The 144,179-nt window shown below is 36.9% G+C and overlaps 2 protein-coding genes, 3 long non-coding RNA genes, 1 other non-coding gene and 1 pseudogene across 13 annotated transcripts; 5 read left to right on the top strand and 2 right to left on the bottom strand.

The window, feature by feature from the left end:
- The first annotated feature begins 17,546 nt into the window (after positions 1 to 17,546).
- Positions 17,547 to 17,653, top strand: LOC148579666 (small nucleolar RNA R71). The gene has a single exon (XR_015894849.1). It is a non-coding gene; the product is annotated as a small nucleolar RNA R71 (small nucleolar RNA).
- Positions 17,654 to 24,517: 6,864 nt separating this feature from the next.
- Positions 24,518 to 136,162, top strand: LOC110267719 (uncharacterized; annotated as a pseudogene). The gene is made up of 3 exons (XR_002355607.2): positions 24,518 to 25,041; positions 134,500 to 135,152; positions 135,233 to 136,162. The product of XR_002355607.2 is annotated as an uncharacterized LOC110267719 (transcript).
- On the bottom strand, positions 52,115 to 68,987 carry LOC107623366 (uncharacterized). Of its 5 annotated transcripts, XR_015907087.1 has the most exons (14): positions 68,852 to 68,983; positions 67,994 to 68,155; positions 67,693 to 67,780; positions 67,152 to 67,445; positions 66,713 to 66,871; positions 66,242 to 66,382; positions 66,017 to 66,073; positions 65,476 to 65,614; positions 63,721 to 63,825; positions 63,403 to 63,599; positions 63,167 to 63,208; positions 62,895 to 63,053; positions 53,890 to 53,985; positions 53,099 to 53,467 (listed from the first exon to the last, which is right to left on the bottom strand). XR_015907087.1 is itself a non-coding variant. In XM_088507590.1 (13 exons), the coding sequence occupies exons 2-12, from the start codon at positions 68,101 to 68,103 to the stop codon at positions 62,907 to 62,909; spliced, it is 1,479 nt and encodes a 492-aa protein (XP_088363716.1). In that variant the 5' UTR covers positions 68,104 to 68,155; positions 68,852 to 68,983; the 3' UTR covers positions 52,115 to 52,242; positions 62,895 to 62,906. The 5 variants fall into 5 exon arrangements, 4 of the variants coding, with proteins under 4 accessions (XP_088363716.1, XP_088363714.1, XP_088363719.1 ...); XM_088507590.1 differs by lacking the exons at positions 53,099 to 53,467; positions 53,890 to 53,985 and adding an exon at positions 52,115 to 52,242; XM_088507588.1 differs by having other exon boundaries at positions 53,099 to 53,985.
- Positions 69,110 to 71,559, top strand: LOC107620494 (uncharacterized). The gene is made up of 5 exons (XR_015907090.1): positions 69,110 to 69,244; positions 69,822 to 70,069; positions 70,587 to 70,620; positions 70,702 to 70,958; positions 71,069 to 71,559. It is a non-coding gene; the product is annotated as an uncharacterized LOC107620494 (long non-coding RNA).
- Positions 71,643 to 75,605, top strand: LOC110267454 (uncharacterized). 3 transcript variants are annotated; one of them, XR_015907089.1, is made up of 16 exons: positions 71,643 to 71,846; positions 72,055 to 72,120; positions 72,207 to 72,270; positions 72,348 to 72,416; positions 72,498 to 72,566; positions 72,640 to 72,693; positions 72,780 to 72,866; positions 73,094 to 73,183; positions 73,267 to 73,586; positions 73,669 to 74,172; positions 74,261 to 74,347; positions 74,553 to 74,681; positions 74,771 to 74,906; positions 75,046 to 75,157; positions 75,228 to 75,321; positions 75,407 to 75,605. It is a non-coding gene; the product is annotated as an uncharacterized LOC110267454 (long non-coding RNA). The 3 variants fall into 3 exon arrangements; XR_015907088.1 differs by having other exon boundaries at positions 74,248 to 74,347; positions 75,081 to 75,157; XR_002355104.2 differs by having other exon boundaries at positions 74,248 to 74,347.
- LOC107620492 (uncharacterized) lies at positions 106,076 to 107,332 on the top strand. Its single transcript, XM_016322644.1, has one exon. The coding sequence runs from the start codon at positions 106,076 to 106,078 to the stop codon at positions 107,330 to 107,332; it is 1,257 nt and encodes a 418-aa protein (XP_016178130.1).
- Positions 128,102 to 129,678, bottom strand: LOC110267670 (uncharacterized). Its single transcript, XR_002355537.2, has 3 exons — positions 129,554 to 129,678; positions 128,712 to 129,005; positions 128,102 to 128,447 (listed from the first exon to the last, which is right to left on the bottom strand). It is a non-coding gene; the product is annotated as an uncharacterized LOC110267670 (long non-coding RNA).
- Positions 136,163 to 144,179: the final 8,017 nt, after the last annotated feature.

Below are 144,179 nucleotides of genomic sequence, written 5' to 3'. Positions count from 1 at the left end.
TCAATGGCTACCATCCGTCCTCTCAGTGAAAAGGGTCCACGTGCACTGTCACTACACGGCTAATCATCTGTCGGTTCCCACTCATGCTGGAATAGGATCCATTAATCCTTTTGCGTTTGTCACTACGCCCAACACTCATGAGTTTGAAGCTCGTCACAGCCATCCAATCCCAGAATCCTACTCGGAATACCACAGACAAGGTTTAGACTTTCCGGATTCTCATGAATGCCGCCATCAATCTAGCTTATACCACAAAGATTCTGATTAAGGAATCTAAGACATACTTATTCAATCTAATGTAGAACGGAGGTGGTTGTCAGACACATGTTCAGGGATTGAGGAAGGTGATGAGTGTCACGGATCATCATCTTCTCTATAATTAAGCGCGAATGAATATCTTAGATAGGAACACGCATGTTTGAATGGAAAATAGAAATACTTGCATTAATTCATCGAGACGCTGCAGAGCTCCTCACCCCCAACAATGGGGTTTAGAGACTCATGCTGCCAAAAGGTACAAATTTCAGATCTAAAATGTCATGAGATACAAAATAAATCTCTAAAAGTTGTTTAAATACTAAACTAGTAACCTAGGTTTACAGAAAATGAGTAAACTATGATAGATAGTGCAGAAATCTACTTCTGGGGCCCACTTGGTGTGTGCTGGGGCTGAGACTTAAGCTTCTCACGTGTCTGGGCTGTTTTGGGCGTTCAACGCCAGGTTGTAACCTGTTTCTGGCGTTGAACTCCAACTTGTAACCTGTTTCTGGCGTTGGACGCCAGATTGCAACATAGAACTGGCGTTGAACACCAGTTTACGTCATCTATCCTTGAGCAAAGTATGAACTATTATATATTGATGGAAAGCCCTGGATGTCTACTTTCCAACGCAATTGGAAGCGCACCAATTGGACTTTTGTAGCTCCAGAAAATCTATTCCGAGTGTTGAGAGGTCAGAATCCAATAGCATCAGCAGTCCTTTTTCAGCCTGAATCAGATTTTTGCTCAGCTCCCTCAATTTCAGCCAGAAAATATCTGAAATTACAGAAAAACACATAAACTCATAGTAAAGTCCAGAAATATGAATTTTTCCTAAAAACTAATGAAAATATACTAAAAACTAAACAAATCATACTAAAAACTATATGAAATTAACCCCAAAAAGCGTATAAAATATCCGCTCATCACATTCCTTTACTGCCCAAAAGGCTTTATGCTCTATTTCAACAGGGAGATGACAAGCTTTTCCATAAACTAAGCAGAAAGGACTCATCCCAATGGGTGTTTTGTATGCTGTTCTGTATGCTCAGAGTGCATCTTGTAGCCTGGTGCTCCAGTCTCTTCTATGAGGTTTGACTATCTTTTGCAAGATACGCTTTATCTCTCTATTTGACACCTCGGCTTGCCCATTAGTCTGAGGATGGTAGGTTGTTGCAACTTTATGAATTATCCCATGTTTCTTCATTAGTCCTGTTAGTCTCCTGTTACAAAAATGGGTGCCTTGATCGCTCACGATTGCTCGTGGTGATCCAAAGCGACAAATAATATGATTTTTCACAAAGAAAACAACAGTGTTAGCATCATCATTGCGAGTAGGAATTACTTCCACCCATTTGAAAATGTAATCCACAACTAACAAAATATAAAAATAACCATTAGAATTTGGAAATGGACCCATGAAGTCAATGCCCCAAACATCAAAAATTTCACAGAAAAGCATAATCTGTTGAGGCATCTCATCCCTCCTGGATATATTACCAAATTTCTGGCATGGAAAACAAGATCTACAAAATTCAGCAGTGTCCCTAAAAAGAGTAGGCCACCAGAATCCACAGTCTAAGATTTTTCTAGCAGTTCTTTGAGGGCCAAAATGTCCTCCATTCTCAGATGAGTGGCAGGCCTCTAAGATGGACTGGAATTTTGATTGAGGCACACATCGTCTAATTACCTAGTCAGCGCCACATCTCCATAAATATGGGTCATCCCATATATAATATTTAGACTCACTTTTCAGCTTGTCTCTTTGATGCTTAGAAAAATTTGGAGGAAAGGTGTGGCTAACTAGATAATTAGCTACAGGTGCATACCAAGGGACTATCTCAGATACTGCTTGCAGGTTATCAAATGGGAAATTATCAGATATAGGAGTGGAATCATCTGTAATGTGCTTAAGGCGACTCAAGTGGTCTGCCACTAGATTCTGGTTACTACTCCTTCCTTAATTTCTAAATCAAATTCTTGTAATAGCAGTATCCAACGTATAAGCCTTGGTTTGGACTCCTTTTTAGATAATAAATACTTTAGAGCTGCGTGATCTGAATACACTACTACTTTAGTACCAAGTAAATAGGTTCAGAATTTATCCAGAGCAAAAACAATAGCAAGAAGCTCTTTCACAGTAGTAGTGTAATTCGACTGAGCGGCATCTAAAGTTTTAGATGCGTAAGCAATAACAAAAGGATCTTTACCTTCACACTAAGCCAGTGCTGCTCATACTGCATGGTTGGAAGCATCACACATTATTTCAAATGGTTGGCTCCAATCTGGTCCTCTCACAATTGGAGCTTGAGTCAGGGCGGTTTTCAGCTTATCAAACGCTTGTTTGCAATTTTCACTGAACTCGAACTCAATATCTTTCTGCAGTAGTCTGGATAAGGGAAGTGCTACCTTACTGAAGTCCTTAATGAATCTCCTGTAAAAACCTGCATGGCCAAGGAAAGAACGGACCGCCCTCACAGAAGAGGGGTAAGGTAAACTAGAAATAACATTCACCTTTGCTGGATCTACAGAAATGCCAGACACAACATGTCCTAGTACAATCCCTTGTTTAACCATAAAGTGACATTTTTCAAAATTTAATACCTGGTTTGTACTGACACACCTATCTAATACTCTAGATAATCCATCTAAGCAAAGGCTAAAGGAATCGCCATAAACACTAAAATCATCCATAAAAACCTCCATACAGTCCTCAATAAGATCAGAGAAAAGACTCATCATGCACCTTTGGAAAGTAGTTGGTGCATTGCACAAGTCAAAGGGCATTCTCTTGTAAGCATAAGTCCCAAAAGGACATGTAAAAGTAGTCTTTTCCTGATCCTCAGGAGCTATATGAATCTGGAAATAACCTGTGTAACTATCTAGAAAATAATAATGTGATTTACCTGACAGGAGATCTAGTATTTGATCAATGAATGGAAAAGGATAGTGATCCTTACGGGTTGCTTGGTTGAGGCGTCTGTAGTCAATACAGACCCTCCAGGCGTTCTGAACTCTGGTTGCTATGAGCTCTCCATGCTCATTCTTCACTGCAGTGACTCCAGACTTCTTTGGCACCACTTGTACTGGGCTTACCCATTCACTGTCTGAGATGGGATAGATGATATCTGCCTCTAGTAATCTGGTCACTTCCTTTTTGACAACCTCTAGGATAGTGGGGTTCAGTCTTCTCTGGGGTTGACGGACAGGTCTTGCTCCCTCTTCTAAAAATATTCTATGCTCACAAACTTGAGGATTGATGCCTACTATGTCTGCCAAACTCCAACCAATTGCCTTATTGTGCCTCCTTAGCACACCAAGTAGCTGCTCTTCCTGTTGAAAAGTGAGTTCCCTTGCAATGATAACCAGAAACTTCTGCCCGTCTTCAAGGTAAGCATATTTGAGGTGTGGATGAAGGGGTTTTAATTCTATCTTCTGATCATGTTCAGGCTCTGGGTTGTCTGGAGCTGGTAACAGTGGTAAGGCACTGTCATTGTCCTCTGAGAGTGTCCCCACACTTGGACCTTGTTCTGTGTGCTTCTCTTCAAATTCTTCCTGGTGAACTTCAGCCACGGTTTCATCTATAATGTCACACTTGAGGATAGAGTGATCCTCTGGAGGATGCTTCATAACTCCATTCAGATTGAAGATTACTACTCTGCCATCTATTTCAAAAGAGTATGTTCCTGAAAAAGCATCTAATTTAAACTTTGAGGTCTTCAGGAATGGTCTTCCGAGTAGGATTGATGATGGCTTGTCTGAGTCATTTTAGGGCATTTCCAGGATATAAAAATCAGTGGGGAACGTGAGTCCCTTAATGCCCACTAGTACATCTTCAGCAACTCCAACCACTGTAATAATGCTTTTATCTGCTAACACAAAACGAGCTGCCAACCTTTTTAAGGGAGGGAGCCTCAAGACATCATATATAGACAAAGGCATTATACTTACACATGCTCCTAAATCACACATGCAGTCAGAAATTATCACACCACCAATAGTACAATTAACTATACAAGGACTTGGGTCACTACACTTTTCAGGTAAACCTCCCGTTAAAGCAAATATGGAACTTCCTAAAGGAATAGTTTCTAATTCATTAATTTTGTCTTTATGTATACATAAATCTTTTAGAAACTTTGCATATTTAGGTACCTGTTGAATAACATCAAATAGAGGAACAGTTACCTCAACCTTTTTGAATATCTCTACCATTTTTGGATCAGGTTCCAGCTGCTTCCTGGGCTTCCTTGCAAGTTGTGGAAATGGAATAGGAGTGGTGTCTTCTGCAGTGTCTGCGCCTTTTAGTGCTTCCTCTCGTGGTTGCACTTCTTCTTCAGCTATGTCCTGTATGTCCTCTGCCTCTTCAACATCTTCTATTTCCACTACCTCTTCACCTGAGGCGTGTTCTGATGGACTTGGCTCCTCCTGGTTCCTCTCCTGCAGTGTGGTTCCAGTCCTTAGGGTGATGGCATTAATACCACCCTTTGGATTGGGTAATGGTTGAGAGAAAATTCCACTGGAGCTCGAAGGTTGGTTATAGGAGTTGGTCATTGATCCAATTTGGGAGACAAGAGCTTGCAAAGTAGCGGTCAGACCATTTAGAGTGGCATTAATGTTATTTTCCATGGTCTGCTGTCTCCAATCCATAGATTGTAGTAAGTCATCATTAGCAGATGAAGAAGGATAGGTAAATTGAGAGGTCTGCTGTAGGGTATTCTGTGGTCCTTGGGATTGCCTTAGGTGAGGTGCTCTGTAAGGCTGATTCTGATTCTACTGCCTATTGTTGTTGTTATTCCACCTCTGATTTCCCTAATTATCTTTGCCACCTCTGTTGTTGTTGTTATCCCTCCAATTCTGGTTAGAATTATCTTGCCATCCGTGGTTGTAATTGCCACCTTGATTGTACCCTTGGTTGGGGCGGTCATAGAAGTTATGTGTGGCTGCCACAGTGTTGTCTTCCTGCTGAAGCTGCGGACATTCATCAGTATAATAGCTATAATCAGCACAGATTCCGCAAACTCTCTGTGGGACTAACTGTTGGTTTTGCTGTGGTGGAGAAGGTTGAGCTTGCTGAACTTGTTGTTGATTCAATTGCATCTGCTTCAGCAAGTTGGTCATTTCACAGATACTCTGAGTTAAAGCAGCAGTCTCTTTGCTAGAGGATACTTCTGTAAAGGCTTTTGAACGGCCTTGTTTCTGCCTGTGATTCCTAGTAGATTCAGCTAAGTCACTGATCAATTGCCATGCCTCATCAGTGGTCTTGTACTTTTTCATAGACCCATTGCTAGCACTTTCCAATGTGGTCCTATCTTGGGGCCTCATTCCCTGTGTGACATAACCAAGTAACACTAGCTTGTCAATCATATGGTGGAGGCAAGCTTCCAGAAGATTATTGAAGCGCTCCCAGTTTTCATAAAGCATCTCGGATTCATCCTGAACAATCATGGAAATATCTTTCCTCAGTTTATCAGTAACTTCAGCTGGAAAGAACTTTTCCAAGAATTCTCTTCTCAATGTATCCCAGTTGGATACAATTGCTGCTGGTTGAGTGTAGTACCACTCTCTTCCCTTCCCCTCAAGAGAAAATGGGAAAGCTTTCAACAAAATTGAAGTTTCATCTGCACCATCACGCTTGACAGTAGAACAGGCTGCTTGAAAATCTCTCAGGTGCTTGATAGGCTCTTGAGCAGGTAAGCCATGAAACTTGGGCATCAAATTGAGCAGTGTGGTCCTTATTTCAAAGTCTGTAGCCACCGCTGGGTGATGCACTTGAAATGATTGCATTGTAAAATCAGGGGCTCCAGCCTCCTAGATAGTAACTCTCCTGGCTGCTGCCATGTTACCTGCACGTAAAACAACCAAATCAGTAGAACGGCGGCTGGTTTCTTTCTCAGGTGACGTTTCAGATCCGCCCTCAGGGAGGACTAACCGACGCCGAGCTTCCCTTATTCGTGAAATAGTTCTTTCAATCTCAGGATCGAATATTAGCAAGCTTGGATCAGGAAGCGAACGTGTCATCTAACGAAAGAAACAAGCAGCTCATAGTAGCAAAATAAAATAAAATGTAAATAAATAAATTCCAATTAATAACTTTAGCACTCTGTTGCAACACCCCGGCAACAGCGCCAAAAATTGATGCGGGCGCAAATTGGCGAGTTAAGAATGATTATAAAATATGCGTTGCAAGTATAGTTCTCAACCAACCAGAAATCCGCTTATCAATTTAGAAGGGGGTGTCACAGAAATTAAAATCAAAATACTGGGAGTATGAGTCCCAGGTCGTCTCCCAACGAGTTGCAGAAAAAGTGTGCTATTTTATTAACCAGATGTTTTCAAAAAGGTTTGAGTTGAATGGCAGAAAATTAAATTAGAGAATTTATATAAATTTAAATAAAAGCCTTGACTGGGAGTTGATTAGCTGGAAGCCCTATTCTTGTTGCAGTACTCTCAAGACTAATCGATAATTGGGGATTATTCTGTTTAGTTGTCCCTCACTAAGTAAGGAAAAGTTAAACAAGTTGGAATGCTATCTCTATCCACAAGTTCCAATCCGCTCTTGGGAGGATTGGTGTTAGTGACTAGAGAGCAATCTAACAATAAACCCAACTACAATCTTTCTCTTGAGCATCCCAACTCAAGGGTTTCTTTCAATCAGCTCCCCATCAAGTTAGGGAACTACTTGCTCATTGTAAATGAAGAATTCATAACATAAGAAAGGGAATTAAAGAAAGACATGATAAATAATGATCAAAAGATTAATTAAAAATAAAAGTAATTCTTGTATTAATAAATGCTAAAATAATCCGATAGTAAAATTAAGTAAATTAAGGAACATGGAAGAGTAAGAGACAAGTAAAGAGAACGAACTAGAATGTCGAAGTCTTGATGAGGCAATAACTCTTCTCAATATCCCAATGCAAAATAATGAACATAACAAATCCTAAAAACTATGAATGTGCAGAGAAAAAACCTAGAGGAGAAGAAAACTAGATCTAAAAACTAAAACTATGCGGAATGAATGTTGTTGTTGGTTTCTGCATGTTCTCTGGCTCTAGTCTGCTTTTTTGGGCCGGAAACTGGGTCAAATTGAGGCCCGAAATTGGCCCCAGCGATTCTGCAGATTATACAGATCGCGCATGTCACGCGGACGCGTCGCCAAACGGCTGCGTCATTCAGCTTTCTGCTTTGCCACGCGGTCGCGTCGTCCATGCGGCCGCATCGCTTGTGCTATTCCATGTCGTGCGGTCGCGTCACTGCGATTTCCACTTCTTCACGCGGTCGCGTCATCCATGCGGCCGCGTCACTTCTCGCTGGTCATCTCCTCAATTTCTTGTGTTCCTTCCATTTTTGCAAGCTTCCTCTCCAATCTCCAACTCATTCATGCCCTGTAAAGTCTGAAACACTTAACACACAGATCACGGCATCGAATGGAATAAAGGAGAAATAAAATACATAATTAAAGTCCCTAGGAAGCAAGTTTTCAATCATACAATAACTTTAGGAAGGAATTACAAATGCATGCTTATTTAATGAATAAGTGGGTAAAGATCATGATAAAACCACACAATTAAACACAATATAAACCATAAAATAGTGGTTTATCAGCATACGCGCCGATCTTCAAGAAAGCACCATCCACGCGTACGCGTGGTGTGCGCGGGCGCGTCGATGCGCTGCACCAAATGCCCAGCTATTTTCCCGAGAGTTGTGCCAGAATTGTGCCAGTTTTGTTCCTGGGGCGCAAGAGCACCCACGCGTACGCGTGGCTGACGCGTGCGCGTTGTTTGGCTATTTTTCAACCCGCGCGTCCGCGCGTATGACGCTTGCGCGTCGATGAGTTTTGTGGCCATCCACGCGTGCGCGTGGAGTGCGCGTATGCGTGGCCCTGTTTTCATTCCAAAGTTGATTTTTGAGTTTTAAAAGCCAAATTTCATACTTCTAAGCCAACGATCTCACCTCTTATGTCTTAAATCATTATGATATGCCTAGCAATGAGACAAGGAGCTAGTGAATGTGGTAACTTGCGAGTGAAGTGAAGCATGGAAAGCTTGTCTCGCAACAAATTTCCTTCGGCAAGTGTACCGAATTTGTAATCAAGTAAATACTCACAATAGAGTGAGGTCGAATCCCCCAAGGATTGATTGATCAAGCAACTTTAATTAGAGGAATGTTCTAGTTGAGCGAATCCAGGATTTGAGTTTAGAATTACAGAAAATAAAATGGCGGGAAGGTAAATGACAGAAAAAGTAAATGCTAAAATTAAAGAACTGAAAGTAAATGACTGAAGTAAATTGCAGAATTGTAAATGGGAATGGGGGAATTGCTCATAAAAGTAAGTGACAGAAAATAAAGAGAATGGGTAAGATCAGAAATGGGGAGTTCATTGGGCTTAGGAGATGTTGCATTCTCTGGATCAATTTTATTTTCATCTCTTCCTCAATCAATGCACTCATTGATCTCCTTGGCAATCTTAAATGATTGAATTACAATTTCTTGTAATTCAATCTCTCAAATCTTGATCAATAGCCAATTCCTTGGTCAATTGCTCATGAGAAGAGATGAAGTATGGTCACTGATTATACCACATGCATTTCCCAAATCAAGTGTTGAGAGGATTATAGTCACATATCCATCCAAACCCAATTTGGTCCAGCATGAGAAAGCATTTCTAGCTTGATCATTTCATTCCTCTTTCAAGGTTCAGAAGAGATCCAAGTATGAATAGCTTCTTTTCCAAGATAACTACCCAATTGGATGAAGATCAAAAGCTTTCAAGTAAAATCAAGAGAAAAGATAGAAGAAGAATAATGAAAACTAGTATTGATCCATCAAATTACAACAGAGCTCCCTAACCCAATGAAAGGGGTTTAGTTGTTCATAGCTCTGGAAAATGAAAACAAAGATGGAGAATACATAATGAAACTAGAAGTGCAGAGAAAGTAAAAATACAGAGAGTAATTCTATGCCCAGAGGCTCCCTATATTTTTCAACTCTCTATTAATTCAAAGCTACTCCTATATATACTACTCTTCTACTCTTCTAGTTGGTTCTTCAAGTCTTGGGTCTGGGCCTTTGGATCTTGAGTTTGAAGCAGTTATCTTCTTCATTGGGCTTGGCTTTACTTGCAGAGAGAAATTATGAAGTGGGCAGAGACTTTTGCTCAGGACGTTAGTGGTGTTAACGTTCAGTGAAAATATGGGTTCGAGAACATTAGTGACACTCAACTTTTTCACTAACATTCCTTACCCAAGTAAGAGCCACGTTAACCTCAACGTTAGTGGCACAAACGTTGCCACTAACGTTGCCTCTTTGTCCTTCGCGCACGTTATTGGGACTCAACTTTCCCAATAAAGTTGAGAAGCCTCCCCCTTCCCAATGTTAGAGTCCACGTTAACTTAGTTAACGTGGCTCTTTTAACGTAGGCTTGCCAACCTTCGAGAACGTTAGTGACACTTAACATTGTCACTAACGTTCCAATGTTCCCCTTAGCTCCCACGTTAGAGTCCTCGTTAACTAAGTTAACGTGGCTTCTAACGTGGCTTATGCTAGCCATCTCCAACGTTAGTGACAAAGTTGAGTGTCACTAACATTGGTTTAACATTCCCTTATCCACGTTAGCTTCCACGTTAACTAAGTTAACGTGGGAGTTAACGTGGCTCATGGTGGCATGTGTGGGCTCCTTCCAACGTTAGTGACAATGTTGGGTGTCACTAACGTTGGCGTCACCTCCCTTCCTCACGTTAGCTTCCACGTTAACTAGGTTAACGTGGGAGTTAACGTGGCCTAGTGTGACTTGGCCAACGTTAGTGATAATGTTGAATGTCACTAACGTTGGCTTCCCCCCTTTCTTCTTAACATTAGAGGTCACGTTAACTAAGTTAACATGGACTCTAACGTGGCCACTTATAGCTTGGTCCAACGTTAGTGATAATGTTAAGTGTCACTAACATTGGCTCCATTTCCTTTCTTCCACGTTAGAGTTCACGTTAACTTAGTTAACGTGACTCTTAACGTGGGCAATGATGGCTTCGAGAGCGTTATTGGCAATCACTTTTCTCATTAACTTTGCAAGTTACTCCCATTCCACATTAGTGTTAACGTTAGTGTAACTAACGTAGCCACTAATGTGGTTCTTCTTTGCTTCCTTTGTCCTGAAATCAAGCAATAAAGTGCATCAAAGTTCTAGTCCAAGTCATGGGAAACGCAACATCAAATTTGTCCTTAAATTCATGCAAAATCCTCATGAAATCATGTAAATTGCACAATTCATGCTTAAATCAAGATGTAAGTGAATATCTACCCAAAACCAGCTTATTTCCTACGGAAATGCATGAAACTACCCTAAAAACAATAAAGAAAAGGTCAGTAAAACTGGCCAAAATGCCCTGGCATCACAACACCAAACTTAAAGCTTGCTTGTCCCTAAGCAAGTACTGGAACAAGAGAATGATGAATGGAATGCCAAGAGAAATGAGTCATTCTTGTGGAAGTCATGTCCCTGGTTTTATGGTAGTTTCATGCATAGCAACTTAGGTTCATTCCTGGCTTTCAGACCTTTATCATGTCATAGAATACTCACTGTGATTTCATCCCATGAGACTTTTATTCATTGATCCTTTTGTTGTTATTTTAGGGCTTATTTGTGTTCTTAGGGCTAAGTGTTCTGTGAGGGGGCAACTCTTTAAAATAAGCTTTCAGCCAACACTCCCGAACCAGTTGGTTCAAGGTGCTAGGTGTTGAAGCACCCCTAAGGACTTACTTTCTCAAGTCTCTCCCCCATACATACACACCATAGGCATATAGTTTATTTATTTTCTTTTCTTGAGACCTTGGTGTCCAGCACCTCTTTGGGTTACTAAATACTCTGTAGTGAGGGTTACTCTTGATAGTGGACTTTCAGCTGATAATCCCGAGTTAGTTAACCCAAGTTACCAAGTGATAAGGCACCCCTAAGAGCTTATTCATCCAAGTAGATCCCTCACACAGGAGCACCACAGACACATGTCTCAAGGTTAAAACCATTGGTGCCTAGCCTTATTGCTTACTCTTTTTCTTTTATTCCTCAACTTTGATTGTTCTTTTCCTTTTTCTTATTAGGATCTTCTTATTCAGCTAGTCTCATGGGGTGTGTCTCAAGCATAGTATTCATGACAGATAGTTGTCCTCCCACCTTATGGTTGAACCAACTTAGCTAACTTATGACTATACCATAAACTCATGAACTTATTCCATAGTATGAACTCTTCTCTAGTCTTTAAAAACACTCATTCTCTTTTTCATTTGATTTAAAGGAACAAGCATACAAATAAGCAACATAAGGATGCAGTGACATAAGGACTAGCAATCATAAACCTCTTCAACACAAAAACTTTAAAAGACAGAATTTAAACTAACATGGAAGCAAGTTCTATTTCATACAAGATCTTCCTTATTTAAAGCATAGAAAAGGATGGACCAAAGAAGGAACTCCAACACCTTTTACTCTTGTGGATGTCCATGCTCTCCTTCTTGCTTGTCCTCCTGGTGTTTTTCTTGATTGCTTGTGCTCCCACTTCCCTTGCCTTTTCCAAGCAGCTTCTTCCAGAAACCACCATCTTCCATCTTCTTCTTGAGTGTTTCCTTCTGCTGTTTCACCTTCCTCTCTTCTTGTTCTACAAAATCTTTTTGGACCTCATCATATGTAGGGATGGCATAGTGTAGATGATGCATATTACTGGACATGTAGTTCAACCTGGCTTGAGTGTTGACGTTGAACTCCTCCCTATGTAGTTGCCGTCCTTCATTAAGTACAGTGAACTCATTGAATGCTTTCATCTGGGCTATTTGTCGCTGATTGAGTTCCTGCAAATGCTTATCTTGATGTTCTTGCCTCTCAGTAACTTGGTGGATGGTTTGAGTGAGCTGGGAGTATTGTTCCTGTTGCTGCTCCATTTGTTGTTTTTGCCACTCTTCTTGTTGGCTCATCCGGTTTAGTATTTGCTCTTGTCCTTCCATATGTCTCATCCCCAAATCTTCAATAGCTCTTAGAAGGTGATTCATATTCAAGTCGGCTGGGTAAGGATGCTCTCCTTGTTGATATTCTTCCTGATGAGACTCCTCTTGGTGAGCTCCTTCTTTTGCTTTTAGTTTCCCTATTTGTGGCCTTCTTTGTTGCTGAGCATGTGTAGTATAGGCCATACGTTGGGTTGTCATTAGCCTTCCAGGGTTCACCCAGTCTGGATTGCTATCCTCAAAGACCACCTTGGCCTTTGTGCATAATCGGAGAATGGTGCTGGGGTACCAAAGCCTTGCACCTGATTCAAGCTTCTCAGCTGAATCTTGAATTCCCTCAGCTATAAGTTCATGCACATTGATTTCTCCACCTTGTACTAAGCAATGTACCATAGTTGCTCGATTAATATTTACCTCTGAATTATTTGCAGTTGGGAGAATAGACCTCCTCACGAGTTCAAACCACCCCTTGGCTTCTGGGCTAAGGTCTCCCCTCTTGATGAACTGGGGTCTCCCATCTCCATACCTCTCCCAGTCAGCTGCTATAACACAGATGTCAGTCACGATCTCAGTGAGCTCATCATTGTCTTGGCTTTTACTTATCCTTGCATGATAGCTGGGCTCATCAAAATGTGGTAATTTCAGGTGAAGAGTTCTTATTATAGCATTTGGGCTGAAGTCCACCTCCTTTCCTCTTACATAGCTTTTGAAGGTTGGGGCCCTGGTTTTGTCTTCTTTGACCACATTTGCGTAGAATTCTTTGATGAGGTTTGCATTGATCTTCCCCTCTGGATTGGTGAGCATTTGCCACCCTCTTTCTTCAATCTTCTCCCGAATCTGTGGGCAGTCGTCTTCATTTATTTGGAAGGTTAACTCGGGCAGTATCTTTTTGAGCTTTATCCGCTCAAATTCTCGTTCATGGAAGGCAGTCTTGAATCTCTTCTCGTCGAAAGGAATGTTCTCCATTGGTTCCTTCCTCTTCTGCCTCTTGGAGCTTGATAATGCCATGAATGAAGTTAATGCGAAAAGGGTGTAGTGAAGGGAAGAAATGTGGGCTTTAAAGAGTGGGAAGTTGAAGAACTAGTTGCTGGAAAGTGAAGTGCAAGGGATATGAATTTTGAATGTGGAGATGGTGCGGATTGGATCCACTTATATAGAGAGGTGATGAAGAGATGAAAGGTGTGGATTGATGGGGTTGGTGTATGATGAACGGATGGGGTTTTGTATGGAGTAAGCACGAGGATTACCAACTTTATGATGGAGTTGGTTCAGTTTCCAAGTTTGTTCTTCCTCCAATGTTGCATAGCAACCATTCCCAATGCATTTCCCCTTGAGGCACGTGTGTAGTTCCTTCTTCATGAAGTGGCCGAACCTTCCCCATTAAATTGTCCAATCAATCTCCTTCAATGCTCCTTTCCTTTCCCTATAAAGATCAAATAAGAAAAGTAAGAAATATCATAAAAAAATCAATTTAAATTTTTTTTTATGGCTAGAATAATGAAGAGAAAAAAAGATTTTGTTTATTCATGAACTCCAACTAACTAACTAACTGTGTATCCTTATATGCACATTGGTGGCACCATGGGGTGACACCAAACTTAGTTTGGAGCACTGTGATGAAAAGTTCTGTTCAAAGCTCCAAGACTAGCATGCTCTCAGTAACATTCATGCTTTCTTGGCACGCTTTGAACACCAAACTTGTTCTTCACTATATACTGCAATATAAGGACCTCACCAAGTTTGGGTTGGAATTCATGAATATTGATTTATTCACTAGTAAAAGCTAATAAAACATGGGTTGTCTCCCATGAAGCGCTTCTTTAGCGTCACTAGCTTGACGTTTCTCCTTCATCAGGGAGGTTGATAATGCTTCAGTCCTCCTCTCTTGCCTTGGACTTATATCCATTGGTTGTATCAATGATCTCTACATGTTCCAAGGAGAGAACTTTGTTGATAGTGAAAACCTTAGGTAACTGAGATGGTACAGTGGGGAGATTGATGACAAGTCATCTTAGCCTAGTTTCACTAGCCTTTTTCTTTTGTTTTCAATTGAATTATGCACTTTCTTGAGCCAAAAGCAAGCCAATTGGGTAGATTTTCATGTTTCCTTTGATTTAATCAACCATGTATGAATTCATGCTATTTCATGAGGTTTTATGCTATAATTGTCACATATTATGAAAGAATGAATATCTCATGATTTTGAGCATAGCTTTGATGTGTTTGGTTGATTAATGATAGGTGAAGAAAGATTGGAGAAAGGTTGATGCAAGAAGGAATGGCTAGGAGGAAGAGAGAACAAAAAGTTTGAGCAAAAATTTGCCTCAAACTTTAGCTCAAACTTTTGGATTAATTGAAAATGAACCAGGAAACAAAAAGCTGGACCAAAAGTTAGCCTCAAACTTTTTGGCTAACTTTTGGGCAAAAGCCGGAACAAAAGTTAGCCCCTAACTTTTTGGCTAACTTTTGGCATGAAAAACACTCCCTGGATGCACAAAAAGTTTGCGCCAACGTTAGCCCCTAACTTTTTGGCTAACGTTGGCGCATGAAAAACTCTCCCTGGATGAGCAAAAGTTTGCGCCAACGTTAGCCCCTAACTTTTTGGCTAACGTTGGCACATGAAAAACACTCCCTGGGCTAGCAAAAGTTTGCGCCAACGTTAGCCCCTAACTTTTTGGCTAACGTTGGCGCCATGAATAAGCAAGGGGAGGCCAACGTTGGAGCAAAAGTTAGACCCCTAACTTTTGCCCCAACGTTGGTATCAGCAAAACAAGGGTGCTGATGTGAAAAGTTGGAGCAAAAGTTAGCCCCTAACTTTTACTCCAACTTTTACTCAAGCTTTCATGATTCCAACCCGGTTCAATTCGGTTCTTCTCCAAACTCCAAGAGCAATCAACTAAGGCCTCTATCAACCCAATTCCATCAAGAGCAAAGGCCCAATTGAAGGCTTGAAGACCATTTGAAGAAAGTGTATAAATAGCATAGGATTTAAGTTTTAAAGGAGCTTCTCTTTTTAGTTTTCATGAGCTTCCCTTTTAGTTTTTCAGAATAGCTTTCTTTTCGGTTTTGCTTAGAGCTCACTTTTATTTTTCTTAGTATTGTTGTTTAATTCAAGAGAATTTGGGAGGAGAATTGATCTCTCTTCTTCCTTGTTCTTGCCCAGCACTCTTTACTTTTCTTGTCTTGGATTTTGGGTAGAGAATTGAAGAAATTCTGTTTCAATCTCACCTTGAGATCTTGTTTAATTTTCTGCTTAATTGCATTTCAGTTTCAGTTACTTGCTTCTTCATCTACTTTCTTTGCAATTTACAATCTCCTTTGCAATTGTTCTTGTTGGATCTAGGAAGGCATTGAGATCTAGACTTGGTTTTCTAGTCTCTTGGGTCCTGAGATCCGGATTTCCCATTTCCCATTCCCTGTTTACTGTTTTCATGCTTATTTACATTTCTGTTTTAAGATCCGGTTTTATTCAAGACATCCTTTACTTCTCTGTTTGTTGCAATTTACTTTTCCTTGTTTAATTTCTGCAAATCCAACTCCCAATTCCCTTTACAATTCAAGCCATTTACATTTCTTGCACTTTAAGATTCTGCAATTTACATTTCTTGCGTTCTAAGTTTCTGCCATTTAATTTCTTGTTCTTTAAGATTCAGCACTTTAATTCCTGTTCTCTTTAATTTCATGCCAATTACCCATTCCCTTTACTTTCTATGCAATTTAAATTTTGCAAATCACAAATCTCTCAACCAAATCTTGATTCGCTTGACTAAATCAACCACTAAACTAAAATTGCTCAATCCTTCAATCCCTGTGGGATCGACCTCACTCCCGTGAGTTATTATTACTTGATGCGACCCGGTGCACTTGCCGGTTAGTTTTGGGTGTTTTGGAGAAATTCGTTTTTCCACGAAAATATCCCATCAGAGATTAGGAGGGATATCTGGGAAGTAAGCTGAGATCACTTTATCCCCTGGAGAGAAACCTTCCGTAGGGATCTTCTTGTTCCTCCACCCCCTTGGTATCTTCTTCCTATGGCACAGGGGACATGAAAACTCCCTGGATCTTTTCTTTTCGTAGGCAACTGCGGTTGAATGAGGGCACTGCACTCCTTGTTCATCACTATAGTTTGCCCTCCCTTGAGTGAGCTTTTTTTGGGAAGCAGTTCCTTCATATACTTGATGTATGCAGGCATTTGTTGGATAGTCTTGATGAACAGTATGTTCACATGCAAAGATGCAAACAAGTCAAGAAATCTTGAGTATATTCTCTTCTCCACAACACCATTGAGCAGTTGGGGAAAAGGTGCATAGAGTCTCAGCAGCTCCTGTTTTGAGATTTCTGGTTCTTGGTAATCATTTTCCCCCTCCTCTACTGAGGTATCTTCAGGTTGTTCTGACAGCTTGCTTGGCTTGTCCTCAGTCTCCTTATCACTTATAGTGACCATCTTGCAATCTTCCCATCTTACTTTCTTTTTTTCACCTCTCGAATTCTTCTCTGTGTCACCTGGGAATCCATCTGTGGGTTTGGGAATTTGCTCAGAGAGATACCCCACTTGAGATTCCAACCTCTTGATTGTGTCTCTCTGGTTCTTGAAACTGGCTCGCACTTCCTCCTTGAACACCTTGTTGTCTTGAATCTCCTTGCTTATGCCTTCAAGTAGATTCTCAATCCTTGAGATTCTTTCATCTAATGATGATAGGTCAGGCTGAGGAGGGTTATTCTGGCTTTGATATGAACGTGGAGAGGTGTTGTCATGGGAGTGTTGATATGGTCTAGACGTGAAGTGTTGGTGGGCAGCATTGTTTGGATTTGGGCGTCTTTGATCAAGGCTTTGGTCTTGTTGATTTTCCCACCCAAAGTTTGGGTGATTCCTCCATCTAGGGTTGTAGGTCTTGGAGTAAGGATCATGATTTTGCCTAGGTGAATTCCCAATGTAGTTGGCTTGCTCCTGACTACCCTTTGCTTCTTCATTCACTCCTTCTTGGGTTGTTGATGAAGTGGAGATTGCTGTTACTTGGTTCCTCTCCATCTTCTTGGTGAGGTCAACCAGTTGCTGGGTAATGAGCTTGTTTTGGGCCAGCAGAGCATCTACATTGTTTAGCTCCATTACTCCTCTTGTGTTCCCTCTTTTGGAAGCATAGAAGTAGTCGTTCTCTGCTACTATTTCAATGACATCTATGGCCTCCTCAATGGTCTTCTTCTTGTTCAAAGATCCTCCGGATGAATGGTCTACGGCCTTCTTTGACTCATAAGAGAGCCCTTCATAGAAAATGTGCAGCTGCACCCATTCATTGAACATATCGGGTGGGCACCTCCTTGTTAGGTCTTTAAACCTCTCCCATGCTTCATATAGAGTCTCACCATCTTGTTGCCTGAAAGTTTAGACCTCAGCTCTCAGCCTATTGATTCGTTGAGGAGGGTAAAATCTTGCTAAGAATTTGTTCACCACATCTTCCCAAGTTGTCAATCTCTCCCTTGGGAAAGACTCCAGCCACTTGGCTGCCTTATCCTTGAGTGAGAATGGAAATAAGAGCAGTCTATAGGCGTCAGGATGAACACCATTAGACTTCACTATGTCACATATTCTCAGGAAGGTGGTTAGCTGTTGATTGGGGTGCTCTTGGACACTTCCTTTGAACGAACAGTTGTTCTGAACAAGGGTGATGAGCTGTGGTTTTAGTTCAAAATTGTTGGCATGGATGGTTGGCTTTTAAATGCTACTTCCACAGTTTCCTGGGTTTGGATTGATGTAAGAGCCTAAAACTCTTTCATCCTCCCCAGCATGATTTGCTCGACCTCTTCCGCCATGGTTGTGAGCCTCTTCTTCATGATGGTTTTCTATGTTTTCTTCCATGTTTGGTTCAAAGTATTCCTCAAAGTGTTCCTCCTCTTCTTCAGCACCAACTACACGTTTTTCTCTTGCCTCCCTCCTTAATCTAAGGAAGGTTCTCTCAGGTTCAGAATCAAAGAAAGTTGAAGCCCTGCTTCTTCTCCCTGTCATACAACCAACAAGTACAAGCAAAGAGAATAGGTGCAGAAAGTATATCTGTCAGAATTACTGTTAGTGTGAGTGATGCAATATATCAAACAGTTAGTGGGTCAGTGAAATGAATGGTAAATAACAAAGAAAAAGTGGGGGAAAGGGAAGAAATTAACTAAAACAGGAAATAAATGACTCAAACAGAAAATTAAATCAAACAAAAATAAAATGCTCAATCTAGTTATCCTCCAATCTAATCATTGTTGATGCACAATCAATCCCCGGCAACGACGCCATAAACTTGATGCATGGAAAACTTGTCTCGCAACAAATTTCCTTCGGCAAGTCTACCGAATTTGTCGTCAAGTAAAAACTCACATTAGAGTGAGGTCGTATCCCACAAGGATTGATTGATCAAGAAACTTTAATTAGAGGAATGTTCTAGTTGAGTGAATTCAGGATTTGAGTTTAGAATTGCAGAAAATAAAATGGCGGGAAGGTAAATGATAGAAAAAGTAAATGCTAAAATTAAAGAACTGAAAGTAAATGACTAAAGTAAATTGCAGAATTCTAAATGGGAATGGGGGAATTGCTCATAAAAGTAAGTGACAGAAAATAAAGAGAATGGGTAAGATCAGAAATGGGGAGTTCATTGGGCTGAAGAGATGTTGCATTCTCCAGATCAATTTCATTTTCATCTCTTCCTCAATCAATGTACTCATTGATCTCCTTGGCAATCTTAAATGATTGAATTACAATTTCTTGTAATTCAATCTCTCAAATCTTGATCAATAGCCAATTCCTTGGTCAATTGCTCATGAGAAGAGATGAAGTATGGTCACTGATTATACCACATGCATTTCCCAAATCAAGTGTTGAGAGGATTATAGTCACATATCCATCTAAACCCAATTTGGTCCAGCATGAGAAAGCATTTCTAGCTTGATCTCTTCATTCCTCTTTCAAGGTTCAAAAGAGATCCAAGTATGAATAGCTTCTTTTCCAAGATAACTACCCAATTGGATGAAGATCGAAAGCTTTCAAGTAAAATCAAGAGAAAAGATAGAAGAAGAATAATGAAAACTAGTATTGATCCATCAAATTACAACAGAGCTCCCTAACCTAATGAAAGGGGTTTAGTTGTTCATAGCTCTGGAAAATGAAAACAAAGATGGAGAATACATAATGAAACTAGAAGTGCAGAGAAAGTAAAAATACAGAGAGTAATTCTATGCCTAGAGGCTCCCTATATTTTCCAACTCTCTATTAATTCAAAGCTACTCCTATATATACTACTCTTCTACTCTTCTAGTTGGTTCTTCAAGTCTTGGGTCTGGGCCTTTGGATCTTGAGTTTGAAGTAGTTATCTTCTTCATTGGGCTTGGCTTTACTTGCAGAGAGAAATTGTGAAGTGGGCAGAGACTTTTGCTCAGGACGTTAGTGGTGTTAACGTTCAGTGAAAATATGGGTTCGAGAACGTTAGTGACACTCAACTTTTTCACTAACGTTCCTTACCCAAGTAAGAGCCACGTTAACCTCAACGTTAGTGGCACAAACGTTGCCACTAACATTGCCTCTTTGTCCTTCACGCACGTTATTGGGACTCAACTTTCCCAATAACGTTGAGAAGCCTCCCCCTTCCCAACGTTAGAGTCCACGTTAACTTAGTTAATGTGGCTCTTTTAACGTAGGCTTGCCAACCTTCGAGAATGTTAGTGACACTTAACATTGTCACTAACGTTCCAATGTGCCCCTTAGCTCCCACGTTAAAGTCCACGTTAACTAGGTTAACGTGGCTTCTAACGTGGCTTATGCTAGCCATCTCCAACGTTAGTGACAAAGTTGAGTGTCACTAACGTTGGTTCAACATTCCCTTATCCACGTTAGCTTCCACGTTAACTAAGTTAACGTGGGAGTTAACGTGACTCATGGTGGCATGTGTGGGCTCCTTCCAACGTTAGTGACAATGTTAGCTGTCACTAACGTTGGCGTCACCTCCCTTCCTCACGTTAGCTTCCACGTTAACTAGGTTAACATGGGAGTTAACGTGGCCTAGTGTGACTTGGCCAACGTTAGTGATAATGTTGAATGTCACTAACGTTGGCTTCCCCCCTTTCTTCTTAACGTTAGAGGTCACGTTAACTAAGTTAACGTGGACTCTAACGTGGCCACTTATAGCTTGGTCCAACGTTAGTGATAATGTTAAGTGTCACTAACGTTGGCTCCATTTCCTTTCTTCCACGTTAGAGTTCACGTTAACTTAGTTAACGTGACTCTTAACGTGGGCAATGATGGCTTCGAGAGCGTTATTGGCAATCACTTTTCTCATTAACTTTGCAAGTTACTCCCATTCCACATTAGTGTTAACGTTAGTGTAACTAACGTAGCCACTAATGTGGTTCTTCTTTGCTTCCTTTGTGCTGAAATCAAGCAATAAAGTGCATCAAAGTTCTAGTCCAAGTCATGGGAAATGCAACATCAAATTTGTCCTTAAATTCATGCAAAATTCTCATGAAATCATGTAAATGGCACAATGCATGCTTGAATCAAGATGTAAGTGAATATCTACCCAAAACCAGCTTATTTCCTACGGAAATGCATGAAACTACCCTAAAAACAATAAAGAAAAGGTTAGTGAAACTGGCCAAAATGCCCTGGCATCATGAAGCAAGGGGAAAATGAATGATCAATGAGGATCAAAGATGATTATGTGAGATGTGGAGGATGGCGGTGGAAGTGCTTGTTATGCCATGGGCCGAAGGGTCGTAATTGTTAATGAACTGGCTGGTTATGGATTTAACCGTGAGCCTGATGGCTGGATTATTGCCGTGTTACGGTGGAGCCATGATTATGGCTAAGTATAAATGCATATATGCTGTTGAATGAATTGTGAATGTTTACACTTCCACTATCGGAGATGAGGGTTTCCCTGGGAGGAAGCAGTGGCTAGCCACCACGTGCTCCAGGTTGAGACTCGAAGCTCTTTTGACCCTATGTCGTCAGGGTGGCCGAGCACTGTGAAAGCCCCGGATGAGCTCACCCCCCATAAATATTCACCAGTGAGGGTGATAGATATGGATCATGATTATGATCAAATTTGTATTGAGTATAACTCGAGTTGGGGAGACACGACAGAGGGACAGTCCAATGGTTAGCTACCAGGACTTGTCGGGTTGGCTCTATAACCGACAGATGATATCATCAGCCACTAGGGACAGGCATTCATCATATGCATACTATATGAATTGTTTGAGATTGCCTATTTGACAGCATATTACTTGCTAATTGTCTAAATGCCTTATCTGTTTCTATTTGTATATCTCTTGTTTGATTTAGCTGTATTTGCTACATTATACTCCTGCTGGTGGTTGGGAGGTCTGAAGGAATTGGAAAGGGAAGTATTAGTTAAACTGAAGGATCTTTAGTCAGTTGCCACTTATGGTTTAGCTTGTTTATAAGCTTTGATTTTATTTGGAGGAAGTTCTAGGATTGCCTTCGGCTTTCTTCTATTATTACGTGTTATATATGGGGAACTGTTACCATGTTGGGGACCTCTGGTTCTCACCCATGCAGATTTTGTGGTTTTCAGATGCAGGACGTGAGGTTTCTCGTTGAAGCATGCTGGAGACTTCTGGATTAGCGAAGATCCTTTGTTCTCGGGACTCTGTTTTGATTTTATGTTTTCTCTTAGATACTTTTATCTCCATTAAATAATACAAATTATGATGACTCCTCTTATAGGAGATTTTGGAGAATCGGTTCTCTGTTTTTATGTCCCTTTGGGTTTTTCTTTGGGTTTTCTTTATTTTATTATATGTATATATTGCTATGCTCGGACCGGTTATCTTCGCAACCGGAGTTTGAATTTTGATATTCCCGTTTTTGACACTCTTTCGTATATATATAATCTCGCGTTGGTTTATTCTTGTTCACTACGTTATCGATCGGAGTGTTGCGCTTTTCGAGTTATGATTTTTATTTTACCCCTTCTTCTTATAAGGGCTCCTAGTTATAATCATTTTTCACAATACTATTCGTACTAGATTTTTGTTTTAGAGGTCGTAATACCTTGCCATCTCTGAATTATGACTTAAGCATAAGACTCTGTATGGTAGGGTGTTACAAAAACTGGCCGGTTGGGCCGGACCGATAACCGGCCAGTTCCCCTAAAACGACGCCATTTTTAAATTTTTTTAAAAAAAAAGAAACCAAATAGACACATGAACCAACCCCCCCCCCCTTTTCCCCATTCATTCATCTCACTCCATTGTCGCCGAACCCTAGCCCTCTGAAGCAAAGGAACCCCGAACCTTAGCCCTCTATCATCGCTGCCGTTCTGAGGTCGTCAGCGCTGCCGCCGTCCACAGGTCCTCAGCACACCCGCTTCTTCCTCTTTCTCGTGTTCAGAACCCAGTAACTCGGCAGGTCCTCTTCATCTTCACTGGCTTCTCGAACCCAGGTGAGTGCTCCTCGTCTTCATATTCTCTAAACTTCTTCTTCAATTTTTGTTCCATATTTCTTCAATTCTTCTTGGGTCTTGGCTTGAAGTTTGGTTCTTCAATTCTTCTTCTTCGGTCTTCAATCTTGGTTTGAACTTTGAAGTTTGGTACTGTCTTGTATTTGTTGGTTGATAATGGTGGAAATTTTACAAATTTGTAAATTTGTATGTATGGTTCTGACTTCTGATTGCTCTGTTACTCATTTACTCTGTTAAATACTTAAATCATGTATATTAAAATAAACTTACTCTGTTATATCATTTGTATCAACCAGAACACCTAATACAGTAATACTTACTCTGTTACTCTATTTTAGTATTTTCTAATTGCTCGATGGCTCTGATAGTGTTTTACTGGTTTACTAGTTGCTGATGGCTCCTAATTTGTTTGTTGCAATATTGTTGAATGATGTAGGCAGAATTTAGATATGGGCTCTGATAGTGTTTTTGCTTGAATTTTAGAAGAAAGAGCAATGTAATGTATTCCTATTTATGATTCCATAAGACCAAGGTTAAATTAACAATTCAGGTGGAGTTGAGTTTTGTTTATGAGTAATTAAATGCACAAAATAGGAGTAGAATTGCTAATTTCTTTTGTGACTTTCATTGCTCTTTTCCCCTTGTTGTGATGTTGTTGTTGTTATGCTGCTGTTTTGTTATGGCACTGTGATTCTGTGATCATTGATCAGTGTTTAGAATTTGGAATTTCTGATTAGTGACTTGTTAAGCTGCTATTGTTGTTGTTATGCTGCTAGTTTGTTATGGCACTGTGATCATGATTACTAATCAGTGTTTTGAATTTGGAATTTGTGATTAATGACTTGTTAAGCTACTGTTGTTGTTATTCTGCTGTTTTGTTATGGCACTGTTGTTGTTATGCTGCTACTTTGTAATGGTTGTTGCTGAATGCTAAAAATGGAAATCAAATCAAATGCTGGTTATTACTGAATGAGTAGGCTAGCTACCTACCAATGCCATATATAAATAAACTGATGAATGATGATGATGGTAGTGGAAGGAGAGTCAAAGTGTATAGGTAGTTGGTGATATGTTATGCTTTCTTATTCAATGACTACTTGTTATGTTGATACCTCAACTTGGAAACAGCACTAGATTCCGTTTATGGCTTGCTCAGCAAGAAGAATATGTTGCTAGGAGAGCTCTCTTACAACAGATGAACGCAACACTGCCAAAGATTAAACCGACAAGGTCATCTTACAAGGTTCAGGTTCATGTTTAGTTAGCATAATACCACAGAATGATCAACATTTTCGAACTGAACTAGTTCAACATTCTTTTGAAATTGATAATCATTTGTCTCCTGACATTTATAAATTAGAATCTAAGGTGTTAAGTGATCCTGTTAACCCTCAAAGTTAAAATTTAATATTTAGATATTTCTTTTTACTATTTAACTTTTGAGTTTGTATTTTGATAAGATCATATGAATTGGGTTGATGATTTTTTGTGTAGTGTTTTAAATTTGGAAGATATTTTAGGATGTTTATTTATATTCTAAAACATTTTTTTCGGTTGAACCACTGGTTAGACCGGTTGGACTAGTAAACCAGTGAACCAGTGACTATAGCGGTTTGATGACCGGTCCGATTTTCAGAACCTTGCCTGAAACTGCCATTGCAAGAAAAAAAAAAGAGAAACTGAGGCAGCTGAACATCAAGGAAGCATGTAATGAGAAAGCAGTTCGTAGAGTTCATCGATACATAGCACGGTGGTTCTACCAAGCTGGGATTCCATTGAACCCAGTAAAGTTGAAGAGTTTTCAAGATATGTTGTGGACTGTTGGAGGCTTTGGTCCCAATTTACCTGCTCTCAGTTATCATGCTCTAAGGGTTTCGCTGCTTAATGAGGAGTTAGAATACACCAAAGGATCGTTGAAGGGTCATAAAGAATAATAGAAAAAGTATGGCTGTTCTATTATGTTAGATGCTTGGACGGATAAGAGGCAAAGGAGCATTATTAATTTTCTTGTAAACTTTCCAGCTGGGACAATGTTTTTGAAGTCTATTGATGCTTCTGATTATGTGAAGACTAGTGAGAAATTATTTGAGCTTCTTGATGATGTTGTGGAGGAAATTGGTGAGCACAACGTTATTCAAGTTGTAATTGATAATAGGAGCACTTATGTTCTTGGCGGTAAGTTGCTGATGGAGAAAAGACCAAATTTGTTTTAGACCCCTTGTGCTGCCCACTATTTGGATTTGATGTTTGAGGACATTGGCAAGTTACCATTAATTCAAAAAACCATAAAAATGGTCATTTCTTTGGTTAACTTCACTTATAGTCACTCTAGATTCCGTACGGAGGTAGGGGATTTCATTTTAAAATTAATAATTTTTAATTTAAGAATGCCTAAAAGCTTATTGAGTAATTACAAATAAATTATATGTGTTTTGTATGCCTAATTGATGAGAATTGGTTTTGTTATGATTATGAATGTTGATAAATTTGGTGTTACTTGTTAAATTGAAATATGAATTGAGTTTGAATTGAGATTGTGATTGATGCTAGAATTTATGATTGTGGAAGTAAATGATAATTGATTTTGGTGTTGGTATGATGGTGGTTAAGTGTGATGAAAGATTGGTAAACTGTTGAGAAATTATAAAAGTGAGGAAGCCCATAAAAATGGTGTGAAGTCAAATTTTAAGAGAAGGTTATGTCTGTATTCTTGTAAAAACAAACGAAAAAGTGATTTTGTTTTGAAAACCTGATATATATATATATATATATATATATTAAGAAATGATCTTTTATTGGACATCCGATTTATAAACTTATTTTGAGTAAATGATTTTATGATGAAAAAGATTTGGTTGCATAGTTACTCATATTGAGAAAAGGGTTTTGTATTCAAAGTTTGAGTTATAAATTTATATTAAAAAATGACTTGGGTTTTGAAACAGTTGGAAAGAGTTTGAGAAAATATCGGTTTGATGTATTAATAATTATCGATATGATTCAATAGCAAGAGAACTAAAAGGGAGCTGAATTTTATTAAAATAGAAAGTGGCTTAGCTTCAAAGAAAGCGTTTTAATTACTGAAAATTATTTGCTATCTGGGAAGGTTGAGAAATGGTTTGGTTGGAACCCTTAAAGGGTGGCAAAGCTCGAATTTTTAGAGAAAATGCTGCAGAAGTTTTATAAAACTCTGAGGCTTATTTAAAGCTTTAACTAAAAGAAAGTTGAATTTAAAAACTATATTATTTGTTTTCGATTTGTTAAGAAAAGAATAAATTATGCTATGATTTTGAATTGTGAAGAAAAGTATTTTGTTTTGAGATCTTTTATTAAGAAATTGAATTTTTCTTTAATTAAACGTTAAAGAAGTTTGGGTATATGGAAATTAAAGGTTTTAATGCTAAGATTGAAGGTATACCTATGTGGAGATGTGGAGGTAAGAGTGATTGACTCTTTGGTGATGCGAAAGTATGTGTAATTAAGCAGTAATGCGGAGGTACGTTTAATAATGTAGGTAATGCGGAGATGTGTGTATGTAATTGGTGATGTGAAGACGTAATAAAGAGAAAGAGAATGAAAAGTGCTAATGCAGAAGTACCCGTCTGACTGATAGCCTAAGATAGCTAATGCGAGAATCTCTGCCTAACTGATAGCATAATGTATGTTGAATGGGCTTTGTGCCAAATTACTAATGCGAAAGTGCCTGCCTAACGGATAGCCTAAAGTTGCTAATGCAGGAATGTTCGCCTAACTGATAGCCTGTTTCTACCGTAATGCCAAGATATCCTAACTGACATACCAATGATGATAATTGTGCCTGACTGACACGGTAAAGAAATCATATTCGGGGTTCGCCTCGAGTAACGTCGGGTTGCGGGTAGACAACCGACGCATGAGCTCATGGCCTGCTTAGGATAGACATGCATCATATTGTTTGCACACTTGCATTTGATTGTGATTGTTTATTCAATTTTTCTGTGATTGTGTTATTTGCCTTGGTGACTTGCTTGTGTGCTTAATTAGATATTTTATTGATGTTGCAAAATTAGTCATGTATTGAGGAATGCTACTTGTGACTGATGTACTGTAAATGTGACAGAGACTTTATTTAAGTAGCGTGATTTAAAGAAAGGATTTTAAACGGTTTTGAGTAAGACTTAGGAAAAGTTTTAAGGATTTATTAGAGAAAACTGTTTTTAGGACGTGAATTAACTATTTGTATTTTATTCTATATCCTTACGGCATTCACTTACCCTACTGAGAACATGCGAGGACGACATTCTCACCCCTACAGATTTTCCTTTCAGCAACAGGTTCAGGAATCATTAGCTCGAAGCCGCGATTGAACATCAGAGCTTTATGTATATATGTATCTGTATTTCTGTATTTGGTTTAGTCTTTGACTTTTCCCTCGCTATTTATTGTCTTTAATTTTTAGAGGGGTATGACTTATATTTGAGAATCTTGGAATAGGTCTATGTAAATATTGCTATGAGAATATATATATATATATATATATATATATATATATATATATATATATATATAGTGAATAAAGGGTTTAAAGTACAGATTAATCATTTTCTGAAATAAAATTCCAGTTCGTACTCGTAAAGGCTCGTTATTAAATAAAGATAGTATAAAATAAAAAAGTTAGAGGTAAGTAATTCCTAAACTTTTAGTACGATCTTGAAGTGCTAAAAATTAGGGTGTTACAGATTTTATTCTATAAATTCGAATTTATGTGTTTTAGAATTTTCTATTTAGATTGTTATTTTAATTTTATTTTATTATAAATATTTTTGTAATATTAAACTTTTTTTTGTTCTTTGAAGGATTTTAATTTGTTGAAAAAATTGTTTTCGATAAATTTTTTTATTTTTTATTTAAAATGTTATTATTGATAAGTTAATATTAAAAATATAAAAGATAAGCATACTTAAAAAAAAACTATATTATGAGATCAAACAATTTTATAATTGTGGGTATTTGTCTACACGGGAGGCTGTGTGGAGAATTTTGACTTATGATATTCATTGGAGATGGCTTTCAGTGATGAGATTAATCTTTTATTTGCTTGGAAAGTAAAATATCATCTTTGAAGACGATGACAATCATGAAAAAATCATGGATTAAGAGAAAAGGGAAAGATACGATGTTCTTAGTATGATAGAGGCCAACAAAAAATTTGAAGCAAATCAAACTTTAACATATGCTGAGTTTCTTAAATAATTTATTTATGATAGAGAAGAAATAAAACGCCATCCACGCAAGAGAGAATATTCTATCAGAAGGTTAAATTGTGTTTCATCAGGTATAGGTGATATATACTATATGAGAATTTTGTTAATTATTCAAAAAAGTTGCAGAACATATAAATCTATTAGGACAGTTAATGGGATTACATATCCTAACTTCCAAGATGCTTTCTATTTTATGAAATTATTGTGTGATGATAGAAAATTTATTGCATCTATTAATGAGGTCTGGTTATTAATTGAAAAAAGGTTTACTTACTCTGTTGGTTTCTAATAGTTTTGTGAAATTTTCAGTTAGGTCCCTATACTTTTTTTCTTTTTAATTGGGTCTCTACACCAAAATTTTTTTTTAAAAATTATATCTCACTAAAAATTTAATAAATAAATTATAACTCAATTAAAAATTCGAAATAATATTTGAATCCATTTAGTATAAATCCTAGTAAAAAACCGTCAGTGGATGGAGGTCAGTAAGTGTAAGAAGCAATCTTGTTAACAGTGGATAATTAGAAAAAAGGATAACCGTATACCTAGTGGATAATTCATCTTTTGTATTATTTGAAATGGACTGTTTATCTTCTCTATTTTTTAAAACCATCCATCTTCTCTATTATTTGGAATGGACTATTTATTTTTCCTATTATTTAAAACCGTTCATCTTCTCTACTAGCACAGACCAACAATTAAAGAAAGGATCAAGATTTAATATCTTGAATAAACGAAAGACTTTTATGAGAAAGAGATGCATGAAGATCATGCCCATAAATATATGTAAAGTGGGCCTAATGCTATTGTAGCCCAAAAAGAGATTATTAGGCCTGGTGGTGGGAAAAATCCACAGGGAGCAAAAAAAATCAATATAACAAAGAATGGGCCAAATAGCCAAGTAAAAAATAACAAGTCCAAGTCAAAATATATTGCTAATCCTAAACCTAAGCAAGCATCTACAATAGAAATGCAAGTCCAGCCTACCTCCTCTTCTAGAAATTTGGAGAAAGAAGCTATGGAAGAGATGATGCTCCATAGTATGCGTATATTACAGCCTTTGAGGCAGCAAGGGCGTCCAAAAATATGCTTGAAAGTCATGTGGTCACAAACAAATTTCTCACTGCAACCCACAACTGTGAAGTGACGGTGATGGAAGTTCAGAAGGTGGTTGAACCACCGGAGAAACCACCGGATGAAGTCATGGAGGAAGTTTCTCCGAATTAGAATGGCGAGGACGGTGTCTCCTCTGGCCAGGTGAGGGGCTCTGAGAGGGCAAATGCTCAATCTTGACTCGCAGTTCTTCGCCTCTTTTCTTCTCATTTTATTCATGAATCTGTTAGTTTGGAATTGTCGTGGTGTAGGGGGGAGAACATTTTCTACTCTTATTAAAGATTTGAGAAGAGAGTTTAATCTCAGTTTTATTATTCTCTTGGAAACCCATATTAGTGGAGACCGTGGTAAAAATGTTCGTAACAAGATTGGCTTTGACGGAAGCTTCATTGAAGAAGCCAGGGGGTAGTCCGGGGGTATTTGGTGTTTGTGGGACAAGGCATTTTGGAAGGTTGAGGTGTTGATGTGCAACCATCAAATTGTTCATATGAAGCTCACTGATAATCTTTCAAAATCCTGGCTGCTTTCGGTAGTTTATGGAAGCCTGCAGAAGGTGTTTCGTAAAAATCTTTGAAAGGATATCTATTCTTTATGCTCCAATATCAATCTCCCTTGGTGCTTGTTAGGTGATTTTAATGCAACACTCCCTTGGTGCTTGTTAGGTGATTTTAATGCAACACTCCATGATTATGAAAGGAGAGGAGGTGCAGGGAATAACAGAAATTGTGCTTGAAAAGATTTTTAAGACTGTGTCTCTCAAAATGGTCTCCTAAATTTGGGCTACTCAGGTTGGCCATTCACTTGGAAACATGAAAATTTGGTGGAAAGACTTGACAGAAGATTGTGTAATATGAATTGGCAGATAGCTTTTTCGGAAGCCATTTTAAAACACTTCACGATGCTTAAGTCTAACCATGCTCCACTCTGTCTTCATTTAACTAGCTCTGTTTCACATAATAAAGGTAGAAGACCCTTTAGATTCATGGTAGCTTGGCTCTCTCACCTAGGTTTTGAAGACTTGGTGAGGGATAATTGGAATATCACTAATACTTGGTCTAGTTGTGTTGACGACTTTCAGAAAGTGCTCAGAACTTGGAACACTAATATTTTTTGGGACATCTTAAAGAGGAAAAGCACTATTATTCGTAGGCTTCAAGGTATTGCTTCTAGTCCAAATAGAAACAAATTTCTGGATAATCTTGAAGCTAATCTTTAGAAGGAATATGAAGAAATTCTCACGCAGGAGGAATATTGTGGTTCCAAAAATCAAGGTGCAAGAAAATTGAATTTGATGATAGAAATACTAAGTATTTCCATAGTATCACTATGGCGCATAGGAGGAGGAACAAAATCACTTCTCTTCAAGATGATTTGGTTAATTGGATTACTGATAGAGATTCTCTGGAAAGAATGGCTACTTCTTATTATATTAATTTATATAAAGATGATAACCATGATTTTCCCTTTATCATTAATCAGGCTTTTCCTTCTCTTGATGATAATGATCTGAACCTTATTGGGTGGCTCCATATCTCCCGAAGAAGTAAAGGACTCTCTCTTTAGTATGAATGGTCTCAAAGCTCCAGGGAGGGATGGTATACATGAAGTCTTCTATCAAAGTAAGTGGGATTTGGTGGGGCTGGTTTATACAAATTGGTTGAAGACATTTTCTCTCACCCTCATAAGGTAGGAGAGATTAATGAGACACTAATTACCTTGATTCCAAAAGTTGAACCTGTTTCCTCCCTCAAACAAATGAGGCCTATCAGTTTGTGTAATGTTTCTTATAAGGTTATTACCAAGTTGCTAGCCAGGCGTCTGAGAAGAGTGGTGGAAAAATTGGTTTCTCCTACTCGATGCAATTTTGTTCCTAGAAAGCACACTTCAGATAATATTATAATTACCCAAGAAGTTATTCACTCAATGAGAAACAAAAAAGGAGTCAAAGGATGGATGGCAATTAAAATTGATTTAGAAAATGCTTATGATAGGCTTAAATGGAGCTTCATCAGAGACACCCTCCTTGATATTGGTATACCCCATCATATCATTGATCTTGTTGTTTCTTGTGTTTCAACTGTTAGAATGAGAGTGCTTTGGAATGGGGAGGCTCTTGATGAATTCTTGCCATCTAGATGGATTCGTCAAAGCGACCCCCTATCTCCGAGGTTGTCCCACCTCATAAATGCAGCTGTGGAGCATAACTTTTGGAAGCTCATCTTAATAAAAAAAAAGGTGGACCTATTCTGTCTTACTTATGCTTTGATAATGATCTTATTCTCTTTGTGGAGACTAAAATGGATCAAGCTGAAGTCATTAAGTAGGTTCTTGATGCCTTTTGCTAAAGCTCGGGCCAGAAAGTGAATAATGAAAAGACTCGCATCTTTTTCTCTGATAACGTTGGTAATAGTGTTCGAAACGAAATCAGTAACACTCAATTTCACTAGAACTGATGACCTTAGAAAATACTTAGAAGTTCCTCTCCTACATACAAAAGTCAGTAATATTACATATAGTGGGATCATTAATAACATCAATGCCAGATTCAATGGTTGAAAAGCCTCTAATTTATCTCTTGCTGGAAGAACCACCCTGGTGAAATCTATCATTTCCTCTATTCCTAGTTATAATATGCAAACTGCTTATCTGCCTTCTTCTACTTGTAATTTGATTGACAAAAAATGTAGGAATTTTCTTTGGAGTGATACAGAGCAAATTAAGAAGATCCACCTTGTTAGTTGGAAGAAAATTAGTAAGCCCAAAAATGCTGGTGGTCTTGGAATACGTCATGCCAAAGACCTCAAACATGCTTTTATGATGAAAGTAGGTTGGGGTCTCATTGAAAAAAAAAGATACTTTATGGGGAAGAGTCATAAGAGCTAAATATAATTGTGGGAGTGATATTTTACCCAATATTACAAGAAAAAGAAACTCTTCCAATTTGTGGAAGGGCATTTGTGCAACATGGAATAACGTGGCAGAGAATACAACTTGGAGAGTTGGTGATGGATCTCAAATCAGATTTTGGAAGCACAATTGGGTGCCAACTATTGGAAGACTTGACCAACATGCAACTAAGGTGATTACTCATACTGATAACTATACAAATCTAATGAATTTTCTTACTGTTTCAAGTGATTGGGATGAAAAGAAGCTGCAAGAGTGTCTCCCGAAGCAAGTGGTGGACAGCATCTTAGCCATATCTCTGCCCTCTCTTTGGAAGAACTCTGATCGTGTTGCTTGGGCGCCTTTTGCCGATGGAATGTTTAACCTAAAAACAGCTTATAATGCTATTCTTGAGGAGCAAGCACCTTCTGATAGAGTGTTCAAGTTGGCATGGAGCTGGTGCAGTCCGAAAAGAATTAGAACCTTCCTTTGGTTAGTTGCCCACAAAGCCATTCTAACTAATATGGAAAGGAGAAGAAGGCATTTGTCAACTAATCCTAATTGTCCGAGGTGTGGTGATGTTGAAGAATCAACCATGCATGTGCTTAGAGATTGTACTCTAGCTAAGGAGACATGAAGACTTCTACTTTCTCAAAATAGTGATCCAGAGTTTTTCAACTTATCTACTCAGGATTGGCTTATTAGTAACTTGACAAAGGATAAAGAGTGGGCCATACATTTCGGTGTTACAATCTCTTCTCTTTGGTATAATCGCAACAAATGGGTCTTTGAAGGAACTTATTCACATCGAATAAATATCTATGAGTTGGTTAAAATATTTATACAGAGAGTAAGGAAGGTGGTGTTGAGCAGCTATGGCTTCGTCTCTGTTGCTCGCTGTCATCTGTCTTTAATCTCATTGATTTTGCTCTTGCTGTTGCTGCAGAACAGAAGAGGAACATGTAAGACACACACACACTCTCTATCTCTCTCCCCTCGTTGCTCTAGGGCTTATGACATAATTGAAAAATCTTGGGTTCGAAAGGTCATACAAATTATGTATTCTGTTGATTATTCATTTATTTATTGGCAAAATATGATTTTAGTATGTTCTCTGTTTGCTTAATTTTTCTTGACTTCTCGTTGAAACTTAACTGACCAAATCATAATCCTGCAAAGTAGAAGTCTCTAGGTCTTTATGTTTTGGGGGAAAAGGGGAATAAGATTTAGCTTTTATGTAGTTATATTAGCTTCTAGGAATAACTGTATATACTTGTGTATAGTAAGATTCCGAAATCACACAGAGTTCATGTATACAAACTTTCATAGAATCCTCGTGTGCTCGTTGTAAAGATTTATCCATTATGTTGAAACATCCAAGACCTAGAGATCCTCATAAAAGACTTGAGATGAAGAGATTCATAGGGATATGCTGGGATATAAGTGTTTCAGCAAGACAAGAAGGAACTATAGGGTTAAAAAAGTACAAACTTTTATTTTATTTTTAACATTTTAGGAACAAGATTTTCAATACTTCATGGTTCATCACATTGGAAAACATACAAATTTAGTATACTTGTTAGTAAAACCCATTAAGCTTCTATACCGTTATGCAGAACTCAATAATTATTGTCATACATTACCATTTGATGGGGAAAAACATGTACATCGCATTTAAGAAGTGAATTTCAAGGAAACAAAGATACCATGGTATAGGATTATAACAGCTTACCCACAACTAGTTATACACACATGATGATGTCGTTGAAGCCTCAGAAGCAAAACATGAAACAAATGTTTTGCATTGTTGTAATGGATTCCTTTAATGTATGTATATGTTGGTAATACAGGCCAAGCTAGTTGTTGATGCTAATGGTAGAAAGTACTGCCAATATGATTCTGACATTGCAACTGGCCTTGGCGTGGGTTCGTTCTTCATCCTAGTCGCAAGTCAAGTGATCATAATAATTGTAACTAGATGCCTCTGCTGCGGAAAAGTTACGAGACCAAGTGGTTCCAGATCTTGGGCAATTTACTTATTCATAACTAGCTGGTACACTTGCTTCCAATTGTTTTCCCTTTCTTTTCTTATTGATTTCACATAAAAAGTTCCAAGACCAACTTTTTAACCAGGACAATGATAATTGAACAACACAGATCTAACATGATTATGCACAATAATTTCTCTTGGACTTATACCATTATTCGCGAAGTTTAATGATGAGCGGATAATTTATACGCTTTTTGGCATTGTTTTTAGTATGTTTTTAGTAGAATCTAGTTACTTTTAAGGATGTTTTTATTAGTTTTTATGTTAACTTTACATTTCTAGACTTTACTATGAGTTTGTGTGTTTTTCTGTGATTTCAAGTATTTTCTGGCTGAAATTGAGGGACTTGAGCAAAAATCAGATTCAGAGGTTGAAGAAGGACTGCTGATGCTGTTGGATTCTGACCTCCCTGCACTCAAAGTGGATTTTCTGGAGCTACAGAACTCAAAATTGCGCGCTTCCAATTAAGTTAAAAAGTAGACATCCAGGGCTTTCCAGAAATATATAATAGTCCATACTTTGGCCGAGTTTAGATGACACAAAAGGGCATTGAACGCCAGTTCTACGCTGCAATCTAGAGTTAAACGCCAGAAACACGTCACGAACCAGAGTTGAACGCCAAAAACACGTTACAACTTGGCGTTCAACTCCAAAAGAAGCCTCTGCACGTGGAAAGCTAAAGCTCAGCCCAAGCACACACCAAGTGGGCCCCGAAAGTGGATTTATGCATCAATTACTTACATCTGTAAACTCTAGTAGCTAGTTTATTATAAATAGAACTTTTTACTATTGTATTAGACATCTTGGGACGTCTAGTTCTTAGATTATGGGGCTGGCCATTCGGCCATGCCTGAACCTTTCACTTATGTATTTTTAACGGTAGAGTTTCTACACTCCATAGATTAAGGTGTGGAGCTCTGCTGTTCCTCATGAATTAATGCAAAGTACTAATGTTTTTCTATTCAATTCAACTTATTCTGCTTCTAAGATATTCATTCGCACTTCAACATGAATGTGATGAACGTGACAATCATCATCATTCCCCCACGAACGCGTGCCTGACAACCACTTCCGTTCCACCTTAGATTGGATGATTATCTCTTGGATCTCTTAATCAGAATCTTCGTGGTATAAGCTAGATTGATGGCGGCATTCATGAGAATCCGGAAAGTCTAAACCTTGTCTGTGGTATTCCGAGTAGGATTCTGGAATTGAATGACTGTGACGAACTTCAAACTCGCGAGTGCTGGGTGTAGTGACAAACGCAAAAGGAGGGTGAATCCTATTCCAGTATGATCGAGAACCTCAGATGATTAGCCGTGCTGTGACAGAGCATTTGGACCATTTTCACAAGAGGATAGGATGCAGCCATTGACAACGGTGATGCCTCCAGATGATTAGCCATGCAGTGACAGCGCATCGGACCATTTTCACAGAGAGGGTGAAAAGTAGCCATTGACAATGGTGATGTTCTTACATAAAGCCAGTCATGAAAAAGAGTAGGACTGATTGGATGAAGACAGCAGGAAAGCAGAAATTCAGAAGAACGAAAGCATCTCTATACCTTTATCTGAAATTCTCACCAATGATATACATAAGTATTTCTATCCTTTATTTTCTATTTATTATTTATTTTCGAAAACTCCATAATCAATTATTATCCGCCTGACTGAGATTTACAAGATGACCATAGCTTGCTTCATACCAACAATCTCCGTGGGATCGACCCTTACTCACGTAAGGTTTTATTACTTGGACGACCCAGTGCACTTGCTGGTTAGTTGTATCGAAGTTGTGAATAAAAAACGATTTATTAAAACGTGCGTACAGAGTTTTTGGCGCCGTTGCCTGAGATCACAATTTCGTGCACCATTTAACTTGGTGCATTTAAGACTTGAACTGACATGACTATGTTGTTGATTCAGGGTAATGTTTATGATTGCTGCGGCATGCCTGCTGGCCGGTTCTGTGAGGAATGCTTACCACACCAAGTACAGAGATCTCTTGAAACAGAGTGCACCATCGTGTCTTGCAAACATACACTGCACAATAACTATTTCAAACATTTTAACAAATATTAGATTCCAATTTCAATCCACTTTTTTTTATTCCAAACTTTAGAATTTCTATCAGAATTGAATTGTAACTCAATTCCATCAAAACTCAACTCAGTTCTTTCTCGATAAAGTTACAAAATACACTGTGTACTAAGTTAACATTGTTTTCTTTTGCGAGGAAAGGAACAATAGTATATATTCAACATATATGGGTAACGTAACCTTGTTCTGTATTATCTATCTAGGTATACATTGCATACAATTAAGCTTTTGATTAATTTCATAAGCACATTTTCACATATGGAACACTAATGTTCCAATATTTGTGCAGCTCATGTTCGAAAATTAGTATATATTCAACATATATGGCTCCTATTTTTTTTTCTCCTTCGCCAACCTATGCTGTAGTTGCAAAACCTTTCTTTTGGAAGGTTTTTTAATGTAGAAAGGCAAAAAAAAATGTCGTTGTTCTACTAGGCTCTTGACCAATAATCCCCCTTGAATGGGTTTTTAATGTAAAAAGATAATACAAAGGATTCATCCTTTAAAAGAAAAAAGTTGATACTTTTTATTGAATGACTATTATTGAAGGATTTGTGCAAGTATTTGATAGTCTTCAAAGTAAATCAATTTGGAGAAAGCACCGACCCTCTAAGGCTGTGTTTGGTTCTGAGAGTAAGACAAGACAAAACACTAAAAACAAAACACAAAGAACAGAGACAACAAAAATTAGTGTTCTTGTATTTTGTTTGGTGATAAACTAGAACAAATTATGAAAGTCCAAATTATTCTCATTTTTTCCCATTTAAAAAGTTTGAAAAGAAAAATATAATACAAACAGTTCGAAAATTAGTATATATTCAACATATATGGCTCCTATTTTTTTTTCTCCTTCGCCAACCTATGCTGTAGTTGCAAAACCTTTCTTTTGGAAGGTTTTTTAATGTAGAAAGGCAAAAAAAATGTCGTTGTTCTACTAGGCTCTTGACCAATAATCCCCCTTGAATGGGTTTTTAATGTAAAAAGATAATACAAAAGATTCATCCTTTAAAAGAAAAAAGTTGATACTTTTTATTGAATGACTATTATTGAAGGATTTGTGCAGGTATTTGATAGTCTTTGAAGTAAATCAATTTGGAGAAAGCACCGACCCTCTAAGGCTGTGTTTGGTTCTGAGAGTAAGACAAGACAAAACACTGAAAACAAAACACAAAGAACAGAGACAACAAAAATTAGTGTTCTTGTATTTTGTTTGGTGATAAACTAGAACAAATTATGAAAGTCAAGTTTATTCTCATTTTTCCCATTTAAAAAGTTTGAAAAGAAAAATATAATACAAACAACAACAACAAAGTCTTGTCCCACTAAGTGGGGTCGGCTACATGAATCAATCGACGCCATTGATCTTTATCATATATCATGTCTACAGAGAAACCGTTTACATGTAGAACTCGTTTGACCACCTCATGGATGGTCTTCTTAGGTCTTCCTCTATCTTTCACCTCTTGTTCATCTTCCATCTCATCCACTCTCCTGACTGGGTGTTATGTCGGTCTTCTTCTCACATGTCCAAACCACCTGAGACGCAATTCTATTATCTTTTCCACAATAGGTGTTACTCCAACTCTCTCTCTCTATCTTCATTCTTTATTCTATCCAATCACGTATGACCACTCATCCATCTCAACATCATCATCTCTGCCACACTTAGCTTATGTCTGTGCTCCCCTTTGGCCGCCCAACACTCTGTACCATAAAGCATAGCCAATATGATAGCAGTGTGATAGAATTTACCTTTCAATTTTAAAGACATTTTTTGCCACATATAAAATCAGACGCATTCCGCCATTTTAACCAACCTACTTGAATCTTATGATTTACATCATGTTCAATCTCTCCATTATCTTGTATGATGCACCCAAGATACTTAAAACTCTTAACTTTTCATAAGATATTTTCTCCAATCTTCACCTCTATATTAGAATTTTTCCTTCACAAGCCGAACTTACATTCCATATATTCCGTCTTGCTACGAGAGGTTAATCCGAAACTTTGTATATCCTCCTTATTCTTGTAGATAGGTACTATATCATTTGAGTTATAACTCAATGAAAAGAAAAATATAATAATAAAAATTATAATTATAAAAAATTAACAAGAATAATAAAAAAATAAAAAATAAATTATATCTCTTGTTAGTATCTCAGTGTCCTTCCTATCAAAATGGACACAAAATACAATAATTCAATGTCTCTTAATATAATGTCTCTGTCCATATCTCATTTGTCAAACACGATTTTAAGTCTGTGTCCCTGTCTCAGTATCTCATACTTGTAAACAAACGCAACCTAAGTTACGACATCGAAAGTTTCACCAAAACCTCACTTGCGTTTGGTGAATGCAGTCCAACGGAGCAAAACCTCGACACACCCCCCCACCTTCAAATTGGGAAGACATTACAAGTTAGAGGCCCAATAGCCAGCCCACTTTTTAAGTCACACACCATGGAGTGTGAAAGTTGCTGAGCTATTCTATTGTGTCCTTTGAATACTATTTAAGAGGTTAATTTGATAATACACAAGCTCACTAAAGAACAAATGTTCAACTGGAAACTTGGTCAACATCAAAGTTCCACATTCACAGGAACACCTTATATAATGTCATCATCTAAACCTAGACAGCTGAAGTTGCAGATTGCAATAAAATTGCTTTGACAATGAGTAGTACAGAACTACATGATGATGTATGTTACAGTTAAGATCATAGGAGGTACAAAGGAGAGTAGCTTTGGTTAAACTCAGCTACATTAGTTACCTGGGGAAAGGTGCTCTATCTTCTCTCCGCTTTTAGTATTCGTTCAGCACCTCACCAGATTGGTGTCACAGCACCAAAAGTTGAATACACCTTGCAAGCCCATAACCGTTTAATACACCTTGCAAGCCCATTTTAGTGGAATTTACTAGTTTGGCAAGGTGGTGAGTAATAGACACGACACCAAGGCCTTAAGGGCCTAGTTCAAACTCCACCCATTAGTGGCTGAGGCAGTATGTGAGTGACAAATCAGTTTGCCTCATATTAAGCCACGCCCGGGATCGATTCCCACTCCCAACAATAGCTGGATTTAGTGTGTAGGTGATGTTAGGGGTGTTCAAAAAACCAATCCGAACCGAACAAAATCGATCCGGACCGAACAAAACCGATCAACCGAACCAAAAAAACCGAGAACCAAATAAACTAAAAACCGAAAAATTCATGTTTTGCTGTTTTTTATGCGGTTCGATTCGGTTTTCGGTTCTGACACTAAAAACCCTAACCAAACCAAACCGAACCGGTAACTAAAGAAAACCTAAAAAACCCTTCAGTTAACCCAACCCATTAGGCAGCCCATTACCCCACGGCCCACCTTCCCACCCCCATCAGAAAACCTAGCTTCCCCATTACCCCACCCCCACGTCCCCACGCAGCCACAACTCAAAGAAATCCCATTACCCTAACCCTCCCAGCAGCACCTCCCAGCCCCGCCGAACAGTGTCTCCCAGTCCCTCCCAGCAGCCCCTAACTCTTCTTGCCCCTTTGCCTCCAATCCTCTCAACTCTCAGCGCATTTTGCTCTCCCTCTCCCTCTCCCTTCCTCGTCCTCCCTCTGCTCCGCGCCTCCGCCATTGCTGTCGGCCTGCCTCTGGACAGCACCAAGAATGGAGCCTAAGTCAGGTTGGTTCTTCTACTTCCTCCCCATCGGTGGCTGCAAGCAGTGGTTTCAATTTTCCCCTTCTCTTTTATCTTTGTTCTGTTGTTACTTTCTAAACTCATTGCATCTTCCATTTATTTTTTCATGGTTCTTTTTTTTCAATAAAATTTGACATTGGTTGATCCAGGTTTAACTGTCTAATTTTAAGAATTTGTTGCATAGTGTATAACCTCACTGTTTCCTTTCTAACTTCGATGCTTAGTTTGCTTTCGATTCTTTTCTTGTTGATGTTTGCATATGATTTCTTATAACTGTAAGATAATTTTGGTGATTTTTGGTTAATATCTATTTATTTGTTTTAGAGTTGGTCCAATGGAGGATAGCCAGAAAATTGAGGAGCAGGTGCAGGAAGAAGTGATTTCAGACAATGGAACTGAAAAGAAGCAGGAAACTCGTGATGAGATGCTTTCGCAGCACATGTGATGTTTTAGGCTTGTCATTTTAGTGAATCTATTTGGTTCTACATGTTCATGTAGTAGGATCTATTTGTCATGGAATCTATTCTATTTAGTAGAAATTATTGTAGTTCATTTCTGTTTCTAAGCAAGAGAGAAGAGTTTATGGTGAATTCGTGGTGTTTAGACAGCACTGTAGCTTAAATAACCTAGTTAATTATATAAGGGACACTATATAAGAAGAGTATCCAGGATAATGTTTCAGTACATTAACATGTTGAACTTGAAAGTAATCATGGAATACAAACTTCACTTGTAAAGTATTCATTCTGTTGATCAAATGTATTTCAAATGGGCTTCCTAATTATTGATTAGAAGTAATATCAATGTATCTTGTAATTGGTATCTGTCGGCTTTCCCTCACAACATAGATATAGGCATATTGTCTCTTAGTAAATGTATGGGCAAGGCTGTTTCTTTTTCAAAACCTTAGCAAATTTCTTGACACTCAAATGAAAGGTTTCTATAAATATACTTAAGGCATGATTCATGGACTTCAGAGTTCATTGCGATTGGTGGCTGCTGCTATTTTTTGCTTTTAACTTGTTATTGATTCAATGATTTATTGTTATTCTGTTTTTGGTTTTGATTCACTGTTAGTGTTGATATTTAATGTTGTATCTGTCATATTTTTGCAGTTTGACCATAGTACGATGGATAACATTAATGAAACTGAAGATGGAATTGGTGGATATGTAATATTGTAATCATTTTTTCATTAATCTAGCTTTTTAATTATAAATATTATTTGTTATGATCGTTCCTTATTTTATAGAAGTTGCATCTACTCTTGATCCTAAAGTTTTTTTTATGTTTTATACGATTCTTCCTCTTTTAATTTTGTATCACTATGTGCTCATATTGTTCATTATTTTTGTTTGAATTAATTAAAAAATCGAACAAACCGAACCGAACCAAACCGATTTTAATTGGTTTGGTTTGGTTCGGATGATCTTGATAAAAAACCGAACCAAACCGAACCGTAATTTTAATAAACGATCGAATCGGATGGCTTTTTCTTAAATAACCGAACCAAACCGTACCGCGAACACCCCTAGGTGATGTCACTGATGTGTATGTCCAAAAAAATAAAAAATCCACCTGTTACGGTAGGTAACCGGAGATTAATGGGCTGGATGGCGTTGGTTGGCCCAATCGTCTGAGGGAGGAAGCCTTTGAGAGGGTCTGCGCCTTGGGGCCTCCGTCCGACTTGTGAGTATGAATGAATGGGGGGTGGTACCTGCAAGGACACTCCGATGCCTAAGTCAGCAAGAGTGTTAACAGGTCTAGAGAGTATTGGAACTTAGAGATACCTGAGGGGTGTCAGTGTATTTTATAGTGGTGAACCAATAACCACCGTTGGAGTAGTGCCACTTTTCTAGGGTGTTCACCGTCCCTTTATCTCAGGGAAGTTAAGATATGGCTCGTGGAAGTGGTTAGAGAGATTCTAGGGGCAGTTACTCATTCAAATGAGTGCTTATCTGCCAGCTAACCCTAGTTCCCGACTTCTTTGGAGCAAGTCGTGACGAGTACCGACTTCGTAGTGGCTGATCCGGTGAAAGGTGAGGTCAACCCTTTGGGTTGGGCCTTTTTATTTGGATCCTGGGCCTTATTCGTTGGGCCAGGGTATGAACAGTGCCCCTACTCGAGCCCAATTTCTCTTTAAGATTTGGGTTCGAGTATACTACTCGGGGTTGTGACCGACTCGTTGGGGGACCGACGTGATGTTCCGAAACCGACGTGACTTTTTGTGACCTTTTGGTTCTGACAGTTACGTCTAATCAAGCGTCGTGTCCGTTAGGGATGTGCGTAGGGATTGATGGTCTTGGTAACGGTGCATTTTTATTAATGACTGCCCCGTTTTTACTATTGTGCCCCTAACATACTTATAAATACTTTCCCTCTCTTTCATTGTTTCGTTTCTGCGATTTTTCAAATTTCCCCTTCATTTGTTCGTGCTGCATTTTTGTATCTTCGAAGGCTTTCGTTTTCTCCAACCCTCATTTTCAGATAAAGGTTAGTTCTTTTTTGTAACATGCTTTTCTATTCGCATGCCTTTACTTTGTAGATAGGTTGGTTTGTAGACTTCAGTTCCGTATTCCCTCCTTTAGAGACCGTGTTTTTTATTTTCCTTTTCTTTTTCCCTTGTAGGTTTTTTGTTACCTTTTTAAGAAAAAGAAATGGCTTCCGTAGATATCCTTTCTCAGTGGGTTGATGTCACGGTCCTAGGGGAGGAACCCTCGGTCGATACTGAGTTTATCACCAACCTTCGCACTCACCACAGAATTTGTACTTCTGAGGAGGACGAGCCGAAGTATGAATTGGTAGTCCCAGGTCCTGAAGACCGGGTTTGCTTTGGGAGGGTCAATGAGGCGGCCCCTCATTTTTTCTTTATGTATGAGTGTATGATCACCCGCTTGGGTGTTTTTCTTCCTTTTTCAAATTTTGAGATATCTGTTTTGCATCACTGCCGAGTTGCCCCTACCCAGCTTCACCCCAACTCTTGGGATTTTTTGAAAATTTATCAATTTATTAGCCAAGTTTTGGAGTTCCCGACTTCTTTGAAGATTTTTTTCTATCTCTTCCATATGACCAAACCCTTCAGTGGGCTAAACAATAAGTAACAGTGGGTGTCTTTCCAAGCCATACAGGGTCGGAGAGTTTTTACCCTTTTTGACGAATCCTTCCATGACTTTAAAAATTATTTTTTCAAAGTTCAAGCTGTAGAGGGTCACCACCCCTTTTTTCTGGATGATAATTCTTCTCCCTGATTTCCTTTATACTGGCTGGAGGCCTCCCCCTGCGAGAAATATGGTCTGGACAACCTGGACGAGGTAGAAGCAGCCATTGTGGGATTCCTCCGAAAAGTGTGGGGGAAAGCCCCATATTTGGACACTAAAAAGTTTCTCCAGGGGTCCCCGACCTTTGTCCAAGCACAGCTAGGTAGCTTTTATTTGAATTTGTTAGATCACCGACTTGTCTAATTGACCTTCCCGACTTGTCTTAATCTATTATCTATTGTTTTTTCAGAGATGGCGAAGACAAACGCTCAGGAGTCTTATCAAAGAGTCCAGGAGGCTAAAGCAAGGTCTTGATGGGATATTTTCGCGGAGAAACGAATTCCTCCGAAACACCCAAATCTAACCGGCAAGTGCACCGGGTCGCATCAAGTAATAATAACTCACGGGAGTGAGGTCGATCCCACAGGGATTGAAGGATTGAGCAATTTTAGTTTAGTGGTTGATTTAGTCAAGCGAATCAAGATTTGGTTGAGAGATTTGTGATTTGCAGAATTTAAATTGCATAGAAAGTAAAGGGAATGAGTAATTGGCATGAAATTAAAGAGAACTGAAATTTAAAGTGCTGAATCTTAAAGAACAAGAAATTAAATGGCAGAAACTTAGAACGCAAGAAATGTAAATTGCAGAATCTTAAAATGCAAGAAATGTAAATGGCTTGAATTGTAAAGGGAATTGGGAGTTGGATTTGCAGGAATTAAACGAGGAAAAGTAAATTGCAACAAAGAGAAGTAAAGGATGTCTTGAATCAAACCGGATCTTAAAACAGAAAAGTAAAATGAGCATGAAAACAGTAAACAGAGGATGTAAATTGAGAATTCAGATCTCAGGACCCAAGAGACTAGAAAACCAAGTCTAGATCTCAATGCCTTCCTAGATCCAACAAGAACAATTGCAAAGGAAATTGTAAATTGCAAAGAAAGTAGATGAAGAACAATTAACCGAAACTGAAATTTAATTAAGCAGAAAATTAAACAAGATCCCAAGGTGAGATTGAAACAGAATTTCTTCAACTCTCCACCCAAAATCCAAGACAAGAAAAGTAAAGAGTGCTGGGCAAGAACAAGGAAGAAGAGAGATCAATTCTCCTCCCAAATTCTCTTCAATTAAACAACAATGCTAAGAAAAATAAAAGTGAGCTCTAAGCAAAACTGAAAAGAAAGCTATTTTGAAAAACTAAAAGGGAAGCTCCCTTCAAAACTTAAATTCTAATCTATTTATACACTCTCTTCAAATGGTCTTCAAGCCTTCAATTGGGCCTTTGCTCTTGGTGGAATTGGGTTGAGAGAGGCCTTGGTTGATTGCTCTTGGAGTTTGGAGAAGAACCGAATTGAACCGGGTTAGAATCATGAAAGCTTGAGTGAAAGTTGGAGTAAAAGTTAGGGTCTAACTTTTGCTCCAACTTTTCACATCAGCACCCTTGTTTTGCTGATACCAACGTTGGGGCAAAAGTTAAGGGTCTAACTTTTGCTCCAACGTTGGCCTCCCCTTAGTTCTTCATGGCGCCAACGTTAGCCAGAAAGTTAGGGGCTAACGTTGGCGCAAACTTTTGCTAACCCAGGGAGTTTTTCAAGCGCCAACGTTAGCCAAAAAGTTAGGGGCTAACGTTGGCGCAAACTTTTGGTGCATCCAGGGAGTGTTTTTCATGCCAAAAGTTAGCCAAAAAGTTAGGGGCTAACTTTTGCTCCAACTTTTGCCCAAAAGTTAGCCAAAAAGTTAGGGGCTAACTTTTGCTCCAGCTTTTGCTTCCTGGTTCATAATTTATCCAAGACTCAAGTCATTCCTCCTAGCCATTGCATCAACCTTTCTCCAAGCTTTCTTCACCTATCATTAATCAACCAAACACATCAAAGCTATGCTCAAAATCATGAGATATTCATTCTTTCATAATATATGACAATTATAGCATAAAACCTCATGAAATAGCATGAATTCATACATGGTTGATTAAATCAAAGGAAACATGAAAATCTACCCAATTGGCTTGCTTTTGGCTCAAGAAAAGTGCATAATTCAATTGAAAACAAAAGAAAAAGGCTAGTGAAACTAGGCTAAGATGACTTGTCATCACAACACCAAACTTAAAGCTTGCTTGTCCCCAAGCAAGAAATGATTTATTGAGAAGAAAGAATGAAATGGAAGAGGATGTTCATGCTAGTAGAGTGTTATTGGTAGTTCATGGGGTGTTATGTGGATATGTACACACTCACCTCTTATTAACTCTTAAGCCTAGAAAGCCTCCTTCAAGCTTCAAGTAGCATACTGCTATGACCTCTCATTATTCCTTTATCCTTGGCTATTGTCTTGTTCATAAGCTTTATTTGAGCGTCATGTGTAGCAAGTTCATGTCCTTTTCTTTATACTTGACACATTATTCACTATAGACACTTGGCTCACATTCCTTCTTAGAACATTGATGCCCAGCACCTCTTTGGGCTACTAAATGCCTTGTAGTTAGGTTGCTCTTGATAGTGGACTTTCAGCTGATGATCCCGGGTTAGTTAACCCAAGTTATCAAGTGTTGATGCACTCCAAAGAGCTTAATAGTCCAAGCAGATCCTAATACAAAGACACCACAGGCATATATTCTAAATTTCAAGCTATTGGTGTCCAGCTTTGTTTCTTTTCGTTTTTCTTTTGTTCTGCCACTTCTTGGCTATTTCTTTTTCTCCCTTTTTTTTTCTTTTTGTTTTTCTTTCTAACCAAGGATTTTTATTCAATTGAGATTCATAGACAGCAGCTACTTTCTACTTAAAAGGAGACATTCTAGTGTTCTTATTCATTAAAGGTGAGCTATTATACAATCACACACATACCACCACTTACTTTTATTTTACTTCTATCTAACAGAGAACTATCTCACTTCACATTCAAACATTTTTTTTATTGAATTGAAAATGCAGGGGACAAAGCATATAATTCAAGTAAGATGAAAGTGAATCAAGCACTTAGACTAGTAAGCCATAATAGCATGAAACCAAACAAACTCGCAGACAGTAAATGAATCTAAGAAGATACAAATCAACAGGGGACATTTGCACTTTCAATTAACATACTTGAACTAGAATCAGTCAGAGAACAATACAACCTCTTGGAGTCTATTTGTTTCCTCTGTGTCATCATCATTGTTGGGTTATATATCCTTCCTCTGTCCATGATGATGTACTTTTTCCTCCAAGAGATTTGAATGACTTCCTACAAAAGATATTGAAAATTGCTTGTTCCCCAAGCACTTGAGAGGTAGTTAGCATGCATGTATGCTTGTGATTCTGTGAACCTAAGTTGGTGTGGGAACACCAAACTTAGTTCCTTGCCTACTTCTATATGTAGCAAAATAAATACATGCATGAAACATCAAGTACTTTTATTAAGGAAATAAACTATGAACTAAGAAACAAACTATGAACCAGAAAACAACCAAAAACTGGAAACATGACAATTGTTAAGCAGTTTCTCTGATGGCTTGGAGCCGATACTGATCATGCTGAGGGTGCAATGTGTTCTTAATGAAATTTTTGGTGGAACACCAAACTTAGCATTCAACATTCACCCCTTAACTATTTTGGTGTGCAACACCAAACTTAGCTCTTTGCAATACAGAGAAGTCTACTCAACTCTTTTATTAAACTAGCTATTAAGAGAAAATTACCTCAGGTTGGGTTGCCTCCCAACAAGCGCTTTTTTATTGTCACTAGCTTGACATCCTTCAATTCCTTTCAGGAAGGCTGTAGGTTCTGGACCTCTTTTTCCTTATCCCATTGTCCTCCCAAGTACAACTTTGCTCTGTGACCATTTACTGTGAATTGATTCTTTGTTGCTTCATCTAGTAGTTCAATGCTCCCATAAGGAAAAACCTTTGTCACCAAGTATGGGCCAGTCCATTTAGACTTAAGTTTGCCAGGAAAGATCGTAAGCCTTGAGTTATATAGGAGCACTTGCTGCCCTGGCTTGAATTCCTTCTTTGTGATCTTCTTGTCATGCCACCTCTTAGCTCTTTCCTTGTATATCTTAGCACTCTCATAAGCTTCTATCCTGAATTCATCTAACTCATTCAGTTGCAACAACCTTTTTTCTCCTGCAGCTTGGGAATCAAGGTTGAGGAGTTTAGTGGCCCAAAAAGCTCTGTGTTCAAGCTCTACAGGGAGGTGGCAGGATTTGCCATACAATAGCTGAAAGGGTGATTTGCCAATAGGAGTTTTGAAAGCTGTCCTATATGCCCATAATGAATCTTCTAGCTTCCTAGCCCAGTCTTTTCTTGTGCTTCCCACTGTTTTCTCTAAGATCTTCTTTAATTTCCTATTTGCTAGTTTAGCTTGGCCATTAGTCTGAGGGTGGTAAGGTGTAGCCACTTTATGGATTACTCCATATTTGTGGAGAAGCTTCTCCATCTGTTTGTTGCAAAAGTGACTACCACCATCACTGACAAGACTCTTAGGCACTCCATATCTTGTGAAAATGTGTTTTTTAAGGAATTGGAGGACAATCTGTGCATCACAGGTGGTCGTAGCTATGGCTTCCACCCACTTTGAGACATACTCCACTGCAACTAAGATATATCTAAAAGAGTAGGAAGGGGGAAAGGGCCCCATGAAATCAATTCCCCATAGATCAAATAATTCCAGTTCCAAAATGAAGTTTTGAGGCATCTCATTCCTTCTTGTTAATCATCCTGCTTTCTGGCATTCATTACATTGGTGAACATATTCTCTGGCATCCTTGAAGATAGTTGGCCAATAGAAGCCGCTCTGCAATATCTTCGCAGCTGTTTTCTCTGGGCCAAAGTGTCCACCATAGGCTGAACCATGGCAGTGCCACAGGATATCCCTTATTTCACTCTCAGGGATACACCTTCTAATTACTCCATCAGAACATCTCTTGAACAAGAAGGGTTCATCCCATAAGAATTTCTTTCCCTCACTGATTAACTTCTTCACTTGTTGCTTAGAAAAGTCTTGAGGTATCTTTCTTCCTACTTTGTAGTTTGCTATGTCAGCAAACCAAGGTGCTTGCTGGATCTGCAAAAGGTGCTCATCTGGGAAGCTTTCGTTCATGGGCTGAGATGATTGTTGAATTGTTTCATGTGGTAGCCTCGACAAATGGTCAGCAACCCGGTTTTCAGTGCACTTCCTGTCTCTTACCTCAATGTCAAACTCTTGTAAGAGTAATATCCATCTGATAAGTCTTGGTTTAGCATCCTGTTTTGACATCAAATACTTAAGTGCAGCATGGTCAGTATAAACCACAACTTTGGATCCTATCAAGTATGATCTAAACTTGTCAAAAGCATAAACTACAGCTAGCAACTCCTTCTCCGTTGTGGTGTAATTTCTTTGGGCCTCATTCAACACTTTACTTGCATAATATATGACATGATGTAAGTTTTCCTTCTTTTGCCCAAGTACAGCACCAATTGCAAGGTCACTTGCATCACACATGAGTTCAAAGGGTAACTCCCAATCCGGAGGTGTGATGATTGGTGCTGTTGTGAGTTTGTTTTTTAAAGTTTCAAAGGCTTGCTGGCAGTTTTCATCAAAAACAAAAGGGTTATCAAGCATTAGTAGATTACTCAAAGGTTTAGCTATTTTTGAAAAATCCTTGATAAACCTTCTGTAGAATCCGGCATGCCCCAAGAAACTTCTAACAGATTTCACATTAATTGGTGGAGGGAGTTTTTCTATGATTTCAACATTTGCCTTATCAACCTCTATCCCTTTTCTTGAAACTTTATGGCCAAGAACAATCCCTTCGGGTACCATGAAGTGGCATTTCTCCCAGTTCAAAACTAAATTAGTTTCTTGGCACCGTTTTAAAACAAGGGTTAAATGGTTTAGGCAAGCATTGAAATTATCACCAAAAACAGAGAAGTCATCCATGAAGACTTCTAAAAACTTTTCGACCATATCAGAGAAAATGGAGAGCATACACCTTTGAAATGTGGCAGGGGCGTTGCAGAGCCCAAAGGGCATCCTCCGGTATGCAAAGACTCCAAATGGACATGTAAAGGCGGTTTTCTCTTGGTCCTTGGGGTCCATCACGATTTGATTATACCCAGAATATCCGTCCAAAAAGCAATAATAGGCATGGCCGGCCAACCTTTCCAGCATCTGATCAATGAATGGGAGAGGGAAATGATCCTTCCTGGTGGCATCATTCAATCTTCTATAGTCTATGCACATCCTCCACCCAGTCACTGTTCTAGTAGGGATCAACTCATTCTTCTCATTAGTGATGACCGTCATTCCTCCTTTTTTTGGTACAACTTGAACCGGGCTTACCCATGGGCTGTCAGATATTGGGAAGATTATCCCTGCATTCCACAACTTCATTACTTCCTTCTGGACAACTTCCTTTATAGTGGGATTTAGCCTTCTTTGTGGTTGAACCACTGGTTTGGAATTATCTTCCAAGAGGATCTTATGCATACACACTGCAGGGCTGATTCCCTTCAGGTCATCAATGGTCCATCCTAAAGCATCTTTGTGAGCTTTGAGTACATCAAGAAGTTCTCCTTCTTCCTTCTTTGTCAGGGATGAATTAATGATTACTGGGAAGCTCTCCGATGTGCCAAGGAATGCATATTTGAGATGGGTGGGTAATGGTTTCAGTTCTTGTTTTCGTACTTCTTCCTTCTTGTCTTGTTTCTCATCTTGCTCAATGGAAGTCTCAGCTACTTGTTCCTCTGTTGCCCCTTGATTTCCTTCTTGCTCTTGAGAACTTTCTTCCAGTATTTCTTCCACCAAACTCTCTATCATGTCCACTTTCATATAATCCTCTTGCTCAGGAATGTGTTGCATTGACTTGAAGACGTTTATGACCATTTGTTCATTGTGGACCCTGAAGATCATTTCTCCTTTTTCTACATCAATAGTGGCTCTTGCTGTGGTTAGAAATGGCCTTCCCAAAATGATTGAATTGTTCCCTTCCTCTTCAGTATCCAAAATCACAAAATCTGCTGGAAAAATAAACTCCCCAACCTTTACCAACAGATTTTCCACAATTCCAGTGGGTGTTTTGATTGATCTGTCAGCCATGACCAATGACATCCTGATGGGTTTAAGCTCTTCTATAGCAAGTTTTCTCATCATTGAGAGAGACATTAAGTTGATGCTGGCACCAAGGTCACAGAGAGCTTTGTTGAGAATTATTCTGCCAATGGTGCATGAGACTACAAAGCTTCCTGGATCCTTGAGTTTTGGTGGAATGCCCCTTTGAATCAAAGCACTGCATTCCTCGGTGAGTAACACGGTTTCCTTCTCAAGCCAACTTCTTTTCTTGTTGATAAGCTCCTTCAAAAACTTGGCATACAGAGGCATTTGCTCAAGTGCTTCAGCAAAAGGAATATTGATTTCCAGCTTTTTGAAAGTTTCGAGAAACTTGTGAAAATGCTGGTCCTTGGTTTCTTTGTTGAATCTCTGGGGATATGGCAGTGGAGGTACAAAGGTTTTCTCTGCTTGTTCCTTTTGATTCTTGGTTGGCTCTTCAACTGCTTCATTCCCTTTTTTTGGAATTTTTGATTGTTCCTCCTTTGCTTGAGTTTGCTTTGAAGCTTCCTTGCTTGCCATTGCATCATCATCATTGGCTTCCTCTGTGTGTGTTTGCTGTTCCTCTTCTATTGGTCTTTTGCTGCTCTCTACTTGCTTCTTAGTAGTGTCATTGTTGCTCATCAATGTTCTCCCGCTCCTTAATTGTATCGCCTTGCATTCTTCCTTAGGATTTGGAATTGTGTCACTCGACAGTGAGCTTGAAGGTCTCTCAACAGAAATCTGTTTGGAGATTTGCCCCATCTGTCTCTCTAGGCTCTTCAGGGAGGCTTCCTGATTCTTGGTTATCATTTCTTGGTGTTTCAACATTTTGTCTATCACGGCCTCCAAATTAGTGATTCTTTGGGCTTCAGGTGATACTTGAGGTGGGTTATGAGATATGGGTGGTGGATGGTAGGCATTTTGGTTGGTGGGTTGGTTATTGGATTGGTACTGGTTGGGGTTGGGGTAGTTGTTTTGAGTTTTTCTGTAGGGGTTTTGGTTAGTTTGCTGCTGGTTGTGGTTTTGGTTGCTTCTTGGGTTGTTTTGGTTTGAGTTTCTCTGCCATAGTTGTTGGTTTTGGGTATGATTATCTCCCCATCTGAGGTTTGGGTGGTTCTTCCAGGATGGATTGTATGTATCACCATACACTTCATTTGGTCCTTGGTTGTGCATATACTGTACTTGCTCTTGTTGTTCTTCTTCTTGAGTTTCTTCATTCTGTCCCCATATGGTTGATGGTTGGCTAGTGTTCACTGCTGCAACTTGGAGACTATCAATCCTCTTGGCCATTTGTTCAAATTGTTGTTGAATTTGCTGCTGCATCATCTTGTTTTGAGCCAAGATTGAGTCCACTCCTTCTAGCTCCATTACTCCTCTTCTTTGTGATGGTTGGCGGTTTCTTTGATGAGCAAAGAAATATTGGTTGTTAGCCACCATATCAATGAGATTTTGAGCTTCCTCTGCAGTTTTCATGAGTTGCAAGGAACCTCCAGCTGAATGATCCAAAGCTTCTTGAGATTTCAATGTTAAGCCCTCATAGAAATTCTGCAGCTTATCCCACTCAGTGAACATTTCAGGAGGACATTTCCTGATTAGAGCCTTGTATCTCTCCCATGCCTCATGGATGGGTTCAGCCTCCATTTGTGTAAATGTTTGTACCTCAGTCTTCAAACTTATGATCCTTTGAGGTGGGTAAAACTTGGCAAGGAACTTGGTTACCAAATCATCCCAATTGTTGATGCTGTCTCTTGGAAAAGATTCCAACCATTGAGTGGCCTTGTCTCTGAGAGAAAATGGGAATAGCAATAGGTGTTGGTTCGGATCTTCAAGTGGTCCTCCACCAAAAGAGCAATTGTTTTGAACCAAAGTGATGAGTTGTGGCTTTAGTTCAAAATTGTTTGCATTGACATTTGGAGTTAAGATGCTACTTCCACAATGTCTAGGATTTGCAAAAGTATAGGAAGCTAAAACTCTCCTCTGGGGTGGATTGTTATTGTTGTTGTCTGCTCCACCTGGTGGATTGGTTGAATGTTCCTCCATATCTTGGAATTCTTCTTCTGATTCCTCTTCTCCAACAATATTTTTCCCTCTTTCAGCTCTTCTTAACCTTCTAAGAGTTCTTTCGTCTTGTTCATGAAAGATGGGTGTATTTCTTCTTGTACCTGACATACAAGCATAACATAAGAAACACACAAACCAGTGACACTTCAATCTATTGCTAGAATGAAGTTTTAGTTAGCTTAAGCAAAAATTCAAACAGTTAGTGGGTTAATTGAAAATTAAAGGAACAGAAAAATAAAAATGCTAGATCTAGATCACCACCTCACTTAATCATTGTCAATCTAATTCAATCCCCGGCAACGGCGCCAAAAACTTGATGGGATATTTTCGCGGAGAAACGAATTCCTGCGAAACACCCAAATCTAACCGGCAAGTGCACCGGGTCGCATCAAGTAATAATAACTCACGGGAGTGAGGTCGATCCCACAGGGATTGAAGGATTGAGCAATTTTAGTTTAGTGGTTGATTTAGTCAAGCGAATCAAGATTTGGTTGAGAAATTTGTGATTTGCAGAATTTAAATTGCATAGAAAGTAAAGGAAATGGGTAATTGGCACGAAATTAAAGAGAACTGAAATTTAAAGTGCTGAATCTTAAAGAACAAGAAATTAAATGGCAGAAACTTAGAACGCAAGAAATGTAAATTGCAGAATCTTAAAATGTAAGAAATGTAAATGGCTTGAATTGTAAAGGGAATTGGGAGTTGGATTTGCAGGAATTAAACGAGGAAAAGTAAATTGCAACAAAGAGAAGTAAAGGATGTCTTGAATCAAACCGGATCTTAAAACAGAAAAGTAAAATGAGCATGAAAACAGTAAACAGAGGATGTAAATTGAGAATTCAGATCTTAGGACCCAAGAGACTAGAAAACCAAGTCTAGATCTCAATGTCTTCCTAGATCCAACAAGAACAATTGCAAAGGAAATTGTAAATTGCAAAGAAAGTAGATGAAGAACAATTAACCGAAACTGAAATTTAATTAAGCAGAAAATTAAACAAGATCCCAAGGTGAGATTGAAACAGAATTTCTTCAACTCTCCACCCAAAATCCAAGACAAGAAAAGTAAAGAGTGCTGGGCAAGAACAAGGAAGAAGAGAGATCAATTCTCCTCCCAAATTCTCTTCAATTAAACGACAATGCTAAGAAAAATAAAAGTGAGCTCAAAGCAAAACTGAAAAGAAAGCTATTCTGAAAAACTAAAAGGGAAGCTCCCTTCAAAACTTAAATTCTAATCTATTTATACACTCTCTTCAAATGGTCTTCAAGCCTTCAATTGGGCCTTTGCTCTTGGTGGAATTGGGTTGAGAGAGGCCTTGGTTGATTGCTCTTGGAGTTTGGAGAAGAACCGAATTGAACCGGGTTAGAATCATGAAAGCTTGAGTGAAAGTTGGAGTAAAAGTTAGGGTCTAACTTTTGCTCCAACTTTTCACATCAGCACCCTTGTTTTGCTGATACCAACGTTGGGGCAAAAGTTAGGGGTCTAACTTTTGCTCCAACGTTGGCCTCCCCTTAGTTCTTCATGGCGCCAACGTTAGCCAGAAAGTTAGGGGCTAACGTTGGCGCAAACTTTTGCTAACCCAGGGAGTTTTTCAAGCGCCAACGTTAGCCAAAAAGTTAGGGGCTAACGTTGGCGCAAACTTTTGGTGCATCCAGGGAGTGTTTTTCATGCCAAAAGTTAGCCAAAAAGTTAGGGGCTAACTTTTGCTCCAGCTTTTGCCCAAAAATTAGCCAAAAAGTTAGGGACTAACTTTTGCTCCAGCTTTTGCTTCTTGGTTCATAATTTATCCAAGACTCAAGTCATTCCTCCTAGCCATTGCATCAACCTTTCTCCAAGCTTTCTTCACCTATCATTAATCAACCAAACACATCAAAGCTATGCTCAAAATCATGAGATATTCATTCTTTCATAATATATGACAATTATAGCATAAAACCTCATGAAATAGCATGAATTCATACATGGTTGATTAAATCAAAGGAAACATGAAAATCTACCCAATTGGCTTGCTTTGGGCTCAAGAAAAGTGCATAATTCAATTGAAAACAAAAGAAAAAGGCTAGTGAAACTAGGCTAAGATGACTTGTCATCAGGTCTCGCGCCAGGACTGGTGGCGCCAGGGCGGTTATCTCTCCTCCTCCTCCTCCTCGGAACGTTGGGACTCCCTCTCAGCCCATTGTGATTTCTTCTTCAACTTTCTCTCAGCCGCCCCCCTCCGCCCGATCTTCTCCTGAGCCAGAGAAGAAGAAGCGCAAGGCTTTAGACTCTGGCTCTTCTGGTGAGGTTAAGGCGGATGCTCTTGCATTCGTCCGAAAGAACATCTATCCCCATGCTCGTATAAGCATGGATGATGTTTCTGTTCGGCGCCACCTTACCACTCTGGTTGAGGAGAGCCTCAAGGCGGCGGGGGTTTGTGGCAAACTCTTAGATATTTTTGAGAAGGCTCCTCTCAGCTCTTTAGGGATGACCTCGAGGGTCGAGGAGTTGGAAGGAAGGCTTCTTTTATATCAAGAGCAGGAGAGGGAGTTGAAGGAGGAAGTCGCCAAGTTGAAGGAGGGGGGATAGCCTCCGGGAGAAGGAGAGGAAATTGCAAGCCCAATGCAACATGGAGGTGGGCTTGAGGAAGACAGCACAAGACAGCTACCAAAGTTTATTTAACGATCTTGTGTCTGTGAAAAACAAGCTGCTGAATTCTCAGAGGGCCTATACCGAGTTGGAGGACTCTATTGCTGATGGGGCTGAGGAGGCTTGGAGGATCTTTAGGGAGCAGGTCGGAGTCATTGCTCCTGGCCTGGACCTTTCCCCTTTAGATCCTGATAAAGTTGTCATTGATGGTGCCTTTGTGGATCCCCCTGTCCCCGAGATTATTTCCGAGTCAGAATTGAAGACTCGGGGGCAGAGGATTATAGAATCCCCTCCTCGCCCTAAGGACGCTCCGAGTTCTTCTACAGTTCCTCCGACTTCCTCTTCGTCTCCTATGGATGCCTCTCTTCCTGGTCCTGGCGGCGTTCTTCCTGACTCTGGTGGTGGTGATCCGTCTACTCTTCTTTCTAAAAAGTAATTTGTTGGCTATTTTGGGAGCCCGGCCTGTGGGTCCCCCCCCCCTTTTTTAAACTTCTTTATTTGTGTTGGTGGTGATGTTCTGAACAATTTGCTTTTGGCCTTATAAGGCCGTAAACAAAACATTTAAAATACCCTTTTTTAATAAGGGTTTAAGTTAAAAAATAAAGACCCTTTTTTGGATAAGGGTCTAAGTTACATTATGCGTGCATGCTTTTCTGATTGCGATTTTTTCGAATTCCCCTTGATCTTTTCTGGAAAACCTTTTCTTTGGCTTGTCTGTCTTTCCGAGCCTTTTTGTTTTAAGGATCTTTAGGACATCCTTTTAATCTTTTCTTGGGTTTTTCCTACCTCTCTTTTGTTATTCCTAGTACTCAATTTCGTTTCATTGAGTTTTTATGACTTAGGTTATTTTTGCGATTCATTTTCTTTTTCTACTCGGTTCTTTATTTCGACTTATGAGTCGGAACGTTTCCAAGTTTCTTACGATCAACTTATATAACCTCTTTACACCGACTTGTACCTCGTCGTTTTATCCTGACGACCATCTAGGTCGGTCATGGGATTTTCACGTTTTGTCGAGCTTAAGTCGGCGCGTTTCGTAGAAAGAGAACTTGTACCTCGTCGTTTTATCCTGACGACCATCTAGGTCGGTCATGGGATTTTCACGTTTTGTCGAGCTTAAGTCGGCGCGTTTCGTAGAAAGAGAAAGCAACAAAGGAATTTTAGAGATATTAAAAAGATTTTTATTAATTGGGGATGTACTTCATTGCTACTAAGGGCTTGGACAGTCTATTTCCCTTAGTCCCTACTATGATGCCTCGTTAAAAACCCTTCTCCAGAAAAAACCCTTTGGTTTTGGGAAAAAATCATGAAGTTGGAAAAAGAGTACATCAGGGAGTAGAGTTCGCTTTTAGCTATAGTACCTTTTCATATTACAAGCATGCCACGACCTTGGTAACTCGGTGCCGTCCAAGTCGGTCACTTTATAATAGCCTTTTCCTAAGACCTCATTGATTTTGTATGGTCCTTTCCAGTTTGCAGCGAGCTTTCCTTCTCCTGATTTGTTGACTCCAATGTCGTTTCTGATCAAGACCAAGTCACTTGGAGTGAATGCTCTTCGAATGACTTTTTTGTTGTATCTTATAGTCATCCTTTGTTTCAACGCTGCTTCTCTTATCTGGGCTTCTTCTCGGACCTCGGGAAGCAAGTCGAGCTCCTCTTTATGCCCCTGTATATTTCCGATCTCGTCATGGAGAATCACTCTTGGGCTTTGTTCGTTGACTTCTATTGGGATCATGGCTTCTACGCCATAAACTAGTCGGAAGGGTGTTTCTCCAGTGGCGGATTGGGGGTTGTCCTGTAAGCCCATAGCACTTGTGGGAGCTCTTCGGCCCAAGCTCCTTTTGCATCTTGTAGCCTTTTCTTTAGCCCTGCCAGTATGACTTTGTTGGCTGCCTCGACTTGCCCATTGGCTTGCGGGTGTTCCACCGAGGTGAACTGGTGCTTAATTTTCATACTGGCTACTAGACTTCTAAAGGTAGAGTCGGTGAACTGGGTTCCATTATCTGTAGTAATGAAATAGGGTATCCCATACCTTGTGATGATATTTTTGTAGAGGAACCTCCGACTTCTTTGTGCGGTGATGGTGGCCAATGATTCTGCTTCTATCCACTTTGTGAAATAATCTATTCCCACGATCAGGTATCTGACTTGTCCTGGCGCTTGGGGAAAAAGTCCTAACAAATCCATTCCCCATTTTGCAAAAGGCCATGGAGAAGTGATACTGATGAGCTCCTCTGGGGGAGCCACATGAAAATTTGCATGCATCTGGCATGGTTGGCACTTTTTCACAAATTCCGTGGCATCTTTCTGCAAGATCGGCCAGTAGAATCCAGCTCGGATCACTTTTCTGGCTAGTGACTTTGCTCCGAGATGATTTCCGCAGATCCCACTGTGGACTTCTTCCAACACTTCGGTGGTTTTTGAGGTCGGTACACACTTTAATAATGGTGTTGATATCCCCCTTCTGTAGAGGATATTTCTCACCAAAGTGTAATGTTGTGCTTCCCTTCGGATCTTCTTAGCCTCCTTCTCCTCCTTGGGGAGGATGTCGAATTTCATGTATTCGACCAAGGGGTTCATCCAACCGAGGTTTAATCCAACTACCTCAAGGACCTCCTCTTGTTTGTCTTTTTCTTTTACTACGGAGGGTTTCTGGAGAGTTTCCTAGATCAGGCTTCTATTACTCCCTCCTGGCTTGGTACTTGCCAACTTGGATAGGGCGTCTGCTCTGCTATTTAGATCCCGAGTTATGTGTTTGACCTCGGTTTCTGCAGAGCGCCCAAGATATTCCAGAGTTTTTCCAAGTACCTTTTCATATTTTGGTCCTTTGCCTGATACTCTCCACTTATCTGGAAGGTCACTACTTGCGAATCGCTGTATATCATCACTTTTGTAGCACCGACTTCTTCCGCCAGCTTCAACCCAGCAATCAAGGCTTCATACTCTGCCTGATTATTTGAAGCTGGGAATTCAAACTTGAGAGAGACCTCTATCTGGGTTTCTCTTTCATCCACCAGTATTATGCCTGCACCGCTTCCTGTTTTGTTTGAGGATCCATCTACATAGAGTTCCCACGTAGGTGGTTTCTCCTCTTGGTCTCCTGCATATTCTGCAATGAAGTCGGTGAGGCATTGGGCTTTAATCGTCGTCCGAGTTTCATACTTCAAGTCGAACTTGGAGAGCTCTATTGCCCATTGAACCATTCTCCCTGCAACATCCGTCTTTTGGAGGATTTGCTTCATGGGTTGGTTCGTGCGGACTCTTATTGTGTGAGCTTGGAAGTAGGGTCGTAGCCTTCGTGAGGCTACCACTAAGGAGTAGGCGAACTTCTCTAGTTTGTGGTACCTTAGCTCAGGGCCTTGTAGAACTTTGCTGATGAAATATACTGGGTGTTGTCCTACCTCGTCCTCTCTTATCAGGGCCGACGAGACGGCCTTGTCTGCTACAAATAAGTATAGGACAAAGTCTTCCCCAGCTGTAGGTCGGGTCAGAATAGGAAGTTGGCTCAAGAATCTTTTGAACTCCTGGAATGCCTCCTCGCATTCAGGAGTCCATTCGAATTGACATCCCTTTCTCAATAAAGAGAACAGTAGAAGGGATTTTAGTGCTGATCCTGCCAAGAATCTAGAGAGGGCTGCAAGTCGGCCATTCAGCTGCTGGACCTCTCTTAAGCAAGTCGGACTTTTCATTTCCAGGATAGCTCTACACTTGTCGGGATTAGCTTCGATCCCTCTTTGTGTTAGCATAAACCCTAGGAATTTTCCTGCTTCTACCGCGAAGGCACACTTTGTGGGATTTAGTCTCATCCCGTGTAACCTTATGGTGTCGAAGACTTGTGAGAGGTCTGCCAAGAGGTTGACTTCTTTCTTGGTCTTTACTAGCATGTCATCGACGTATACTTCCATTAGGCTCCCAAGGTGAGAGAAAAACACCCTATTCATCAGTCTCTGGTATGTGGCCCCTGCGTTTTTCAATCCAAACGGCATGACCACGTAGCAAAAATTAGCTCTGGGCGTGATGAATGATGTTTTCTCCTGGTCTGACTCGTACATCGGGATTTGGTTATACCCCAAGTAGGCGTCCATGAATGACAAGTATTGATACCCCGAGCTGGAGTCTACCAAAGTGTCAATACTCGGTAGTGGGTAAGGGTCCTTGGGCAGGCCTTATTCAAGTCGGTGTAGTCGACACACATTCTCCATTTACCATTTTGTTTTTTGACTAGCGCTACATTGGCTAGCCATGTTGGATACTTGACTTCTCTGATGAAGCCGGCTTCTAAGAGCGCTTGTACTTGCTCTTCTACTATTAGGGCTCGTTCTGGGCCGAGCTTGCGTCTTCTTTGTTGTACAGGTCGGGATCCCGGATAAACCGAGAGCTTATGGGACATGAGCTCGGGGTCTATCCCAAGCATGTCGGAGGCCTTCCAGGCGAAGAGATCAGAATTATCTCTTAGGAACTTAGTCAACCCTTGTTTTAGGGTTTCCCCTAGGTTGGCCTCTATGTGAGTATTTTTTCCCTCCTCTTCGCCGACCTCTATCTTCTCGGTTTTTCCTCCCAGTTGTGGACGCAGCTTCTCTTTGGCCCTTGTGCCTCCGAGCTCTACTGTGTGAACTTCTCTGCCTTTTCCTCTCAGGTTTAGGCTTTCATTGTAGCATTTCCTTGCCAATTTCTGATCTCCCCTTACCGTTGCTATCCCCGCTAAGGTCGGGAATTTCATACAAAAGTGAGGAGTGGATACCACCGCTCCGAGTCGATTAAGGGTAGCTCTGCCAATTAAAGCATTATATGCTGACCCTACATCGATGACTATGAAGTCTATGCTCAGAGTTTTTGATTTTTCCCCTTTTCCAAAGGTGGTGTGGAGGGGCAAAAATCCTAGTGGCTTTATTGGCGTGTCGCCTAGTCCGTATAAAGTGTCGGGGTAGGCTCTTAATTCTTTCTCATCCAACCCTAGTTTGTCGAAAGCGGGCTTAAAAAGAATGTCCGCTGAGCTTCCTTGGTCTACTAGGGTTCTGTGGAGATGAGCATTTGCTAGGATCATAGTTATTACCACTGGATCATCGTGTCAAGAAATTATTCCTTGCCCATCTTCTTTTGTGAATGGAATGGTTGGGAGGTCGGATGACTCTCCTCCAACCTGGTAGACTCTCTTGAGGTGTCTTTTGCGAGAGGATTTGGTGAGTCCCCCTCTCGCGAACCCCCCTGAGATCATATGGATATGTCTCTCCGGAGTCTGCGGTGGTGGGTCTCTTCTATCCATATCATCTCGTTTTCTCTTCCCATGGCCGTCCGACCTTTCTATGAGATATCTGTCAAGCCGACCTTCTCTAGCCAGCTTTTCTATCACATTTTTGAGGTCGTAACAGTCATTTGTGGAGTGACCATATATTTTATGGTACTCACAGTAGTCGCTGCGGCTCCCCCTTTTTTATTTTTAATGGGTCTGGAGGTGGCAGCTTTTCAGTGTTACAAATCTCTTTGTATACATCCACTATAGAAACTTTCAGAGGAGTATAAGAGTGATATTTTCTTGGTCTATCGAGACCGAGTTCTTCCTTCTTCTTGGTTTCCCTCTCCCTCTCTTTTGTTGAGGGAGGGTGCCCAGGTCGCCAGCTCAGGTCTCTCAACTTAGCATTTTCCTCCATATTGATGTACTTTTCAGCTCTTTCCTGTACATCACTTAGAGAGATGGGGTGTCTTTTGGATATGGACTGTGAGAAGGGACCTTCTCGGAGCCCATTGACTAACCCCGTTATGACTGCCTCGATAGGCAGGTCTTGAATCTCTAAACATGCTTTGTTGAACCTTTTCATATAGGCTCGTAAGGATTCTCCGACCTCCTGTTTTATTCCCAGAAGGCTTGATGCATGTTTTACTTTGTCTTTCTGGATAGAGAACCTCATCAAGAATTTCCTTGAGAGGTCTTCAAAACTGGTAACCGACCTCGGGGGGAGGCTGTCGAACCACTTCATCGCCGCTTTTGACAAAGTTGTCGAAAAAGCTTTGCATCGCGTAGCATCAGAAGCGTCAGCCAGATACATCCGACTTTTAAAATTGCTCAAATGATGCTTTGGATCAGTGGTTCCGTCGTAGAGGTCCATATCGGGGCTTCTAAAGTTTCTCGAAACTTTTGCCCTCATTATGTCCTCACTAAAAGGATCTTCCCCTCCTAGGGGCGACTCTTTTCTACTGTCACGGGAGTTCCGACCTTTGAGGGAGGATTCTAACTTTAAGAGTTTTTCCTCTAATTCTTTTCGTCGATCCATCTCCTCTTTTAGGTGCTTTTCTATCTCCCTTTGTCGCTCCCGTTCCTGTTCTAGTTGTTCCAAACGACTTTAGTGGACATGGACTAATCCCATAAGCTCAGTTGCGTGGGACTGTCCGTCCTTCTCTGACTCACGGCCTTCTGAGGAATTCACCTTCGGGGTTTTGACTCCGGAAGTTCCTTCTTTGTGTTGATCGTTGGTTTCCTGATGGAGGGCGCGTCATTATTTTCGGTATCCAGATTCTCCTGTTCAGAATCTGTTTCCACATGACCCTCCTCAGGGGATCTGTCCGCCATCACTGGTTGATCTCTCGGGTCCCCGGCAACGGCGCCGATGTTACGGTAGGTAACCGAAGATTAATGGGCTGGATGGCGTTGGTTGGCCCAATCGTCTGAGGGAGGAAGCCTTTGAGAGGGTCTGCGCCTTGGGGGCCTCCGTCCGACTTGCGAGTATGAATGAATGGAGGGTGGTACCTGCAAGGACACTCCGATGCCTAAGTCAGCAAAAGTGTTAACAGGTCTAGAGAGTATTGGGACTTAGAGATACCTGAGGGGTGTCAGTGTATTTTATAGTGGTGAACCAATAACCACCGTTGGAGTAGTGTCACTTTTCTAGGGTGTTAACCGTCCCTTTATCTCAGGGAAGTTAAGATATGGCTCGTGGAAGTGGTTAGAGAGATTCTAGAGATAGTTACTCATTCAAATGAGTGCTTATCTGCCAGCTAACCCTCGTTCCCGACTTCTTTGGAACAAGTCGTGACGAGTACCGACTTCGTAGTGGCTGATCTGGTGAAAGGTGAGATCAACCCTTTGGGTTTGGCCTTTTTATTTGGATCCTGGGTCTTATTCGTTGGGTCAGGGTATGAACACCACCCATTGAAATTTTGGAATTATTTCAAAATTTCCCACCAAGGCATTCGCTAGTTCACACGGGTCAATGACCGGTTTCGTTGACCAATGCACAGTTGCTTCAATGCAAAACAACCAATTTTTACTTGATTTTGACCAAGTTGAACGGGTCAATTACATATCTGGCCTAATGGATAACACAAACTTATCAATGGTTTCTCAAACGAACCGGTCAGTCCATTCCAATTTTGATAACTATGTAAACTAAGAGTTATGCAACTCTTTTTATAAATTTCAAAAAAAAAAAGGGGACAACCTAGTATGCAAACATTAATGCAGAATCCAAAGAACGGTCATAGCTAAAGGGTATAATGTAACTAGCTTAATCTAATAATTACATTAGTGACTGATTTTACAATATAAACCAGTGACCTTGAAGTTACATGAAAACAAACTCAACTATTATTCCAAAGCTTTCCTTCTCATGACTTTCAAAAAAATAAGATAAAATAAAATTACTAACGCATTGGAAACTTAAAATTCTTATTTTCCATTAAAAAACTTCCAATTTTAGCTCCTTTAAAGAGTAGGATTGTCCATGACCAAGAAAGAAGAATAAAAATAGGGGTATGGGATTATCCTCTGGTTAGCTATAAAAAAAAAAAACACAAAAAAAAAAATGCAGACCAGTGTCTAATGTCTACTATTCCATAAGAACAAAACTAGAGTTCAAGAGTCATGAAATGACCCATCAATTCTACATCTGATAACTATAGAAGCATTGCTACTGGGAGAAAAGGGAAAACAGACATTTTAAACTCAACTTCTATCCAACTCCAATTCTTGGCATAAGGCAGCAAGCCTAAGATAGCAAAGGCAATCCCACAGTGGCAGCAAAATCTATCTAAATTGGTTCTTGCTTAGACCGGATCGATGCTCAAGTCTGAAAATATGTTGAAGTGGTATCGCCAACGAAGAAAAAGAAAAAAATGTTAAGAATTGAGGCTTCTTACCTAGCAAACAAACTAAAATTCATCTCTGGGTCGTTTATCACCTTTGCTGAGCGAGAAAAGCCACTGAAACATTTGATATATACTGCCAGAGGACGGCTCCTGCTTCGGATTACAGACTGTATCATAGTCATGCTTCTGATGAGGTGCAACTATTTTTTCCTGCGCACAGAATGACAGAAAGATCATGAAAATCAGATCCATAGACTGACTATTCCAAACTAATATTGCATATCAAACTTCTTACGCATTAGACAGTGGGATTGTGCTAATACCTTGAAGACCTCAAATGAACAGAAATCAGAACCATCACAACCCTGTGTACAATAGCATTAGAAAGATGAAATAGAACACATTACTGATGGATAACAGCATAATAGGATTTTAAACTACCAAAAGTAAAATACTTGAACTTCTGAACCACAGTCAGCTATTCACATAGGAACAGCTAGAAAAAATCAAGACTAGCATTTTAATTTACATAATCTTCACATGAACGGAATAAACTTACAGGCATTGGAATGGGGTGTTCATTGTGCAGCACTTGCACAAAGTGCTTGCTTTTAGATTTGTCTTGAGCCGGACAACTATACAATATCAGCATGTTATTGCCTGCAAATGGGGCTAGAGTGCTACCTCTCCAGGTTCTTTTCTGTGGAGGCTTTGGAGGGAGCTGCAAAGGTTGCTCCTTCTGAATTTTTGTAAACTCTACATTATCAACAGCTATTAGACAATAGTGGTAGCACCAAAACACACTTAAAAAATATATATATATAGTAATTGAGTCATATTTATTTATGTCAAATTGTAATGGATATTAAAGCCTCACCGGATCCATCAAGAAATAAACCAAGCAGACACGAAAATGGAATTATAGTTTCTGCATGTGCAAACCGAAGTCTTGCCTTTTCAAAGCTTCCGGGAGGGCGTCTTTCTACAGAAGTAATCAGTTAAGTGTAAATGAGTGCAGAAAACAAATGCTTCCAAGTTCACATATTCAGCAAACAATCTTCAAAAAAAGCCACCATTGCATTTATAAAGAAATAATAATTTGCCATTAACTAATTCCAACCAAAGGGATGAGAAATAGATTTAAGAAGACCACATGCTAGAAGAATACGCCAAATACAACAGTATTGGGTACATGCTTTATGTGGTTATGAGCAAGGAGCTGAAGATTTAAACGAAAGACCAACAAAATATTATTAAAGAGAAGATATATGTGATCAACAAAAGGCAAGCAAATGGAAGATATTGAGGTCCAATGGTCAAACACCACATAAAGGAATAATTGGAGCAATTAAAGTAACCAAAGAAGCAAGAAAGAAATAATCTATTCATTGAAGATGTGACATTCAGTGGCCAACATTTTGTGCTAATAAGGAACCAGAATAATCTCATATTGAACAAAAAGCACCAACATATATACATCAAGATAAAAGAGTACCCAAAGATATAAATGAAATGGAAGGAATCACTGACATTATGGTGACCAAATTGTAAAGAAGAGGAAGGTACTTCATACTATATTAATTACAAAGAAACATTAGTTGTCCATACTGAAGAAGGGGTTAACAGCTAGAGAAGGTATATATGGAAACAATGCATGATCAAGAACAATTACAGTGGAACGGGTTGAGCAAAAGGAGAAACCAAATCAAGGCCATAGCTAGCCAGGGGTGCAAAAATTGAACACTCCCTGACCACATTTGAAGGCGATTTATGTAAAGCCAAGACACATGCACGAGAGAGAAATCTGAGCCACCATTGCAATGTACCGATGAAACAATGCACATACAAGTGAAGCCACCAAGAAATTATGTCAATACGCTAAGAACTGTGCAAAGAACGTCATTTCTTATATCATTATTCTTATTTTCACTGTAACTTCAATAGTGTCTTAGCGTTAAGACTTGAGTGAGTTGCTTGGTGAAGACAATAGTGTCCTCAAGTTGTGTAAAATTGCCCAAAGGTAGAGCCAAAGGTGAGTGAAAACTAGTGGTGAAGGAAAGACCAAGAATGCTCATAGGTAACCATAAGTGAGTAAAGCTTAGTGATGAAGGGAAGCATCTATTGTAAGGTGGTATACTTTTTGTAACACATCATCCCAAAGGCGGTGGAGACTAGATGTAAGCTCTACCCCAGTGGCTGAACCAGGATACGCATCACATGCAAGCTTCTCTCTTCCATCACTCTATCCTATGTGTGCATTATACTTACTTTTTTATATATTAACCCCAATAAAAGCTTGCTGTTTACTCTAATTATCAAATGCTTTTCAGTTTTTCACGTTCTTGTATTTTGAGTACAAAATTTAGGAGAATTGTTCTGAATTCTGACTGAGCTACTCTAGCAGAATTTTTACTGCACGTAAAGTTTTTAAATTTCCTAGGACTTGATTAACCTTTTTCAAATTCCCTGGTACCATCAAAAGCTATTTTTGAAAAATCTTTAATATATGAAATATGATTACCTAAAGAGACTAATCCATACATAAATCTCATAGCCTCAAAAGTTTCATTTAATGAATATGCCATGCACAAGAAGATATAATATACTTTTAACATTACAGTATCTGAAGTACCTTCTTCAGCTTGAATAGCTTGTTCCATAGACTGCACAACATCTTCAAGTAATGGCAATCCCATTCTATAGTTGAGCGAGTTACCATAACCCTTAAGAATATAAGCCTCCAAGTCATCTGTCCACTCCAGCAACATAATCTATTTACACAAGAATGAGCATTTTAAGAATTCATGGCAACCAAACAGCAAGGAAAAAGGTGCAGCGACATGTTAACATGGTTGTTGTAGAAATAGGAAAATAAGCTAATTTTTTCATGCCCATTCAACAATAGCAACTTTCTGGGCATTCAAACTTCAGTTTAACAGCAAAACCACCTTAATGGAATCTGCAGTTTCATTTCGGGATCAATAAAAAGCGGAAAAACCATATCAAGATATCAAAGTTTCATTTTATTATCTTCAGTTTGATTTCTCTTTTGGTGCATTGCTGTTTGTGTCATTTTTTTTCGTTAGTTCTAATCTATCCTAATTTACATACAAATAAAGAAAAAGTAGATCATTAGGTCACAAAATAGACTCACAGCATCACTACAAACGTACCTCAGAAGGGCCAAAAAGACTGCATGCTTGATTGGTAATGTCTAATAAGGATGCTTCCTATCAGATAAACACAAATTAGGTAATAGAACAGTAATAAGGGAATCAAACTCTATAGCATCACTAAGATTTTCCTTCTCTTCTGATAAAAACATCAAAGATTATATATAAACTCAGAAAGAAAAACATGGTGAAAACCAACAGCAGAAGAGAATGAAGAAATATTACCTGTTTACACAAAAACCAAAGAGATGATATATCCTGCCTCGTAAAATTCAGTCCATAGCGCCCAATTAATGCAGATGTGATTTCATTCAATACAGGTTCTTTAAGTTTATTAACAGCGGGTTCCTGCTTCTCCCTAAAATGCTGTTCCCATAATTCAAAAAAGTTATATAAACATATTATTGGGCAAAAAGGATAACAAAGCACAATAGATACCATCAAATATCTATTTCGAAATTTAATGTCCAACTTGCTTGAACATTTAAAAATATGAAGTATGCTGCCAATTGTTTACCTCAGGTGGCCTTCAAAATACAAAACTTTCATGTTCAATTTAATAGCCATTCCATGTGGCAAAACTAAAATGTATCATACTGGCTATGAGCCTATGATTTCATAAGTTTAATAAACAGGTAAGGATTTGCAATAGAAGTACTTATGAAAAATCAATCAAAATTGAAGGCTGCATCATACCTTGTAGTTATGACAACAATCATGAAATCTCAGCATGATGTCGCTAGCACGGCTTTCACTTATAACAGAAAATGCTCGATGTTTTCCAGGTCCAAGGCTACCATTTCCACTATAAAGCCCCATCCCAAATGCTACCGCACTGGCCGAGGCTCGAGGAACCTATGATACAGAGAATAATATGCATAAGCATATTTTATAAAAAAAAAAGAAACATCTCGATGTCTTATAATCTAGTTCATCTTGCAGTGTTACTACAACTAATAGTCAAAACAACATAAATAGTACCCCCCCCCCCCCCCCTTCTCTCCTCTTCTGAGCATGGGATCCCATATTTCCTAAAAAGCCCCAAAATTACTCCTGGTGTACATAGACTAATAGAATGAACAAGATTTTTAAAATGACAAGTTCTACCCAGACAAAAATGTTAAGATAAACTCACCTGAGTTGCCCTTATTGTATATATGTTTGGATGGTACTCTTCATCAAACAAACTTGGAAACTTTTCTCTAATTTTGAGTCCAAGATCATATAATTCTTCCTCTCCTTTGCTAACCAACTCACCACCCTTGAGCCTTCCTTGCCAGGGAGATTTCCATCCATCTAGCCAGGAAGGAACTCTTTCCAAATGCAAATTTCGCCCTCTGGCATCCTTTATAAGATCTTCCAAACGTAACGACAAATTATCTAACTCTCTTATCCTTTTCTTTGTAGGAGAACGAGTTCCATGCCTTGCCTGGGTACATAAAGTAGCATTTTAATCCATCTGTACATTAGCTCAATACCCTCAACACAACAAGCTGTACATTCCATATAAAGATTAACGCTTTACTCGACAATGTTGAACGATTTTAAAGCAAACAACATAAAAAGCTAAGAACACAAATGTAAGAACTACTATTATAAAACCAATATTGAAATGCAACATCCTCCATCACAATTGATAAATGAAACCATTATCCTCACATTGCTGAGAAAATTACCACGAGATTTAAGTGAGTTGGAACACATCCTTCAGGAACTTTAGAAGGTATAAAATTACCGTTTGCAATTTCTTTCACAGCACCATACCTGGGAAACAAAATTTAGCAAGAAAATTTAATCAATCTCATTTGATAAGATCAACACATATGCAACAAAAACGAATTGGTAAAGCGAATTGCCTTTAAATACAAAACGCTGATCAAAATCAAACAAAAATTGATATCCTAATATATTTCATTTTCAAATATCAACACATAAAAGAGTGATTTAGAAATTGTGATTGGGAATAGAGAGAGAGACCTGGAAACCGTGGAGAGATGCTTGCGAACATCGAAGGCTTCTTCGGCGTTGAAGCAGTTGAACGCAAAAAAGAATATTACCATTAACAAAGCTACGATAGGCTTCTTCATTCTCTTTGATTGCACTCTGCAGAACCCACCACCCACTGAATAAAGAAACCTCCTTTTCTTGCAACGTGGAAAAAAAAAATTGGAACGAACCGGACCTGTTATTGTTCAAATTTTGAACCAAACCAAACCTTTTTCTTGTGCATTCCAAATTCCAAATTCCAAATTCAAATCATTTTAAGCCGGTTTATAATGGTTCAGAACCGATTAAACCGGATGATCCCAAATTGACAAATTTCCAATACAAGTAGAAAAAAGATTTGAAAATAAACAAAGGCAGAAGAAACACAAGAACGAAAAATGGAAAAAACTTCAACCCAAGAGAATCAGAACAGAATGGTGACGAGCAGAAGAAAGAAGAGAGGAATTCTTGTGATATAAGAAACAAATAAATGAATTCAAAGACTTAGAATTGAGAACAGAATTATTGAAAATCAATACACACTAAAAAAAACATACACAAAAGTTCAACCCATCAGCAACGAATCCAGAATCACAAAAAAATTCAACACAGACTTCTTCAATCAAGTATTCAACAACAAAAACTCAAAATATAAAAACAGAAAGCTCAGCATCTAAACCCAGGAAATCTAAGAACAGAAAGACTAAGCAAAGAATCCAAACTCAGCATCCAAACTAAATTCAGAATCACATCAACAACTCCAACTCAGAACACAATCTCAACTCAGACTCTAGTACACAAACTCAACTCAGAATCTTAGAAATTGAAACTGAAGAAGCAGTGGCTTACTGGAGACACGAGGGAGGAACGGCTGTGACAGAGTGAGCTTGGACAGAAGGTGAGCTCGGAAGAGGATCAGTTCGCGACGGCGAGGCTTCGGGCAGAGATTCACGGAGAGAGGACGCGCTTGAAGAGGATCGAGCAACCGTTCGCGACCGACGAAAACAGGGACGAAGAGCAATGGTTTGCGACGGCGAGGAGAAGATTCCACGGCGGCAGAGAGGGACGTTCGCACTTCGCTGTGAGAGGGATCGAAGACGGAGACGGGCTCGACGACGAGGAGAGAGACACGAGTTCAGGGCGGCCGACGACGACGAGGACAGAAGCGGGCTCGACGACGGCGACACCAACAGCAGCTCCGAGCAGAGGGGTCGCTGGCGGCGCTGGAGTGAGAAGAGAGGGGTATTCAACTATTCACTATTCTGGGGTTTTTTTTTTTAAATTAAAATCTGAAAACCGCTAAAAACCGGCCAATCAAACCGACTCGATGTTTAGGTTATTATTTTTAAATTTTAAGTTAAATTTATTTAGGTTGTTTTTGTTAGTTGTTATTTTTTAAATTTTAAATTGTTTTATTTAGATGGTTATTTTTTAAATTTTAGTATTATTTTTTAAAAATTTATTAATTTTTTTTATCATTATTTTTTAAAAATTTATTGATTTTTTAAAAATTGCAGCTACGTTCATATTGTAGCTATGTTAATTTAGAATTTTTATTCTTTGTAGTTATATTAATTGATAATTAATAATATATGTACTTAATTAATTGATAATTAACAATTCGTGTATTTGAAGTTTTTTAAATATATTTATATATTTATTTATTTTATCTGTAAATTTAATTTAAATTCAAATTAAAGTTATCAAATTTAAAAAATTTTAACTATGAGTCAATTATAAAACGGGCTTGCTACACATACAAGCAAAAAGGTCCTACAAGTTTTACAAGTTTTCAGTCCAAACTTCATTCAACGCGCAGTAACTCACATTGAATGGAGCGTAAAATACACGCGCCCCACTCAACGGTTGCTCTTCGCAAATAGCGCTCCTTAATGGCGTACTCTTCCACTTCTCCAAGCCGTTCGAAAAAAACACAAACCGTCTATTTTCGAGCAACATTGCAAACTGCAGAGATAGGACTCGTCGCGAAGATTAGAACTCTCCATCAACACAACATAGAACTCTCCATCAACAATCTCCAGAAAAAACGAAGATATAATACTCAAGGTACGTTACGTTACTATTTTACTCATCTTGTATATTTTTCACATTTCGAAATCGAAGAACTAGGTTTTACTGTTCTTCTACGTTCTTCTAGGTTTTACTGTTCTTCTTGTTCTAAGTCTCATTTTACAGTTTTTAATGTTCTACTTGTTCTAGGTTTTACTGTTATTCTTGGTTCTAGGTTATACTGTTCTTCTTAGTTGTTCTAGGTGTTACTGTTCTTGTTGTTTTAGTTCTTCTGGTAACTGGTTTTTGGGAGTATATTGCGTAATTTAGTGGGTGTATATGGAGTAATTTGTTGGGTGTATATGGTATAATTTGTTGGGTGTATATTTCTGAACTGATATACTGTAATATAGTCAACAGTTGCAACTGTTCTAATATTTGCTTGTCCATGGGTGTATATTGCTTGACCTTGTAATGTTGCTTGACCATGTATATTAATGCATCTTTGAGTGATATCTGATTGATATCTATGGGTGTATCTGACTCATATCTATGGGTGTATTTTTTATTTCAGAAAAAATGGCAGGCAGAAACCAAGCTGAAAAAATGTAAGAACAAATATATGTCTTAGATGAAATCAGTTTTATATAATAGAAATATATCTGACTATAATTTTGCTTTGTTTACAGCAAACCAAAGACCTTAAGTGTGCAACACATTTGTTAAGTGAGAAATTCAGAAACATGAGCGAAGAGAAGAAAACAATTGTTAGATATTTGGGTTTCGGTGGCCTGATGCACATCCCGCCGCTAAGGGTGCATCACCAAATATTAAGGGAGTTGGCTAACTCCTTCAAATTAGGGGGAAAACAGATTGGAAACCGGCTACGGTTCGTTTAAAGTAAGACCAAAAACAATAGGGGCTGCGCTTAGTATCAACGCGTCAGGTAACTCGCTAAAAATTATAGGTGTATATGAGCCATATTCAGGTGTATTTCAATTGATGCTTGGGTGTATTTGAACTGATTTTCATACTATGTTGTTTTCCTTTTTGTAGGAGATCTATTTCCTCAGAAAGTCAATTATAAGGATCTTTCTGAAGATGACAAACAAATTTTTAGAAGATTCCAGGGTAAGACTCTCAAAAATCTAACAGATGAGATGGTGGATATTGGCGTTGATAATGAACAGGATCGCCTCATGTTCAAGAGGATTTTCATCCTCTATATACAGATGGCATTTCTGTTACCAACGACAATAAACAAAATCTCACCTGTGCACCTGGCCCCAATTTTCGAGATGGACACAATAACAGAGCGGAACTGGGGAGGGCATGCTTTGAGTTTTATCATCAAGGGCATAACAGATTACAAGCTGAAAAAGAAAAAGGCAATTGACGGCTGCCTATTTGCCCTGATGATAATTTACTTTCATCTATCAAAAAATAAAGACAAGAAGAGGGCAGAAAGACCTCCAGAACCCTGGATTGCCAACTGGAGTAAGGAGCAGTTGGTCGAAAGAATGAGGGCGAAAATAGAGGAACATATGGTAAGTGAGCAAAATATCTTGGGTGTATTTTATTTACCTGAATGCCGCTAACTAAAATTTCTAATGTTTCAGGGGATTGTAAAGATGGCGGAAACGAAAGAAAAAATGAAAAAAATAAAGAAAAAAGAAAAAAACAAGAAATCAAAAAAAATAAAAAAAAGGAAGGCAAGTTCAACATCATCATCGGAGACAGAAACAACTGATAGTGACAATTCTACCTCTGATTCTGAGACTCAAGAAGACTCAGAGGATTCACCAAGAAAATAACCCAGCCAAAAAGCCAAAAAGTAAGTAACATACTTGGTTGTATTTTGTTTATCCAATTGGGTGTATTTTGTTTATCAAGTTGGGTGTATTTTGTTTATCCGGTTGGGTGTATTTTGTTTATCAAGTTGGGTGTATTTTGTGCATTAATTTGAGTGTATCTTGTGCATTCATTTGGGTGTATTTTATCCCTTTTAGTATGTTTTTAAATAATGATTGTTTGCCTTCCAGAATGGAGTCCAAAAAAAGAAAGAAGAATCAGGAGGATTCTGATTCAGAATCTGAATCAACTGATAAGTAATGTTCTAAAATTATTACTCTTTTTCTTTGGGTTTATTATCAAGATTTCATGTATTAACAGAGTGTCTCTTATTAACTTATAGAAGTGAAGAATCATCACCAGTAGAGAAGCAAAAAATAAAGAAAAAGACACAGAGAATACCAAAAGTAAGCACTTATTTGGATAGTATTTTGTGATCAAATTAATTTTGTATTTCTGATTCATACTTGTTTTTTTCCCCTAGGACACAATCCAAAAAGAAAAAGGTCATTGTTGAGGATTCATCTCCTGAGCAAGCTCAATCCTATCATGGGTACAGTACTTTGTAAGCTATAATACCGTCTATCATCAAAATTATATTTGTTAACATGTTCTTTTATGCATGTACTGTCAGATCTGAAATTAGAACTGAAGATTTAGATGAATTCTTAAGGGAAAACAATGAAAAATCTGCTGCAGAGGGGTATGTCTTGTTAGGGTGTATATTTCAGATTTTAGGGTGTTTTCTTTGCTAATAGTTGTTTCTTGTTTCGCAGGGAGAAGGAAACTGACTTGCGATCGACGGAAGGTCACTATGTCTCATCTGAAACGTAAGAAGTTTTATTTGATAAAATCTTGTTATCATGATTTAACAGTATGGTATTTTTGTGAATAATATGTACTCTATTATGTTTAGAATATCGGACGTAAACTTGGGAAGTGATGATCCTTCCTCTCAAGGACACACAGAACAAAGTAGCGTAAACAAACCGGCAGAGAGCATGTAATTTCTCTTTCAAATAATCGTTGCTTTTGTTCTTTTATTACCTTATACTTCTAATTCTGTATATATTTTTTTTTAGAAAAAAAAAGCCCTTTATTGTTTTATTCGAGAAAAAAAGGCAGGAAAAAAAAGCAAACACTGCAAGTATGTAAGTTCTCAAAAAACAAAGCATGTCTTTCTTTTGAATTGTTCGGGTGTATTTTTGACTTTCTTAGGGTGTATTTTAGGTTGAGTTTGGTTGAAGAGTCAGCCAGTGAGCCGGCTGAAGAGAATATGGTGGTTGTGAGGGAAGAGATACCGTCCGAAGCGCTTGCAATGTGAGTTTTTCAAGAAAATTTCAACCTTATAACCTTTTTATTTTCAAAGGCATTGTTAACCTTTTATTTTTCTTCTTGTTTAGAGTTCCGATTCAAGTTTGTCTACCACTGTCCCAAACAACCACTATGCCGGAAATTGAACAAACACCTGAGATAGAAAATGAACCAATCCCTGTGCTACAAATTGAAGGAACTACAGAAAGCTAAGAAATACTCTTGGGTGTATATTTGGTTACAGTTTGGGTGTATATTGCCCCAGTTGGGGTGTATATTTTCACGATTGAACCCTGACTAGTTTTTTTATAACATGATTATTTTTATGTAACCGTGCAGCACTCCTGAACCCCCCTCCCCAACAACTTGAAGAAAGCACACCCACACTTTCCCCAGCTCCATCTAATATGTAAGTTCATCAGAGTAAAATTAATGTTTGGTTATCATCCGTATATTCTTATTCTTATAATACGTTATACATAATCACGCAGTAATCCAGCCCCAGAAGACGCTGTTACGCTGATGATGATGACACGGACAGCATCGTATGTTCCTAAAACAGATCAAATGCCATCATTCAGGCTAGGCTTGGCTTGACTGATTCAAGCCAAGAAGAAGCAGCAACGCAGGAGGGAGCGTCAACGCAAGATGGAGGGAGGGCAAAAACTCCAAAAACCCCAAAACTGCTAGAATAATTAGGGGATCTGGTACAAAAAATTGCAAGTGGTAGGGTCACAACAAAAGAAAAAAGTCCGCAGATTCCAAAAGAGAGTGACGCAGAGAGTTTCAAGAAGTTTGAAACTCCTGCGAGGACGAATCAACATAGTTCTGACATGAAAGAGAAATGATACCTCTGGGCTATACGAGTGAAGACCTACGCAAATGGGCTAACTAATGAGTTTGACACCGTCTGCACACTCCAAGCCCAAGATAGATACACTTTGTCAAAACTCCACCTTGCATCACTCGCACCTGAAACGCATATAGAAGCTGAGGTAATATTACAACAACATTAATATTTTTATCACCAAAATTAACTGCAAACCTGATTGATGTAAAATTGATTTCAGCATCTTTTTCTAGATTGTCTCTGCCATGTGCTTCATCCTAAACCAACAAAAGATTAAAAGGTTTCAAGAAGAAGTATACTGTCTCCCCCCTGATATTGTGGTAAGGGTTGCTTCAACGAATTTTAGGTGTATTTTCTGCATTCTTTCGGGTGTATTTTCTGTCTTATATTGGGTGTATTTAATGTGTTCATTTGGGTGTATTTTCTGTGTTCAATTGGGTATAAGTTGTTTATTCATTTGGGTGTATTTTCTGGATTCGTTTGGATGTATTTGCTGTATTCATTTTGTGGTTCCAATTTTTGCAGAACATGGCCCTTGAAAATCATCCATAAGGAGAATTCTTATAGCCTAAAAATAATAAGCCATTCAGGGTGGAAGACTACCCAATGTTTATAACATTCTTGGACCTTAAAAAATTAGCATCCCATCGTTATGTAAGTTTTCATTTCTACAACTTCTTATTACCATTTTTTACTTATGTGCCAAATAAACTAAAACAGTGTTCAATCTAAACATATTTCAGATTTTTGCACCTGTTTGCCATTTCACAACATTGGTGGTTATGGTTGGCTGATACAAGAAAGAGGAAATTTTATATAGTCGACCCATATCACACAAAATCTCCATCCGATAAGAGAACTGCGCTAAATACATTCGTTGTAAGTTGGTTCTGTGTTCTGTGTATATATATATAGTTGGATGTATTTCTGTTCAATATAAGGTGTAACTATGTGCTCCTTTGGGTGTATCCCTTTATTGAAATTATTTATGTATTACTGATTTGTTTTATGTTTTAAGGGATATGTAATTTCACAAATTAAAGTATATGCTAGGGGGCACCTCTGAAATCAAGGGACAAGGACAAGGAAATTGTACCACCATACATTCACATCTCAGGCCAAAAGACAAGGTATAAATCTTTCACTCTGAAAATAAAACTTTCCTATATGTAATTTGTAATTTATTTTCTTTGTTTTCAGCTATGACTATGCTATCTACGTAATGAAGTGGCTTGAGATATTTGAGCCCGCAAACATTAAAAGGCGGAAGTATGAGTGGGACAATTGGACCCAGGTAAATATGTTTAAAACTAAATAACTCTGTATTACATTACTCAATTAACATGGTTGATTAAACAAAATATTCTTTTTAACTGTAGCACGAGGTGGACCACTTTAGAGTGGAATATGCTTCCCAGATTCTATTCCATGACATGAATCAAGACAAAGCTGAAGCCATTAGGGGAAGTAATGTAATAAGACTGTCCAAGTCATCCTCATTATTATTGAGTCCATATTGTCAGATAGATTCTAAGGATATTGACACTAATTAATATAAATGTTATATAGTCTTGTAACAAATTGAACACATGCTGTAAAAATTTTTCAATTATAATCCAGTTTATTGTAAAATTTCTTTCAATAATTAAACTCTCTCTGCTGTATTCAAAAGGTCTGAATTACACGTACTATAATATGAAGGAAAACATCAAACCAAATATACACCCATAACCTGCCATTTTTTACACCCAAAGAAAGTTGAATATACACCCAAAAATCTATCCCCCTGATACTTTATCCCTAAAACCTTGAACCCTAAACCCTTAAAACCTAAACCCTAACCCCTAACTCGTAAAACCTAAAACCTAAACCGTAAACCCTAAAACCCTAATACCTAAAATCCTTAAACCGTTGTAAAAAAAAAAACAAACAGTATTTTATAACATAAAAACAAGGTTCTGAAGTATATATATGTATATATATGTAAAATGTGAAATACAAGAAAATTCAGAAAATACACCCAAACGAACAGTGCTTTTACACCCATATTCTGTAACTATACACCCAAAGAGTTATCCGCTGCTGCTGGTACTCTGAACTGATAATTCATAACACGTCCTTGATATTGGCTGGAATTTGAATGCATCACTGATGCAGCATCAAAGAGGTTTAACTGAATATAACAAACTCACATATAAGCTAAACTATTAACGAGAAAAATAAACTCAATCACCACATATTTAAAGAACATCACTTTTACCTCGTTTAAACCTTTTGTTTTCTTCTTCTTTGTGGCATTTGCAATCTGTTTCTCCAACTTTGAACCTAGCCTATTTTTTGGACGTCCTCTTGTTCGAATCCTTGGAGGGCTTTGAAGCTCGTTAACGGATTCCAAGTTAGCGTCTTCGTGAGATAAAGAAGATGTGCCCTTCCTTTTGGCTTTCAATGATTCCATCTCAACCATGACGTTATCGTACGCACGGTGCATAATTGCAGTCAGCTCCTCCGATTCTGATGCAAATTCGCAAATATTTTGCGAACGAAAAACCAATTGGTCAAACCTCTTGCTTCTTGGCTCCAACAGTGGCTCGTCGTGGCTGCTCTTGATGTGTGTGTGTCGCCTTTTTACCTTCTTGCTCCATCGTTCTAGTATATATCTAGGTGACACTTGGCTTACTCGTTCAAAGCTTAACACGCTTACTGCGTGACGGCACAGTATCCCTCTTGAATCGAATAATAAGCATTGGCATTTTACCTCGGCTGCTACTGAGTCATAAGTAACCACAAACTTGTTGAATATTGAGCTAGAAACTTGTTCTCTAACTTCGTATACTGAATAGCCTAGAGCGAAATTCGTTAATCTAGTGATACAATTCGCCTTTTCTCTGAATTGTGCTTGGACTTCCCTAAACTTTTGATGAGTGTACACATCTTGAAACTGAGCTTCAATGGAGGATTTGGTTGCACACGGTATGACCGTATAAAAATCTGCAGCATCTGATTCTCTCTCTGCTTGCTCCCTACTTCTGAGGCAATTATCGTATTATTTGACAAATTGAATAAGCGAGCTGTTCCGGATAATAAACTTGTTAAAAAATGAATGCATGCTCTCGCTTCTTTGTGTGCTTCTCATCCCTGCCCCAGAAGTGGTGATCCAGACATATTGGAACCCATATATGACGGTCTTCATAGAGATCTGCAGAATACACCCAAACACAGACTATAAATACACCCGAAAAGAATTAAATTTACACCTCTGCTGCAGATTTTAAACAAACATTACCTGAAAGCCACTTGTTGTCCACAAGACTAAAATTTAGCAGAAAATCATTCCAATTCCTATCAGATGAGTCTTTACTATGAGAGTTCCAAACAACTTGGCTCATTTCTTGTTCAATTTCTGCATATCCCTTGTACCCGTTTAATTTGCTTAGAATCTTTTTCATGATGTGCCAAATACACCAACGGTGAATTGTTGTTGGCATATAAGCCTATAAAGCCCTTTTCATTGATGCACATTGATCGGTGAGAAACCCTTTCGGAGCATTTCCTCCCATGCAACAAAGCCAACATTGAAATAACCATTTGAATGATTCAATTTCTTCATTTTTCATCAAAGAGCATCCAAGAAGTGTTGACTGACCGTGGTAATTCACCCCGACAAAAGAACCACAAACCAAATTATACCTAAAATAAATTACCATAGTGCAGAATGAAAAATCATTACGTACACCCAACAAATGATTTGTATACACCCAAAAACACCCAATATACACCTCTGCGGCGAGATTCATAAAAATACATTAATTTAGCATCATAAACAGGGACAGTTTATTACCTGTTTGTATTGTAGGTGGTGTCAAATGAAATAATATCTCCGAAATACTCAAAGGCAGCTCTGCTCCTTGCATCGGCCCAAAAAGCCAGCTTAATCGATTGATCCTCCTCGAGTTCGAGCTCAAAAAAGAAATTCTGATTCTTCTCTTTCATTCTTAACAAATATTTTCCAAATTTTTTTGCATCTTCTTGTTCATAAACATTCCGCACTTCTCTCGTAATATAATTCCTCACATCCTTTTCAATAAAATTTAACTCGCGATGACCCCCGGCAGCCGCAACAAAATTATTGGTAAGTTTTGCTTGGTCTAATACCAGCCTCCTCGTTATTCTCTATTGTACGACGAATGGACATGCTTAGTTCCCTGTGCTGTTTGAGCACCTCTGCTTTACTTGGACAGCAAGGCTGTGAATAATCCAGCACAACCTTTGAAATGATCCAAGCACCAACATCCTTCAATGTGTGTATATAAATTCTTGTAGGACAGTTTAAACCGGCTGTTGGATTTGTCTTCTCAGTCAGAGATATTTTAGATTTCCATTTTTCCTCTCTGCTATATGTAATCAATTGATTCTTAATCTCGTTTCCCTTCCTATTTGTGCTCCGAACTCTTGTAGAAAAACCTGCAGCCTTGGCGTAGTTCCTGTAAAATTTTCCAGCATCTTCAAGGGTAGCAAATGTCATTCCAACCTTCGGAACAAACTGGTCATCAACAACAGAGAGAGGCTGCAGAATACACCATGTCAAAAACTAAAAATACACCCAATCATGTCTGATCTAATACACCCGAATGATAACAACTCAACTAAAATAACAAAAAAAGCCATAAACTGTAAATACACAGCCTGCAAAATACACCAAGTCAAAAACTAAAAATACACCCAATCATGTCTGATCTAATACACCCGAATGACAACAACTCAACTAAAATAACAAAAAAGCCATAAACTGTAAATACACCCACACTTTCCCCTAAAATACACCCAAAAAATTCTGATTTACACCCGAGCGTCTGCTATAAATTGCAGATAATTAATCAAAACTAATACATTAGATTCAATCCATAGATTTATGTTCACGTGTTAATTTCACAGTAAATGTTCACGAATTATTCAGCTACACAATGCTATACAAATAACTGCAACAAAATTCAGAGTAATCGTATGTAAATCAAACCTCAAAAGCTTCGTTAGATTCAAATTCATAATCCACTTCACCCTGATTCAGCTGACAATCTAAGGTTGAATCATCCATTATCTTCAAAATGAGTTCAAATTTTGATTTCAGAAACCAGAAAATCGAAAAGAAAACGAAGCTGGAGTTATAAAGAGAGGAACTAACGTCAATAACGAAGAACAAACCAGTGAGAAAAGGATGGAAAAGAACGATCGAAAAAGCAGGGGGGAGACGCGCGAGAAGAAGAACAAGCAAATTTGGAAAGAAGGAGAATGAAGAAGGAAACAAATCTTTTAAATTTGGTAGTTATATATACGCGGGATCTTTATATAGTGCGTGTAAAGGACGTAACACTTGCAACGCGTTTGGGGGGGTTAGTGGTTAATTGACTTGTAATGCTTACAAGCCCTAATTGCTTGTATGCAAAGCTTTTCTGATTATAAAAATATAAGTTATGAGATATGTATAACACCACAATTCAAAGTACATCAATACCTTCCTTTACATATATCCAGAATCTAAAATTTCTCTATTTATTCCAATGACTGATATTAACAAAATTGCAGAAATCAATTCTACAATTGACAATTTGTGTGCACATATACAAGTGATACGGTTATAGATACTACCAAGTTACGAAAATTCTCCATTATCATACTCAATTGAGTGGTTTGCTCGATAAAGAGGTGAGTTTCCTATCAATCTTTTTATATTATTTTAAATTTATTTGTTTATCCTCATTTAATTGTTCTTTAGTTTTTGTTTATCAATTCTATGGAGGAAAAATACACGCTTTGGTTAAGATGGTGTCTCTATTCGTAAATTTGCTAAGAGAATGAATATCTTAGGAAATAAGATATTTTAGTGTTTGACTCAATGTGGGTAACTTTAAGACTACATATCATTAGTATGTGGTTAATTTAAACCAACGTATTGAGGTGCACAATCATCAAGTATCCCACAATATGAATTTAATTTTGTGAGTTTTGACACTCTCAATGTTCCTGAGTACGATTACACCTATTTGGTTGATAAATTTATTGTTTTAGAAAAAATATAATTTATTTATAAATTTATTTATTTTATTCATAATTTTAGTTATTTTTTTCTTAACAAATTTATTGACAATATTTTTTTTATTTTAATCAATTTTAAATATTATTAGATATTTTGCTAGAATTAGAAGTGAGATAACCCTTGAAAAGGATTACAACTCTACCAAATACAATGCTATTGAATTAGAGATCGATTATGGATAATTATATATTTGTTTTTATAAATTTAGAAATTTGATATTGACCTCATTGTGAATTTATGTATTTGACTTTATTTCAAAAGTTTATTCTCATCTTTTTAAATTGTTATTTAAACTTATTTTATTATTTCACTCCTAACTTCAAAAAAATAGAGATTTTGGTGCACTTTTAAAAATTGATATTTGTAAAGATAAATTTGGTTCTACTTTTGGAATTTATATCATGAACCATAATTTTGATTTGATTTTGTCAAACTGTTGACACTGGTAATAATTCTAATATAATTAGAATGTGTTGCAACGTAATTCAAGAAGATAAACATTAGAAGAATGTGGATAGTCTCTTTTTTTCTAGTCATGGGAAGGTTCCAGTCTATTACTGGTGATGCGTAAACTAATTGGTTACTAAAATGAATATTTGTTTGAAATTTTAAGTTAATTATTAATTTTTTAAATTTTAAAAATATAAAATATATATAATTTAATATACATAATTTATTGTTTAAATTCTTCAATGAAATTGTAGATAATAATAAATTCGAGGTGTTAGAAAATGCTATTACGTTAACTAAACGATTATTTTTGGAGTTCGAAGATTCAGGAACAGAAAAAAATACCTCAACTTACAAGATGATCGAGATTGAGAAATAAAATTTAAAATTTGAATGCACATATTTTAAAATTTTTCTTTAGAATCTATCTAACAGAATAATGTCAAAAACATCTGATTGTTTTGGTGAAAATATTTTTTTTCTTGAATTGTTATTTTTTTTTGTTTTTTTTTTATTTTTATGTTCAAAACTTAGAATTTTTTTTAACAATATAAGTTGATGTTATTTAGTTATTACTTATAATTTTATTTTTTAATTCACATCGTTAATATTTTGTTAATTTTTAATATAGTATTTGATGTCATAAAATTTTAAATTTTTAATATGAACTATTTTTTATATAATTAAATTGGTTGTTAATTTTTAATGTGTATTTATTTTTTAAAAAAATCATTTATAGGGTTCAACGTGGAAACAAAAATTGAGCATGATAATAATTTAAACATGATAACAACTAATTCAAATTTATCTACGTGATAATAAATATATTATTTTTATTTATGTTTTAGCAACTTTTTAAATCTATTATGCATTTGAAAATTTTTGTTAGTTAGGCTGTTTAAAATTTTTGTTAGTTATTTACGAATTATAATTTATTATTTACTTAGGTTATTATTTTTTAAATTTTTAAATATGTTTTTTTAGGTTATTAGGTATTTAGTTTTAAATATTGTTGAACTAATTATTTGTTTAGGTGCCGTAACTAAAATTTTTTAAAATTTTATTTATAAATCATAAATTATTATTTAATTAAGTGGTTACTTTTTAAATTTTAAATACGTTTTTTTAGATTCTTAAGTATTTAATTTTTAATATTGTTGAATTAATTTAAAAAAGTTATTTATAAATTATAAATTATTTACTTAAATTGTTATATCTTTATCTTTATCTTTATTTTTATCTTTATAGTAATATAAATGGGAAGACTTTTTGCTGACGTAGTGTTCATACGTTGAATTTGGAAATTTATTTACTTAGGTGTCATTATTGAAAAATTTTTAAATTTTATTTATAAATTATAACTTATTATTTACTTAAATTATTATCTTTTTTTTTAAATTATTTATTTAAGTTATTTTATTTAGGTTTTTATTTTTTAAATTTTAAATTATCTGCTTAAATTGTTATTTTTTAAATTTTGAAGTCCACATTGCATCATCTACTTAGATTGTTATCATTCCAAAGAGAAGGCATTAAAATTTTTGGAAAAACCAAATGCTACCATTTAAATCACGTAATAACAATAATAATTAATAATTATTCAATTAGTTTTCGTGTAATAATAATAATTTTAGTTTTGTGAGTTTTAACACTTTCAATACTTATGAATTTGATTACTTGGTAAGTTTATTGTTGTACCAAAAAATAAATTCATTAATAAATTTATTTATCTTTATTTTTATAGTACTACAAATAGAGAGCTCTTATACTAACATGGTGCTCATACATTGAGTTTGGAAATTTATTTACTTAAGTGTCGTCACTAGAAATTTTTAAAATTTTATTTATAAATTATAACTTATTATTTACTTATATTATTACCTTTTGAATTTTTAAATACGCTTTTTTAGGTGGTTGGGTATTTAGTTTTTAATATTATTGAACTAATTATTTATTTAGGTATTGTCATTAAAAATTTTTAAAATTTTATTTATAAATTATAACTTATTATTTACTTAAGTTATTACTTTTTAAAATTTTAATACGTTTTCTTAGGTTGTTCGGTATTTAATTTTTAATATTGTTGAACTAATTATTTATTTAGGTGTCCTCACTAGAAATTTTTGAAAATTATAAATTATTATTTATTTAGGTTGTTCACTATAATTTTTTAAAATTTTTATAAATTATAAATTATAAATGTACTGATGTACGGAGACTTTCGGAATCGTCAAATATCTCACAATATAGATTTAGTTTTGTGAGTTTTTACACTCTCAATACTCTTGGATTCAATTACACCTATTTAGTTGGTAAATTTGTTGTTTAAAAAAATATTTAATAATAAATTTATTTAATTTATTGATAATTTTGGCTGTATTTTTTTAACAAACTTATTGACAACTAATATTTTTTATTTTAATCCATTTTAAATATTATTGGATATCTTGTTGGAATTGGGAGTAAAAATACTCTTAAAAAGAATGATAAATCTACCACGTATAACGTTGTTGAATTGAAAATTGATAATGGATAATCAATTATTATTTTTTAAATATAAACACTTACACATAATAGATGAGTAAAACTAAAAATTTTAATATTAAGTTCAATATAAATTTATTTATTTAGATTTATTTTAAGATTTTATTCTATATATTTAAATTTATTTATTTTAGTATTTTGTATTTAAATTGTTATTTCAACTTTATTTTGTTATAAATATTTTTATAATATTAAACTTTTTTTTGGTGCTGGAAGACTTTCAATTTGTTAAAAAAATTTGTTTTCGGTGAATAAATATTTTTCTATTTTGTATTTAAAATATTATTATTAGTATACTAATATTAAAAATATAAAAAAATAAGAATACTTAAAAAAAAAACATACTTTACGTGGTTTAATCTTTATAAAATTAAAATAAATAATTAATTGTTAATTTTTAAATTATAACTATTTCTTTAATAAAAATAATTTATAAATTGTGTTTAAAATTTTATGAATTTGTTAATTTTTTAATTTTAAAATATAAAATATATATATATATATATATATATATAATTTGGTACAATTTTTTTTTGTTATTTTTTAAATTGTAATTAGTTTTTTTTAATATAAACATTTACATATATTAGATGAGTAAAATAAAATCTAAGAATTTTAATATTGACTTCAATGTAAATCTATTTATTTGAATTTGTTTCTAGATTTTATAACACTTAGACTTTTTGAAAATTAAATAATTATTTATTTAAAAAAATTATTTTTAACAAAAATAAATAAATAAAATTTTATAATTATTGAAGTTTAATTTAATTATAACTTATTCTATTAGTTTGAAGTATTTATTTGAAATTATTTTAATGGGCAAAAAATTTAAATTAATTTTTATAATTGTTATTATTATTATTATTATCTTTATTAAAGTTTAAAAGAAAAAAAAAAGAATGGCCGAAGCCATTAAAACGTAGAGGTGAACACGGGTCGGTTTGGTTCGGATTCATGGTAAAATTAGAACTGAATCGATCAAAATATAATTGGTTCGATTTAGTTCGAATTTGTGTTTTTTTGTATATGTACCCGGATCAAACCAAACCGATTAAGAACGGATTGGTTCGGTTCGAGTAATTAGGTATCCGATGACTTTGAAATTCATAAAAAAAATCAAATTTTTATCTTAAAAATTCAACAAGTACAATAAATATATAACATCAATAGAAATAATCTAAATTCCAAACATGTTAAACACTAAATACATTAAAAACTAAACTCATTAAATTCAAACATATTAATAGTGAATAATCTTTATCTAATGAAAAAGTGATATATATATATATATATATATATATCTTTTATTTTTTTATTTAATTTTATTTTTTATTTAATTAATATATTATCAGGTTTGCGAGTTCGTTTAGATTTTGCACCTTCAGAACCAATATCCGAACTAATCACTAATAAAGACCATCGATTTAGTTTAGGTTAAACTCGATTATCCGTTGGTTTCAAAACCAATTTAATTGATTCGATTCGGGTTTGGATGGGTAATCGAGTATCCACTACCCGTACTCATCCTGTTAAAACGTTGAAAGTGATTTACTATGCTTACTATATATATATAAAACCAATGAGATATGTCCTTTTCATGACACCTAACCCTTTCCTTAATGAATGCTTCAGCACTAATCCATTCTTTCTTTTAAATCATGAACGAAGCCAATTAAGAAAGAAAACGAAAGGAAACGTGGCTTTTATATATATATATATATAAAGCATGACACATGTTTTTTTTTTTATATATAACTATGACACCTAAGTTTTTTTTATTTCATTAATCATCATCATCAACATCTCATCTTTTCTCACTAACAAAACCAAAAGCCAAGGAAATAAAGAAGGAAAGGTCGGTGAGGAAGAGAAGTAGTCCGAATTTTCGGCTTTATTTTTTATGATTCGTAATTCTAATAAAAAATCTAAATTGATAAAAGTATTTATATCTTCTTACATTATATGTGATGTTATTTTTGTTCGGTAAAAGTTGACAGTAACATAGTTTTTTTTTTCTTTGAATTTGGTCGATTAGAGTTCTAGGAGGCACAGATGATTTCTAACGTTTTTTTTTAGCAGCTCAGTCAAAAAGCTTTTTCAAAATTTTTGTTGATTTTGATTCCGTACGGAAGTAGGGGGTCTCATTTTAAAATTAACAGTTTTTAATTTAAGAATGTCTAAAAGCTTATTAAGTAATTGCAAATAAATTATACGTATTTTGTATGCCTAATTGATGAGAATTGGTTGTGTTATAATTATGAATGTTAATAAATTTGATGTTGGTATGATGATGGTTAAGTGTAATAAAAGGTTAGTAAACTGTTGAGAAATTATAAAAGTGAAGGAGCCCATAAAGATGGTAAATTCAAATTTTAAAGGAAGGTTCTGTTTGTATTCTTGTCAATAAATATATATATATATATATATATATATATATATTATTTATATTAAGAAATGATCTTGTATTGAAAATTCGATTTATAAACTTATTTTGAGTAAATGATCCTATGTTGAAAAAGATCTAGTTGTATAGTTACTCATATTGAGAAAAGAATTTTGTATTCAAAGTTTGAGTTATAAATTTATATTAAGAAGTGACTTGGGTTTTGAAACCGTTGGAAAGAGTTTGAGAAAATATCGATTTGATGTATTAATAATTATCGATTTGATTCAATAGCAAGAGAACTAAAAGGGAGCTTAATTTTATTAAAATAGAAAGCGGCTTAGCTTCAAAGAAAGCGTTTTAATTACTGAAAATTATTTGCTATTTGGGAAGATGGAGAAATGGTTTGGTTGGAACCCTTGAAGGGTGGCAAAGCTCGGATTATTAGAGAAAATGCTATAAAAATTTTACAAAACTCCGAAGCTTATTTAAAGGTTTAACTAAAAGAAAGTTGAATTTAAAAACTATATTATTTGTTTTCGATTTGTTAAGAAAAGAATAAATTATGCTATGATTTTGATTTGTGAAGAAAAGTATTTTGTTTTGAGATTTTTTATTAAAAAATTAAATTTTTTCTTTAATTAAACGTTAAAGAAGTTTGGGTATATGGAAATTAAAGGTTTTAATGCTAAGACTGAAGGTATACTTATGTGGCGATGTGGAGGTAAGAGTGATTGACTATTTGGTGATGCGAAAGTATGTGTAATTAAGCGGTGATGTGGAGGTACGTTTAATAATGTAGGTGATGTAGAGGTGTGTATGTAATTGGTGATGTGGAGACTTAATAAAGAGAAAGAGAATGAAAAGTGCTAATGCAGAAGTACCCGCCTGACTGATAGCCTAAAATTGCTAATGCGGGAATGTCCGCCTAACTGATAGCATAATGTATGTTGAATGGGCTTTGTGCCAAATTACTAATGTGAAAGTGCCCGCCTAACGGATAGCCTAAAGTTGCTAATGCAGGAATGTTCGCCTAACTGATAGTCTGTTTCTACTGTAATGCCAAAATATCCTAACTGACATACCCATGATGATAATTGTGCCTGATTGACACGGTAAAGAAATCATATTCGGGGTTCATTTCGAGTAACGTCAGGTTGCGGGTAGACAACCGATGCATGAGCTCATGGCCTGCTTAGGACAGACATGCATCATATTGTTTGCACACTTACATTTGATTGTGGTTGTTTATTCAATTTTTCTGTGATTGTATTATTTGCCTTGGTGACTTGCTTGTGTGCTTAATTGGATATTTTATTGATGTTGCAAATTTAGTAATGTATTAATGAATGCTGCTTATGACTGATGAACTGTTAATGTGACATAGACTTTGTTTAAGTAGTGTGATTTAAAGAAAGGATTTTAAACGGTTTTGAGTAAGACTTAGAAAAAGTTTTAAGGATTTAATAGAGAAAACTGTTTTTGGGACGGGAATTAACTATTTGTATTTTATTCTATATCTTTACGGCATTCACTTACCCTACTGAGAACATGCGAGGATGATATTCTCACCTCCTACAGATTTTTCTTTCAGCAACAGGTTTAGGAATCTTTGACACAGAGCCACGACTGAACATCAGAGCTTTATGTATATATGTGTCTGTATTTCTGTATTTGGTTTAGTCTTAGACTTTTTCTTTGCTATTTATTGTCTTTGATTTTAGAGGGGTATGGCTTATATTTAGGGGTGGCAAAACGGGTTGAACCCGTCGAGCCGACCCGCTAAACCCGTTAAAAAGACGGGTCGGGCTAGGATTTGGAGTCCGCTAAATTAAAAAAAATTTGCCAAACTCGCACCGCCAAATTGGCGGGTTTTGGCCGGGCGGGGCGGGCCAGCCTGCTGGGCCGAAGATTTTTTTTTCTTTTTTTTATTAAATAAAAGAGTGATTACTATTATAAAATTAATAATTATAAAATTTTCAATCACTTTGTTTTGTTTTTGTTTTTATTCTTCTTTTAGTTATTAACTTTATTTATTTTATTTTACAATTTTGTATATTTGCTCAAATTATGTGACTTATTTTTTAAAATACAGATGGTTCTATTGACAAATATTATTTTGACCAATTTTATTGAAGTTAAAAATAAAAAAAAGATGGTGAAAAAATTGTATTATAATTTGACTATTTTTTATTTGTATTTGATTTTTAATTAATTTTAATGAATTTTATTTTAAAAAAAAAAAATCAAGCGGACTAGCCCGCCGACCCGCCAGTCCGTCATAAAGCGGGGTGAGCTAGCATTTTGAACCTATTTTAGTTGGCGGGGCGGGTCGGCCCGCCTCGTTTATGGGGCGGGTCTAAGCAGGACGGGCCGGTCTGCTTTGCCACCCCTACTTATATTTGAGAATCTTAAAATAGGTCTATGTAAATATTGCTATGTGAATATATATATATATATTATGAATAAAGGGTTTTAAGTACAGACTAATCATTTTTTGAAAGAGGGTTCGTTTTTAAAGTACAGACTAATCATAATATATATAATAAAATTTCGGTTCGTACTCGTAAAGGTTCGTTATTAAATAAAGATAGTATAAAATAAAAAGGGTTAGAGGTAAGTAACGCCTAAATTTTTAATACAATCATGAGGTGCTAAAAGTTAGGGTGTTACAGATTTTATTTTATAAATTCGAATTTATGTGTTTTAGAATTTTCTATTTAGATTGTTATTTTAATTTTATTTTATTATAAATATTTTTGTAATATTAAACTTTTTTTTGTTCTTTGAAGAATTTTAATTTGTTGAAAAAAATTGTTTTCAGTAATTTTTTTTATTTTTTATTTAAAATGTTATTATTGATAAGTTAATATTAAAAATATAAAAGATAAGCATACTTAAAAAAAAACTATATTATGAGATCAAACAATTTTATAATTGTGGGTATTTGTCTACACGGGAGGCTGTGTGGAGAATTTTGACTTATGATATTCATTGGAGATGACTTTTAGTGATGAGATTAATCTTTTATTTGCTTGGAAAGCAAAATATCATCTTTGAAGACGATGACAATCATGAAAAAATCATGGATTAAGAGAAAAGGGAAAGATACGATGTTCTTAGTATGATAGAGGCCAACAAAAAATTTGAAGCAAATCAAACTTTAACATATGCTCAGTTTCTAAAATAATTTATTTATGATAGAGAAGAAATAAAATGCCATCCACGCAAGAGAGAATATTCTATCAGAAGGTTAAATTGTGTTTCATCAGGTATAGGTGATATATACTATATGATAATTTTGTTAATTATTCAAAAAGGTTGCAGAACATATAAATCAATTAGGATAGTTAATGGAATTACATATCCTAACTTCCAAGATGCTTTCTATTTTATGAAATTATTGTGTGATGATAGAAAATTTATTGCAACTATTAATGAGGTCTGGTTATTAATTGAAAAAAGGTTTAATTACTCTGTTGGTTTCTAATAGTTTTGTGAAATTTTCAGTTAGGTCCCTATACTTTTTTTCTTTTTAATTGGGTCTCTACACCAAAATTTTTTTTCAATTAAGTCCCTCTTAGTAGTAATTGGCTTAATTTTATAGGGACCCAACTAAAAAAAAAGAATTGGTACATGGACCTAAATAAAAGGAAAAAAAGTGTAGGGACTCAATTAAAAAAAAATTTGGTAGAAGGACTCAATTAAAAGAAAAAAAGTATAGGGACCTAATTGAAATTTTTGTGAAATTATAGGGACCAGCAGAGTAATTAAACCTTGAAAAAACTGTTTGTGATGTTATTAATATCTAATAATATTAGCAAACCAAATTGTATTTGGAATGCAACTTGGATATTATTGGCTAAAGGGATACTATATATAAGGAGAAAAACATTGAAAAATCAAGGTATTTCACTATGTGGTAAATCATTATCACATGTAGGACTTTACTTGTTAAAATTAGTGTTCACCCATGGAAAACTTTACATTGCTTTGTTAAGAGTTAAGAGTCGCAATGGTTTGAATATTCTAATTCTAGATGAAGACAACAATCCAAAATCATCAACAACAAATGTCGTGTTCAAAGAAGTTTTTAATAATATTTAGGTAAGAAAAATAGTATTTTCATCTTAGTAACATGTTATGATTTACACTTTTGTACAAATATTTATCGTAACTATAAATAATTTATTAACTATATTTTCAGACTTGAAATAAAATGTATAACATAGAGCACAACATCATATGCCAGTTGCTTTTCTAATGAGGTTGGTAAAAATTTAGGTTGTTGATAAATTTTTATTAGCCTTATGATATAAAATTTAGTGTAAAATTGATATTCTATTATTATAGTTATATATGTTCTTATTTTTTTTAGCTCTCTTTTCTTATGATTTAAGAATATTATAGACTTCAAACTATTTCATTTATATTTTACTTTAAATAAAAATAACATATTCAGTACATTTATATTATATAATGACAATAATAATGTTATACTAAATTTAATAAATTTATGATTATAAAATATTGTTTTCGATTTACTATATTAAATTAAAATGTAAGTTTGCACATTATACGAGTTTAACACTAGTATATATACGTAGCCCATTTAGGTGAGGACTCAGTACTTGAAACGGTATTTGTGATTTTGTGTCTCTTTCAATTCATCGTCATACACAAAGATAGGGATATGTAAGCTAACATAGCACCTCAAGTCAAACCTCACTCTCCTTCTTCGTCTTCTCCTTAGCTCAATGAAAAATAGATAACTTCGGACTTTATTCCTACAAAAAATCGGACCCTTTCAAGGTTGGAATTTAAAATTTGTATCTAATTTTTTATGTAGTTCCATGCAACAAATAAAATTTAAAATATATATAATTTAAATTTAAAAATTAATATTTAAGAGAGTATATACAAAATTTAAAAATTTTGTCAAATTAAAAATTATATCTCACTAAAAATTTATTAAATAAATTATAACTCAATTAAAATTCGAAATATTATTTAAATCGACAATCTTGTTAACAACGGGTAGTTAGAAAAAAGGATAACCGTGTACCTAGTGGACAATTCATTTTTCGTATTATTTGAAATGGACTGTTTATCTTTCCTATTATTTAAAGTCGTCCATCTTTCCTATTATTTGGTGAAGGTTGTGGTAGGCTTAGAGAAGGGGGGTTGAATCTATGCCTTCCTTTTAATTACTGTTGTTACCCTTTTTGAACAGAATCGCAATTGTGATTCTGTTTTAACTTAGCAGCAGAAATTTATGAGACAATTTATTTTTGTCTCATGAATATCAGAAAACAGAACACAGCAGAGAAGAGAAAAGCTAACACCAGCATGTATCCTGGTTCGGTTGCCTTGTGCTATGCAACCTACATCCAGTCTCCTCCACAACTATGGAAGAATTTCACTATAGTAAACAGTATTACACACACCAATAACACAGGATTGACCCAATCCTTTCACACACAAGTTTTAACCTAACTTGACATTGGCTATGCTAATACCTAACTATACCTCTTAGTGCTAACCCAACTAAGAAAGGGATACCTCACAGGTACAAGATACAAGATATGAACACACCTAAAGAAATCTGAAAATTACTCTAGGCTTTTCTCTCAAGTGTTTCACTCAGCCTTTTTCCACTCATGGCTTTTACTTGAGTTTTCTCACAATGCCTTTTCTCACTAGAAATTACAGAATGATAAACATTGAAAAGAACATTACAATCAGTAAAATATGAAGGAGATTGACTTCATCAACAGCCTCTGTGCTATGCGAAAAATCATATTAGCAAGCCTCTGATTCAGTTCTTCATACTGGCGGAATGCACCTTTGATTAGGTTACACTGTCCAGTTAGTTGAACTTCTTCAAAGAGCTCTCTCAGAACAATAACCTCTATTCACTGGTTTTCTCTCCTTGGTTTCTGAATGAACAGCAAACTTCTTATATCTCCTTGCATGTGGCTGAGTTCTTCTTTCAAGGTCAACACCTTGAGCCTTGAACTTCACCAACCCGCAAGCTTACTTTTTCTTCTCAAGCATCAAAGTAGAACCTTTGCTTCTGACTTTTCCAACTTGACCGAAAGCCATGAAGAAGTAACCGGAATTGTTTTTCACTGGTCAACCAAATCTGAACCATAGAGATGCAACTTGGTCCCCAAGTTTTGATTAGGTCCGTAGATACACAGCAGAATGGGGCAGAAAACAACTTTCCCTTCAAAGCCATTTTCGGGTAGTGCAGAGAGTTGGGAAGAAGGGATGAGGATCTTGATGCATGCAAGATGAGATGGATTACCTTTCTTAAGCTTGATTTAGCTTGGGATTTCTGTTTTAGCTTCTGTGCTTCAAGCTTCAACTCTCTCTCTCTTGCTTCTTTGGTTAATGGCTTATGGAAGAAGCTTTTCTTCTCTTTCTCTTTCTTGCTTTTTCTGAAATCTTGATGTGACTTGATTAGAAGAAAGAAGAACGTTGCTTTTGGTTAAGCAGGAGAGAGGGAATTTCAATTCTGAAATCAGTTCGGGCTTGGATCGGGTATTAGTATGCATGGCCCGATTTAATTTCTTTGGTTTCTTCCTTTGCTTTTGCTTGGGCTCTTTATTTTGCTTTCAGCCCAATATTCTTTGCTGAATGCCTTTTATTCCATTTGGGCTATTAACATTTGGTCTGCAACAATAAACAATTAGTTAATAGGTAGATATAATTAATCAACACTAATTATTTATTTTGCTCAAAAATAATGTTTGTCATCATTAATTAATTTAGTTAATTTCTTAACTCAACAATCTCCCCCTTGATGACAAACATGATTTAAGCAATAATCAAAAGGAAGTAAGATTGAGTTAGGTTTAGAAAACTCCCTTTGATTTTATGTTGCTCCCCCTGAATCTATGCTTTCCTCTTTGTCCCTGTTTCACATTGTACTTAAAGGAAGCACAATAAAGAGTTATGTACAATATATCTTGTACAAGGGATATCAAATGAGCAACATCACATAATCAGCCCAACATCAAGCTATTACCATCAGCAAACAGATACAACATGTGAGAAACAAGTATTAATGCAGCAAAAATAAGTAACAAGTACTAGGATCTACTATCCTATTCTATTGCTATTTTACTCCCCCTTTTGTCATCAACGGCGAATAAGAGCAACAAAAACAAAGTCTTGTATCCTGCAGAAAAGAGTTAGAGCATAGATCAAAGTACTAATTAAGCTGTCTAAAGAGCATCAATAGTAAGAGTTATTACAGTCATCCAAAAAGAAATAGTTCAGAAGTAGCAAAAGAAGCAGAAATCATGAGACAAAAAGAGAGCAGCAGCAGTTTTTATGAGACAAATCCTAGGCATCAGAACCATTCCCTTCCGAAACAGCATCCTCTTCAACATCAGTGGCAGCATCTTCATCATTTTGAAGGTTATCAATGAAGGTCATCAGTACAGCCACCCTATCCCTTGACTTCTTCAGGAAGTTCTCATGCTTGCTAGCCAGCTTCCTTTTCTCTTTGCTTAATTCAATCAAGTGGTTCGATTGAGAGACAAACTCTTGAGCAACATCCCTGACCACATTCAGCAGAGTGAATTTCTTCCCAGTGGAAATGGAAGTACCCTCAGTGGACGGAGCAGTAGAATCATCTGGAATGAACTCTTCATCATCATCATCTAGAACCACTCTCTCAGATCGAGTTGGTCCTTTTTGCTGTTTCACTGAACCACCTCCCTTTAGATATGAATGTCTATTTTCATATTCTCATTGGTCAAGTCAACACCAAAATACTCAAAAATACAAGTCAGAAACATGCCATAAGGAAGAGCTTTGTCCTTTTCACTTCTAACAGAGTCAAACATGTATCTAACCATCAAATATGCAAATAAAATTTCAGTTTTGGTGAGAAGGGCATATAAAACAAGAGTATCAGTGTAGGAAACCCTTTGATATGAGCCGCTTTGAGGCAGAATAATATGATTGACTATTTGGTGCAGTTGAGCATGCTCATATTCTAGGGCTTTGTGAGTGGGTGTAATGCCATCTATTAAAGAGATATGTTCACAAATACTAGCCAGGGCATCATTGTAAGAAACACCAACTCCTTCATCCCACTTAACTGACGTGTAGGCACAGGGCCCAACATCAGTATACTTCAAAACATCACTGATGGTCTCATTGTTTAAAACGATATCTCGGCCCTTGACATACGAATGAGCAGTGCCCTCATGATAAGTCATGTTTGCATAAAACTCTTTGACCAACAAGGGATAAACAGGTTTTTTGATATCAAAAAGGTGATTCCAGTCCAGAAAAATCAAGTTATCAACAAAAGGAAAACCTTTTCTTTTCAAAGATGGCAAATCAGCGAGAAAAGAGGGACATAGGGTACGATACTGGATAACCTTCTCATAAAAATCATTGTTCATGGCAGATTTGAATCTATAAGGGTTATAGTTCGAATGAGAAGTCAAAAAGTGAGCTTTGTGATCAAAAGGTCCAATGTCTGGTTCTTTAACATTCTGGAGAGGGACTCGAGTGTTACCTCGTTGAGAGCGCATTGGAACCGACCTGGATTTTGGTTGAGATGGTTCGGGTATGGGTTCCTCAGTCGCCTGACGTTTGCCTTTGGAGGAGCCAGGCTTTGCTGAACTTGGTTTTGAGGAGCCAGGCTTGGAAGGTGTGGCCTTTGGTGGTGGCGTCGGCTTGGCAGAGGCAGGAAACCTTGGAGTGTTTTTGGTCCGAGCCATGGGGTCACAGCGATGAGGAGAGGTAGGAGGAGAAGGAGAAGGGGTAAAGGTGCGGTCTTGAGAGCGAGTGGATGGCTTTGTGGGTAGCTTGAAAACCTTTTCACGAGGAGCCCTTTTTGCAATGGTTTTCTTCCTCATTTGGTTAGTTTCAATTTAAGAAGATGAAGGAGTAGTGAGGGTAGTGGTGAAAACCGAAGTGATGGAGAAGGAGTTATGGAGGGAAGAGAGGGAGTGTTGGTAACCGTACCCAAAAGCAAATTTCCAAAACCATGCAATTGCATCACCATTTGAAAAGACTTGAAAAGACATGACCTCATTCAAGAAAGATTTTATTTGATTTTAAAAATTAATTTTAAAATTTTGAAAAACAACAATATTAACCTGAAACACTTTTTGGGCCAAGAATAAATACACTAGAAACCTTTTGGGCCACAAAACATTTATTGAAAACCTTTTATGAAACACAGGTTATAAAAAAATAACAAACAATATTGTAACATTCATGTTGGGGCCTTGAAGTGATATAAGATTAATGAAACACATTTGGACCACTCTTGATCTGAATATTGAGGTTGGCCCAGATTGAGGTTCATTTGAAATAAGCCCAGAACACGTTGACTTGATGGAAACGTTCATTACCTGTCCAGAATTGTCTCATGCCTGTTTATGAGACAAAAAGCTCCAGCAAATACATCAGCATTTTTCAAACAAGGAATCATAACTCAAAATTCCTAGACAAGTCCTAAGCATGCAGAATCTATCCTCAGCTAATGGTTTTGTAAAAATATCTGCTAATTGCTCCTCTGATTTAACAAATTTAATACTAATATCCCCCTTTTGGACATGTTCTCTTATTGAGTGAAATTTCACTTCAATATGCTTAGTCCTAGAGTGCAAAACTGGATTTTTAGAAATATTAATGGCACTCATATTATCACACAGTAGGGGAATATTTTCAGCCTTTAATTTGTAATCAGCAAGCTGTGTTTTTAACCATAAAAGCTGAGAACAACAAGAAGAAGCAGCTATATACTCAGCCTCTGCAGTGGAAAGGGCCACTGTGGGTTGCTTCTTACTTGACCATACATTTAAGGACTTCCCAAGGAAGCAACATAAACCAGAAGTGCTCCTTTTATCAACTCTATCACCAGCAAAATCTGCATCACAATAACCAACTGCAGAAAAATCATCAATCTTAGGATACCAAAGACCAAAATTGGATGTGCCATGAACATATCTAATGATCCTTTTAACTGCAGAAAGATGTGACTCTTTTGGTTTGGATTGGAACCTAGAACACAATCCAACACTTTGCACAATATCGGGTCTAGAGGAAGTTAAGAACATAAGAGAACCAATCATTCCTCTATACCTAGTCTCATCAACATCTTTCTCATTTTCTCCTTTATCTAATTTAGAATTAGGATGCATGGGAGTTCCCATGGGTTTGGCATTTTCCATACCAAATTTCTTAACTAATTCCTTGGCATACTTCTTTTGATGAATGAAAATACCTTTTTCAGTTTGTTTAATTTGCAGCCCAAGGAAGAAATTAAGTTCACCCATCATACTCATGTCAAATTCACTTGTCATGAGTTTTCCAAATTCAGAACAAAGGGATTCATTTGCTGATCCAAAAATAATGTCATCAACATATATTTGGACTAGAATAAAAAAATCATTAGAGTTCTTAATAAATAGAGTTGTGTCAGTGGTGCCTCTTTGAAAACCATTTTTTAAAAGAAAAGAGCTAAGTCTTTCATACCAAGCTCTAGGAGCTTGTCTTAAACCATAGAGAGCTTTGGACAATTTAAAAACATGATTAGAATGCTCTTTATTTTCAAAACCAGGAGGCTGTTCCACATAAACTTCTCTATCTATCACACCATTAAAAAATGCACATTTCACATCCATTTGGTATAGTTTAAAACCACAAAATGCAGCATAAGTTAAGAGAAGTCTTATGGCTTCCATTCGGGCAACAGGGGCAAAGGATTCATCAAAGTCAATTCCTTCTTCTTGGTCATATCCTTGTGCCACCAGCCTTGCCTTGTTCCTTGCAATGCTACCATCCTCTCCCAACTTGTTCCGGAATATCCACTTGGTGCCGGTCACTTTCTTTCCATTTGGCCTTGGAACCAACGTCCATACTTGGTTCTTTTCAAACTCAAGAAGCTCATCCTCCATAGCCTTAACCCAAGAGGGGTCACTAAGGGCTTCCTTGACGTTTTGCGGCTCTATTTGTGAAAGAAGGGCAATGTTTGAACCTTCATTTGCCTTTCTAGTGGAAGACCTAGTTTGCACTCCATGAGAGACGTCCCCAATGACAAATTCCTCAGGATAATTCTTCAAGAATCTCCATTCACGAGGTCTGGTGGACTTGGAGGCAGATTCAGTCACCAAGGGATTCTGTGTGCTGCTGTCTGCAGAATTTCCTTCAGATTCATGAGACAAAATGGAATTGTCTCTTGAATTTTCAGCGTTTGCTGTTTTTGGTTCAAATTGTCCAGAATTTTCTTTTCCATGATTCTGAGCAGTTTCATCCTCATTTTGAGCTTGATTTCCTGCATCACCATCTTCCAAAATGCTTTGCACTAAGTTAGTATCACAGAATGTAACATGTATGGACTCTTCAATAATTCTAGCATCTTGATGATAAACCCTATATGCTTTACTAGTTGTGGAATATCCTACAAACAAACACTCATAAGCCTTTGGATCAAATTTTCCCAAATTTTCTTTGTTATTTAGAACAAAACATTTGCATCCAAAGATGTGCAAGTAATCTAAGTTTGGTGGGTAGCCTTTCCAAAGTTCATAAGGGGTTTTCTTCAAAAATTTCCTTATGATTGTTCTATTTAAAATGTGGTAAGCTGTGTTAACTGCTTCAGCCCAAAGGAATTTTGGAACATTGCTCTCACAAAGCATGGCTCTTGTCATCTCTTGTATGCTTCTATTTCTTTTTTCCACAACACCATTTTGTTGTGGTGTTCTTGGACAAGAGAAGTTGTGAGATATTCCAAATTCCTCACAAAAGGATTCAAACAAATTATTTTCAAATTCAGTTCCATGATCACTCCTTATAGATGAGATTTTCAAATCCTTTTCATTTTGAATTTTCTTGCAAAAAGGTTCAAAGGCCGAAAAGGCTTCATTTTTGTGTGCAAGAAATAAAACCCAACCAAACCTAGTGTAGTCATCCACAATTACTAAACCATAATGTTTACCACCTAGGCTTTGAGTTCTTGTTGGACCAAATAAATCAATGTGTAGCAACTCAAGTGGTCTTTTAGTGGAGATGTCTTCCTTTGGTTTAAAAGAACTTTTTGTTTGTTTTCCCATTTGGCAAGCATCACAGGTGATATCTTTGTCAAACTTTATCAAAGGAAGACCTCTTACTAATTCTTTCTTTACAAGTTTGTTTATTTGAAACATACTTGCATGGCCCAATCTCTTGTGCCATAACCACTTTTCAGATTCTTTAGAGTGAAGACAAGCTACATTTTGATTCTTTAGTTCATCAAGAGTAAGTCCATACATATTATTGAAACGCTTGGCAACAAACATCACTTCATTTGTCTTTTCATTGACAACACAGCATTCAAGCCTTTTGAAAACAACTAAATATCCCAAATCACACAGCTGACTTATACTTAAAAGATTGTGCTTTAAACCACAAACCAAAAGTACATCATCAATGAAAGTAGATTGCTCATTACCTACTTTTCCAACAGCAATGATTTTACCTTTACCATCATCTCCAAAGGTCACAAAACCTCCATCATACTTATTTAGTTTGATGAAGTAGGTTGACCTTCCAGTCATGTGCCTTGAACATCCACTATCCATGTACCACATGTCCTTTTTGTTCTTGGATGCTAGGCAAATCTGCATGATGAGTTTCAAGTGGCCTTAGGTATCCAAATTAATTTGGATCCTTTGAAGTTAATCCATCTTGGTTGCCCAAGTGCATTGAAATCACAAATAACATTGTAGACTTTGTTTCCTACAACTCTCTTTTCAATGAAGCATTGTGCATATGAGTGACCAAATTTCTTGCAATTAGCACAATGATTTTCTGGTGTGTGTTGCTGAAACTGATGTGAGTTATATTGCTTGAAATGATTAAATTTTTGAAATTTTCTGGTTCTTGGAGGAGATGCATTTCTTTTGGCAAACTGATTTTTAGTAAAGTTATTCCTCTTTGCAAAAGCATTTTCACCAGAATTTTTTTGAATATTTTTGCCTTTCGAGAATGAGGTTTTGTTGTGAAAAGTTGGTTTCTTGAAAGCAACCTCATTTTTCGAAATATAACCCAAACCTGGTCGGTTTGAACTTGGACCAGTTCTTGGTGAAGGCTCAGCTACATTTGTGTATTCTTCATCAGATTTTTCTTCACATTTTGAAACATATCCGATACCTGATTTGTTTGGTATGGATTTGGTATTTGATGAAGAAGCCACAAATTTTATAGAGGATGTGTTAGAAACAACATCTTCCTTGGCTATGTAGCCTAAACCAGATTTTTCAAACAATGGTCTTTGTCTTGCAAGTAATTTGTCTAAGTTGCTAGAACTTTGAGCAAATTTTGCTAAGTCACCATTCAACATTTTAATCATATCATTTAATCTTTTGTTTTCAGCAATTAACTCATGTGAAGGATCCACAATGTGCTTTCCTTTTAATTTTTCAAGTTCAGATTTTAGAAATCTGTTTTCTTCAATGATGTCCAAAGCACATTCAGTTTCCTTCACTTTTTCTTTTAAAAATTCATTTTCAGCTCTTAACACATCTCTTTCAGATCTGCATCCATTGTATTTATCAAGCAGTTTTGAGGTGTTTAAGGTGAGATCATCAATAATAACATGCAAGTCCTCAATGGTCAAATCATAATAATTTACCTCATCAAGATTGTTGTTTCCAGCCATGAAACAGTCTTTGTCATCTCCTTCAGATTCTTCTTCTTCATTTGAGTCATTCTCAAGATCCTCCCAAGCTGCCATGAGTACTCTCTTCCTTTCCTTCTTGCCTTTGTCCTCCTTTTTGAGCTTTGGATAGTTTGACTTGAAGTGTCCAGCCTCCTTGCAATGATGGCACGTCACTTTGCTCAAGTCTATCTTGTGCTCCTTTGAACTTGAACCCTTGTATTTGCCTTTGTTCTTCATCATCCTTCTAAATCTCCTAGCAAAAAACAAAAGTTCGTCATCTGAAATACCATCACTAGACTCACTCTCTTTCGGTTCTATTTGTGACTTAAGGGCTATTCCCTTTTTCTTTGAGTCTGTGTTTGTGTGTGTGGCTTCATAGGCAAGGAGTTTTCCTCTCAGCTCATCATAGGTTATGGGACTTATGTTGTTACTCTCGGTTAGGACAATGGCAGTGTTTTCCCACTCTTTTGTGAGGCTTCTAAGGAGTTTTCTCACCAAGGTTTGTTCTGCATAGTTTGTACCCATAGCATCAAGGTTGTTGATTATGATTGAGAATCTCTCAAATGCTTCATCAATGCTTTCTCCATCCTTCATGCTAAACATCTCATACTCTTTTCGCAGCATATCAATCCTCGTTTCTTGACTTGTTTAGTGCCTTCGTGTGTAACCTGGAGTTTTTCCCAGATTTCTTTGGCTGTCTTGCATCTAGACACCTTCCGGTACTCTTCAAAGCTGATAGCACAGTGAAGAAGGTTGATTGCTTTAGCGTTCAGCTCTATCTTCTTCTTGTCATCTTCATTCCATTCAGCTTCTTCTTTCGGAGTCACCACTCCATCAGCACTTGTTTTTGTTGGGATCTTGGGACCACTCACAACGATCTTTCATAAGTTGTAGTCAATGGATTGGATGAAGATCCTTATCCTTTCTTTCCAGTAGGAATAGTTCTTTCCGTTAAAGAAAGGTGGCCGGTTGTTTGACTGGCCTTCAGTGAGGGTGTAGGCAATTGTGGTTGTGCCCAGATTGTTCGCCATTGGATCTTTGCTCCAAGCGGTTAAGCTTGATTCTTGAGACCTTAGCTCCTGATACCAATTGAAGGTTGTGGTAGGCTTAGAGAAGGGGGGTTGAATCTATGCCTTCCTTTTAATTACTGTTGTTACCCTTTTTGAACAGAATCGCAATTCTGATTCTGTTTTAACTTAGCAGCAGAAATTTATGAGACAATTTATTTTTGTCTCATGAATATCAGAAAACAGAACACAGCAGAGAAGAGAAAAGCTAACACCAGCATGTATCCTGGTTCGGTTGCCTTGTGCTATGCAACCTACATCCAGTCTCCTCCACAACTATGGAAGAATTTCACTATAGTAAACAATATTACACACACCAATAACACAGGATTGACCCAATCCTTTCACACACAAGTTCTAACCTAACTTGACATTGGCTATGCTAATACCTAACTATACCTCTTAGTGCTAACCCAACTAAGAAAGGGATACCTCACAGGTACAAGATACAAGACATGAACACACCTAAAGAAATCTGAAAATTACTCTAGGCTTTTCTCTCAAATGTTTCACTCAGCCTTTTTCCACTCATGGCTTTTACTTGAGTTTTCTCACAATGCCTTTTCTCACTAGAAATTACAGAATGATAAACGTTGAAAAGAACATTACAATCAGTAAAACATGAAGGAGATTGACTTCATCAACAGCCTCTGTGCTATACGAAAAACCAGATTAGCAAGCCTCTGATTCAGTTCTTCATACTGGCGGAATGCACCTTTGATTAGGTTACACTGTCCAGTTAGTTGAACTTCTTCAAAGAGCTCTCTCAGAACAATAACCTCTATTCACTGGTTTTCTCTCCTTGGTGTCTGAATGAACAGCAAACTTCTTATATCTCCTTGCATGTGGCTGAGTTCTTCTTTCAAGGTCAACACCTTGAGCCTTGAGCTTCACCAACCCACAAGCTTACTTTTTCTTCTCAAGCATCAAAGTAGAACCTTTGCTTCTGACTTTTCCAACTTGACCGAAAGCCATGAAGAAGTAACCGGAATTGTTTTTCACTGGTCAACCAAATCTGAACCATAGAGATGCAACTTGGTCCCCAAGTTTTGATTAGGTCCGTAGATACACAGCAGAATGGGGGCAGAAAACAACTTTTCCTTCAAAGCCATTTTCGGGTAGTGCAGAGAGTTGGGAAGAAGGGATGAGGATCTTGATGCATGCAAGATGAGATGGATTACCTTTCTTAAGCTTGATTTAGCTTGGGATTTCTGTTTTAGCTTCTGTGCTTCAAGCTTCAACTCTCTCTCTCTTGCTTCTTTGGTTAATGGCTTATGGAAGAAGCTTTTCTTCTCTTTCTCTTTCTTGCTTTTTCTGAAATCTTGATGTGACTTGATTAGAAGAAAGAAGAACGTTGCTTTTGGTTAAGCAGGAGAGAGGGAATTTCAATTCTGAAATCAGTTCGGGCTTGGATCGGGTATTAGTATGCATGGCCCGATTTAATTTCTTTGGTTTCTTCCTTTGCTTTTGCTTGGGCTCTTTATTTTGCTTTCAGCCCAATATTCTTTGCTGAATGCCTTTTATTCCATTTGGGCTATTAACATTTGGTCTGCAACAATAAACAATTAGTTAATAGGTAGATATAATTAATCAACACTAATTATTTATTTTGCTCAAAAATAATGTTTGTCATCATTAATTAATTTAGTTAATTTCTTAACTCAACATTTGGAATGGACGGTTTATCTTCTCTATTATTTAAAACCGTCCATCTTCCTTATTATTTGAAACGTTCTATTTTTAAAAGTTTAGTCTAATTTAAATTTTTAATATTTTTTATTATTTTCAAAACTTATATTTAATTATTTATAAATACATATATCTCGTTTATACTGTAAACGAGATACATGCAAAATTATCTCGTTTACCGTTTAAACAAGATAAATAAATATGATATAAATTGGTAAATACGCTACAAATTATTTATTTTAGTAATTGAAATAATTAAATCATTTATTTAAAAAAATCCTTCATCCCTATGTGCTATGTTTTGAAAATTTGTGTATTACATCGATAAGTTTGTGTTATGTGCAAAATTTCGTATGTTATGCTTCAAAAATTTGTGTGCTATGCTTCAAAATTTGTGTACTCTCCAACAAAAATTTGTGTGTTTAAGAAAGTGTAAAAAATACAACCCGCGCTCAAATTGTGCGCTAAAGCGTATTATTTTGAGAATATTTTTTATTGTTAATAAACTATAATTACTAAAAAAACTCGTATATATAACATCACTCTATTGAAAATATAAATATTTAGGCACTTATTTCTTATTTTATTTAATTTTTTATTTTTTTTGGGTTTTAAAGAGACGAATAGATTAGCGATGAGTAGCAATGGTGTGTTGTTCAAAGTTCAAACCAAAAGGAAGTGTTGTTTCTTTTTTAGCCTATTGAGCCAATATAAAGCCCTGTTTTGTCAAGTAAAGACTTGACCAATGAGAATGCAATGCCCGATTCCAAAGGAACCTTGTTGGCCCAGTCCTAAGAAAGAAGACTGTGTTTGGACGAGTCTCTTTTTTTTTTTTGTTCTTGGACGAGTCTTAAATGAAAGAAGAGAGATTTTTCTTTTTTTCGAACGTAAAGAGTAGAGTTAGTTGTTCACTCTCTTGATAAAACTTACATGCTTATTTTTTGGTTGGGTTGGGCCCCCTATCCTAGTCCAAAAAGAGGGGAAAAGAGTATGACTGTAAATAATTGGGGCCTCATCCTACGAACAATCATTATAGACTAAGTGTTGTTATGGCAATGGGAGGACGGCGAGGTCGTGCCGGCGAGGAATGCGAGGACGATTGGGTGTTGTTATGGTGAACAGAAGAGGACGACTGATTTGCCAAGGGGAGCACCTGCAAGTGAAATTCGGATCGGATTGGAAATAGGTTTTCTGTTTCGGATCTGGGCAGGTTGGTGGCCCAGGTCTCTGACCAAAAAAATAATAATAATAAATAAATAAAATTTAACCCTAACAAAAAAAATAAAATAAAATTTAATTAATTTAGATTGGTCTAATAATTAACTCCTTAATCTATTTTAGTAAGTGTTAGAAGTTTAAATTCTACCTTATACATGCAGTAACTGATCGATCAATAACAAATCTTTAAATGAAGTTTAGATCTGCGATAAAGAAAATATATTTTTTTTAACAAAACACCCTTGATTCTAAAGAACTTTAGTACTTAGGTCTTTAATAAACTTTTATTAATGTATAAGTTTTTTGATAAATTATTCAATTGATAAGAAAAATTAATTTATTTTATAATAATATTTTTGAAATTTAATTGTCTTATAATAAATTTATTTAAATTTTTTTTATCATGTATATTAAAAGTTTATTAAAAACGATAAAGTAACCAATACGTTTGATGAAAGTTATTCTTAAAATTTTAAGAATAATATAAATTAATTAAAACTAAAGTGTGCAATTTAAAATTTAATTATATACTAAATTGTCCATAAACATGGCACAATTTTCGTAAAAATATTATTTATTTTTAAGAATTTTGTGAAAAAAGTTTGAAGTAATAAAAAGGTAAAATAATCAAACAAATCTTAATTGGTAAATCAATTGCAATTGTACTAATGAGTAAATGTGAATATTTTTTTTTATTCCTTAAGCATTCACCATTGATAGCATTGATTAATAATCTTATTCTCTAATCTAATTAAAAATTACAAAGGTGACTATAAAATACTTTTTATGCACAAGAGAGGGAGATTGAACGCTACCACGCACTTAAGTAAAGGAATTAGTAACAGATTAGTTAATGTGAAATCTTTTTTTAATGCTGCAAGTTATACTTTAGCAGCCAATTGCTAATAATTTTCCATGCTTTAGAGTATTTGATTACAAAGTATATGTTTTTGGGTTGGAAAGAAATTGCAATTTGATCTATTTATTATTTATCTTTACACCCTAATGAGTGCATTGCACTTAGAGGTGACAATGGGTATGTAGGTTAGAGTTTGGAGTCAACCTTAACTCTATTCGCGGATTAAGATTTTTATATAAACTCAACCTTATCATACCTGTGGGTTGAGAATATCTCAACCCTAATCCTACCCATTCTTAACTTATGAGTATCCGATCTTACCCGCAGGTTACAAAAAAGATGCAACATTATTATATAACTTGATGATAATTTAAAATAGAAATAATTTTATGTAAAAAAAATATTAAATTATTAATTAATGATTTTTTTAGTGGCTAAGGATTTTTTACATTTAGTGAGAGGTCTTTAATTCAATAATCACTTGAAACATATTTTTACATAAGTACATAACATATACATATATAAGGTGCGAATTGGTCGGGTAGGGTTGAGGCTCAACCCGCACCCTATTCGACCAGCACGAGAATCCTATCTGCACCCTATCCTAGGGATGGAAAAACTCCCCGAGACGCGGGGATTCTTGCGGGGACTGTCCCGAATGGGGATCCGACTGTGAGGAATTTTCCCGCGGAGATGGGGACGGCGGACAAAATTACCCCGAGGCAAGCGCGGGGACCCGAACGGGGATCTCCGCCCCGTCTCCGCTAATCCCCGTCACACACACACACATATAAATCCAAAACTCCTAATTCTCATTTGAATAACACTTCTTTAATTCAGAGATCCCTAACACTGTCCATATTCCATCCAACCTCTTTGCAGCCACCCGCTCGCTACTCTCCCTTCTCACTGCTTCGTCACACCTCACCATGCCATCACCCTCATCGCGTCGTGCTCTTTATTTGCGACATTCCTTTCCATAACTCTACCATTGTATTCATTTTTCTCTCTGTTGCCACGTCTCCCACCCCGTCCACTGCTCTGTCCTCTAGCTCACCGTTGTGTTTCCCACTGTGTCATTTCGTAAGAAGTCACCATCTTGTCATTTAGACTTTTTATATAAAATCTTGCTGTTTTTATATATGGTGGATGCTTGGAGCTCTATTCATATAAAAATTAATAATTAGTTAAAACTATCAGATAGATGGGGAATGGGGACCCCGCGAAAAATGGGCCCTATGAGAAATGGGGATGGGGACGAAGAGCAAATCTGGAGGTGGGGATGGGGAGAAGGGAGGAATTCCCCGCCCCCGCCCTACCCCATTAACATCCCTACCCTATCCTACCAGCTGCAGATCGGGTTGGCAACCCTATCCGACCGACTGGGGTCGGGTTGAATACCCGCGGACAGGGTGTATGTTACCACCCCTAATTGCACTGCCAGCCTAGTACATCTTATTTATTTATTTATATATGGCCATAGGATGTGATCCGGCCGTTACAAATCCAACATCATAAATCGGCTTACTCATTCATAACTCGGCATTATTCAAGTTATTATTCAGAAAGCTGGCGTTATAGTTCGGCACTACAGTCATTAATTGGCAATCAATGTCATTAATCGGCCACTTACGTTACAAGTCATCTTAACGGACTGTTTTCCAATTGTGAAACGTCCAAACTGACATCTCACCCTTATTATTGCTCTTTAATACAGGCAATAAAGCAGAAGCATAACCGCCCTGCACATCTCTAGCCATAAAAGGTATGATCTTCCATCCTAAAAGAACACATTGAATTCTCAATACTGACTTAAGTTTCGGAGTGCCTTTGTAGGTACACTCCTCCCTGTTTCTTGCTCAAAGCTCTACGCGATTGGACATCCTCTTGGAGTAAAGCTCGGATTACCATAAAGCTCAAAGGTCGGTACCGAAGATAACAACTCGGCGATGATTCCCAGTGACCGAGCTCTTCCTCCAGGTATCCATACAAGAACAATTGGCGCCCATCGTGGGCCGAGAATATAATCCCTTCCATATATCATCGGCCTCGAGATTCTCGCCTGAGTCATGGCTGAACGACTTCCACCCACGCCATTCGAACTCCTTCATATGGTGACTGAGTTACAGCAAGCCAACCAGCGCATGACCGAGGAGAACCAAAGAATGGCACGGCAAATTGCCAACTTGAATAACACCCGAATCGAAAACAACAATGATCGGCAAGAACGAACAGAAGAAGCCGAGCAGCAGTCAGGGCCAACACATGTCTCAGACACTGCTCAGCATGAAGAGGAGCAACCCGAGCATAATGAGGAAGCTCGGCAAGACAACGAGAATGACGATCAGGAAAGCTCCCCTGGACCATTCATGGCCGAGGTGATGAACTTCGTGCTACCCCGGAGGTTTACTCTGCCGACCACCCTAACTCCCTATGATGGGTTAGGTGACCCGAAGAAATACATCAAGAATTTCACCTCCATAATGATAGTAAACGGTGCATCTGATAAAGTTTTATGTCGTTGCTTTCCATCTTACTTGGACGGTCCTGCACTTGATTGGTTTTGTTCTTTGCCTGCAGGTTCTATTTCTCGATTTCGAGACATATCAAAGCCCTTTGAGGAGCACTTTGCCGGATCGGCCATCTACCTACATGACTCCGATTACCTGAACACAATCAAGCAAGGCCAGCACGAAAGCCTTAAGGACTACATGACGTGCTTCACAAAGATAGCCATAAGTATACCCGACCTCCACCCCAAGGTGGAACTACACGCCATAAAAAGCGGATCGCGACCAGGAAAATTCCAGGAAACTATTGCTGTGGCCAAACCTAAGACTATGGCCGAGTTTCGCGAAAAGGCAAAAGGACAGATCGACATCGAGGAACTCCGGCAAGCTCAAAAAACAGAAAAGTCTCACTACAGAGATGACGACAGACCTCGAGACAAAAAGAAGAACTTCAAACCGACTTCGCGATATGAGTCCTACACTCAATTCAACACTAAGCACGACGATATCATCAAGGAAATCTTGAATTCAAAATTAATCAAGCCACCAAGAAGAGCCGGCAGTTACCCAGATTCAAAAGGCACGGACCGATCAAAATACTGCTCTTTCCACCAGAAGCACGGACACACTACCGACGACTGTGTTATCGCCAAAGATTTACTGGAGCGACTAGCTCGGCAAGGTCACCTGGATAAATATATCGGCGGCCACATACAGCGGCGAACACCCCCTTTGGAGACCAAAGCTCGGCCACACAACACGACCGAGATAAAGACCGACCAAACAACAACCATCCTGAACAACCAACACGTATAATTAACTGTATTTACGGAGGTTTTTCAGGTGGAGGAGCCACAAGCTCGGCAAGAAAGAGATCTTACCGAGCTATGCTTTCCATCAATACCGATCAAATTCAACAGCAGACACTACCACATTCCCCGCAGATAACATTTCAGATAGCCGATCATAACAACAGTACAGCAAATCTCGATGACCCGGTCGTAATCTCCCTGCAACTTGGAGATCTCCTAATAAAAAAGGTGTTGCTGGACCCTGGGAGCAGTGCCGATGTCCTATTTTACTCCACATTCCAGAAGATGAAATTGAGCAGCAACATCCTCCAACCTTCTACTGGAGACCTGGTAGGTTTCTCAGGTGAGAGAGTCCTGGTTATGGGCTCTGTGTGGTTACACACCACACTCAGTGAGTTTCCCTCGTCAAAAACTTCAGATATTCAATACTTGGTTGTTGACTGTTTTAGTCCTTATAATTTAATACTTGGTCGACCTTTCTTAAATAAGTTCGGTGCTATAGTCTCTACAATTCATCTTTGTGTTAAGTTCCTTTTGCAGGATAACACAATTGCAACCATTCACAGTGATGCCCGGGAAGCCAGGGAGTGCTACAACAATAGTCTCAAAAGACCTAACCAAAACACAAAAGCCCATGTTCACAACATCGGCAACATGAACGACCAACACATGTTGGCCGACCTTGATCCCAGAGCGGGAACACTGGAAAGGCCAACCCCAACAGAAGACCTGCATAAAATCTATTTCACAGAAAACACAAAAAAATTCACATACGTCGGCTCAACATTATCCTCAGAAGAAAAATCATCATTTCGAGCATTCTTACAGTAAAATGCCGACATGTTTGCTTGGACCCCAGCTGATATGCCAGGCATCGATCCATCCATCATATCACACAAGTTAGCGTTAGACCATCTGTCCGACCTGTGGCACAGAAAAAGAGAAATCTTGGCCACGACTGGAAACAAGCTTCCCTAGAAGAAACCAAGAAGCTCATCAACGCGGGCTTCATCCGAGAAATCAGATTCACAACATGGCTGGCGAACGTCGTCATGGTTAAAAAATATAACGGTAAATGGCGCATGTGTGTTAATTTCACCGATCTCAACAAAGCATGCCCCAAAGATTCCTACCCTTTGCCCTCTATTGATTGTTTAGTTGACAATGCCTCTGGTTTTGAAAAACTCAGCTTCATGATGCATATTCTGGTTATAACCAGATCCAAATGCATCCATCCGATCAAAATAAGACAGCCTTTATTACTGAATACGGAAACTATTGTTATAAACTCATGCCATTTGGCCTTAAGAATGCAGGTGCGACATATCAATGTCTAATGGACAAAGTCTTCGCCAAACAAATCGGCAGGAACATTGAGGTGTATGTCGACGATATGGTCACCAAGATAAAGATCGGCAATAATCACCTTGATGACCTAACAGAAATCTTCGGACAGCTAAGAAAATACAACATGCGATTAAATCCCGAAAAGTGCGCATTTGAGGTTCAGAGCGGTAAATTCCTCGGCTTCATGCTCACTAGCCGAAGTATTGAGGCAAATCCAGAAAAATATCGAGCTATTTTAGACATGACAAGTCCACACACCATCAAGGAAGTCCAGCGGTTAACAGGGAAACTTGCTGCACTTTCTAGATTCTTACCTTGCCTAGCTTCTAAATCTTTATGTTTTTTCCAAACTTTAAAAAAGAAAAAAGCTTTCCAATGGACTGATGAATGTGAACAAGCATTTACAACTATTAAAGAAACTCTTTCGAAACCACCAATTTTACAAACCCCCCTATAAGGGGAACCATTATTCTTATATTTATCTGTCACTAACTGGGCTATAAGCTCCGCTCTTGTTGCAGAAAGGGAAAAGAAATAGTTCCCGATCTATTTTACCAGTAAAACATTACAGAATGTTGAGCTTCGATATCTGAGCATTGAGAAACTTGCCATAGCCATTGTCTTCTCAGCCAAAAGACTCCGACCATATTTTCAGAGCCATGAAATCCATGTTCGGACAGATCATCCTTTGCCTCAAGTCCTTCAAAAACCTGAGCTGGCTGGCCGACTAGTCAAATGGTCGGTGGAGCTATCAGAATTTAACATCAAGTACGAAGGCCGAGCATCCATCAAATCCCAGTTTTTGGCCGACTTTATCGCCGAATTCTCGGTACCAAGTACAGCTGAAGACTACATTGAATGGTCTTTATATGTTGATGGGTCCTCGAAGCCACAAGGGTGTGGAGCAGGTATCATTCTTGATGATAGCCACGGAAACATCATCGAACATTCCCTCAATTTTTCCTTTAAAGCAAGCAACAATCAAAGTGAGTATGAAGCGCTAATTGCTGGCCTTAGACTCGCTGCCGACCTAAACATCACCGAACTTAAGGTATATTGCGACTCCTTACTTATCGTCCAGCAGGTAAACAACTTATACCAAGTAAAGGACCCTTTGCTTTCTAAAATAAAGCAGGTTTTCCATGAAGAAGATTTGACTCAGCATGTTCTATTCGATACGGGTAGAAGAAGAACCGAACCCAGATGCAGTTCTGACCATCTGTCAGAGAAAAAAGAACGATTGGCTCTGTATCAATGGAATCTCATCATCCATACATAACGAATTGGTGTGATATATTCAAATCATAACATATGAACAGTAAAAACTAGTATTCTTATTGAGACTAGAACTCATAGGGAAGAAAATATATTTATGAATGGAATCAAATATGAATGGAATCAAAAATGCAGTATATACCTGGATATCGTACAAAATTTACTTTCAAAATTTTCTAAATATGAAATACAGCACATACCAAGGGGGAGTAATGGCCGAGTTGACATTCTGTCTAAACTCGCCAGCACTCAACCAAATGGGTCATCACTTTATCAGTCAACACTGCCCAAGCCAAGCATTGAACTAACACAAATCTTAAGTGTAACACAGGAAGCAGATTGGAGATCTCTATACATACAGTATCTCCAGACAGGGATCTTGCCAGGCGACGTCGAAAATGCTCGACACTTCCGCTGATAAACCTCCTTTTTTACAATTTATAATAATTGCCTATATGGATGAGGATTCTCTCATCCATTACTTAAATGTCTTTGCAGAACAGAAGCCGAGCTTGTACTAGCTGAGGTGCATGAAGGGATCTATGGTACACACCTCAGAGCCCGAAGTCTGTCTTAAAAAATTCTCAGAGCTGGATTATATTGGCCGACAATACGACAGGATTGTCAAGAAAAAGTTAAAAGCTGTAACAACTGCCAGAAATACAGTCCGATCACACATCTCCCGGCCGAACTCCTACACTGTTCCGAGGTAAGTTGGCCGTTCAACCAATGGGGCATATATATCCTCGTCCCTTTCCCCACAGCAACAGGTCAGGTAAAATTCCTGGTTGTAGCAATTGACTACTTTTCCAAATGGATAGAGGCACAACCCCTTGCCAAAATCACATCACAACAAATGATTTCTTTTGTTTGGAAATATATTATTTGTCGATTCAGCATTCCTCGGCACATTATCACAGATAATGGCCGCCAGTTTGCCGATAAAAAATTTACTTCCTTTTTGCAGGAACTAAAAATCAAACAACATTTCTCCTCAGTCGAACACCCACAAACAAATGGCTTAGCAGAAGCCGCAAATAAAGTAATACTACATGCTCTAAGAAAGAAACTGGATGATGCAAAAGGCCTCTGGGCCGAGCTTATCCCAGAGATCATATGGGGATACAACACAACATTACACTCAACCACAAAGGAGACACCCTTCCGTTTAGTCTATGGTTCAGACACAATGATACCAGTGGAGATCTCCCAATCCTCACTACGAACTGTGTTGGCCGACCAAACTACACAAGACATAGCTCGGCAATCCGAGCTTGACCTCATTTAAGAACTCAGATCATCCACAGTAGTCAAACATTTAGCCATGCAACAGTACATTGCCCGAAGATATAACCAAAGACTTCATCCAAGGTCCTTCCGTGTAAATGACCTTGTGCTTAGGAAAACAGAACAAGCTAGGAAACCATCAGCACATGGCAAACTAGCAGCTAATTGGGAGGGCCCTTACCGAGTAACAAAAATAATCGGCAATGGAGCCTACCGACTACAAACCTTACAGGGTAAAGATCTCCCTAACACTTGGAATGTATCTTCCTTAAAGTTATATTACAGTTAATACCAGGGACAGGGCAATACTATTTTTCCTACTACCAAGGTTTTTCCCACAAGGGTTTTGCTTGGAGAGGTTTTAACGAGGCTAGCCTACCTGGGCCTTTAAATTCAAAGGTTTTACATTAATAAAAGTCCTTATCCAGTCAATATTATTTGCATTTTATACTTCTCAATTGTCAAAATTTAAACAACCGATTTTAATCGGAATCCAATCATTCCGATACAATCATTCAAACATCTGACTGATCTTAATCGGAGTTTAATACCTCGGATACAATCAATCAATCCGAAAGCCGACCTAATAACAGAAATTCAATTAGACAAATATCCGATCTAACTCGAATTCCGATCATTCAATCAGACAAATATCCAATCTAACTCGGATTCCGATCATTCAATCAGAAAAATATCTGATATAACTCAGAACCCGATCATTCAATCATTCAACATATCCGATCTAAATCGAAAACCAATCATTCATACAAAAATCTGATCTTAATCGGAAGCCGATCATTCAATCAAAACAAATAGCCGATCTAAATCAAAATCATTACCGATCAGTTATCATGCCTATGGATTAGCATCCAAACTCGGCCTACTCAGCCTACCTATAACATTTCTCAATCAAATTAATGACATTTCACCATTACAACAAATTTTACCTAAAACATGTGGCTCCAACCCAAACCCACATACCAAATAAACATCAACTTATTATACAGTAATAATATTATATTATAACATGCAGAAACAGCATGTAAACAGAAGCATCTAAGTATGTTTTCTTCAACAAACAGTAGCAAAATATAAGTCATAAGTACAAAAGCCTAACAAAGGAGAAACTTAGTTTACAAACAAAAAACAAAACAGAAACAAATCAAATTTCTATCAAACATTTTCATCCCCCTCTTCTTCAGCACCATCATCATCAACCATGGACCCATCCCGGACAATCTTCCCTGGATCCATCTAATCAAAATCAACGCTAGGAGCTAAGAACCTCGCCTGCAGCGAAGCTCGCTCAAACCCCTCAAGAAAAGAATCTAAGATAGCTGTCTCCTTACTCTTTTCGAGATTTTTTAACTTAGAAGTCAACTCCTCTATACGAGTAGTCATATTTGACAGATCAGCCTCTTTCTTTTTAACATCCTCCACCTCTTTCGCATAATTTTTCTTCGTCAATTTCAGCTCTTTATCAAGCTCAGCTACCTTTTTCTCCAATTCTGTAACCTCTGTACTCGTCAAATCCAACTTTTCCTCCAACTTTAAATCTGACTTCTGCTCAGCCACTTAACGATGTTTCTTCTCTTGGCTACGTCTCAAACTCGCAAGCCAAAGACCAACAACCTTCAAGGAAAATAGAAAGACAGATAAAACACATACCAAACTAAAATAAAATAGTCAATCATACACATTCCTGCATATATTGGCCGATGACAACATCACTAACCTCACCAGCCAAAGTAACATCGGCTGGCCCTTGACAAACTTCATCCGTTACAACCATATATGGAAAATCCTTCCCCCACAAAGATGACCCATCACTCTGTTCGGCCACGATATGCAACTTCCTCTGATTCTCATAAAATAAGTTCGGCTCACCTGCTGGAACCTCATCTCGAAAATCCTCAAACTCATCAGACAAATCCACCAAATCAAGCTTCCTCTTCTTCACCACAACCTTCCTCCTACCCGGCTTGGGTTGGTTAAGCTCGCCCACCCCTGCCACCTTGTCAACCTTAGACGAGGAACCTTCTTTGTCCAAATTCTTGCTTTTTACCCTTGACCTCAAAGTCGTCGCAGACACTCCCGGATATTTCCCACCTAAAAAACAAACAGTTACAAAACAAATTGACCTTACTAAAAACAAAAATATCCAAACCCTCACCTAAATAGTCTATAACGGCTTCCCTATTATCCTCCCACTGAAGCAAATCAAACACTGAAATAAGTTCCTTCCGATCAACAACCTCGGTTAGGTATTCTATGATACACTCATTCCGTGCATTTATAATCTCTAGGCCCAAAATACTCTGCGGCTCCGAACACCACCAGACCGGAAACTTCTCCCCAAAATGCTCGTCCATATAAAAAGGAAACTCCCCCTCAGAATTCTTCACCTTTATATACATTTCCTTGAAATTTTTGAAAGAACATTTGTACAGTTTGAAAACACCAAAACGAGGCGAACTATTCAAATTCACCCAACCCCCCTTCCAAACCCCTTTAGCCTGAAATAATGAAAAGAACAACTCCACCGTTGGTTCCTCTTCCAAAAAATCCATAAGAACTTCAAAAGCTCGAAGAAACGCCCATCCATTAGGATGTAGTTGGGAAGGTGCACAATTTAGCTGCCTTAACACCTGACACTCGAAATCAGTAAATGGAAGTCTCACCCTCAACTCTTCCAAAACACTACTATACATATAGAAAAACTTAAAACCCTCCCCTCTGTGAAAAATCCTATCACCTGAAGAACAGGAAAGCAACTCCAACCGAACCCCTGCACCCACCCTAACAATCTTACTACTATCAATATGCTTCACTGCATCTTCATCCAAAAATAGAGAAACACGATTCTTCACGTCCTCGTTAAACCAATCATAGGACCAATCAATCTCCTCTTTTTTGTCCCTTTCAAACCCCATCAAAAACTAACCACAGATAGAAGAAGATGAAGAAGAAAAAAAAAAACAAATACAGGAGGAAGAACAGAGGAGTTAGCACATACCTCTCTTACTCATTTTTTGCTCCCAAATGCCTCTGATAAACAAAAAATAAAAGAAAGCCCAAGTGAAACCCCTCAGACTCCAAGAGTGTTTTAATTAAACACACTTTATCCACATATTTCGATTCCACTACCTTCAGTCAAATCAGTTACATCAAAAACTGTAAACTGCACTGGAAACACGCACACTCTGCAATGTGCATTAAATTATTTCTCTCTCCTAATCATGACCATTTACACTCCCAATAACTGTTCAATAAAGCACCTTGAATTGGGGGCTACAAGGCATAACCACCCGCCGAACTATCCAGCAGCCGACTTATACATTATTTAAAGCTCAACCTGCTTCATTAAACATATTCCCAGGCCAAGCTTGGGGGCTGTGATCCGGCCATTACAAATCCAACATCATAAATCGACTTACTCATTCATAACTCGGCATTATTCAAGTTATTATTCAAAAAGCTGGCGTTATAGTTCGGCACTACAGTCATTAATCGGCAATCAACGTCATTAATTGGCCACTTACGTTACAACTCATCTCAACGGACTGTTTTCCAATTGTGAAATGTCCAAAATGACATCTCACCCTTATTATTGCTCTTTAATACAGGCAATAAAGCAAAAGCATAACCGCCCTGCACATCTCCACTCATAAAAGGTATGATCTTCCATCCTAAAAGAACACATTGAATTCTCAATACTGACTTAAGCTTCAGAGTACCTTTGTAGGTACACTCCCCCTGTTTCTTGCTCAAAGCTCTATGCGATTGGACATCCTCTTGGAGTAAAGCTCGGATTACCACAAAACTCAAAGGTCGACACCGAAGATAACAACTCGACGACGATTCTCAGTGACTGAGCTCTTCCTCCAGGTATCCATACAAGAACAGGATGCATGTCACTTCTCGATTACTTTGATGCATTCCGTTTGTCTCTTTTACTAATCTTGTTTGGCTCTTAATATATATCAATGAATAAATAAATAAATAAAATAACCTTGATCTTTATCTATGAAATTATGAAATCAATTCTTAAAGGTAATACTATGGCTAATAGTAAAAATTTGAAGAAGCATGAAGATTACTTTTTTAGGAAAAAAAAACTTATTTTAAAAAATTTTGTCACGTGTGTTGTACATATTTTTTAAAAAATTAGTAAAAATCTTTATTTTTTATTCAATTATACTATATTCATCAAAGAAATTTTCATATTATAATTGTATCAATCATAATTATAAATTTGTTAAAAAGAAAAATAAATAAAAGTAAAACATAATTAATATGTTTTTAATATATATATATATATATATATAGGCGAAGTCTTTGGTATAGAAGGAGTTGTGGTTTCTATATGTGTAGATATGACGTGGTTGTTAGTAGCTTGTGACACGTATATAAGTTGGGGGAGCAGATATGACATGTTGCAGTATTGGTCTCCTCTCATATTTGAGTCTGCTGCTAATATGATGTGCTATAAAAATGTTGTTAGCTTTGTAATTACTAATTACATTAACTGTAGCTTTTTTTTGACATGACATTAACGATAGTTAATTAGTGTGAGATGAAATTGGGCCTAGCTTTGTTGGAATTTTTAAATTTTTGGAATGACTAGAAAGAACTAGTGGGGCTCAATTTACTATAGTAGTGAAACATTGGAATAAAGAAACATGACAAGTTTATTAACGGATTAAACATTAGTGAACTTAAAAATATAATTTAAGAAAATTAATCTAAAATTTAAAAGAAAAAGACAGGTTTAGACTTTTGTTTTTAAATAAAAAACATATAAATACATACCAAAAAAACATTTTGTAACATTAATTATTGTGCAATAAAATTTTAATGTATTAAAAAATTTATATACATATTTATTTTAATTTTAAAATATAAAATATTTAAATTATAAAAATAATTACAAAATATTATTATGCATTCCTCTATCATTTAGTATAATAATATAATAATAATAATAATAATAATAATGATTTCTAAACCCAAATTAAATTCTTATCGTATCAAAAATTTAACTAATTCAATTTATCTGATTAAAACTTATTTAGTCTATTTATTTTAATAAAAACATCGTAAAATGATACATAAATATTAAATCAACGAGATACTATAAGATAGTGGAACAAAAAAAGATAAAATAAAATATAAAATGTTATATCCTCTAGCAGTTTATAATAGTATTTAGTTTTTACATAAATATCTACACATTATAGGAATTTATGATAATAATCAATTTTCACATATATTTTTATACTATATAACGATTTATGCATAAATTTTAAAACATTTACATCTTATAACAGATTATTGATACTTTCTAAAATTTATATAATTATATGATTCATGTATTTCGTTTTCTGTATACTAACGAGTTAAACCCTAAAATAATCCATGAGATTGGTGTTGTGCATTAAAATTATTCTTGATATTTTAATTGCATCAATTATGTCCCTGAGATCGACAAAAGTGCACCACGTTATTAGTCTTTGACCCATTTTCTATTAATAGCGTGATAACGTGGACTGTTAGTGACACATGTCACTCTATGGTTTGACCACGTGTAATGGTATGATAATTGGTTGACCAGTGAAACGTGGCATGCTGATATGGATAGTTGTGCCACGTGTCACGATGCTATTTGACCATGTGTCAATTTGTGCCACATGTCGCAACATTATTCGCCCACATGTAATCTGCCATGCCATCATTGTAGATACACTAAATTAGTCCTTCAGTTTGCATTAAGTGACTCATTTTAGTCCCTAAAATTGAATGTTGTGCACCAAACTAGTCCTTTCTCTAGATTTTCTCAATTTTTTAAAAATTCAAAATTCTCAATATCTTTGGATGCATTAATTTCAACTCTATTTTTTTACATATAGTTTAAATACAAGTGTTTTTATAAATTTCTTTAAGATTTTAGTTTTAATTATATATATATATATATATATATTTTTATAAAAGTTTAACATTGATAAATTTTGTAATATATAAGTAAATGGGCTAGATTGAAGCTAAGGTACTTTAAGTATCCTCACTACCATCTCCAACCTCTTTCGTCTAGCCTGGACGAAAGAGGTCGGAGATAGTAGTGAAGATGCTTGAAATGCCTTCAAGTCAATTTCAAGACGACGGTTAGAAATGCTTGCAAGAGAAAAAATATTTTATGAAAGTACTTGTATTTAAATAAGTGTGAAAAAATAGAATTAAACTTAATGCATTTAAAGATATTAAGAATTTTAAATTTATTAAAAAAAAGAAAAAAATTAGTGGACTAGATTGATGCACAGCATTCAATTTTAAGGATTAAAATGAGTTACTTAATGCAAAATAAGGGATTAATTTGGTGCATCTACAATAATAATATAATGGATAATACGTGAATGAATGTTATTGCGACACATGGCACAAATTGACACGTGTTCAAATAACATCGTGTATCATTTTACGATATTTTTATTAAAATAAATAAACTAAAAAAGTTTTAATCAGTTAAATTGAATTAGTTAAATTTTCTATAGGATAAGAATTCAATTTGGGTTTATAAACCATAGTTAAATTTTTTGTATGATAAAAATTTAATTTGGGTTTAGAAACCATCATTATTATTATATTATTATACTAAATGATAAAAGAGTGCATAATAATATTTTGTAATTATTTTTATAATTTAAATATTTTATATTTTAAAATTAAAATAAATATGTATATAAATTTTTTAATACATTAAAATTTTATTGCACAATAATTAATGTTACAAAATATTTTTTTGGGTATGTATTTATATGTTTTTTATTTAAAAGCAAAAGTCTAAACTTGCCATTTTCTTTTAAATTTTAAATTAATTTTCTTAAATTATATTTTTAAGTTCACTAATGTTTAGTCCGTTAATAAACTTGTCATGTTTCTTTATTCTAATGTTTCACTACCATAACAAATCGAGCCCCACTAATTTTTTCTAGTCATTCCAAAAATTAAAAAATCCCAACAAAACTAGGCCCAACTTCATTTCACACTAATTAACTACTGTTATTTGTCATGTCCAAAAAAAGTTACTGTTAATATAATTAGTAATTACAAAAGCTAATAACATTTTTATATCACATCATGTTAACAGCAGACTCAAATATTAGAGGAGATTAATACTACAATATGTTACATCTGCCCCCAACTCACACACATGTCACAAGCTGCTAGCTACCACGCCATGTCTACACATGTATAAAAGCGCAACACTTTATACACCAGAGACTTCGCCATATATATATATATACTACGGATAATTCAAATCGAACTAATTGGATGTCCGACTCGGACCTATATGACATGACCGATCAATAAAAATACTCTAACACTCCACCTTTGTCATATATTCTATACATAACACTAACTAGATATCATATTCATAGAATACGATTCACTTTCAAGATGCCTTGGTAGTGAAATGGTAGACACGCGAGACTCAAACTCTCGTGCTAAAGAGCGTGGAGGTTCGAGTCCTCTTCAAGGCATAATATTGAGATCTCTTATTAAATTGGAATAAATTTGGCAGCGCATCACGAAATCTTGGTGATCTTCTCTATCTAATGAATGGGGAGTCCATTTTAAAATCGTCTGCCTTGCACCCCCAAAATATATATATATATATATATATATATATATATATATATATATATATGAATTTTTTATTGAGTAAATTTTTTTTGCTTTATCCTTTAAAGAAGGTTGCATTCTTTATTGATTAGATACATTATAATTTTTCATTTTACTCTATTTGATAGAAATTATTGATAATATCACAACTTGTTAATCAAATTAATCATATTTTTTAAAATAATTAAATGAGTTAAACATATTTTAAAAAAAAAAAAATATATAGTCTACTACTTTATTAGTAACTCTATTTATAAATTATGTTATAAAAAAACGCAGCACTTTCTATCTTACTTAAAACATATCAGCATTTACCGTTACTATATTTTCTATTTAAATATTAATGATATATTGATATGTATGTTACAATACATTTATCAATCAAGATATTATACTCTAGAAAAATGAATTATTAAATAGATGCCAATTCCTTAACTTTATCCATTTAATCATTATTGTCATCTACCATGTAACCCTTAGAAGGATCATGATATATATAGGATTGGTCACAAATTAAAGGACACAAGGTTAGTGTATGCATGATGAGTGAGTCGCTCACCATAAATGTACGGATTTATAAGAAGATTTTAGACTTGAAAATGAAAAAAATGAATAATTCTACACTATTAGATAAAATTTTACAAAAGATAAATCGCTAAAAAATAACTCACAATATTTTTTCTAGAATTTCATCCCAAGAGGATGACATGGTTCAAAAAAGTATGAAAAAGGTTAAAACGCGAGAAAAGAAGTTGATCCTAATCAACCTAGTGATAGCATAGAGGTGATCGAGAATGAAGCATCTTCTGATCATGAACCTTTGAGGATCTCCTACAAAGAATCTCTGCTCACGCTGACTGGTCCAACAATAGTTGAATCCTCACATCATTTGGAAGATGTGGAAGAAGACGACTCTGATCCCAAGAGCCGGTGGTATAAAAATGATTATGATAATAAAAAGGAAGCGAAACCATTTGATCCGAGTCCAGTCATACCGATTTCTAAAGATGAGTTTGATGAATGGTGCAAACCGTGGCATGTGGTACTGATTGTAAAAGTCTTGGGCAAACGTGTAGGTCTAGAATTCATAGAGCAACGTTTACAGAGAGATTGGGTCAAGAAAGGTAAGATTAATGTTATTGACATGGATCGTGACTATTTTTCGGTTCATTTTTCAGATGAAGAAGACTACTCGCATGCACTCATGGAAGGACCCTGGATGATTGCAGGACACTGCCTCATAGTTCAGAGATGGAGATCATTTTTCTTATCTTCTGAGAAAGTAGTGGAGAAGATTGCTGCTTAGATACGCATTCCAAACCTGCCTATTGAATTATACAATCACCGATTTCTCTGGAGGGTTGGGTCCACTATCGGAACTATGCTCAAGATTGATCGCACTACATCAATTCACTCGAGAGGCAAATTTGCAAGACTATATGTGGAAATTGACCTGATAAAACAACTTGTTCCTAGAAATTTTGTTCTTGGATCAATTCTCAACATAAAATATGAAGGCCTACACCTTATTTGTTTCCATTGTGGTAAATATGGTCATAAGTCTGAGCAATACTCGGAGCTGCTAGAGGTGGAGGTGGATCACCATGAGAGGGTGGGAGCTGGAGAATCAGAGGGAATCGAGAAAGATAAGGGTCCGAAATTAATGCTAATCATGAAGCTAATAATGGATGTTCAAATTCTTTCCAAAAGGAGAAAAAATAATCAAGATCCACCCAATTTCGGGCCTTAGATGATGGTTAGGAGGCAAATCTAGAGAAAATCTGGGAAGGTTGTGACACACACGAAAAGATTTCAAAATGGGAAAGAAAATATGAAAAATATGGAAGGTAATACTACTAGCACGGACCAACAATTAAAAAAAGGATCAAGATTTAATATCTTGAATGAAGATTCTTCGAAAGACTTTTATGAGGAAGAGATGCATGAAGATCATGCCTATAAATATATGCAAAGTGGGCTTAATGCCATTGTAGCCCAAAAAGATAAAGGTTCACCTAGTCATATTGAAACCAAGATTATTAGGCCTGGTGGTGGGAAAAATCTACAGGGAGCAAAAAAAATCAATATAACAAAGAATGGGCCAAATAGCCAAGTGAAAAATAATAAGTCCAAGTCAAAACATATTGCTGATCCTAAACCTAAGCAAGCATCTACGATAGAAATGCAAGTCTAGCCTACCTCCTCTTCTAGAAATTCGGAGAAAGAAGCCATGGAAGAGATGATGCTCTATAATATGTGTATATTACAGAAAGAATAGAGAGAGTCCTTTGAGGCAACAAGGGCGTCCAAAAATATGCTTGAAAGTCATGTGGTCACAAACAAATTTCTCACTGCAACCCACAACTGTGAAGTGACGGCGATGGAAGTTCAGAAGGTGGTTAAACCACCGGAGAAACCACTGAATGAAGTCATAGAGGAAGTTTCTCTGAATTAGAATGGCGAGGACGGTGTCTCCTCTGACCAGGTGAGGGGCTCTGAGAGGGCGAATGCTCAATCTTGACTCGCAGTTTTTCGCCTCTTTTCTTCTCATTTTATCCATGAATCTATTAGTTTGGAATTGTTGATGAATAGATTTTTGATGGTATAGAATTTCACAAATGAATTCTCGTTGCAAGTATAGTTTCTAAACCAATCACTAATCCTTTCATACAAAAAGTTGTTTGTCACTAGTACAAACCCCTAAAATTTATAAACCGAAGTATTGGACCTCGGGTCGTTCTCCCTAGGAATTACAATAAAGTGTCTTGTTATTGGTTATGAGTTATTTTGGGGTTTTGGATAAGAAGCATGAAAAGTAAATGGCAATAAAAATAAACTAAAAACTATAAAAGGCTCTTGGAAAGGTGTGAGAACTAGAAGTCCTATCCTAGTTATCCTTCTCAATTGTGATGAGAATTGTTCATTGCTACCACTTAGTTAACCCTTACTAATTAAAGGAAAGTCAAGTGGATGAATTGACTTGAGCCACAAGTCCTAGCCAACTTCCAAGGAAAGACTAGCTTTAGTGCACTCCAAACCAATTAGCAATCTCTCCAATTATCAATCAACAAAGGAATTAGATAACTCAAGTGTCACTAATTACTCTACCTAGGCCAAGAGGAACAAAATCTACACTAAAACTAAAAGAGACATTTCAACAAACACATAAAGTGCAAGAGGAGTAAACATTATTAAATGCAAGAATTAAAGGAATCTACAACTACAAAAACAAGAGATCAACAATAGAAAAGCAAAGAAGACACATTTATTATGAATTACCTCTTATTGAATTGGAAGAATGTAGAAGGAACAATACTAGATCTACAACAAAGTATAAGAACAACATAAAGGAAATTACAACAAAGGAATAGAAGAAGATTGAATGTAGCAACAAAGAATTGAGAGATAGAAGTGGAAGAAAGCAAAGATTAAAACCTAGATCTAAAAACTAAACCTAATTCTAATCCTAATTCTAGAGAGAAGAGAGAGCTTCTCTCTCTAGAAACTAACTCTCACTACTAAACTAAGCTCAAACTAAACTAATGGTAACTAACTTCTAAAGTATGAAAAGTATGAAAAGTATGTTGATTCCCCTTCAATCCTTGGCTTAAATAGCATTAGAAATGAGTTGGATTGGGCCCACAGGGCTTCTAAAATCGCTGGCCACGTTTGCATTAAGTGGGTCATGTGCCACCATCGGCGCGTCCGCGTACCGTGCGCGTGCGCGCCCCTATGCGCGATGCAACTATGGCAAATCTTATATCGTTTCGAAGCCCCGGATGTTAGCTTTCCAACCCAACTGGAACCGCATCAATTGGACCTCTGTAGCTCAAGTTATGGTCGTTTAAGTGCAAAGAGGTCGGCTTGACAGCTTTCCGGTTCTTTCATTTCTTCATGAGTTCTCCAACTTTTCATGCTTTCTTTCTTCATTCCCTTGATCCAATCTTTGCCTCCTAAACCTTAAATCACTTAACAAACATATCAAGGCATCTAATAGAATCAAGGTGAATTAAATTTAGCTATTTTGAGTCCTAAAAAGCATGTTTTCACATTCAAGCACAATTAAAGGAGAATATACAAAACCATGCTATTTCTTGAATAAATATGGGTAAAAGGTGATAAAATCCCCAAAAATCAATACAAGATAAACCCTACAAATGAGGTTTGTCAATTGTCGTGGTGCAGGGGGAAGAACATTTTCTACTCTTATTAAAGATTTGATAAGAGAGTTTAATCTCAGTTTTATTATTCTCTTGGAAACCCATATTAGCGGGGATCGTGGTAAAAATGTTCGTAACAAGATTGGCTTTGACGGAAGCTTCATTGAAGAAGCCAGGGGCTAGTCCGGGGTATTTGGTGTTTGTGGGACAAGACAGTTTGGAAGGTTGAAGTGGTGATGTGCAACCATCAAATTGTTCATATGAAGCTCACTAATAATCTTTCAAAATCCTGGCTGCTTTTGGCAGTTTATGGAAGCCCGCAGAACGTGTTTCGTAAAAATCTTTGGAAAGATATCTACTCTTTAAGTTCCAATATCAATCTTCCTTGGTGCTTGTTAGGTGATTTTAATGCAACACTCCATGATTATCAAAGGAGAGGAGGTGCAAGGAATAACAGAAATGGTGCTTGCAAAGATTTTTAAGATTGTGTCTCTCAAATTAGTCTCCTAGATTCGGGCTACTCAGGTTGGCCATTCACTTGGAAACATGAAAATTTGGTGGAAAGACTTGACAGAAGATTGTGTAATATGAATTTGCAGATAGCTTTTCTGGAAGCCATTTTAAAACACCTTCCGATGCTTAAGTTTAACCATGCTCCACTCTGTCTCCATTTAACTAGCTCTATTCCACATAATAAAGGTAGAAGACCCTTTAGATTCATGGCAGCTTGGCTCTCTCACCCAGGTTTTAAAGACTTTGTGAGGGATAATTGGAATATCACTAATACTTGGTCTAGTTGTGTTGACAACTTTCAGAAAGTGCTCAGAACTTGGAACACTAATATTTTTGGAGACATCTTAAAAAGAAAAAGTACTATTATTCGTAGGCTTCAAGACATTGCTGCTAGTCTAAATAGAAACAAATTTTTGGATAATGTTGAAGCTAATCTTTGGAAGGAATATGAAGAAATTCTCACACAGGAGGAATTATTATGGTTCCATAAATCAAGGTGCAAGAAAATTGATTTTGGTGACAAAAATACTAAGTATTTCCATAGTATCACTATGGCGCGTAGGAGGAGGAACAAAATCACTTCTCTTCAAGATGATTTGGGTAACTGGATTACTGATAGAGATTCTTTGGAAAGAATGGCTACTTCTTATTATATTAATTTATATAAAGATGATAACCATGATTTTTCCTTTATCATTAATCAGGCTTTTCCTTCTCTTGATGATAATGATCTGAACCTTATTGGTGGCTCCATATCTCCCGAAGAAGTAAAGGACTCTCTCTTTAGTATGAATGGTCTCAAAGCTCCAGGGAGGGATGGTATACATGCGGTCTTCTATCAAAGTAACTGGGATTTGGTGGGGGCTGATTTGTACAGATTGGTTGAAGACATCTTCTCTCACCTTCATAAGGTAGGAGAGATTAATGAGACACTAATTACTTTGATTCCAAAAGCTGAACCTGTTTTCTCTCTTAAATAAATGAGGCCTATTAGTTTTTGTAATGTTTCTTATAAGGTTATTACCAAGTTGCTAGCCAGGCGTCTGAGAAGAGTGATGGAAAAATTGATTTCTCCTACTCAATGCAATTTTGTTCCTAGAAGGCACAGTTCAGATAATATTATAATTATCCAAGAAGTTATTCACTCAATGAGAAACAAAAAAGGAGTCAAAGGATGGATGACAATTAAAAGTGATTTAGAAAAGGCTTATGATAGGCTTAAATGGAGCTTCATCAGAGACACCCTCCTTGATATTGGTATACCCCATCATATGATTGATCTTGTTATTGCTTGTGTTTCAACTGTTAGAATGAGAGTGCTTTGGAATAGGGAGGCTCTTGATGAATTCTTGCTGTCTAGAGGAATTCATCAAAGCGACCCCCTATCCCCATACATTTTTGTACTTTGTATGGAGAGGTTGTCCCACCTTATAAATACAGCTGTGGAGCATAACTTTTGGAAGCTCATCTTAATAAAAAAAGGTGGACCTATTCTGTCTCACTTATGCTTTGCTAATGATCTTATTCTCTTTGTGGAGGCTAAAATGGATCAAGCTGAAGTCATTAAGAGGTTCTTAATGCCTTTTGCCAAAGCTCGGGCCAGAAAGTGAATAATGAAAAGACCCGTATCTTTTTCTTTGATAACGTTGGTAATAGTGTTCGAAGCGAAATCAGCAACACTCTCAATTCACTAAAACTTATGACCTTGGAAAATACTTAGGAGTTCCTCTCCTGCACACAAAAGTCAGCAATATTACATATAGTGGGATCATTAATAACATCAATGCCAGACTCAATGGTTGAAAAGCCTCTAATTTATCTTTTGCTGGAAGAACCACCCTGGTGAAATCTGTCATTTCCTCTATTCCTAGTTATAATATGTAAACTGTTTATCTGCCTTTTTCTACTTGTAATTTGATTGACAAAAAATGAAAAAATTTTCTTTGGGGTGATACAAAGCAAATTAAGAAGATCCACCTTGTTAGTTGGAAGAAAATTAGTAAGTCTAAAAATGCTGGTGGTCTTGGAATACGTCATGCCAAAGACCTCAACCATAATTTATGTTGAAAGTAGGTTAGGGTCTCATTGAAAAAAAGATACTTTACGGGAAAGAGCCATAAGAGCTAAATATAATTGTGGGAGTGATATTTTACCCAATATTACAAAAAAAAGAAACTCTTCTAATTTGTGGAAGGGCATTTGTGCAACATGGGATAAGGTGGCAGAGAATACAACTTGGAGAGTTGGTGATGGATCTCAAATCAGATTTTAGGAGTACAATTGGATGCCAACTATTGGGAGACTTGACCAACATGCAACTAAGTTAATTACTCATATTGATAATTATACAAATCTAATGGATTTTCTTGCTGTTTCAAGTGATTGGGATGAAAAGAAGCCGAAAGAATGTCTCCCGAAGCAAGTGGTGGACAACATCCTAGTCATATCTCTGCCCTCTCCTTGGAAGAACTCTGATCGTGTTGCTTGGGCGCCTTCTGCTGATGGAGCGTTTAACCTAGAATCAGCTTATAATGCTATTCTTGAGGAGCAAGCACCTTCTGATAGAGTGTTCGTTGGCATGGAGCTGGTGCGGTCCGGAAAGAATTAGAGCCTTCCTTTGGTTAGTTGCCCAGGAAGCCATTCTAACTAATATGAAAAGGAGAAGAAGGCATTTGTCAACTAATCCTAATTGTCCGAGGTGTGGTAATGTTGAAGAATCAACCATGCATGTGCTTAGAGATTGTACTCTAGCTAAAGAGACATGGAGACTTCTACTTTCTCAAAATAGTAATCCAGAGTTTTTCAACTTATCTACTAAGGATTGGCTCATTAGTAACTTGACAAAGGATAAAGAGTGAGCCATATATTTCGGTGTTACAATCTCTTCTCTTTGGTATAACCGCAACAAATGGGTCTTTGAAAGAGCTTATTCACATCCCGTAACTATCTATGAGTTGGTTAACATAAGAATACAGGAGATCCTCAATGTAATGAAGAAATTCAAAATTACAAAGAGAAGTCAAGAGTGTCTTATTAGATGAATACCTCATCTGGAACAATTTATTAAGCTCAACACAGATGGATCCTTTTATACACATAACAATAATGCAGCATGTGGAGGCTTGTTCCGAGATCATTTGGTTAGGTTTATCTCAGCCTTCTCTTGCAACCTTGGAAGTTGTTTAATTATGGGGTATTATTAAAGGGCTTCAAATAGCTATCACTAAAGGGATGTAACATATTGTCGTTGAGTCTGATTCATTTATGGCTATAACGTTTTGTAAAGAAGGGTGCCCTTCCATTCATCCTTGTAGTACTTTGATGGAAGATATTAAAATTTTGTCAAGAAAAATTCATAATGTGAGATGGAGCTATTCGCTCAGAAAAGCCAATTATGCAGCAGACCATCTAGCAAAGAAGGGGCAAAAACTTCCCTTTGGATTACACACTTTATACTCTCTTCCTTCTGATCTTATATCAACTTTATCTTTTGATTTGTTTGGATCTCTCAAATTGAGAGGATCTTAATTTTCTTTTCAAACTCGCGACTTTATTCTCTCTAACTCGTGTTTGTTCAAGTCTAATCGATAAAAATAAATTTGACTTCAGTTAATTCAATTTTATTATATTTAAAAACGTAAATTCAGATAATTTTATAAGTTAATATTTGAATTTGACAATCATACTTAAATAATATTAAATTGCTTATCATTTAAATTAATTTTATATTGGTTACGTCTCATCCACTATAAATGATATAAAATATTAGATTAAAAAAAATAAAAAGATTATTTTAACTTTTAATATTTATGTTAAATTTTAATTTTATTTCTAATATTTAAAAATATGAAGTATGCTCCAATTGTTTACCTCAGGTGGCCTTCAAAATACAAAACTTTCATGTTCAATTTAAGAGCCACTCCATGTGGCAAAACTAAAATGTATCATACTGGCTATGAGCCTATGATTTCATAAGTTTAATAAACATGTAAGGATTTGCAACAGAAGTACTTATGAAAAATCAATCGAAATTGAAGGCTGCATCATACTTGTAGGGGTGTTTGCGGTGCGGTTTGGTTCGGTTTTAAGAGAAAAAAGTCATTCGATCCGAACGTTTAATTTATGTGCGGTACGGTTTGAATTGGATGAACTTTTTTTGGAAATTCGATCCGATCAGATCCGATTACAAGCGGTTTGGATCGGTTTGTATTTGCGATTTTTTAAATAAAAAAAATAAATACATATAACAAGTCTCAACATCAAATTTTAAATAATCAACAATGACATATCAAGTCTTAACAATATCTTAAAAAGCCAACGATAACATAACAATAGAAATAAAATCATAGATTAATTAAATAAATAAATAAATAACATTTTGAACATAAAATATTTATTAAATAATAATAATACATGAATAATAGAAAAATATATAACAAATTGAACATGTTATAAGTATAATTATAAATATAATAATAAAATAATAATATTATAGTACATTGTGCGGTTTGGATTGGATTAGATCGGTTATGAAAAGTAGATCCGAAATTCGATCCAATCTAACGATTTGCAAAAAATAGAATCCAATCAAATCCGAATTAATACGGTTTTAATCGGTTTTCGATTTGATTTGAATTAAATTGGATAAACGGTTTAATTTAGATCGGTTTGAATTTGAACACCCCTAACCCCTGATACCTTGTAGTTATGATAACAATCATGAAACTTCAGCATGATGTCGCTAGCATGACTTTCACTTATAACAGAAAACGCTTGATGTTTTCTGGTCCCAAGGCTACCATTTCCACTAAAAAGCCCCATCCCAAATGCTACCCCACTGGCCAAGGCTCGAGGAACCTATGATACAGAGAATAATATGCATAAGCATATTTTATAATAAAAAAAGAAACATGTCTATGTATTATAAGCTAGTTCATCTTGCAGTGTTACTACAACTAATAGTCAAAACAACATAAATAGGACTCCCCCCTCTTTTGAGCATGGGATTCCACATTTCCTAAAAAATCTCAAAACTACTCCTGGTGTACATAGACTAATAGAATGAATAAGACTTTTAAAATGACAAGTTCTACCCAGACAAAAATGTTAAGATAAACTGACCTGAGTTACCCTTATTGTATATATGTTTGGATGGTACTCTTCATCAAACAAACTTGGAAACTTTTCTCTAATTTTGAGTCCAAGATCATATAATTCTTCCTCTCCTTTGCTAATCAACTTACCACCCTTGAGCCTTCCTTGCCAAGGAGATTTCCATCCATATAACCAGGAAGGAACTCTTTCCAAATGCAAATTTCGCCCTCTAGCATCCTTTATAAGATCTTCCTAACGTAACGACAAATTATCTAACTCTCTTATCCTTTTCTTTGTAGGAGAACGAGTTCCATGCCTTGCCTGGGTACATAAAGTAGCATTTTAATCCATCTGTACATTAGCTCAATATCCTCAATCACAAGAAGTTGGACATTCCATATAAAGATTAGCCCTTTACTCGACAATGTTGAACAATTTTAAAGCAAACAACATAAAAAGCTAAGAACACAAATGTAAGAACTACTATTATAAAACCAATATTGAAATGCAACATCCTTCATCATAATTGATAAATGAAACCATTATCCTCACATTGCTGAGAAATTTACCACGAGATTTAAGTGAGTTGGAACACATCCTTCAGAAACTTTAGAAGGTATAAAATTACTGTTTGCAATTTCTTTCACAGCACCATACATGGGAAACAAAATTCAGCAAGAAAATTTAATCAATCTCATTTGATAAGATCAACACATATGCAACAAAAACGAATTGGTAAAGCAATTTGTCTTTAAATACAAAATGCTGATCAAAATCAAACAAAAATAGATACCTTAATATGTTTCATTTCAAATATCAACACATAAAAGAGCGATTTAAAAATTGTGATTGGGAATTGAGAGAGAGACCTGAAAACAGTGGAGAGATGCTTGCAAACATTGAAAGCTTCTTTGGCGTTGAAGCAGTTGAATGCAGAAAAGAATATTACCAATAACAAAACTACGATAGGCTTCTTCATTCTCTTTGATTGCACTTTGCAGAACCCACCACCCATTGAATAAACAAACCTCCTTTTTGTTGCAACTTGCAAAAAAATTAACAGGTCCGGTTCGTTCCAATTTTGTTCAAATTTTGAACCAAACCAAGCCTTTTTCTCGTACATTCCAAACTCTAGTCAAATCATTTAAAGTCGGTTTATAATGGTTCAGAACCGGTTATACCAATAAACCGGATGATCCCAAATTGACAAGTTCCCAACACAAAAGTAGAATAAAGATTTGAAAATAAATACAGGCAGTAGAAGTAGAAGAACGGAAAAAAGTTAGAAAATTTATGTATTATAGACAAAAATTTATATTTTATATCGATAAATTTATATTATGTGCAAAATTTTGTGTGCTATGTTTTAAAAATTTGTGTGCTATACTTTAAAATCTGTGTACTCTCCAATGTTATCAAACCCTACTTTATTAGTAACTCTATTTATAAATTATGCTATAAAAAAGTGCAACACTTTTTATTTTACTTGAAATATATTAGCATTTACCAATGTTATCAAATCCGGCTCCATCTTATCGGTTCGACCAGAAACCTGGTCATTTGGTCACGTGGCCGAGTTGAATCACTTGTTAAACTGTCCATACAACAGACCCGGTGAATCCGGTTCGACCCGGTAGATTTTATGTGAATCCGGTGACCCGACCGGTTAATCCAACCCGGTCTGGGTCGTGTTTATTATTATTATTATTATTATTATTATTATTATTATTATTATGCTAAAATGGCATCGTTTCATGCCAACCTCCCACCCTGTTTGAATGAAGCAAAGAACCCTAAGCAATGTTCTGAAAATCGGTTCGAATCGGCCAGTCGAACCGGTCAAACCGTGAACCGAACCCAAAAACGATTCGGTCAATCAGCATAACCGCAAAATCTGAAAACCAGAATTGAATCGGTGAACCGGCCTGTAACCGGTCGGTCGAACCGAACCGTGATCCGGCCGGTTTTTTGGCTGTCAACAAAACGCTGCCGTTTCCAAGGTTCTGAAACCCTAAATGGCTAAATCAATTACCAAATTCCTAATTCCCTTCTCAGTTCTCATTCATCGAGCTTCAGTGAAGCTGCTTCAGAGGTGAGAACGCCTCAGTGCCTCACTCTCACACGGGTCGAGCCACCGCCGTCGAGCCACCGCCGTTGAGCCACCGCCGTCGAGCCACCGCAGTCGAGCCACCGCAGCAGCCGTCGAGAACTGAGAACGCCTCACTCTCACACGGGTCTAGCCACCGCCGTCGAGTCACCGCCGTCGAGCCACCGCAGCAGCCGTCAAGAATTGAGAACGCCTCACTCTCACCGTCGAGAACTGAGAACGCCTCACTCTCACCGTCGTCCCTTTGCTGTCTCCTACTCTCCCTATTGCATGTTCTGTTGAAGCCTTGAAGGTGCCTTCGAGCTTCCAGAGTTCCAGGTAACATTTTTTTTAGTTATGGTTGTTTGATTCCTGATGAGTTTGATTGAGTATTTCTTTGAATCTTTGATTTTGTGAAGCTCTGTGACAGTCACATGATGAACACCGAAACTGTAAACTTTGAAACTCTGTCTCCCAATTTTATTTTTCTTTGAACTGTGTAGTGTGAAACTCTGTGAACTGATTCAACTGATCCTGCTAAACTGAACTGTTAACTTTGGTTAATAATTGTTGTTTACTGATTACTGAAACTGAACTGATTGATTGTTGAAGCATGATTAATTGTTGAAGACTTGAAGCTGATTGCTTGAAGGGTGAAGCATGATTAATTGTTGATAGATTTTTTTTTCTTGTCTCTGTTCTCAGGAAATCATTCAGCTATCCTTTTTCTTTCAACCTGATGGTCCAGTGATTGGAAATGGCTCCTTTAAATCGTCATTCTTATTTCCAGGGTATGAATGAGTTTCTATTCCTTCATAACTACCTACATTTGTATGTTTTCTTTTGTTGTCATGTTGATTTTTGTTTATATAAAAGAAGAATTTTATCTGGGTCCACCACCGAAAGATAAGCTTCCCGAGATATATTCTCCTTTGTTAAACTTTTGGATATTGCCACTGATAATATATAATCCTGTTTGTAATATTTGTGCAGAATTCTACACAAGGTTCGGTATTGTTAGGGGCAATTTCGTATGGAAAACTGTCATTTTCAGAGGGGGAGAATAAAAATTCAGAAAAGCACCCTGCATCATATCAACTAATAATACACAAGGTTCTGTATTGTTAGTGATTAAATGTTTGTTCTAAACCCTGCTGCTACTGTTTTTTAATTTATGAGTATGCTATTTTTGAATTTTTGTTGTTAGATTTATTGATTTCAGAGTTTAGGGTGATTCATGAAATTGAGAATTGGATTGTTGGTACTTTTCTATATGTATACTTGTTCTATGTCTTGGTGTTGAGTCTCACAAATATTCTCAATTACTTACAGCTATGATTTCCTTCTTGAATGAGATTTTATTTTTCCAAAAGAAATCATAGAAGATTAGAGTTGTGGATTTTTTAATTGAGTGATGAGTGTAAAGTTGAAGATGATGATGACAAAAGTGCTTGGAAACATATATTTTAAGAGTGTTTTAAATAATTTTTTGAGTTTATATTATTTATATTTTATTTATTATTTTATTATAAAACGGTTTTTTCGATTCAATCACGGTCGAACCGGTTGAACCTGTAAACCATTGAACCAGTAGCTAGAGCGGTTCGATGATCGGTTCGGTTTTTAGAACCTTGACCCTAAGCCACTAATCCGAGACTCTCAGTGCCGTGGACCCACCCCCAACCCCAACCGGCTTCGCTCTCTGCTCTCTCGAGCTCGGCGTCGACATTTGGCAGCCCCTTACCCTCACCTCGCCACTCTCTCGAGTTCGGCGTCAGCAACCCCTCACCCTTACCTTGCCATCTCTCGTCGCTCCCCTCATCCGTCAGTCGTCAGTTCGTGACTCTCAGTCTCTGGGTCTCTCACCTCGTCTCTCTCTCGGTCTTTCATCGTGACCCTGCGTAGTGCGTTCGCTTCGTCGGAACCAGTGAAGCAATATCTGCTCCCTCGGGTGCTGGTGGTGGTCGTCTAATCAACCAGGTGAGCTCCAGTTTTCGATCCTGTTCTTTCTCTAGTTCAATGTTGATTTCGGTGAATCTGGTGGTTGTTGAATGTGGGTGTTGCTGTTTTATTTAGTTTTTAGAGTTGTTGTTGCTGTTCTTTCTCTGGTTCAATGTTAATTTCGGTGAACCTGATGAAATTTTAGAGTTGTTGCTGTTCTTTCTGTTTGTTGAATATTGATTTTTTAGAGTTGTTGTTGGTGAATCTGAGCAAATTTTAGTTAGAATTGTTGTTGAATCTGATAGTTGCTGCTGTTGTATTTGGTTTTTTAGAGTTGATGTTGAACCTGAGAAAATTTTAGTGAACTTTGGTTAAATAGTTAAATTTTTTGTTAATTATCATTAGTGAACTTTGGTGGTGTTGCTGTTGTATTTGGTTTTAGAGTTGTTGAATTGGAGAGAATTTGAGTTAAAAACTTAGAATTGTTATTGAGTCTGGTTAATGTTGCTTTTGTATTTGATTTTAGAGTTGTTGAACTTGAGAAAATTTGAGTTAGAATTGTTATTGAAAACATAAGAACTTATTTAGCCTAGTATAAAAACTTAGAATTAACTTTTTTTTGGAACAAAACCACAGAATTATTTTTATAGATATTAAGAACTTATTTAGCCTAGTATAAATGAAGTTTGAATGATATCTCCTATGTACACAGCACAAGAAGTTGAGCTTATAATAACTATCATTTATTTTTTCTATCTTATAAGATCAGAAACTAATTGTAATACGCTTAAATTACTACTGTAACTTAATACTAAAACATAAATTGTTGTGTGGAACCGTAAAATGAGCATAAGCATCTAGTAATAAATGATTAAATAAAAGTTACATCTTTATGAAACTTCTTTAACTTTAAAAACATATCCCTTAATAGTAATAATTGTGGTCTTGTACTGTTTTGTCGGTTTCCACAAGAAAATGTTTCAGTAGTCACGAATCTTTGGTAAGAGTCTTATTAAGACACATGGTTTTGACTAATTCACAAGATCTCCGGCACAACTTGCACAAGAAAATGTCTCCCTAGCTAACATCATGCTCTTATTTTTTGCATCACTTTCTTTGACTTATTATTATTATTATTATTATTATTATTATTATGATTATTAACAACAATGAATCTCATGTTCTAAGGCGATGCATACAATGTTCAATTTAATTAGTGCAGAGAATCAAATAAAATTTGGTAACTAAAATGATAGGTTTTAGTTCTCATCAAAAGCATTCAAGCACCAAACATAATTTCACTGCTAACTAAAACATCACAGCATTGAAAATTTGAAATTGAACAAAGAATTAACATATTATGCAGTAACAGCACTAGCTGTGCAGAAAATCTTGCTTACTTTTTCTCTTTAATATGATCAATTACATCAATATATCAGTCACCAAAACTTCACTATACATAAATAATAAAATATAAAATAAGAAAGTTTGAATATGAAACAAACACCAGAAGACACAACTCAAAAGAAAGAAAAACAAAAAAGATTGGATCCAAATTCCAAAAACAATTGGTTTCCAAGAACAATATAGTTAAATGTTACCAAAATACTATTATGATGAAAACTAGTAGCAGCAAATTGGGCATCTAATTAGTCCATTTTCATTCCAATCAGGGCAACGCTTGAATCCACAATCACCAACCTCATCACTATCTTGTTCTTGTTCTTCATCACCATCATCATCATATTCATAGCCTTCATCATAGTAGATTTTGCAGCTTCCTCATAACAGCTTCCATTTGTTGAGACACTTCACAAATGGCAAGGAGTTGGTAAAGTATGCAGTCACCCGATTTGCCACTTCATTTCTCTCTTTAGAAAGGCTTTATAAGGAGAAAGGAAATATGAGAAGCATGTTCACCTCGGATAAATGGGTAAAGAATAAGTTGTAAAAGGAGGTAAATGGGAGGGAGGCAACAAAGATTGTTATCATGCCCTCCTTTTGGAATCATGTCAAGTACACCCTTAAGATCATGGGCCCTCTTGTTCGGGTGCTTAGACTTGTTGATTGGGAGAAGAAGCCACCAACGGAATATATTTATGAAGCAATGGAGAAGACAAAGGAATGCATCATAAAAACATTTCTTAATGATGAAAGCAAGTACAATGATGTTTTTAAAATCATTGACAATAGAAGAAATTGCCAACTTCATCGTCTGTTGCATGCAGCTGGTCATTTTCTAAATTCCGAGTTGTTTTATGACAATCCTTGCATTGAGATGGATTTAGAAGTTACAAAGGGATGGTTTGAGTGCATCATTAGATTGGTGTCAAGTCAAGCTATGCAATAGAAGATATTGGAGGAGCAAGCACTATACAAGACCGGCTATGGACTTTTTAGATCAGATTTTGCAAAATGTCAAAGAAAAAAGATTTCATCCGGTAAGATTGTTATAAATTTTACAAAGCTTTATAAATTTAGTTCGATTAAAAGCTTAGACAAATTTATTTTAATTTTATAGCATTTTGGTGGCAGACATATGGGCATGAAGCTCCAAACATGCGAGACCTTGCTATCAAGAGCTTGAGCTTGACTTGTAGTGCTTCAGGATGTGAGCGCAATTAGAGTATATTTGAGCATATTCATACTAAAAAAAGAAATAGACTTGATCATGAAAGGATGGAGAGTTTGGTCTTCATAAAGTATAACCAACAGCTCATAGAAAGGTACAACCTTAAAGATGAAGTTGACCATATTGCACTTAATGACATTGATGAGTGTAATGAGTGGTTAGTTGGAGAAATTAGGATTGACACCTTTTGAGATGCTAATAATTAATGTGGATGATGATGCTGATTTAGTTCATCAAGATGACAACACTTTGAGTTGGAACCTTGTGTTTGAAGCAATGGGAGGACATGAGCCTACGACAAATACTAGGAGAAGACAACAAAATAGGAAAAGAAAGGAACCTGCAACTACAAGGGGTGGTGCAAGTAGTGGACCAAGTCAGTCTAAGGCTTCAAAAAAAGGAAAAGGAAAGACAGTAATTGTGGAGGAGGAAGAAGAACCAGAATTTGAAGATGAAGAGGATTCTGAAAAAGAAGAAGAACATGAAGAGGAGATTCAATTTAATGATACTGAATCAAAGGATGATGAGGGGGCAAAGGGACACGATAATAATCATGTTATTGGATGAATTTGATGAGAGCTAGAATGTAGATGGTTCATAGTTTTTATGTTTTGTGTCTTTTATTTTACGGCTTGCTTATGACTTTTGAGTTATGATTTGCACTTGATGTTATGTTTATTTGCTATATTTGCTACTATATTTGCTACATTAATTGGATGTTTATGATTAGAAAGTTGCTTATATAGATAGATTTTATAATTTATTATATTTACAATTTTTCTGCATATTTTTTTGTACATATATGTGTATTTTTTTAGGTAATCCGTCATTTTCTCCATTTTCCGCAATGCCATCCGCTATAACTTTATGGCGGTTTTTTGGCTCACCTCCATAAGCCGCCATCAGCAATAAAAAACTATGGTAAGGAAAAGAATGGATTTTAACCGCAGTAATTATCGCCTTACTTATGAATCTTTTCAAAAACCAACATTTACTTATTCAAAATCCAAATTCATATTTCCATTATAAAATTTTGAAAGTTACTTAAACTGTATGAATGACCAACCTGTTCCAAGCATAGGTTCGTTAAGTCTATACTGAACTAGTTTGATCTTTCATATTTTACCAAGCCTTAACCATAAATCAATCACGGCCTCCAGCCCATCACATAATCAATCACAGCCTCTGACTCTAAAATAAAATCAATCAACAGACAAACCACCACAAGTAAATGCGCATATGAACCTTTACCAACTTACCAAATAATGGCCTCCGGCCCAAAGTAATCAAATCTCGGCCTTCGACCCAAAACAATATCAAAGCTCGGCCTTTGGCCCACATCAATATCAATTCTCAGCCTCTGGCCCAAAACAATATCAAACCTCGGCCTCTGGTCCACATATAATCACATACACGGCACCACACTCCAAACCAATAGGTCACAAGCACAAGCAATCAAACAAACAATTACACAAAGAAAGCAAGTACAACAAATAGTACAATTAGCAATTAACATGATGTCAATTAGGCAAGCTAAGTAATCATGCAAATCCAAAAAACTGCAAATAAATGCAGTATGATGCATGTCTGTTCTACTGGCCATGAGCTCATATGTTGGTTGTGTTGCCAGACCCGACATAAGTAAGCAGGATTCACCACCGTCCTTACCCAAAGGTTCCACAAACAAGCGAGATTTACCAACTGTCCTTGCCCAGAACACGCAAGCAGGATTAACCACCGTTTTTGCCTATCACATTAGACCACGAGTAAGCGGGATTAACCAACCGTCCTTACTGGGTATCTCGAACAAGCAGGATTAACCACCATCCTTGCTCGGGTTACAAACACAAACAATGTGCAAGCGAGATTTACCACCGTCCTTGCCAATCACATTAGTCCACGAGTAAGCGGTCCTTACCAGGTACCTCGAACAAGAGGAATTGACCACCATCCTTGTCCGGCACAAATATCAGTCAATGCACAAACGAGATTAACCACTGTCCTTACCGGAGAAGCCATGAAAAAGTGGGATTAACCACTGTCCTTGTTTTGGCATATCTCAGCTCAGTGTGCAAGCGAAATTTACCACCGTCCTTGCCACGAGTAAATATCAATTCACAGTAAAGTCTTTAATCAGTTTTTGAAATCACTAAGTTTATTAACCACACACTCATTCAGTTTACCAATTCCTTCATCTCGTGAGTAGGATAATACACCATCCTCATTGTGGGCAGGACAAGGTCACCATCCCCACTTAACCCTGAGCAAGTGGAATAAAGTCACAATTCTTGCATCTTACCCAGGCATGTATCATATCAATTAAACTTATTTTTTTCATCAATTCATCGTTAATCATAGTCTCTAACACATATCTCAATCAAAGTTTTCATCATAAGCCTCGCTTAATTCTCATCCAATTTCATGTCATCATAACCAAAAACCCCTTTCATTTATATTCGAGTAATTCAAATTCATGAACTCTGTGAGCGGGACAAAGCCACTATCCTCACTGTGGGCGAGACGAACTGCCATCCCCACAACATTCCCAACATCCTCTTTAACAAGTTTCATATAGAAAACTCAGTTTAATTCATTAAAATCCAACCCTAGCATATATAAAGTCTTAAAACAATTTATCAGAGTTCATATGGGGTCAAAAAAGCTAGTCAGATAGGCTAAAACAGTCAAAATCAGCATTTTCTAAAAAATAGGACAGTTGTGCGTACCCACGAGTTTACTTTTGTGCATATGCGCGGGATGTGCACGAAAAGAAGTCAATTTTGAATTTTCGAAAATTTCAAGTCATGCGTATGCATGATTCTACCCTTTCGCATACACATGAACACACGCACAAAAAATTCCAGTTCTGTAAAGTATGTCATGCGTACGTAGGACCCCAACTTTCTACAACTTCTGTAGAATTCAATTCTAGACCCTAATTTTTCAAAACTCATAACTTTTGATACAAAGTTCATTTTTCATCCATTCTTGGACTGTTTTGAAGATCTTTTAACTAGGTTTAATTTAGGATAGACTTCACTCAATTTCATGCTCCGAGCGCCAAGTTATGGCCTGTCGAAGTTGGTTAAAAATCCTCTTTTTTACCCAATTTCACAAAATGCTCATTTTGACCCATTTTCAAATCCAATTCAATTTTAAACCATTTCAAACCATTTATAAGCCTTGTCAACACTCAATTATCAATTTCCAACTATTCCAAACCTAGTCAACCCAATTCTAACTCGTTTAACATATTCTGTCAAACATACCCATTGACAACAACACACAACATTTCGCAATTCATCCAAAACTCATTCATTTAACAATCAATTCACACATGGAAATCACCACTTACCATGATTTACCAAATAGGGGATTCCTCACCTTATTGCGGCCTTAGGCCCAAACTCTCACATCAAACATCATTTAACTCAATTTCATAACTCATCCCAAGGCAATCTAAATCACAATTTATTTACTAATCAAACATACATTCTCAACCATTGTAAAGCACAACATTTACACTAATTCATCATTTAAGCACATCATCAATGATACATACCAATTCATGAGACTCGGATAATCACCAAAAATATAATTTTTATATTAATATCGATTTATAACAATCCTTGGTAATAAAATGGTTTCAAGAAAAATCCTAGTTTGTTGATGGCGATTTCCAACCACATGAATTTCCTTTATAATCCAACCCGAGCCTCGACCAAAGCTCCACACACCAAACCAATCTCCCAATTAACGTAATTTAATCAAATAACACCAAATTTCATACATTTCAATATAGGATTTCACATATAATGGGAAAAATAATGAAGGAATGTCCTCTTACCTTTTCTATCAGAACCTTGGGCAAAAATCTCGATAGGACACAAGATTAATCCTCCCATAAACATAAAAAATTGAAACTTCTTAACAGCTCAACTCCAAAAACGTGAAATTGAAGAGAATAGAAAATTAGAAAAGGAATTCAAAGTTTCTTACCACAATACTTAGACAGAATTGAAGAGGATGATGAGAGCAATGTGTGGTCATAAACAGCTTGTCAATCGAAGCTCTGGATTGGAAGTTATGGGATTTGAAGTTGATGATGAATAGTGACACTAGGGTTCACTTTCTTCTTTTCTCTCTATCCGAACTATCTCTCTCAAGGTGCTAAAATTTTATGAAGTTAGTGAAGTGGATGGGGTTTTAAGTGCTTTGGGTCATGGGCTTTGTGCCCGGTGAAGTTCCATTGCGATTTTTGCCCATTTGGCCCAACCTAAGGCCAAAATCTTTAAGATAAGTGTCCGGTTTTCGTTCTAAATATTGTTTCTTGTCATTCAAAAAACAAACTTCAAATCTTAAATAGCTCATATTTTAATTTTTAAAACTCCGGAGTCTTACGCAAAACATGTACTTTCCTTCCTCATCCTTATAGAAAGGTCGGGTTTCACTAGTTGGGTATACTTCGAAATAATAATTTTTGAAGTCGTGAAATGAGTCATCAAAAATGGAAAAAACTTTTCTACCCTGGATAGCTTGAAAAGTGGCCCAATGTTGTTTTTGGAACTAAAAGGTTTAGTTAGTTGGAAAAGGTAAAAAAAGATCCTAGGAAAAACAAGAAGATCAAACTCATGACAAATCAGTTGATACACCTTTATAAAACCCCAAAAATTTGGCTGGAATTGGGTCGGGGATACCTTGGTAGTCAACAAAACATCCATTTCAAAGTAAAAAAGGAAAGGTCACACCTAACTTTGTGAACAAACTTTCATACATGAACAAAAAATGCTCACTCGACGTACTATATCGGGCATAACAGATCCTTTCTTCGGGATCTCAAGCCTCTAGTATATAGTTTGCTTCATCCTCCCATTCCCTACAAATCCGATGTTTACGCCGGAACTCTTCTAACATCTCCTTATCTACTACTGACACAGCAGCTAAAATGGTGTTATCTACCCAATCTAAATCAGCAGGAATATTAGAGGGCATGCTTTGTGTTCCGGACCCAGTTCTCGGGTCCCCCTCGAATCAGCTACAACCCAGATACACCGGGCCCAGGCCACCACCACGGCCCGAACGGGTTCGGTAAGCATGACTACTTAACCGATATTCAAATTCGAATACTTCCCTTATCTCAGCTAACAAGATAAGATATGATAACGACTGCAAATTATATAAAGGGAGCCAAAGGCTCTCTTAGGTACGTTACACATTATCAAACCTCACCTATCTCTTGGATCCATTCTGACTTGAGTGTCAGAGTGTCGTTGTAGGTGCCACCGTCCAGCTGTTCCAAGAGTTCGACCCGTCATCATCAAGACTGGCCGGCCCCTGATCCCTCTCATAACTCGTATGAGTGACATCTTGTGCATTAATGCCATCTGTGGGAATCAGCTTAGTCTCAAAGGCATGATGGAAGAATTTGAGTAGCAATCCTCAAGGCATCACCATGAACCCAACCTGCAAAATCTGACGCATAAACCATGAAATATACTCCCCCACAACCCACGGGAAGGTAACCAATGTAGTGCACTGCCAGTAAATCTATGATAGACAACAAGCACGAGAAGATGGGATTCCGAAAAATACTAACAGCCTAGGAGAAAAGGCAATCCAGATAATTTAAGAGCTGTTTGAAAGGGGACAAACCTTGGAGGGTTGGATCGCTTCCAAAGAGCGATACCAGCTAGAACACACGAGTCAAGCAACCTCCCGGAGCCAATCATGGCGAGGAACTCAGAATGAGAAATCACCCAACCGGCGTCATAGAAAATGCCAAAATCGCAGCGTCTCCCTCAAACCAGAACATCGACGAAACAATGAAGATAGGAGGCACCACCAAGATCTTAAACGAACAAAGTGCGAACATATCATAATAGAAGCCACCCCGTTCACCGAGAAGATCCTAAAGGCCAAACCACCAAAAGGTTTTGACAAGCCACCTGACATGAAATACGACGGTACGAAAGACCCCCAGGAACACCTAACGGCCTTCGAAGCCAGGATGAACTTGGAGGGAGCCGTTGACGCGGTCCGATTCTGGGCATTCTTAGTAACCCTAGCCGGCCCAGCAATCAAGTGGTTTGACGCCCTTCTGAACGGCTTGATCGCAGTTTTTGATGATATCTCCAGGAAGCTCATGGCATAATTCACCACTATGATTGCAAAGCAAAACACCCGATCAGCCTGCTTGGAGTCACCTAATGATAAACCCCAATTTTGTGGTTTATCTTGTGCTTAATTTGGGGAATTTTATCAACTTTTCTCACATTTATTCAATAAAATAGCATGATTTTGTAATTCTCCCTAAATTTGCGCTTAAGTGTGAAAACATGCTTTTTAGGCCTTAAAATAGCTAAATTTAACTCACTTTAATTCCATTCGATGCCTTGATATGTTTGTTAAGTGATTTCAAGTTTAGAAGGCAAATATGGGATTGAAGGAATGAAGGAAAAGCATGCAAAGTGGGCTCATGAAGAAATGAAGAAACTGCAAAGCTGTCAATCCTGACCTCTTCGCACTCAATCGATCATAACTTGAGCTATAGAGGTCCAAATGAGACGGTTTTAGTTGCGTTGAAAAGCTAACATCCGGGGCTTCAAAATGATATAAAATTTGCCATAGTTGCTTTGCATTTAGAGATGCGTACGAGTGCATCACGCGCACGCTTCCGTGGATCAGCGTGACTCATTTTTGGCAAATCGTAACCAGCGATTTCTAGCTCATTTTGGGCCCAATTCAACTCATTTCTGATGCTATTGAACCCAATTATTGAAGGGGGAATGAACCAAGTAGTCATAGTTTAGTTTTCATCATATTTTAGGGGTAGAATTCTAGAGAGAGAAGCTCTTTCCTCTCTCTAGATTTAGGATAGAAATTAGGGTAAAGCTAGGTTAATCACTCTCAAATTTCTATTTTAATTCTTGTTTTGATTTTAATTCTCATTATATTTTAGTGTTCTATTGTCTTAATCTTCTTAGTTTTCCTTGTTAATTTCGTATTTTGCTCTCTTTGTGTTGATGAACCATTGTTGGATCTTGATTTCCTTTTAATGCAATTTTTTTGTTTCCATGTTTCTTTTATGTTGATCTTGATTGTTATTGTTGATTTCTTGCTTATGTTAGTTATGGGTTTCATTAATTCTTGCATTTTGTGATGTTTACTTTTATTGCATTCTAGGTGTTTGATGAAATATTTTCTCTAGTATTTGAGTAGTTTTCTTGACTCTTGGCCTAGGCTAAGGGAATTGGGTAAACTTGAGTCATTGGGTCTCATTGAATTGGTGATTTGAGAACCTTTGATGGTCAATTTGATAACCATTGCTACTAGCCTACTACTAAGTCAATTAGTAGCTAGGTTAGGACTTATGGATTGATGTTGATCATGCCATTTGACATACTTCAAGCATAGAAGTACACGTAATGAGCTTGGTTCCTCATAATTGTCAATATATGGTTTGTTGACAAGGATGGTGATCTCAATTCCTATGCTTAGCCAAGAGTTGCTTGCCTTTCTTTATTAATTCTTGTCATTTACTTTCTTATTATTTACTTTTCTTGTTAACTACAAATCAAACCCATTGTTCTTCATAGCCAATAATTGACCACTTCATTGCAATTCCTTGTGAGACGACCTGAAGTTTAAATACTTCGGTTAATTCTTATTGGGGTTTGTACTTGTGACAACCAATATTTTTGCATGTGAGGATTCTTTGTTGGTTTAGAACTATACTTGCAACGAGATTTCATTTGTGAAATTCTAAACCGTACAAGAAACCAAACATCAAAATGGCGCCGTTGCCGGGGAATTGCAATGGTGCTATGTTATTGGCTATTGAATATATGTTAATATGCTTCTTTGATAGTTTTTGCTTGTTTTAGGAGTTAGTTTTTATTAGTTCTTATTAGTATTTGTTTTTATTTTCTCTTGCCACTATGAATTCTCATCATTTTGGCTATGAGTTTGGTTCAAATTATGTTGTAGGAAATAGAAGTTTCAATGAGGATGTGCATCAAAGATGGAACAATCAAAGGTGGGAGGAGCCTCAAGGGATTGATTAACCTTCTTGGCAACCACAACCTCCGGATTCTTATAGGTATAATTCAAATCCTAATGCATATCAATCTAATGGATGTGGTGACCCTTATTGTGATTGTCAACAACCACCACCATATGCCTATGAACCACCTCCTCAACATAATTTTGAACCACCATACTCACAAGCCTCATACCACCAACCACCTCCATATGATCCCAACCCATATCCACCATACCAACCACCTTGTGAACCATATGAACCATGTGAAGAACCACCCCAATTCAACCCCCAATACCCTCAAGAACCACCACCTCCATATTATTACCAAGATGAGCCACCTCTAATGTATGAGAACTCTCAACCACAAGATGAATCACCTCCCATATTTGAAAAAATCATGGCCCAGCTTGCTAAAATTACTACTACCTTGGAATCATGGGACTCGTGCAACGAGCAAAGCATCTCCACGGATGAATGTGAGAAATCAACCGAAGAAAGGAGCATGAAGGAGATTTTAGAATCTCGACATGAGGACAAGGAGATGGGGTATGTCTTGCAACAAGCGGAGAAGGGAGAGATTGTTAAACAAGAAGAAGTGGTTGAAGAGCTATGCAAAATTGAACAAGAGGTGGATTTCAAGCTTGAGGACACTTCCACACCAAGTGATGTTGTTGATGATCTTGTGGAAGCTGTTGAACCTTCTTCCAATGAGCTTGAATTTGGTGTTGAGGAGGATAATGTGCAACCTCCAAGGCATATTATGAATGAGGAAAGATTGGAAGAGGATGATCAAGA

This window comes from Arachis ipaensis, chromosome B10 (assembly GCF_059453495.1).
Source record: "Arachis ipaensis isolate K30076 ecotype BB chromosome B10, ASM5945349v1, whole genome shotgun sequence".
In the NCBI taxonomy this organism is placed as follows: Eukaryota; Viridiplantae; Streptophyta; class Magnoliopsida; order Fabales; family Fabaceae; genus Arachis; species Arachis ipaensis.
Note: the sequence above shows the minus strand (reverse complement) of the source record. Positions and strands in the feature narration are given on the sequence as shown.

Bases quoted from the DNA above. Each gene is read 5' to 3' on its own strand.
- LOC107623366 (XM_021113044.2), bottom strand. From the start codon at position 68,103: ATGAAGAAGCCTATCGTAGCTTTGTTAATGGTAATATTCTTTTTTGCG. The intron at 63,826-65,475 runs GTACTTCAGATA...TTACTTCTGTAG, and splicing joins AGCTATTCAAGCTGAAGAAG to AAAGACGCCCTCCCGGAAGC. The intron at 63,054-63,166 runs GTATTAGCACAA...TTCTGTGCGCAG, and splicing joins GTTCATTTGAGGTCTTCAAG to GAAAAAATAGTTGCACCTCA.
- LOC107620492 (XM_016322644.1), top strand. From the start codon at position 106,076: ATGGCTGAACGACTTCCACCCACGCCATTCGAACTCCTTCATATGGTG.